Source organism: Eleutherodactylus coqui, chromosome 1 (assembly GCF_035609145.1).
Source record: "Eleutherodactylus coqui strain aEleCoq1 chromosome 1, aEleCoq1.hap1, whole genome shotgun sequence".
NCBI lineage: Eukaryota > Metazoa > Chordata > Amphibia > Anura > Eleutherodactylidae > Eleutherodactylus > Eleutherodactylus coqui.
Window position 1 is genome coordinate 93700717 of NC_089837.1, and position 144179 is coordinate 93844895.

The 144179-nt window shown below is 45.7% G+C and overlaps 1 protein-coding gene across 1 annotated transcript; it reads right to left on the reverse strand.

Moving 5' to 3' along the window:
- Positions 1-24552: 24552 nt before the first annotated feature.
- On the reverse strand, positions 24553-84261 carry LOC136622577 (saxiphilin-like). Its single transcript, XM_066598107.1, has 21 exons — positions 84148-84261; positions 81255-81418; positions 80804-80909; positions 79753-79983; positions 68519-68737; positions 65303-65521; positions 61571-61789; positions 58462-58653; positions 56400-56535; positions 54817-54872; positions 51561-51724; positions 50210-50354; positions 49957-50105; positions 49740-49836; positions 42758-42799; positions 37509-37673; positions 33913-34063; positions 32939-33003; positions 29086-29270; positions 25713-25911; positions 24553-24686 (listed from the first exon to the last, which is right to left on the reverse strand). Exons 1-21 carry the CDS (start codon positions 84188-84190, stop codon positions 24652-24654), a joined length of 2982 nt encoding a protein of 993 aa, XP_066454204.1. The 5' UTR covers positions 84191-84261; the 3' UTR covers positions 24553-24651.
- Positions 84262-144179: the final 59918 nt, after the last annotated feature.

The window sequence follows — 144179 nt, forward strand, 5'->3', positions numbered from 1 at the left end:
CCTCAAGCACTGCAAGATCTTTCCTGAGTATGGGTGTTCAGAACTGTACACAGTATTCCATGTGAGGCCTAACAAGTGCCTTATATAGTAGAAGAATAATGTTTTCATCCTTCGCCCTATACCTCTTTTAATGCACCCCAAGACTTTATTTATTTTTGCAGCAGCTGACTGGCACTGATTGCTCCAATTCAATCTACAGTCTATAGTACCCCAAGGTCTTTTTCCCTAGCAGTACCCCTTTTAGTGTATATTGGTGACATCCGTTTTTTCTGCCCATGTGCATAACCTTACATTTATCAACATTGAACTTCATTTGCCATTTTCTGCCCAAGCTCCCAGCTTATCCAGGTCCGTTTGTAGCCGCACATTGTCCTCTGTTGCATTATTTATCCTGTATAATTTCGTATCATCTGCAAATATTGATATTTTACTGTGCAGCCCCTCTATCAGGTCATTGATAAATATATTGAACAGAGCGGGGCCTAATACTGAACCCTGTGGCACCCCGCTAGCGACGGTGGCCCAATCAAAGTACAAACCATTTATTACCACCCTCTGCTTTCTATCCCTGAGCCAATTCTTTACCCAAATACACACGTTTTCGCCCAGTCCGAGCTGTCTCATTTTATATATCAACCTATTATGCTGCACAATATGAAATGCTTTAGAGAAATCCAGATATACGAGATCAATAAACTCTCCCAGGTCCAACCTAGAACTTACTTCATCGTAGGAGCTGATTAAATTGGTCTGACATGATGGACCTCTCAAGAACCCATACCTTTGTTTTCCTTGAGGTATTCTAGGATGGTGTCTCTCAGAAACCCCTTGAATATTTTTCCAATTATTGAAGTGAGACTCACCGACCTGTACTTACCAGGCTCTCTTTTGGACCCCTTTTTGTATATTGGAACCACATTGGCAATGTGCCATTCCAGTGGTACAACACCGGTTTTGATAAGGTCCATAAATATAAGAAATAGCTATATAGCTATCACGTCACTTAGTTTAGAGCATGTTTTTTTTTAATGTCTGCACCCCCCAACACACACGCATGTTACTCTCTATACCTTGCTGTACACCATTACATGATTGGGCAAGTTGGTTATTTCTTTAAAGGAAAAGCATCACGGTTATTAAACACCCCTTACACATACACTCACACATTCTAATATGTTATCTTGGTTTTTTCTAATAAGCTAAAATTATTTTTTATCTTACCTTTATTGTAGTATTCAGCCATTACAGGGACTAGACCACATTGTTCCGCCACATACATAGACCCAGCATCAAGAGCTACTGCATCAGCTTCTTTATTCTGCAACAATTAATGATCACAGGCCAAACTGTGAAAGTCAGTTCTAGGGGTTTATTTTCCTTTCTCCCCAAAAAATGCAGATCTCTTTAGAGCTCTATCCCTCCCCTTTCCACAGCGAAATTAAATGTTTACATCTGGCTAATTGACAATAGGTGACAGGGTAGGATCCTATGTTCTGGTAAACTGCATGCAGCCAAACTTCCTACCCAGAGGTGTAAGTTAAAGCTTCTGGGTCCCAGTACAAAATCTGTAACAGGGCCCCCAACTATAATGCTTTGTTTCTAGTACTAGGCTCCCTATATGGAAAAGAGAGGTCTTATGGGCCCCCTAAGGCTCCTGGGCCCGGGTGCAACCGCATTCCCCAATTCCCTATAGTTACGCCCCTGACCCTACCACCTGCGATAGCTATTGGCCAGTAATATTGGCTCTTTTCCATCAAAATCCTCTGGCCAGAAATGCTCTATTGGATTAATATTGTGGACTATGAAGAGCAGATAAGCAAGAAAAGCTTACTATTATGTTCCTGGAATGAATCCACGACTATATGACTCTTGTGGCATTGTGTATTGCCCTTCTGAAGGTGTTCAAGATTTCCTTCTGTCTTAGGCCTTAGTCAGACGGGCAATTTTTCGCGCGATTTGCGGATCGCATGACGGATGCGCATCCGCAAATCACGTGACCGGTGCGCGCAAGTCACCCGCAGATCGCCCGAAAATCTGCTCCTAGCCGCGTTTCATTAGAAACGGGCCGGAGCTGTCCAGCGCATTGCATTCAATGGAGACGGCAATACAGCCGTCTCCATTGAAAGCAATGCGCTGCGGGCGAGCCCGGGATGAATTGTCGGTAAGGGCTTAAATATATAAGCCCTTCCCTGCAATCCATCCTAAAATGTGTTAAAATAAAAAAAAATTGTATACTCACCTTCTCCTGGCAGCCTGAGCTCCGCGTGGCCGTCCTGCAGTGGGTGTGAAGGGGGTGTGAGTCAGACCTGCCCCCTGATTGGCTCAGCGCTGAGCCAATCAGAGGCATGCCTCACTCACACCCATTCATGAATGGATGTGAGTCAGACCTGCCCCTGATTGGCTCAGCGCTGAGAGGCAGCAGTCACTCACCCATTCATGAATTCATGAATGGGTGTGTGAGTGTTTTCAGCCTCTGATTGGTCAGGGCTGTGATCAATGAGAGGCAGATCATTCAGCAGGCGGGGATTTTAAAGCCCCGCCGGCTGAATAGTGCCGAGAAGCAGTTCAGGAGAACTGACAGCGGCCGCGGCTGGACTCCGGCTGCAGCGGAAAGGTGAGTATCCAATTTTTTTTTTATTTTAACACATTTTAGAATGAATTGCAGGGAAGGGCTTATATATTTAACCCCTTCCCGACAATTCACCCCACGCACGCCGGCAGCCCATTGCTTTCAATGGAGCGGCTGTATTGCCGCTCCATTGAATTCAATGGGCAAACATCGTTCTTCTCTGTCACAGCTGTTACAGCTGTGGCAGAGAAGAATGATTTGTCTTCTATATGTTCTCAATGGGGTCGGCGCTGCTGCCGCCGGCCCCATTGAGCGCATATAGAGAAGAGAACAGGAATCGCAGATAGGTGCGATCTGCGATTTTTTGTTCTATAATTTATCGGACGAGCGCATAAAAAGCGCTCATGTGTCCGATACCATTGCAAAGCAATGGTTTTATAAAATCGCTGGACGCATGCGCATGCGCAAATCGCGCGAAAAATCGCCCGTCTGACTAAGGCCTTAGGGTAAACAGCTGCCATGAAGGGATGAACATTGTTGGCCAGAATGCTAAGCTAAGTCTATATGATCAAAATCCACCCACAGGTATCAAAATACATAGTGTGGGAAATGTTTTCTTGGCACACCCTATTACTCCCCCTCCACCATCCTGATTGGTTGACACCTTACAAGGGTTCATTGATTCATGCTGCTTGTTCCAAATTCTAACCCTTCCAAATCTGGATTCATCTGACCAGTTGATAAAGACGAGTTATGTGTTCGGACACATTAGTTTTACCATCAGCGTCGTATATGGCTACAATCTGCTTGACTGTGCAAAGCCTGATCATCTGAATGATTTTTTACATCTTCCTCTGACCACTTTCGTTGACAAGTTGTTTACATATACAGAATCCTTTTTCACTGGATATTTTTCTATGAACACACCATTCTTGGTATACTCTCAACATCAAGAAACTCCCATAAGGTTGGCAGTTTTTAAAACACTGGACCAGGCTAGTCGATCACTGATGACCATGTCTTGTTCGAAATCCCTTGTATTGCTCAATTTCTTATTCTAAGGTGGATTCACACTGAGACTGATCCACGGAAAACTTGCACACTTGATGTATGCTGCACTCCGGGGTCATGTGTCTAATTTCCATACAAGAAAGCTCCAATCATGCAAGGGCAGGAGTTTAGTAAACACGATTAGGTGCTTCTGTGCAGTTTCTCCAGCGAACATATCCCAAACATTAAAGTATTATTTCTTCATATTTTAAAATGTAACACTTTACATCCCACTCACCACTATCCGTAGAATGCAGTCATCATAAGATGCAGCTTGTGTACAGGTAATAGCCCCTCCACTCACAGAACTCCAACCGTCACATTTTCCCTTCTCCGGACTGCTATGTGTGCACCAACGCACTATGGAAGAGCTTTCTTCTGCTGAACACGGTACAAAGAAGAATTGCCATGTGCACATATTAATACTTAGTGTGTAAGGGTTGATATGGCTGATAACTCAGGTAGCTGCAGTCCATGCCATGCAGCATAACAGTCAGATGTTAAACACTGCTCAGTGATCTCTGACGGGATTTAGCACAATGGAAACACAGAGGGTAAAATAATTGAGGATTTTGAGGTTTCTCTTCTCTATTCTTGCTGTAAGAATAGGGTCAATACTTCTACAGGAAGATAACAGGCTATCCCTTTACCACTATCATCTTTTCTGTAGGAACCAAAGAGCTGTCAAACCTGTGCTGCGGCTTATTACTGCTTTTTAAAGGGGTTGTACTAAAATTACAGGTTATCCCCTAACTACAGGATAACAGTCATGAGTCCACCTACCGTGGATAGGGGATAACTTGTAATCGTGGTACAACCCCTTTAAGGATGGTTACAAACTCTGCCGGTGTTTGGTGTAACAATTATGTTGACATTTAATGTGTTATGATAACTTTACTACAAGGTACTACAATGTTGTAAATTGAGTTATCCCAGTGCCACTGTCATCTTAACAATGGACAATTGTAATTGCTGTGCGGCACATGGACTTCCTATTTCATTTGCCCTGTCCAGTTGGCATTCAGTAATTAGTGGGGATCCACACACAATTATAACAGATTATTGCAGCGTCTATAGGCACCATTATACTTGGTAGTTTGTCTTGCATACTTGTAGTTTAAAGGGATTCTGTCATCAAATGTATGCTGCCCGAGCCACAGCCAGCATGATCCAAGGGCAGGGATGCCCATCTCACCCATGAGTGTTTTATTCTAAAACACTGCAACATTTCAGAATTAATGCACCTTGAAGTTTGACTCGGAGCAGAGCAATGAATCGCAGGGAGGGCCACGTCAGCGTCTCCTTGTCCAGGGCATGATAACTGACAGCACTGTCCCTATACACATTTGTAGCAGTAAGGGTTTATTTTATATTGAAAGGCATCTCTGTCCTGGATTCATGCCTGTGGTTCGGGCAGCATGAATCTAATGACAGAATTCCTTTAAAGAAATGGCTGTAGCACTGTTTGCTTTAATGCATATCTAATGACATTATTTTTTTTTAAGTTCATGCACAAATCCGTGATTAGATAATAATATTCTGTATTTATTTAGTGCCTACAAATTCCACAGCAGTTTACAAGCCAGATAGAACCCAGAAAAAATAACACATTATATAAAGTATTAGATCAATAGATAATTTAAACAAAATAGAAAAAAGGCCATATAGTTCATTACTAGAGGGTGCTTGTATGTATCATTGCTTTCTATATACAGCTGTTGCCCAACAAAGTAAGTTTTTTCCATTCATACTCACCCCTACTCCCCTATAAAGGCTCTTCCTAGATTCATCTCACCCACAGTGAATCTGTCAAGTGTGCAATCCCCACTGTTCATTATCAATTAAATATATGACATCACCCATTGCAAGTGACCAGTGGGGTCCGCCAACTTCACACATTCATAGAGCTGAAGGGCCAATCTAGCCCAAGTCAATAGCAGTAAGTACGAATGAAAGAAAGACACCTTTGGAGTCAGCGTGGCCGTGGCTACAAGCTATGCAGCCGACCCCTCTGTCATGAGGACATGACATTTCTAAATTGCTTTGAAGAGTAGAAGAAAATATTTCATAGGGTCGTTCAAATCCTCTATTGCTAATTTCTTTAACTTACCTAGAGCAGCAAGGACTAGAAGTAATGAGAGGTAAAAAGACATTACTGCCTGTCCCCGATAGCTGAGAGAAATGCCCTCTATCAGATGACAGCTTGTACATTAGAGGTTGTTTACTTGGAAGACCAGATATTGTGTACCATAGGAGTATACCTCTAGGATCTAACTAAATGAACCATGATCAGCCTGGAATTTACTGCTTCACTTGTTATAATAATTGGCTCAAAGACAAAACCTGAACTGTGTTCTAAGCATAATTACTTTATAATGAAAGCTTATGAAACATTTCAATATACTTTCTAATTGAATTGCTCCAGATTTGTAAGATATCTGCTTGCTATCAATTTATAGACCGAAAACCTATCCTAATCTAGTCTTACTTTAAGGGCGCCCACCCACTGGCGTTTTTTTTTCCTTTGCGTTTTGCGTTTTTTCTCAAGAGAAATTAGTTTTGAATGTGCTCCTGTCCACTGGCGTTTTTTTTTTCAGTCCGTTGCAATTTTTAACATAGGAACTGTCAGTTGCATATGTGTCCTTATTTTTCTCTTAATGCACCCATGAATGTCAATGGAAATTAACGGAAAAAGCCGCGAAAATGCCGCAAAAAACGCGCCGAAAACGCTGCGTTTTTCACGCACGAAAATCGCAAACGCCAGTGGGTGAGCGCCCTAAGTCTTATGCAGCTGCGATCAGTTTAAATGTAACTATCCAGGCAATCCCATGTCAGGCTCTGTTCAGATGAGCGATGTTCCCGTGAGAGCTCTGTCTGACACCCGAGATGATGTCTTTAGTGATGGCACATTGGGTGGGTAAAGAGATAACCACAACTATATTAATTTGGGCAGATCATCATCACTGTGGCAAGAACAGACAATAGGAATGGCAGAAGCACCACAAAACCTGGGACTGGACCTAAAGGTGTAGTAAAGCTCTGTTCACATCTGTGCCATCGCTTCCATCCTTAATGGAAACCATATTGCTCTACTAGTTTCCATTGTTCAAGTAATGCCTTATGGAAACTATTAACTTATAAGGGCAGCAGCAACAGCAGTACATTTTCTTGCTTTCAACAGTGACAACTTTAAGGCCCCATCTTTGAATCCTTAAAAAGCACCTTTGGGGCATCTGAACGGGACGTGCTAGATACGTAACCTGAAAACCCTACACTACTGCACACCAAAGAGTACAAAATAGTAAAGACAACCACATAAAGGAAACAAAATCTCCCTAATAAACTAAAACAGGGAAGGGACCTGCCTAACAGCAGATTCTTGTTCTGACAAGGACGAACCTGACCTCATACCTTAGCCACTAGTTAATCCTCTGAGGAATAGGGGAATAACAGAAAACAAGATGAAATAAATATAAACTGCTGTACTCAGCTTTGCGTAGTCACAGGTAACAGAGGAACCAGCTTCTGGCTTTCTCCACAGCCAGCAGATCACTAAACATAAACCACATTCAAGACAAGCCCCAGGCCTGGCTAAATAGCCCTGACAAAATATCCACAGGTGAGATCAATCATGTATCACCTAATACCAGTCCCACTAGAGGCAGAAGACAGAAACACACAAAACCTGCACCAGACTATCTAGCAGGGAAGCAATCCAAAAACTGCCGCAACAATGCCACCCTGGAATTCCTCAACAAAATCTACACAGAATTCTGCCATTTTCAATTTCACATAAAAATCCGCATGTTACTTTGGTGTTGAATATTCCACAGGAGTATATATTCCACAATGCTATTGCAGAATATTGTATCCTGTGTGAAAACACTCTTAACTGCCCAATTAACCCTTTCAGTGCTTAGGTTGAGTAGTGGTACAAGAGTCATCATCATCAAGCCACTCATCATTGCCATGAATGACCCCTGCATCATTGATTCCCTCTGTTCTGGCCAATAGACCATCGGGTATAGTAGGCCCGTGGGCAAGACTGAAAGACCTAACCATTCACAATGTCATAAAAGATACTGGAACATTCGATGAAGAGCGCCTCAATACATTCATCCCGGGTTATTCCCCAGACTTCCTGGTGAGGGCGGTTCTCTGTAGCTCCTTGAGTATATTTCGGAAGACTTGCCACAATAAACTCAGAGATCCTCTGTGGTTCGAAACATATCTAGCTCTCCCCACATGTCCGAAAAGACTGGTAACACATTTATACAGAGACTTGCTTTTACAATCCCCCTCAAATAGGCCTTGTATATTTTTTTTTTTTTTTTGGGGGGGGGGGGGATGGGGCATTCTAAGTTTTACTATGATGCCCCATTACCTTTATGTACACCCATGATATTCAGGTTAAAGAAGTTGTTGTCTGGTTACAATATGATTTTTTGTGACAGGTACACATGTATTAAAATGACAAAACCAGCAGTACTTCTCCATCTTCAGCCCTGGTGATTCAGCGCTGCAGCTCGGACGTTTTCTTTGTTTTAAAATGGCTATCACCTGACCTCTGCAACCAATCAGAAGCAACAGTGGTCAGGTGCCATTGTCCTGGGATGCTGTGAGCAGATATACCAGTACTGGTACCTAGGTGTTGTGGCTATTCATTGGCAGCACAGGTCAGGTGGTAGCCATTTTAAAGTAATACATGTCCCTCTGGCACAACTGCTTATAAGACCTTTTCCCTTTATCACTGTTGATCATGACATATAAAGGGTTCACAGAGGGAGGGCGCTCCTTCTGTGACACCATTAACCCTCCTCTATGTAATGGTTGCAATGAATATCATAGGTATATGGGTCTGCCATCACCTATCATCGCTAGAAGTACTGCAGTGTATTATCATAGCGATCACAGGTTCAAGTCCCCTACAGGGACACAAGAAAAGCAAAAAATAGTAAAAAACATTAATGGAAAAAAAACTTTCCCCTCTTTTTTTTATAAAAACAAAGAAAAATATATAATAATCCACATGTTTGATATCATCAAATCTCTAACAACGGGTATAATAAATTGAACACCCCTTTGATTCTGCGAGCAAACGCTAAAAAAACTGAGCCATACGTCCCCCTGAAATGGTACCAATAAAAACTACAGCTTGTCACACAAAAACCAAGCCCAAAGAGAATACCCCATACAGCAGTAATGTTAGAAGATCCTGGGGATAAGCCATAAATTTTTAAATGCTGCATAACCCCTTTAAGTTGTAGAAAACCCCTTTAACATAAAAGTTTTTGCAAGAAATGTATTTGGACAGAATAATTGTTTGTCCACTACTATATGGTATCTGTTTGCCGGTGACGGCGCAGTACATTGTCAATGTTTGTACAGATTAGCCTTTTGTATGAAAGCACCAGCCAGCATTTAGTAGATGTTCTTATGTAAAGGCTATTTAGTGCAGTCCAGGTGAACGACCCAGGAACATTACAATATTGTCCTTGTACGAAAATACCAGTAAGCCCTACCAGTAAGTCAGGTTAAGGTTAAATAAGGTCAAATAAATATATCATGTTCGGCTCCTTTTACATGGAGCGATTAATCATTTGCATAAATGATTGATGACAGATTTCGCTCATTCGCTTGTGCGAACGATATATACAAGCAGATAAATTGCTGAAATTTTGTTTGACTATTACAATCAGAGAAGGCACCACCTGCAATCACCGGGGATAGCTGCACTGTAATCACTATCACTGTGTAGAGCTGGTATCTGACTATTATATGGTGACTGCATTATTTGCAGGTGTACCAGCACTGAGCTGCTGTATCTAAGCTGAACATGTTATCCATATACTGTCTGTAACATATGTACAGTACTGTGTTTCCCCAAAAGTAAGCCCTACCAGGTTTTTGAGGGAGGCTTGAAATATAAACCCTCCCCGAAAATAAGCCCTAGCTAAAGTATATGGGAAAAAAAACATCAATATTCACCTGGCCCACGGTGTCTGAGTCTCTCGCGATGGTCTCTGATGCTGTGGCAAGCTGCCGTGTCCTCTGCACTGAGATATCCCTTTTTTCTGGTGATTGGGCTTTGAATACCCCGCCTCCAGCAAAGCGAGTGGTGTGATTGGATCGAGCGCCAGCCAATCAGAGCCGGTGCTCGATCATTCACAGCCATTTAGTCAATGACATCACTGAATGGCTGTGATTGGTTCATCAAGCGCTGGCTCGCTTTGCTGGAGGCGGGGTATTCAAAACCCTGCCACCAGAAAGAAAGAGATATCTCAGCGTGAAGGACTTTTTACTACTTCCTATGCAACAACCAAAAGAAACTTGGTGTCTCACCCCGAAGTGTCGTATGTATACAGTAGGTTGCATGTAAATTGTTGTGATATTAGACCTATATTTTTGATGTTATGAGATATTCTCTCAGGGTTTGGAAGATCTGTCTTACAAGTATTTCCTGTGGAGAATCCAACATTGCAGGGGACATACATTCCACTGTGTAACACATACCTCACTTTCCATCCATCTATGATTTCCAGTTATCAGTCCAATGGTGGGGCCATATCTATATATGTGAGTATTGTATATGTCATATATATTATTCTTCTGAGGAAGGGAGTTTAATGATTTCTATTCCCCAAAAAGCATTGACTGATTAAAGCAGGGGTGTCAGCTCGTTTTCTTTCATCCAAAAGCTGGGCAGCTGGGGGGAAAGCGGACAGACCCAATTATAATCACAACCGTTCGGCTGCAGAGATTTCCCTTTCTTGCTCCTGGGCCGGCTGCACATGAATGGATTTGCATTGAAAAATCAGTGGCGGGCATCTGCACCGCAGATCAAAGCAAATACCGTTCGTAACATGCTATTGAAAAGCGCTTCTTCCTGCACACAAATGGAAACCAACTGCGTTTTCCGCTCACGGAAGAAAAATCGCGGCATGCTCCATTTTTGTGCAGATTCCACACAGATGGCTTCCATTGAAGTCAAGGGAAGCTGTCTGAACCGCGGCCCTTCTACAATTGGCATTATGACAATAATGTCAATTGTGGCATTAGCAGAGCGGAAAAAGCAGAGATTTAAAAAATAAAACAAAAACTTTACTGTCATACAGGAAAAGAAGACAAGAAGCAGGTACGGATGGAAGCCGGCTGGGCACAGGGTCAGATTCCGTTGTGGGCCTGTCCTGGGCCCAGTGTTGGTCAACCTTTTTATAAATGATCTGGAGGAGGGAATTGATGGCAAACTGATCAAATTTGTTGACGACACAAAGCTAGGGGGAATAGCTAACACTAGGGAAGAAAGAGAGAGTATTCAAAAATATCTAGAAAAGCTTGAACAGTGGGCAGTGACTAACAGAATGGTATTTAGCAAGGAGAAAAGTAAAGTCCTACATGTGGGCAGGAAAAATGAAAAAAAGCACATACAGAATGGGAGGAATTGGGCTAAGCAACAGCACATGTGAAAAAGGCTTGGGTAAATTAATAGAACATAGCTTAACATGAGTCAACAATGTGATGCAGCAGCCAAAAAGGCAAACACAATTTTGGGATGTATTAAGAGAAGCATAGAGTTAGCATCATGTGAGGTAATTATTACCCTCTACTCTTCCTTAGTCAGACCTCATCTGTAATACTGTGCCCAATTCTGGGCACCCCGCTTTAAAAAAGACATAGACAAACTGGAACAAGTTCAGAGAAGAGTTACCAAGATGGTGAGCAGTCTGCAAATCAGGTCCAATGAGGAATGGTTAAAGGATCTGGGAATGTTTAGCTTGGAAAAAAGTAGGCTGAGAGGAAAATTAATAGCAGTCTACAAATATCCGAAGGGCTGTCACAGTGCAGAGGGATCAGCCCTAGTCTCATCTGCACTAGGAAAGACAGAAGCAATAGGATGAAACTGAAAGGGAGGAGACTAGAGATGAGCGAGCACCAAAATGCTCGGGTGCTCGTTACTCGGGACGAACTTTTCGCGATGCTCGAGGGTTCGTTTCGAGTAACGAACCCCATTGAAGTCAATGGGTGACCCGAGCATTTTTGTATTTCGCCGATGCTCGCTAAGGTTTCCTTGTGTGAAAATCTGGACAATTCAAGAAAGTGATGGGAACGACACAGCAACGGATAGGGCAGGCGAGGGGCTACATGTTGGGCTGCATCTCAAGTTCACAGGTCCCACTATTAAGCCACAATAGCGGCAAGAGTGGGCCCCCCCCCCTCCCAAAAACTTTTACTTCTGAAAAGCCCTCATTAGCATGGCATACCTTTGCTAAGCACCACACTACCTCCAACAAAGCACAATCACTGCCTGCATGACACTCCACTGCCACTTCTCCTGGGTTACATGCTGCCCAACCGCCCCCCCTCCCCCCCACAGCGCACACCAAAGTGTCCCTGCGCAGCCTTCAGCTGCCCTCATGCCACACCACCCTCATGTCTATTTAGAAGTGCGTCTGCCATGAGGAGGAACCGCAGGCACACACTGCAGAGGGTTGGCACGGCTAGGCAGCGACCCTCTTTAAAAGGGGCGGGGCGATAGCCCACAATGCTGTACAGAAGCAATGAGAAATAGAATCCTGTGCCACCGCCATCAGGAGCTGCACACGTGGGCATAGCAATGGGGAACCTATGTGCCACACACTATTTATCTGTCAAGGTGTCTCTGCATGCCCCAGTCAGACCGGGCTTTTTAATTCATAGACACAGGCATGTCCAACTCCCTATTGTGAAGTCCCTGTCGACCGACAGCATGGGTGGCTCCCTGGAACCCACCGGCGATACACAAAAATATCCCATTGCATTGCCCAACACAGCTGAGGTAGTAATGTCGTGCTTAATGCTGGTGGGCTTCGGCCCACACTGCATGCCCCAGTCAGACTGGGGTTCTTTACAAGTGGACACATGTAGGTTAAACTCCGTGTGCACCTACAGCATGGGTGGCTCCCTGGAACCCACCGGCGATACACAAAAATATCCCATTGCATTGCCCAACACAGCTGAGGTAGTAATGTCATGCTTAATGCAGGTGGGCTTCGGCCCACACTGCATGCCCCAGTCAGACTGGTAATATGTACCTTAACAGTAACCGCGTTGGTGGTAATGTGGTGGTGACTGCGGACCTAGTAGCGCGGTTTTATTTTGTTGGTTTTCGAAATGTGGCCAGGATTAAGTGGGCCGTGGCGGGGGATGTTTTGGAGGCACTACGTGTCCTCTCCACGTGTCCGTGGTTATATGCACCTTAACAGTAACAGCGTTGGTGGGAAATGGCCACGCCGCCATCATGTCTTTGGGAAGCCTCTGTTTCCACACCCCAGAGACATACCATTAGCAGCGGTATAGGCAGAGCCCAGAATTAGTAACATTTCAGCCGTAGCATTAGCGACAGGCCCCACTAACATATCACTAGCAGCATTATAGGGGGAGCACAGTCTTAGTTCCATTTCAGTAATAGTAGCAGCCTACACAGGCCCCAGTAACAATTCCGAAGCAGCAGTATAGTGGGAGCGCAGTCTTCGTTCCATTTCAGTAATAGTAGCAGCCTACACAGGCCCCAGGAACAATTCCGAAGCAGCAGTATAGGAGGAGCATAGTCTTAGTTCCATTTAAGTCATTGTAGCAGCCTACACAGGCCCCAGGAACAATTCCGAAGCAGCAGTATAGTGGGAGCGCAGTCTTAGTTCCATTTCAGTAGCTGCAGTATAGCCAAGGCCCAAGTTACATTTATGTAGCTAAAGTGTAGGCCAACCCCACACACACTTCTGTACCATGAGTGCAGGCGAAGAACATACAAATTGCTATGATTACACTGTAGGTGAGGGCCCCAAAACATTGGTGTACCAACAGTACTAATGTACCTCAGTAAAAATTGGCCATGCCCAACCAAGATGGCAGGTGAAACCCATTAATCGCTTTGGTTAATGTGGCTTAAGTGGTAACTAGGCCTGGAGGCAGCCCAGTTTAACGAAAAATTGGTTCAAGTTAAAGTTTCAACGCTTTTAAGAGCATTGAAACATATAAAAATTGTTTAGAAAAATTAGATGAGTGAGCCTTGTGGCCCTAAGAAAAATTGCCCGTTCAGCGTGATTACGTGAGGTTTCAGGAGGAGGAGCAGGAGGAGGAGGAGGAATATTAGACACTGATTGATGAAGCAGAAATGTCCCCGTTTTGGATGGTGAGAGAGAACGTAGCTTCCATCCGCGGGTGCAGCCTACGTATTGCTTACGTATCGCTGCTGTCCGCTGGTGGAGAAGAGAAGTCTGGGGAAATCCAGGCTTTGTTCATCTTGATGAGTGTTAGCCTGTCGGCACTGTCGGTTGACAGGCGGGTACGCTTATCTGTGATGATTCCCCCAGCCGCACTAAACACCCTTTCCGACAAGACGCTAGCCGCAGGACAAGCAAGCACCTCCAGGGCATACAGCGCTAGTTCAGGCCACGTGTCCAGCTTCGACACCCAGTAGTTGTAGGTGGCAGAGGCGTCACGGAGGACGGTCATGCGATCGGCTCTGTACTCCCTCACCATCCTTTTACAGTGCTCCCGCCGACTCAGCCTTGACTGGGGAGCGGTGACAGTCTTGCTGGGGAGCCATAAAGCTGTCCAGGCCCTTAAAGACTGTTGCACTGCCTGGGCTGTACATGCTGCTCGATCTCCGCACCTCCCCTGCTACCTGGCCCTCGGAACTGCGCCTTCTGCCACTAGCGCTGTCGGATGGGAATTTTACCATCAGCTTGTCCGCCAGGGTCCTGTGGTATAGCAACACTCTCGAACCCCTTTCCTCTTCGGGAATGAGAGTGGGAAGGTTCTCCTTATAGCGTGGGTCGAGCAGTGTGTACACCCAGTAATCCGTAGTGGCCAGAATGCGTGTAACGCGAGGGTCACGAGAAAGGCATCCTAACATGAAGTCAGCCATGTGTGCCAGGGTACCTGTACGCAACACATGGCTGTCCGCACTAGGAAGATCACTTTCAGGATCCTCCTCCTCCTCCTCCTCCTCCGGCCATACACTCTGAAATGATGACAGGCAAGCAGCATGGGTACCCTCAGCAGTGGGCCAAGCTGTCTCTTCCCCCTCCTCCTTATCCTCCTCATGCTCCTCCTCCTCCTGAACGCGCTGAGATATAGACAGGAGGGTGCTCTGACTATCCAGCGACATACTGTCTTCCCCCGGCTCTGTTTCCGAGCGCAAAGCGGCTGCCTTTATGGTTTGCAGGGAACTTCTCAAGATGCATAGCAGAGGAATGGTGACGCTAATGATTGCAGCATCGCCGCTCACCACCTGGGTAGACTGCTCAAAGTTTTGAAGGACCTGGCAGATGTCTGCCAACCAGGCCCACTCTTCTGAAAAGAATTGAGGAGGCCGACTCCCACTGCGCCGCCCATGTTGGAGTTGGTATTCCACTATAGCTCTACGCTGCTCATAGAGCCTAGCCAACATGTGGAGCGTAGAGTTCCACCGTGTGGGCACGTCGCACAGCAGTCGGTGCACTGGCAGATTAAACCGATGTTGCAGGGTGCGCAGGGTGGCAGCGTCCGTGTGGGACTTGCGGAAATGTGCGCAGAGCCGGCGCACCTTTATGAGCAGGTCTGACAAGCGTGGGTAGCTTTTCAGAAAGCGCTGAACCACCAAATTGAAGACGTGGGGCAGGCATGGCACGTGCGTGAGGCTGCCGAGCTGCAGAGCCGCCACCAGGTTACGACCGTTGTCACACACGACCATGCCCGGTTGGAGGCTCAGCGGCGCAAGCCAACGGTCGGTCTGCTCTGTCAGACCCTGCAGTTCGTGGGCCGTGTGCCTCCTATCTCCTAAGCTGAGTAGTTTCAGCACGGCCTGCTGACGCTTGCCCACCGCTGTGCTGCCACGCCGCGCGACACCGACTGCTGGCGACGTCCTGCTGCTGCTGACACATCTAGATTGCGAGACAGAGGTTGAGGAGGAGGAGGAGGAGGAGGAGGAGGAGGAGGGTGCTTTAGTGGAGGAAGCATACACCGCCGAACATACCACCACCGAGCTGGGGCCCGCAATTCTGGGGGTGGGTAGGACGTGAGCGGTCCCAGGCTCTGACTCTGTCCCAGCCTCCACTAAATTCACCCAATGTGCCGTCAGGGAGATGTAGTGGCCCTGCCCGCCTGTGCTTGTCCACGTGTCCGTAGTTAAGTGGACCTTGCCACTAACCGCATTGGTGAGGGCGCGTACAATGTTGCGGGAGACGTGGTCGTGCAGGGCTGGGACGGCACATCGGGAAAAGTAGTGGCGACTGGGAACTGAGTAGCGCGGGGCCGCCGCCGCCATCATAGCTTTGAAAGCCTCTGTTTCCACAACCCTATACGGCAGCATCTCAAGGCTGATAAATTTGGCTATGTGGACGGTTAACGATTGAGCGTGCGGGTGCGTGGCGGCGTACTTGCGCTTGCGCTCCAACACTTGCGCTAGCGACGGCTTTGACTGTGCGGTGCGAGACATTGGTGGATGGGGCCGAGGACAGCGGAGGTGAGGGTGTGGGTGCAGGCCATGAGACGGTCGTGCCTGTGCCCTGAGAGGGGGGTTGGATCTCAGTGGCAGGTTGGGGCACAGGCGGAGAGGCAGCGGTGCAAACCGGAGGCGGTGAACGGCCTTCGTCCCACCTTGTGGGGTGCTTGGCCATCATATGTCTGCGCATGCTGGTGGTGGTCAGGCTGTTGGTGGTGGCTCCCCGGCTAATCTTGGCGCGACAAAGGTTGCACACCACTGTTCGTCGGTCGTCAGGCGTCTCGGTGAAAAACTGCCAGACCTTAGAGCACCTCGGCCTCTGCAGGGTGGCATGGCGCGAGGGGGCGCTTTGGGAAACACTTGGTGGATTATTCGGTCTGGCCCTGCCTCTACCCCTGGTTACCGCACTGCCTCTTGCAACCTGCCCTGCTGCTGCCCGTGCCTCCCCCTCTGAAGACCTGTCCTGTGTAGGCGTTGCACACCAGGTGGGGTCAGTCACCTCATCGTCCTGCTGCTCTTCCTCCGAATCCTCTGTGGGCTGCTCCCTCGGACTCACTGCCCTTACTACTACCTCACTGCAAGACAACTGTGTCTCATCGTCATCGTCCTCCTCACCCACTGAAAGGTCTTGAGACAGTTGCCGGAAGTCCCCAGCCTCATCCCCCGGACCCCGGGAACTTTCCAATGGTTGTGCATCAGTGACGATAAACTCATCTGGTGGGAGAGGAACCACTGCTGCCCAATCTGAGCAGGGGCCCGAGAACAGTTCCTGGGAGTCTTCCCGCTCCTGAGCATGTGTCATTGTAGTGGAGTGAGGAGGCTGGGAGGAAGGAGGAGCAGCAGACAGAGGATTCGGATTTGCAGCAGTGGACGGCGCAGAACTGTGGCTGGACGATAGGTTGCTCGAAGCACTTTCTGCCATCCACGACAGGACCTGCTCACACTGCTCATTTTCTAATAAAGGTCTCCCGCGTGGACTCATTAATTGGGCGATGAATGTGGGGACGCCAGAAACGTGCCTCTCTCCTAATCGCGCAGCAGTCGGCTGCGACACACCTGGATCAGGAGCTCGGCCTGTGCCCACACCCTCACTTGGCCCTCCGCGTCCTCGGCCGCGTTCACGTCCTCTAGGCCTACCCCTACCCCTCAGCATGCTGTATTACCAGTGATTTGATTTCCCAGGCAGGAAAGAAATTGGCGCAAGGCTGCACTCAACCATAGCTGGTTGCGTCTGATTTTTTTACGTTCTCCACGCAGCACACACGTACCCAGAGCCCTTAGGACTGACACAGGCAGGGCAAATATACTTTCTTCCCTTTTGTTTAAAAGGATAGGCCCACTGCGTCTATTCACTGAATAATAATTTTAATAACTGTGTTGCGGCCCTGCAAAACTGTCACAGAACTTTACTGTTGCAGAGTTACTAACTGTGGCAGAGCAGGTATTTCCCAGGCAGGAAAGAAATTGGCGCAAGGCTGCACTCAACCGTAGCTGGTTGCGTCTGATTTTTTTACGTTCTCTACGCAGCACACACGTACCCAGAGCCCTTAGGACTGACACAGGCAGGGCAAATATACTTTCTTCCCTTTTGTTTAAAAGGATAGGCCCACTGCGTCTATTCACTGAATAATAATTTTAATAACTGTGTTGCGGCCCTGCAAAACTGTCACAGAACTTTACTGTTGCAGAGTTACTAACTGTGGCAGAGCAGGTATTTCCCAGGCAGGAAAGAAATTGGCGCAAGGCTGCACTCAACCGTAGCTGGCTGCGTCTGATTTTTTTACGTTCTCCACGCAGCACACACGTACCCAGAGCCCTTAGGACTGACACAGGCAGGCCAAATAGAATTTTTTCCCTGCTTTTTACAAGGAACACCCACACTGCGTGTATTCAATGAATAATGTATGTCTTCTGGCCCTGCCTACACAATTCTATCCCTGTAGTATTAATGCCGGGTGCAATGGTCTGCACAGCCGGTTTTGAGAAAGAAAAAAAATGCAACACTGCTAACAGCAGCCTGGACAGTACTGCACACGGATAGATGTGGCCCTAGAAAGGACCGTTGGGGTTCTTGAAGCCTACACTAACTCCTAACACTCTCCCTGCCTAACCCCCACTTCTGTCCCTATTGCAGGGCGCAATGCTCTGCAGATCCAATTTTGGAAAAAAAAATAAAAAATACTGTGCTAACACAGTACTGCACACTAGTAGATGTGGCCCTAAGAAGGGTCGTTGGGGTTCTTGAAGCCTACACTAACTCCTAACGCTCTCCCTACAGCAGCTCCAGCACGATAGTACTTTCCCTCAGCTAAGTCACAAGGCATGTGTGGCGAGCCGCGGGAGGGGCCGATTTTTATACTCGGGTGACATCTGATCTTTCCAGCCACTCACAGCAGGGGGGTGGTATAGGGCTTGAACGTCACAGGGGGAAGTTGTAATGCCTTCCCTGTCTTTCAATTGGCCAGAAAAGCGCGCTAACGTCTCAGAGAGGAAACTGAAAGTAACCGAAACACCGCGTGGTACTCGTTACGAGTAACGAGCATCCCGAACACCCTAATATTCGCACGAATATCAAGCTCGGACGAGTACGTTTGCTCATCTCTATTAATATTGTTTTAAACCACAACTGACAGAGGGTTTTTACCCCAATGTTCTGTGTGGATCCAGTAAAACCCGTCTACAGAACCCAGAAACCATAGGTGTAAAAGCGCAAGCAGCACAAAGAAAATAGAGAGAGGACGAGAACCAATACCTACAACAAGTACAACAATTAATGCTTCTATGACTAAATCTCTTTCAGACAGGTAAAAATCATTTTCACATTCATTACCATATATCTTCTGAGGTAAATACCACTTATTAGTGACTATATGCATCCATGTAACACCCAACAGGGATTTGGACTGCGTGACAAGGGATGTCAATATATAAACTGTTCTTTATATAGTAAGATGTACATGATGATATAGTGCCACGAACTTGGCAAAGAACCCACGGACAATTCACAGTCTGTCTACTGACAGTTGCGGTACAGATACACAAATAGCAATTAATTTAAAAGCTCAGAACAATCTAGCTATAGGAAACCCAAACTTCTGGTTCCTACAGATTCTATACGCCAGCCATGGTGTAAGCAACAACATCAGACACAGTATTCCAACAAATCCTTCAAAACAATATGTATCCACCCACTTCAATAACGTAGCACAAGGATGTGTAGCATTCATACTGTCTGATCACATGTGCAGAGAACATTAACACAGCAAAGAATGCAGAGCAGCAAACAGGATAGGGTGAGAAATACTTAATTAACAGTTAACACAGAGGAATAAACAATACTAGTGACATAGACACAAGACAAACATCAAGAATGCAACAAAAAGTAATTTTACCTGATGGAAGCAAGTTGATGCTTTTCTGCTTTTCTAGTCTACACTAATGCTGTAAGACCTCCAGTCCAGCAGAGGAAAGATTAGGAGACAAAAAAAAGTCTCTTACCCAAGTCAGCTCTCGTCCAGTGGAATGTGAGGGTCCTCCGTCATATGTTCAGTGGGAAAACTATAAAACAGCAATAGATAATCTCGCTGGAGCCTCCAATTGTTAAAGAAATCCCCAAAATAGGTAAAATTGGAATAAGAGTTGTATACCACCACATCCTTTAGAATAAACCAGATAACACAGTTTGTTCTGATCTTACAAAAGGTATCAGCTCTGGAGATGAGCTGCGCCATCAACATTGCCTGATACTTGCTCCATGGAATAATAAAGTATTGATTTTTTGCAATTAACAACTATTCGCACCAGTTTATGCTGCCACACTCATTTATACCAATGATTCAATGATATTGTGTAATCAGAAAAAATGTCAACATATAACAAATAATATGACCTGCATCCGTACCATAGTAAGCGCCAGTCCCAGTCCCATTATACATTTAAAGTTACCAAGTTATAATGGCTTTTTCGCTCATGGCTTAATATGTCCTGCCTCCAGCATCTCATGGGAATTATATGTTGTTGTATTCAATGTGTGCCTATTTTATCTAAACTATGGACGAGTTGCGTTCCTCAAAAAATGGGAATGAAATAAATCCTTTAAAAAGGATCTACCCTGAATAACATTCAAAATTGTAATGTGTTGTGATGTATATTCCTTGTCCTGGATATCACCTCACAGTAGGGAGGGAAAATATATGAAACAGGAAAAGGCTGCAGGCAACAGCATATTTCCTTGCGCAAAAAAATCTCATGGCTAAGGTGACAGCTAGGGTTTCCTGTAGAAGCTAGGGAAAGACCCCAGAATGTTATATAGGCAGCAATAGACTATCCAGGAGAATGAAAATACTCACAAAAAGGAGGGAATTGTGGGAGATGATGGAGATGTTTACCATTTTCTATGTGTATTATCTGTTATTTAGCTGTGTAGATTTAAAATGGAGGACACTACTTGTGTTTCAGTCTTTAAACCTCCTTGGGTAAGGGACCATCCCTCATACGAAATGATAGAGCAATGTATTGTTTAATTAAACAAGTTAAACTGGTCTTTTAAATTCACATGGAATCAACAGAGAAGCTTCAAAGGAGCAGAACACACAAAGACTGGAAATAGAGTAATTGAATTAGCAGACCCCAGAGTAAACAGGACAAGCAGGAAAAAGACCAAGAGAGAAGATTCAAATCTGTTGTTAATTGTGCCAGGTGGCAAAATCTCTACTGAGCAGGTCTGATAATCTCTTTCCCTTTTCTGATTACATCATATACACTCCCCATGAGAATGACCTATCAGCACATCAAATGATGTAATGTATCTGCATGTCCCACCTTCTTTTTTAATTACTGTATAAACCTTTTTCCGCCATAATAAAGGCAGATGTCCTGTCGTGCACCCACTATACTGGCGTGTCTTTCATTGGCTTCTCTGAGCTCGAATTAATTCTATCTAATATGGCACCCACAGTATATTGAACAGCGCATTTATGCTAACACCAGATTATGCTCAGGTGAGTATAATTAACCCTTTTCATGACCAAGGTTCATTGATGCTCCTGTGTCCAGATCACATTCTGCAGTTCTGGTATTCTCACTTTCAAAAAAGTTGCTATCGTTTGACCCTTATAACTTTTTTTATTTTTTCGGCCACGGATCTGTGTGAGGGTTTGTTTCTTCTGGGGTGACCTGTAGCTTGGATTGGTACCATTTTGGGAAACATGACTTTTTGATTGCTTTTAATTTAAGTTCTTCGATGTGACGGAGTGACCAAAAAAGTGCATTTCTACCATTAAGTATTTGATCATTTCTACAGTATACGGCAATATTATGGTATTGTATTATACCATTTCATAACAGAATTCCTATTAAAAATTTGCCACAGCCAGAGGCTGTTCATGACACCTAAATGGCACTCCTGCAATTTTATCATAGTATATCCATTGAGAACATTTAAATCCCAAACTATCTGAACATTTAAATGCCAAATTATTTAAATGCTGCTATAAAAACTGACAATGGCATTAAAGGGGTTAAGAGCCCTGATCCTTGATCCATTTATCTCCAATTTTAAGGGCCCTTCACACAGTGTTTTTTGTATGCTGTAGTTTTCCATCTTCTGGTTCCATCTGTAGCACCAAAAGCTATATTCAGATGGAACCCATGACAGAAGTATTGACTTTTACTAGTTAAACATAAACTATTATGGTCTCCATTTAACAAGGTTTCCATTCTATTATTTCTGGTGAATAGATTAGCACTCAGGTCATCCTTTTTTGACTTTACTATTCAATCACACACTAATGTGAAACATAGAAAAATTCGCTTTACACATAGTATCTACATTATTCTGTTAGGGTGTGCTGCTGGAGTCTGTGGTGCTACATGGTTCCCAGCGATACCACTCCACAGGTGTGGTTGATTTAGCTTGCTGGGTTTGGATCGCTCCAGCCAGTCAATCACCAAGGTTTGCTGCTAATATATACCAGCTCCTCTGCTAGAGGCTGCTAGTCTTTCCCCTGTTTGTTCAGAATGTTAAGTGTAAATTGAATTTCTCTGTCACTGTCTATATGAAAGCAAGGAATTCAAGCTTAAAGGAGCTGTAGTTTTTATTGTTGTGCTCTGCTGCCTCGAGAGACTGGCTTGCAAAGGTGAATAGTGAATACCCATTCTTTCCCTTCTTGCACTTGGCTTAAAACTGCTCCCAATCCCTTCAGGTTCGCATCTGTTTAGAGATGGAAAGGCTTGCTGTAGTCAGGGTAGTTTCGGGAAGACAAATTCATGTTTCTTCTTCAAATTAATGGAATTGATCTCTTCCATTGCTCTTTTGGATGACTTCATATAAGTTTTTGTAGTGGCTCAGAAATCTAAGTGCAATTAGGTATAAAGGGCCTATAATAGCCTACAAATCCCAGGAAACTTCTGACCTTCTTTACAGTCTAAAATGTAGGCCAATTTTTGACTACAGCAGTTTTCTCTGGGTCTGGCATCATTCCTTTGGCACTTAGAATGTGTCCTAAGTAGCACAGTTGAGTTTGCAGTGGGTGGCATTTAGAAAGTTTAACTTTGAGGCCATATCAGATCAGAATCTGCAAGACTTCAGTCAGGTGTTGTAGGTGATAATCACATCATCCATGTATATCAAGACAGTCTCAAAGTTCTTGTGCCTTAGGCAGCGCTCCATCAGCCTTTGGAAGGTTCCAGGGTCAATACATAGCCCAAAAGGCATACAATTAAACTCAAAAAGGCCCAATGTACTGGTAATCGCTGTCTTCTCTTAGACTTCTAATGATATAGGAACCTGCCAGTACCCGATGGTTAAATCCAAGGTGAAGGAGTAAGCAACTGAACCTAAGGCGGTCAGGGATTACTCAATGTGTGGCAATGGCTAGGCATCTTAATGCATGATACAGTTGATCTTTCTATAGTGCACAGAAAATCAGATCTTTCTTTTTGCCAGAACAAGATGTGTGGCCTATGTGCTATGGCTTTCTCCAATTATTTCAGCTTCTTTCATCTTTTGGAGCATCTTTTTGACTGGCTGATACATGGCTGCTGGAATTGGTTGGCACCTCTCCTTGATAGGAGGGTAAGAGCAATTTGGGATGGTATGCTCTATGTCACAGACTCTCTCAAAGTCCATTGGATGCTTGCTGAAAGCTTAATTGAAGTCTTGGGCAACCTTCAGAACTCCCTCAATTTGTTTGTAAGGTGTAGTTACATCACCTACATGCATGTCAGACTCCCATGGGTTAGTAGAAGGTGTACTGTCGTCTTTCTACAGCTGTGTAGACTATGAGACTTCAACCATGGTAGGGTTCACTATGTCCTAGATAGTGATGAGAGATAGCTATGCTACAGAGTGGTACTTCTTCAGCTCTTGGCACTTTTCCTGCAGACAGTCACTGGACTCCTTGAGAAATTACCAGACACTACGGAAGGAGATTTCCCAAGTACTAAGACCGGTTAGAGATACAGGAAATATAGCCAAAATATCAACTACAGTACAATATATGCATATGGTGACACAGTCTCCCTTAGATGTTAATATTTCTCAGTAGTGTCAGTACTGGGTCACTACAGGTACTATGATGGTCATGGAGGCAATGCAACTGTCACAATAATGGTTGTACTGTAGGGGAGCACCTTTGCTGTCACTTCTGGCTGGTTAGTACTTCTGGCTAACCAGAACTAAGGTCAGTACCGTTATGGAGCATAATGGCTGTCACTGATATAGGGTCACTGTAGATGTCAATGTTATTGGAGCTGACAATAACATGTTTATAGTATGCATATTTGTATGTACCATATATATTATACAGTATTCTAATGTAGTGTGAAAAAATGCTGACATACAGTGATAAACAGGAGCAATATTCAGAGCTTACAAGCTACTACCTCACAATGTCTACATAATTAGTGCCATACAGTGAACATGTATTAGTGTCAGAACGCAAAGAAAGCAATGCTATACTGTATAGTGGCCAAATGATGACAGATAGCATACAATTCCTAATGCTTGAGATACGGTAAGCAACTGGGGAGGAAGTCTGAGAAATGAAGAGTGCGCATGGTAAGGATAGTAGTAGAGTTTGCCATATAACCTGAATATTGTTATATAAATTGGAGGACATTTATCAAAAAGTTGCAAATCTTTTATGCAAGCGGGTATGTGCGCAAAAATTTGCAAGTTTTTGGTGTCCTGAGTTGGCCTCACCCCCTTTTTTTTAAAGTGAATGGGGCTTTCACAAGGAGACATGGCCCCTGGGACCATCAGATTTATGCATAATTTATGCCAGAAACTGGCATTAATGATGCCAGAAATTTACGCCAGGTTGGACCTGGCATACATTTTTGAGAAGGTATCGGGAGGTGCCATGGAAATTATACTATCGGCATTGGAAGTGTTGGTCTTAGTAAATTTCCTCCCATTGTTTTTCCTTTTTGTTTTTCAAATGCTCTGAATAAAAAAAACACAAGTTCCGTAAAACTGTTTATTCGAATAACTGAAAATTGTAAGATGGAGGAATGAAAACAACAAGAATTGACATCTCGTTGACCAAGTTTCTATTCCCAAGTCTTCTCAGCAGTGATGGAATGAGCAAGCAGTAGTCAATGCTGTAGATACAAACAGAAGGCAAAAATGAGTAGTTCATATAAAACCTTAGTGAAACTCCATTTATTTCTTTAGTAGGATTGTTACAGACAACCTCCCATTATGCACCTTTACAAGACGGCTGATTGTTGGATTCCCACTGATCCTGATGAATCTCTTTGACTTGCATGGTCCCACTGTCCTTGCAATCTATCATAGATGTCTGATGAGTTGGAATACTATACTGAGTAGGCTATATGGAACATGCCCAGTGAGGGCGTTTAGCTGTTTCCATATATTTCACAATGCTACTATAGCATGTAGTCTATCACAGTATCCTTGGTTTATAGTTTATTAATCACCATTGGAGCAGTTAAACTTACCCACACAGGCGCAGGACTCAATCACACACCCAGAACCTAACATACATCACAAAATGATGTTTGGTCCCTCCTTCTTCCCTTTTTGCTGAGAGTGCAATTAGCAGACATTACACGTAGCAGTAGACGGCAATCATCCTAGGATACCATAACCAGGATACCATCCTTCCCCCTAGCTCATTTTCTTTATATCCCGACCGTATTTCCATTAACAGATTTTCAGTCTCACTACATATTTTGCATACTGTCCATCTTCTTTGAGAAGAACACCTCGTTAGAAGACCGCTTTGCAATGCAATATTGAGCGATTGTCTCAAATGGCTCACTTGGAGGTGTGTAAGCCTGTGACTTTCCAGTGTAACCCCTCAGCTAGTTGATTTTTTTTCTGTTAGATCCTGCTCTTTCAGGTCCAAATTGGACTTTGCTTGTTATAAATAAACAGTATATTACAGTATCTCCACATTTGGTACCTAAACGGGAGGCTCCCTTCAGGGACATTTATTACACAATTTACCTTCATGACCATGATGAAAAAATAAAAACTCTCAGAGACTTTCTGAACTTATCTTTAAATCATGAAAATTAAAAATATATTTTGTGAATATTAAAACAAATAATTCATCAAATGTTCAGTTTACTATGATGAAAATGTCAGAACAGAAAATGTACCTGATGGTGGGAAGCAGCGGCTCTCCTTGTACTCATTGTAGTTCTTCTTTCCAAAAAAGTCATACATAATGTGTATTTCTTTTACCCTGTCAAAGGCAATCAAGCATTGCGTGTGATCATTGAAGAGGATGTTTTGACCGTGACGTGAAGAAAAGATTTGGAATATATCCTTCTGAAATCCTTTCCGCCCATAGAGAGACTGGAAAAGAGAAAATATCGGGATTAGAAAGGAAGCAGCGTGCCGAAATGCATGCCTTAAAATCGGGCTCTACATGTCTTATTGAAATATGATTTATAATCCCAAGTATAATTTAAGTGGAGGTAATATGACAGAGATGCTGCCAGGCAGAAGTGAACATCTGACGGAGCAACAAGATTCCATTGGTCAGGGGTTTGAACCACTCAGCTGCTCTTACCAGCTGGCTCCCAAAACCAGCCAGAGCAGGGCAAGAGGTGAAGTCAAACAAATTTTGTGGGAAAGCTTTCAGCCAAGCGAGGTCAAAAAGACAGCTCAGTGCTAATTATTGACATCCCATGTATTTTGTATAGAGTTTCCATATTTTTGTCTACCCCCTGTAAATCTATATACTGCATTCCAGCATTTGTACTACACTTATGTCATAGAAATATGTTATTTACACTCACACGATGTGTAAATATCCAAAATATTAAAGCCACCTTATATTGTGCTGGTTCAGTATATTGTACCACAAAACAGCTCTGTCGAGGCACAGACTCCACAAGACCTCTGAAGATGTCCTGTGATATCTGGCACCAGGGAGCTAATCTATTAAGAGAGTGGTTTCATACACTGGTTCTAAAGGGAACCTGTCAGCACGTTTAAAACCCATTAAACTATGTTATGGGGCTCAAAGGTGAGGAAAAGGGAGCCGGGGAGCGCCTCTATGCAGAAGGCTATGTGTGCTCTGTCCCCCATTCATCTCTTTGACAGAGCATGCGCATACAGCCTTCTGAAAACGGTCACACTGTGTGCATTGATTTCTTGGGGGCATGGTGCTGGAACGGTGGACCCAATGAGTATGTGACACAGCTCCCTCTTCCACTCTCTTACAAATATACACACACGAATGTCAAGTTATCACAATGTATCTTATAAACAAACATACACAATACTTTTAGTTCATCACAATAGAGTAAAGCCTGTGAATTACAGATTATTGTGAAATGCAGCCAATAAATTGAGACCAACACTATTATGCCTTTATTAAGGTGAATATGGCAAGGTGGCCAAAAATTGCAGCACTGTAAAACAGCTGCGATCGAGACCCAAGACTAATTAGTGTTTTCTGATCCATTCACATGGTATTAATGCGTGAAAAATACGCTGCAGCCCAGAAATCCATCGGCCGAAATATTCGGAATAAAAAAATCACCTGACAAAAATTGTCAGCAATTTGAGATTCTGATGCTGCGTTTATTTTCATGTGCCCAAAAAAATCGCCCATGGGAATGAATACATTGGAATCCAATGCTTCACATGATCGCGATTTTCAGCCGATGTTTTATCGTGGCTAAATAGCCGCGTAAAAATGGTCGTGTGAGTAAGGACTTAAGGACACGGCCTATTTTGGCGTTAAGGACGTAACAATTTTTGGAGGATTTTCATCTCCACTTTTCAAAAGCCATAACTTTTTTATTTTTCCATCGAATGGCAACATGAGGGCTTTTTTTTTCACCGTAGTTTTCACCTGCAGCATTTTTGGTTATATATAATATATGGTCTGTGTATGATATGCTATCCATAGGCAATACATTGCGTATGGGCAGCATTTTCATATGCATCCCTGCTCTGAGCAGGGATTAAAAAATAAAAAATAAATAAAATCACACTGCGCAGGTTCTGACGCTGACGCTTTCTCTCTGTGCGCCACCTCTCTGTCCCTCTCTCTCCATGCACCGCCTCTCTGTCCCTCTCCATGTGCCGCCTCTCTGTCACTCTCTCTCCGTGCACCGCCTCTCTGGCCCTCTCTCTCTGTGCACCGCCTCTGTCCCTCTCTTTCTGTGGGCCGCCTCATTGTCCCTCTCTTTCCGTGCACCGCCTCGCTGTCCCCCTCTCTCTGTGCACTGCCTCTCTGTACCCTCTCTCTCCGTGCACTGCCTCTCTGTCCCTCTCTCTCCATGCGCCTCCTCTCTGTCTCTCTCTCCATGCGCCACCTCTCTGTCCCTTTCTCTCTGTGCACCGCCTCTGTCCTTCTCTTTCTGTGGGCCGCCTCATTGTCCCTCTCTTTCTGTGCACCGCCTCTCTGTCCCCCTCTCTCTGTGCACCGCCTCTCTGTCCCTCTCTCTCTCTCTGTGCGCTGCCTCTCTGTCCCTCTTTTTCCATGTACCGCCTCTGTCCCCTCTCTCTCCGTGCGCCACCTCTCTGCATATGTGTGTGTATGTTTCTCTCTCCTTCACTGGCGCTTCAGCCAGCAGTGACATTCATAGTCCCGCATAGTCTCGTGAGACTATGAACGTTGCTTAGTAATGCTTGAATCTCCATTACAGCGCTCACCGCTACACTTAGCATGGAAACTTTGACTTGGTCCGACGGGTCACTCAATGTACCCATCTCAAATTTTAGGATTTTATGGCGGTGATGAGGATCTAAGGAATCGAATGGCAACAAAATCATGGTCCTAAGGTGAGACAAAGTGTTCAAAGACTGGTGCAAGAAAAAACATGTAAGCTTATTTATATTAGATGTATGACATCACCTCAATGGAACAAAGCCTACCAATGTATGTGCTAACTGAATTGTATCACAAAATGAGCAGCCTGTTAATACACACACACACTACTTTAACATACGAACGTGATTTTGTAGTGTTTTGTGGCCCTGAAAATAACGGCCGGAATACAGGATGTAACAAAATCATTGATTTCAATGGTTTCGTTTGCACTAGCGGGATTCTCACACGATATTACTATGCGCAAAAAAATAGTCCTTGCCCTATCTTTCTCGCGCATAGTTTTTCTATGTCTCAGAAAAGATATAGCACGACCTATCAGCCTACTTTTTTTTTTTACTGCACACATTAGTGCAAAATTTAAATGGTAAGAAGAAAAAAAGCATTTTAACTCGTTCATGCGCAAATATGCTCTGCAGCAGGGAGCGTACTCGCGCATGTGCTCGTCTGTTTAAGCCCTAAAGTGCAATCTATACCAGGATGTAACTATAGGGGATGCTGGGGCAGCAGATGCACCCACGCCCTAGTACATGGTATGTAGGCGCTCTGATACACATTTTGCATATTTACATGTTGTTGTCACGTTGAGAGCACAACTAAAAATACACAACTTTTCCCGACTATGAAATACAATTGTGCTTATATTGGCTCAGCAACCTCTCAAGTCATATTCAGACACTTACTTGCTGATTCTGAATAATTCTTACAACATCACTGAGACGGTCCTCCCGGCAAACAACAGCTTTAATGGAGGCACCTCCAAGTCTGCACTTTTTGTGGTCACTGACAGGGGCACGGGATCCATCAGGACATAATAACTCAAAGTCTGATGATTTTAAATCTTTTGCCCAAAATGCAGGATTTTTACCTGTAGGACAAATAACAAAAGATGTAGTCCATTATCCTGTAATATATAGTGCAAATCCCATGTGCCCTACGGGGCCAGGCAGTGGCAGGAGGGATAATGTGGCGCTGGCCGCACAGCAACTGAGAAGGCCGAGGATGTCAGCAATAGCAGCAGAAGGGGGTGAGAAGATGTGTCCCTGGTTGCAGCCGGTGGCTATCATTTTTTTTTCTTATTTCACATTATGCTAAGCCACCTTGTTGAATACATAACTGGTAACTGAGGACATAAGAAGACCTGAAGAGGATCCATTAAGGTTATTAGTTGATTAGCAAACTGACAAGCTCTGCTGCATAGAACTTACATTTTTTTCTTGCATCTTACGCGTCATATTTACTACATAGTTAGCAAGCATAAGTTTGTGGCAGCTAGGGCTATATCCTCCTTAGTGATGACTTCTCCTGCTCCATTGTGGTAGCAGGAAAGCATAATGTTGGATCTGTCTTACAACAGAAACACATGGTGCTGGAAGGATCCCTTTGACTATAATGGAGACCATCAGGCTTCTGTGACGCCGTCCGCCGTTTTCTCATCGAAAATTGCACTATTTTGACCTGCATTTGGTGGATATGAACCGAGCCATGAATATAAAACATGTCTTTGGAAGTTCTTGTCTTTAAGCCAACAAGCTTCAATGCAAATTTTTACAAGACATGCTTTTAACCCCTTAATGATGCATCCTTTTTTTTTTCCTTTTTGTTTTTCTTCCCCACCGTCAAAAAAAAATCATAACTCTGTTATTTATCTATTGATGTAGCTGTCTGAGGGCTTGGTTTTTGAGGGGCAAAAAATTATGCACTGGGCTCCGATGGGTAACAACCTGGGAAAATTGATGACTAGAGATGAGCGAGCGTACTCGGCCACGCCTCTTTTTCGCCCGAGCGCCGCGATTTTCGAGTACTTCCATACTCGGGCAAAAAGATTCGGGGGCGCCGTGGGTGAGTGGGGGGTTGCAGCGGGGAGTGGGGGGGAGAGGGAGAGAGAGAGGGCTCCCCCCTGTTCCCCGGTGCTACCCCCCACTCCGCCACGCCTCCCCCCGCCTCCCGAATCTTTTCACCCGAGTACGGAAGTACTCGAAAATCGCGGTGCTCGATCAAGTAATTACTCGAAATGAGTAGGTTCGCTCATCTCTATTAATAACCCATCCAAATCTGACCAGAGTGTTGACTGTGATATGAAGACTTTGTAGGCTGGACTCCCGAGAAGAGCTTTTATCAGGATGTCATGCAAAGAAATAATGGACACAATCCCTTTTAGATGGAGAGCCATGACTGCCGCCAGCACCTTGGTAAAAACCCAGAGTGCATTAGCCAGACCAAATAGGAGGGCTGCAAACTGGTAACGCCTGGACCGAATGGAAAACTGCAGGAAACACTGATGCACCTGACAAATGGGGATGTGCAGATAGGCATCCTTGACGTCTGTGGACGAGAAGAATTTGCCCGGCTCCATGGATGTCACAACTGACCTTAAGGACTCCATTCAAAAATGCTAAACTCTTATGTAGCAATTTAGGGCTTTCAGATTCAGGACCAGCCTGAAACACACTGGAAGGAAAACCCTTGCAACACTGGGAAGATGGGACCCGCACTATGACATCTTGAGACAGAAGATTGTGAATGGAATGGGTCAAGGCTCTGGCTGCTAGAGGAGATTCTGGAACCCTTGAAGTTAAAAAATGTTTGTGGAAGTGGGCAACAAACTCAATTGCATAACCTGTGAAGACAACCTTTGACAGCAACATTTAAAAGGTTACCAGTATACACACTTATCACTGTTGTTGCTGGCGGGTGTCAGCTGTCAAAAAGGGGAATAAAAGAATGCAGGCTATCTATAAGCAGAGAGATGGTGAGGGAACACTTAGCTAACTTAAATGAATTCAAGTCTCAAGGTCCAGATGAATTACATCCTAGGATACTAAAGGAAGCAGCAGAGGTGATTGCTGAACCACTTGCCATAATCTTTCAAAATTCCTGGAGAACAGGAAAAGTCCCAGAAGATTGGAAAAGGGCAAATGTTGTCCCAATCTTCAAAAAAGGGAAGAAGGTGGATCCAGAAAAGGGCAAGTGTTGACCCAATCTTCAAAAAAGGGAAGAAGGTGAATCCAGGAAACTACAAGCCTGTGAGCCTGACTTCTATACCGGGAAAGATCTTTGAACAAATTATTTAACAGCATGTATGCAAGTACTTGGATAAAAATGGAGTTCTTAACCAGAGACAGCTTGGGTTTATAACAAACGAGTCATGCCAGACGAATCTAATTTCCTTCTATGACAGAATCACCGACTGTGTTGATCAGGGAAATGCGGTGGATATAGTATATCTTGACTTTAGTAAAACATTTGACAACGTATCTCATACTATACCTATTGAAAAAATGACCAAATATGGGATTGACAAGGCTACTGTTAGGTGGATTTACAACTGGCTGAGTGATCGTACTCAAAGAGTGGTCATAAATGGCTGGACATCCAAGTGGAAGAATGTATCAAGTGGGGTACCACAAGGCTCTGTCCTACGCCCAGTGTTGTTCAACATTTTTATAAATGATCTGGAGGAGGGAATTGGTTGGAAACTGATCAAATTTGCAGATGACACAAAGCTAGGAGGGATAGCTAACACTAGGGAAGAGAGGGAGAGTATTCAAAAAGCTTGCACAGTGGGGGGCGAATAACAGAATGGTATTTAACAAGGAGAAATGCAAAGGACTACATCTTGGCAAGAAAAATGAAAAAAGCACATGCAGAATTGGGAGGAATTGGGCTAAGCAGCACATGTGAAAAAGACTTGGGTATACTAATAGATCACAGACTGAACATGAGTCAACAATGTGATGCAACAGCCAAAAAGGCAAACACAATTCTGGGATGTATTTGGAGAAGCAGAGAGTCTAGATTACGTGAGGTAATTATCCCCCTCTACTCTTCCTTAGTTATACCTCATCTGGAATACTGTGTCCAGTTCTGAGCACCCCACATTAAAAAAAAGACATAGACAAACTGGAGCAAGTTCAGAGATGAGTTACCAAGATGGTGAGCGGTCTGCAAATCTTGTCTTATGAGGAATGGTTAAAAGATCTGGGAATGTATAGCTTGCAAAAAAACAAATATCTGAAGGGCTGTCACAGTGCAGAGGGATCAGCCCTATTCTCAATTGCACAAGGGAAAACTACAAGCAATGGGATGAAACTGAAAGGGAGGAAACACAAAATAGATATTAGAAAAATCTTTCTGACAGTGGGGGTGATTAATGAGTGGAACAGGCTACCATGGGAGATGGTGAGTTCTGCTTCAATGGAAGTGTTCAAAAAAAGGCTGGACAAATATCTGTCTGGGATGACATAGTGAATCCTGCACTGAGCAGGGGGTTGGACCAGATGACCATGGAGGTCCCTTCCAACTCTACCATTCTATGATTCTATGGAGCAGGATTGACTTCTGATTTTGCTCTATACAAACCCTCGCAAACCCAGAATGTACATATATGTCCTGGGCCATGAAGGGGTTAACTCCTACATCCAGAAGGTTAAATTTTAATTCAGACATTCAAAAATTACTATAGGATCCAATTTGTTTTTGATCTGTTTTGTTGGGAAGCTTGTAAGGAAGCTTGCAAGATACTGGTTTTCTTACCATCTGTGTTATCAGATACAGCATAGTGAGGCACAAAGGCCACATCTCCTTTCTCCACTAGACACCTAAAGTCAAAATACAAGGAGAAGTTAAAGTAAAATTTCTGAAGTTAAAGTAGATATAAACTATAGTAATAATGGTAAAATGTAATGTTCATGCTCAGCATAATGTAACGATTTGAAGTGTAAATAAGGGTCAAGTAATCTGCAGGGGGAGATGATTAAAGGGCCACTCCAGGGATTTATTTAAATTCATTCCTTATGTAGGTAGCCTCTGAGTATATATAAGTGAGCTAGTGTTACTTTGGTTAATTATTTCTGTCTGAAACTCCTGGTATCTTTTTCCTTAGATGGTCATGTAAACTCAGTTCTGACAAGCTCAACTCTACTTGGGGTTATGTGTTCATTTTCAAGTCAGATTCTCAGTTTGTGTGATGCAGTTACATGAACCTACCAAAGAAACTGCCTACAGGGGGATGCAGACACTTCTGTCACAGTTACTGATGATGATCACACAGCTCCTGTCACACAGCTATAATAGGAGATCACAGCTCATCCTCATGACTATATACTTATTCTTTGTAGCTTATTCAGATGAATATAGAAGGTAATGATAATTAAACTGTCTTCCCTGCAGCCTCAGCTAATGCATCTTGGGATAGATATGAAAATGAAACTGAAAGCTCTCTCCATCAAGAAGTTGCTTGGTAAGAATCAGACTGGAAGCTGCAATGCAGGGAAATGGCTGTACTATACAGAATGTGATAAGCAATCAGGTGAGGAAGCAAGCATCGAAAAATATATTCTTTAAATTATGGGTGTATGGGTGGAGATGGAGCAAAAAAATCACAAATATACGTACACAGACAATATGAGTGTTCTATGTGCTTATATGTATATACAAGGGCCTTTTTACGGGATACGGCATTTGGTTACATATTAAAAGAATCTGTAAAGTAAATATGGACAACTTGCCTGATAGCTCCGTCATTGCCATAATAAGCCTCTTTGTCACTTAGAGAGCATTTTGTGTTTGCTTCACTGTTGTGTGGATCACCAATACACAGCTCACAGAGATTGGAATCAATGGCCGATCCAGGAGCGCAGCTCTTGCTGAAGAAGGACCCTATTCAGGATACATGAACATTACAGCATATTCATTGACTATAAAAGCAGGATTACCAACCAACCATAAATCATTCACAGTCTATGAAAAAAGGGAACTTCTGGTGAGTGCTCAGGATTTAAAATTCAGGTGTTTATGATTATTCTTTGTAGCTGAAAGTCTTGTACAAGTTATTGTGATTATAATTAGCAGCACTTATGGGTTTCAGTAGATAAGAATGTGTTGTTTTAGTACCCGGCCTATAGAAACACAGCATATTATTTTTATAGAAATAGTTTTGATTTTTGAAGTTTACCAAGTCAAATAAAGCTAACAAAAAATCCCCACAATTCTGGCATTCTGTATTTTTTTGCCCGCATTCATTATGCAGGATAAATATTGTGATATTTTAATATTTCAGAAGTTTACAAACATGGCGATACAAAATGTGTGTGTTTTTTAATTGCTTAGTAGAGATGAGCGAGTATACTCGGTAAAGGCAAATGCTCGAGCGAGCATTGCCTTTAGCGAGTACCTGCCCGCTCGAGATGAAATGTTCGGGTGCCGGCGGCGGGCAGGGAGCTGCGGGGGAGAGCGGGGCGGAACGGAGGGGAGATCTCTCCCTCCCTCTCTCCCCCCCACTCCCTCCTGCTGACAGCCGCTACTCACCGCTCCCCCGCGCCGGCACCCAAACATTTCATCTCGAGCGGGCAGGTACTCGATAAAGGCAATGCTCGCTCGAGCAATTGCCTTTACCGAGTATACTCGCTCATCTCTATTGCTTAGATATTTTATGGGAAAAATGGAAAGATTTCTAGTTTTTTTTTACTGTTTAAAGCATTTTATTATGCAAGGTTTTCTATATTTTTATTTAGTGCACATAGGAGAATAAACCTTGTGATCATTTCTTTGCTTGTATTATATACTGCAATATTTCAGCATTGCAGTATAAAAGTGTTTTTTAATGTTGCCTATTAAGCCCTCCCAAGGCCAGGGCTCGACAGGCATGCATGCATAGCAGCCTAGGGAGTCTTTACTAGGTTGTTTAGACACGTGGCTTGCTTTGACCATGGTATCTAAATTGTTAACCATCATGATCAGAGAATAGTAGCTAATTAGCAGTTACCGGTGGTTGTATGATACTAAAAACAGCTGATAGCCACTGGGTTTGGTGCAGACTCTGCTCCCAAGCCTGTTCCATACACCTTTCACGACTGCATCACATATTTTTACATCTTCCTATTTATATATTTTCTAGAAGAGCATGGATGGCCTTATAAGTATCTTCACGCACTCTCTAGGTGCTCTCCTTAAGGAGAAATGATACCCTTCCTTACCACGTCTATAGGCCTCTCACTAGCTAAGCCAGAAACCTATTGCACACTGATGAGAGGCAAAAACTCCAAAACAGCTGTCTGTGTATGATATTCTGGCTTGGTTTTCCAAGTCCCAGTCATTGTTATAAGACTTGTATAAAGAGTCCATTTGACTTGCAGGAATGCTGCCTTCCACTATGTGGCGCTGCAAAGGTATTGTTCCATCTTCCCATTTCCATTAAAATATACGTTACGCAGTCCAGAAGGGGTTAAGTAAAAGCTGCCAATTTTACAAGATGGATTTGCATACGCACGCACAAAAACACGCTTGTATTTACAACAATGCATTCCCTATGGTGTGTTCACATGTCCGTACTTTGCAGGTGCGTGCCTGCAAAGATAGAACATGCGTGCACCATTAGAAATGCACGCATTGTTTGCAATGGAGCCGCGGCTGCTGCCGGCTGCTCCATTGAAAACAATGGTCTGCCGGCACCCCTGCATTCTTTTTCAGGGAAGGGCTTTACATATAAGCCCTTCCCTGAAAAAGAAACATTTTTGTGTAAAAAAAGAAAAACTTAGCTGTCCGCTGCTGCTGTGACCCGCGCGGGCATGAAGAACACATCTGCCGCATGCGGCAGATGTTTACTTCACCCCCGCTAGCTAAAAGAATTCCCTGCTGCTACATCTGAATGGGTGAGTGAGTGCTGCCTCTGATTGGCTGAGCACTGTGACCAATCAGAGGCAGCTCTCAGCTATTGAATGACAGCTGAGAGCTGCCTCTGATTGGTCATGAATGGGTTAGTGAGTGCTGCCTCTGATTGGCTGAGGGCTGTGACCAATCAGAGGCAGCCCATTCAGCAGGCAGGGATTTTAAATCCCCGCCTGCTGAATACTACAAAAAGCAGTTCAGGAAAAGATCCAGCTGGACGCGGCTGATCTCCGGCAGCTGCAAAAAGGTGAGTATATATATATATATTTTGGATGCTTTTAAGGGAAGGGCTTATATTTGAAGCCCTTCCCTAAAAAATTAATACAGAGCTAGCCGTCAGCCCATTGCTTTCAATGGTGCAGGCTGTATTGCCGGCTCCATTAAATTCAATGGGCGAACATCGTTCTCTTCTGTCACAGCTGTGGCACAGCGGTGGCAGAGGATAGCCGGCAGCGCCTGTGTGACCGAGCCCTTTGGGCTGATAAACGCGACTAGCAGCGGTTTTTTCAGCCGTGACGCTGGCTTCGGTCACGTGACTTTTTGTGCATACGCCCATGTGACTAAGCTCTAAAAGTGAAGGGAAGTTACAGAAAGAGCGTTGAACAGCCTGCTTTTATGATTCTGTAATCCTTGCCTTTTAAATTAATCTGAAGGATACAATCACACGTAGCCCAAATACTGCAGATTATCCGTAGTAGAATTGCCTGTGGAAGATCTGCAGCATTAAAAGTACAAGCAATGTGGATGACATTTCAAGCTATCACATCCATGTGGTATAGAGAAAATCTGCTGCGTCCATTTACTTGCAGTACTAGTTTCACATCTATAGCATGTCAATTGATTTGGCAGATTTTTAGAGCGGATTTCACCCTTTGTATTTGTGCATCGAAATAAATGACAAAGAATATACGATTTGGTGTCGTTTTTGCCGATGTGGATTTTCTGCAGACTTGCTGTGGGTTCTGCATTGCAGAAGGTCTGCAGTGGATCCGCCCGGTGTGGCCATACCTTAAAAGCTGGTTATAAGTTTTTTTAAGTTAAATCTATGTGCAGCATTTTCAGCTTTGCATTTCCCTCTTTTTATAGTGCCATTTTCCTATATATAGTTTTAGAACACATTTTAGTGCAGTGCTTCTTAACTCCAGTCCTCACATTCTCCCAGCATGCTATGATTTGAGGATATTCTGTATAGAGGTGACTTGTGGAACTTTCTGCAGCACTTGTGTAATTCTAAGGAAACCTGAACACATGACCTGCTGGGTGGACTTTAGAACACTGGAGTTGAGAAAAACTGTTTAAGTCTTTACTATGGGAATACCCCTCAGATACAAGTGCAATGAAACAATTTCTACAGATTTAACATTTGTTTTACTTTATTGCCATTGAATTTTACAAAAGAAACAATAAATATATATTACATTACATGTAATCCACTCACCCAGGTCACAGCTCTTGGTCTGCTTCTTTATCAGGAGGAGAGGTTTAACCCATTCAGCTGTGTTACTAACTTCAGGGTGACAGGACTTTTTGCCTTTAAGATTGTTCCATGTGATATCTTGGTCTTTCTTCTTTACTAAAGCTACAGTGCTTGGTTCGCCAAAATCTAGACCACATAATAATATACAGTAAGCATAGGACATCTGGGAAATAACAAGCTGGGTATTTGAAGATAGTTTCATGTTGAGGGATATTGACAACAGAAATCATCCTGCATCAGTTTCAAAGATTTCTAATTGTGCAGTGGGGTTTGAAAAGGTTAAACCTCTGAATAAAGGAAAGTTATCCTGGGTACTAGAGTCTAATCTGATATGATCTGTAGAAAAGACCAGTAATGTTGCTGCTTAACAGGATAATGATTAGAGATGAGCAAGCACCCAAATGCTCGTTATTCGAGTCAAGCTTTTCACAAAATTCGAGAGCTCTACTCGAGTAACGAACCCCATTGACTAAAATGGGAGACTTGAGCATTTTAGTATGTGGGCCGCCGGATTCCGAGATTTTTTATTTTTTTGGGGGGGGGGGGGCCTCTCTCCCGAAAAATTTGCCATTGACGTGCACGCTGTGTCGCGGCGGGGAAGGGCCAAAACAGGCACGTCACAGCGGGGAGGAGACAAAAACTGGGGCGGGGTCGAACACTGCGTGATGCTCGTTCGAGTAACAAGCGCCATCGAGTATGCTAATACTCGAACGAGCATCAAGCTTGGCAGAGTACGTTCGCTCAACTCTAATAATGATATATTGTTGCTAAATTACTACCTGGGCAACTACTGCATGTGTGTTAGGATGTAGTTGCTAGAATATTACTCGGACATCTATTGTGTGTGTGCTAGGATATACCTGCTAGAATATTATCTAGGCAGCTAATGTATGTGTAGCAATGAGGCATAGATGGATGAGATCGCTGTGTAGAATGATGATGTAAGCTAATTGTATATTTTTTTATGATTAACTGTGAAGTTGGGTAATTGTAACAGCTGCTGTCTTGGCCCGTGTGGAGAAGTGTGCAAGGCTGTAAATCCAGACACAGTAACAATTGAGGAATGTTCTGCAACCAGTCATCATGATGGGCAGAGCTGTGCTTGTGTGAACAAATTAGAGGATACGCTGTGCCCCATGGGGTGGTTCCAAGTGAAGTATAAAAAGCAGGTTTTGCCACGCATATTATGGTTGGTTTTGTTGAGTGAAGAGTGCAGAGAGCATTACCAGATGGAACAAAGTTGAAAGCCTGTGTGAGAGGTTGGAAGCAGAGTTATGTGAGTTGTGCCAGAATTTCTGGAGCTTCCTGCTCAAACTGGGGATGCCAGACATTCAGTTGCCCCTGTGTTGTGAAAGAGTAAAACCACCACAAGGACTGGGGCAGTTGCAATGAAACTGTTTCACAGATTACCCGCTAGTGGGTCAGCAGATCACACTGCGGCTTCTCAGACTCATTTAGGAAGGAGTTTGTTATTCACTAGCCTGTCTTTAAAAATGCTTGGCTTCTGCAGTGTAGTGCTGGTGATAGCATAAACTATGTGCTTTTAGATCCAGCATTCCTTGCTTACCTTTAGTATCTTGCTGCAGTCTAGCTTGCTCTTGTCAGTGTAGTTTTGTTCTCATAATTATGTCTAGTGCAGTCCTTGTTTCCTAGCTTTGTGTTTTTTGTATGCTCTTTACTTCTTTGCATATACCTAAAGAAGTTGTTTCATAGCTCAGCTTTGCTTTGTTTGGCTTTCTTGTCTCTGGCTCCTAGTAACCTCTCATTGTTTGTCAAGGACAGTGTTTTAAATAGGGTTTCCATTAAGGATATTTCAGAGTTAGTTCGCCTGCAGACGGCCAGGTCGGATCCGGCTGCGAGAATTCTCGCAGCGGGACCCAAACCGAGCGCCCGCAGAGAGCAGCGCGGAACTCACCCGCTCTGGCTCTTTCATGTGCCGGCTGCCAGGCCGCCGGCGCATGCGCAGTGCGGAGTCGGCGGCCGGGGAGTGACGTTTCTGTGCGGGGCTCTGCGAGCCTTGCACAGAATTAGAGCATGCCGCGTTTTGTTTTCTGCGTGTGTCCTCGTGGAGACAAACCGCAGCCGTCTGCATAGGATTGCGTGTTGTAATGCAATCCTATGCAGGCGTGTACGGGCGGAAATTCTGCGGGGAATTCCACCGCGGTATTTCCGCCCGTCTGCAGGCGGCCTTACTCAAGGACAGTGGTGGCTGGTGTTAGGGTCAGGAATAGATTAAGGTAAGACTTAGGTTTAGCATTAGGGTTAGGTCTGGCTGTTATTTCAGTTTCTATCTACCATTTGTTCCATTATCTGATTGCCGTCATTATCCGATTATCCTTATCATTCTCTTCCTCTTATCTACTTTTGGATTCCTAGTAATTTTTAATGGTATTGATATGTGCTTCATATATTTGTTCATTCGACTGTCCAGTTGTTATGCAATTCATACCTATTGTAAATACTAGGGTTACCTGAGTACCGGGAGATATTATTTGTATCCAGGAAAGGCAACTCCTATAGGTAAAGTCAAGTTCTATCATCTGGTGTCCAACCAGTGTCATTATGTCATGAAACTGAGAAATTACAAATTTTTTTATGCTGGGAAAGCTGTCTGTTAACCACCATGGCAGTCCGTTTTATAGTTTAGAGATTGAAAAACGGTCTCTTGATGAAATGACTGGTTAGAGTCTCTGGAAACGCATTGAACCTTAGACAGAGGGGATTTCTGACTTCAAAGAAAAAAACAATGCAGCAAATATTATAATATAATGAAAAAAATAGTACTTGCCTCTCCAAACCACTACAGATATTCTAGTAGTCCTTCTGGTCTTTATTTACAAGCGACCAGCATGTGACCATTGCAGCCAATCTGTAGCTCCAGTAATCATATGCCATTCTACTAGCATCATGGCTTTCAGTGCTGACAGTTGATGCCAGTGTAAACAGCCGACATGTGACTGCTGCAATTAAAGACTGGGAAGACTGTGGAAATGCCTGTACTGGATTCAGCAGGGAATTGAGAATTGAGAGGTGAGTAGTTTTTGTTTTACCCAGGGGCGTACCTAAAGGCTCAGGGGCCTGGGTGCAAAAGTTCAGCTGGGGCTCCCCCCCCAGGTCCTATTTTCCCCTCGCCCCGTATCTATGTCTGAGGGCCAATGTCCACGTGAGGATTTTATTTATAAAATCCGCACGTGGCCCCCACACGGGAGATCAGTGCATCTTGCTGCCCATAGGGATACATTGTCATCGGTAGGGCAGCTAAAAGCATGCAGATGGGATTCCTTCCCGGCGTGCAGGTCACACGCACAGGAAGAAATCGCAGCATGCTGCATTTTCCTGCGGATCTGCCACACGGACGGCTCCCGCAGGTTCAATTGAAGCCTATGGAAGCAGTTCGTATCCACGGCACAGCACAACAACAGCTGCGGGTGTGCCGCGGATACGCGGGAGAACAGGAGAATTTTTAAAATATTGGTGCGCGAGGAAGAAAGAAAGATCCGACCTGCACAGAGGAGAGCCCCGCAGCGTCCAGAGAGGTGAGTATAATGTATTTTCCCTCTCCATGTCCGCGGGCATGTACGGATTTCACTGCGGGATTCAGCAGTGAAATCCGTGCGTGCGAGTGGACATGAGGCCTAGGAGTGAGAGAGATAGGAGAATGAGAGAGAGATAGATAGGAGAGAGAGATAGATAGGAGAGAGAGATAGATAGGAGAGAGAGACAGAGAGAGAGAGAGAGAGAGAGATAGGAAAGTGAGATAGATAGGAGAGAGATAGATAGGAGAGAGATAGATAGGAGAGAGAGAGAGATAGGAGAGAGAGAGAGGTATGGAGATAGATGGATAGATATGAGATAGATAGATAGATAGATAGATAGATAGATAGATAGATAGATAGATAGATAGATATGAGATAGATATGAGATAGATATGAGATAGATATGAGATAGATAGATATGAGATAGATAGATATGAGATAGATAGATATGAGATAGATAGATATGAGATAGATAGATATGAGATAGATAGATAGATAGATAGATATGAGATAGATAGATATGAGATAGATAGATAGATATGAGATAGATAGATAGATATGAGATAGATAGATAGATAGATAGATAGATATGAGACTAGGCAAGATAGATAGACAGACACATAGAAAGACATACAGACAGACAGATACATACATACATACCCTGGTGCCCAGACTACTTCTCTGCTCAGAAGAGCAGGTGTACGCAGCGTCAGCAGGAACAGGAAGGAAGCAGCAGGGAGATGACATCTTCCCTGGCCACTCGATGTCTTGCTGTGCTGTGCCTGTGTGCCGGTAAGTCCTCTCTGCTTTTTCCCCCACCCCCTCCTCTTCCCCTGTCCTCTCTCCAAGTCCTGCCCCCTCCCTTCCCCTACTCTCCTCCTGGCTTGTGCTGTTGGCCGGACCGCACTAACTTAGCAAGTGGCCGCCGACAGTGCAAAGTGAAAGTCACCTGTATATGCTGCAGGGCGGCCTCTGGGCCCCCTCAAGCGCAAGGGCCAGGTCGCGGTTGCGACCCCGGCACCTCCTACCGGTACGTCTATGGTTTTGCCTTATAACACTTGCTGCTATCCGACTGTGTTGACCAGTAAAGTACTTCAAACTTGCAGAAGATGCAGTACATTATCTTAGCTAAGTATTATGGAAATTGTAAAATTCATAAAAATAATATATATATTTTTTCCCCCTATTTTTTCTTTTTTTAAGAAATTCTTTATTTATGAACTTAAAAAAAAATATATATATATATATAAAATGTTTCCATTTGTTATTGTTTATCTAGTGCAATACATTATCTGATATGCTCTTTACACATTACTACATTATGGAATTTTCAGAGCTTGAAACATGTTTAAATGACATTGATCATAAACAAAGCAGAAACAATGGAATCGTCTTGAAGTCGGGAAGAAATTATGTCATTTACAGAGGCAGCAAAGTTTAACTAGATTGTGAAAGCTTTTTGCAACAAGTTCTTATCTTAACCAATTAAATTAAAACCCATTGTAAAGTAATTAAAATCATAAGAAAAGAAAGTTATACCATCTTAAAAGTCATGTTAAACCCTGATACATCTGTTCATCAGTAGACTAAAGCTATTCCCTGGAGCTTAGGTGTACTTTGTGCGTATTGTATAGTGTATATTTTATGCTTACCTAATATATATTTTATGCATACCTGTATATTGTGCCCCAGGTGTCTGGCATGGGCCAAACTCATCTACAAAAAAGAAAAAAGATTCAGATCATTTTATTAATCATCTTTATAAGTGATATATTATAAATTATGTACAGAATGTTTTACCATTTACAAAGATTTATAGGAATGCCAGAATATGCAAAGTCAGGAATCAGTCAGTGCCAACCTAAGTATATATTTTTGGCAATATTTTGGATAATTACCTACATTTCAATTTGTTTGGTCATTCAATAAAACAGATTGTCTGGTTTAGAATATTTATTCTCAAGTTGCCTTTTAGAGTTATTGGAGGGGTATTCTCACCTCAGACACTTATGCCATATCCAAAGAACATGCCATAAATGTCTGATAGTTGTGGGTGACAGCTCTAGGACCCACCTGTTGAGGTTGTTTTGGTCTGTTCTATGGAAGTTACAAAAACAGCTAAGCAAGCTTAGTGTATATATCAATATTAACTCTATCTTCTTAGTCCATGAGAGATATTCGGTATTAATTGCTAAACCACTCTAGACGACCAGGAGTATGACATACAGAGCTTACCCAACCATGGAAAAAGCACCCTAGACATTGTTATGGTATTGTGATTTTGGATGTGGATTTAGGCTGCAACTGGTTTTGCACTGGCTGGAATAAAGTGTGGAGTCTATAGGATCTTCTGGTTTTCATGCGTAATTCCCACATGGAGGTATAGACTTTGCTGCAGGATGCTTTCTAAGTTGCAGTCCCCATAATAATCACCATTTGACAGCCAGATGCAACAGTGATGACAGGACCGCAATAGAGATGAGAGAGCACCAAAATGCTTGGGTGCTCATTGCTCGAGTTGAGCTTTCCGCGATGCTCGAGAGTTCGTTTCGAGTAATGAACCCCATTGAAGTCAATGGGCGACTCGAGCATTTTTGTATGGGACCGATGCTCCGCTTAGGTTTTCATTTGTGAAAACCTGCAAAACCTACGAAAGTGATGGAAGCGACACAGAAACGGATAGGGCAGGCGAGGGGCAACATGCAGGGCTGCATCTCAGGTTCCCAGGTCTCACTATTAAGCCACAATAGCGGCAAGAGTCTGCCCCCCCCCCCCAACAATTTTTACTTCGGACAAACCCTCATTAGCAAGGCACACCTTAGCTAAGCACCACACCACCTCCAACTAAGCACAATCACTGCCTGCGGGACACACCGCTGCCTCTTCTCCTGGGTTACATGCTGCCCAACCCCCCACACGACCCAGTGTCCACAGCGCACACCAAAGTGTCCCTGAGCAGCCTTTAGCTGCCGTCATGCCACACACTGGCCTCATAGCCACACCACCCTCATGTCTATTTATAAGTGCGTCTGCCATGAGGAGGAACCAGAGGCACACACTGTAGAGGGTTGGCAGGGCCAGGTAACGACCCTCTTTAAAAGGGGCGGGACGATAGCCCACAACGCTGTTGAGAATTGATAATAGATTGACGTTCCATCTTCATTCCAATCCTTTGCCACCTCTGTCAGGCGCTGCAAACGTGGTCATAAAGGGGATTCCGCTGCCAGCCCAGCACTTCTACGCATCTCCACAATGCAGCAATACTCTGTGTGGGAAGTATGTGAGCGGGTCCTGGGTCAGCCTCTGTCCCAGCAAACACCTTGTGTGGCCCAAGGTGCTGCAAGTGACATAGCAATGGGGACTCCATGTGTCCACACACTACTCATTCTGTTTGGGTGTCGGATACCTCATCGACAACGCAAGGGGTAAACCATTTGCACTCTGCACCCTACCCAAGTCTGTCAATGTTTTGGGGACAGACAGATACAACTCCACTATGGGAAGTCTGTGTGCACCCACAGCATGGGTGGCTAGCAGGAACCCACAGACGGTACATAAAGAAATCCCATTGCAGTGCCCCGGATAGCTGATGTTACGTGAGAGGAAATACATGTTGGCTGCGGCCCATAGTCTATGCCCTAGACATTCTGTTTTGTTTTTTTTAAAGTGCCAGGCAGGTACAACTCCACTAGGGCAAGTCTGTGTGCACCCACAGCATGGGTGGCTAGCAGGAACACACAGACGGTACATAAAGAAATCCTATTGCAGTGCCCCGGATAGCTGAGGATACGTGAGAGGAAATACATGTTGGCTGCGGCCCAAACTCCATGCCCTAGACATTCTGGGTTTTCCTAAAAGTGTCAGGCAGGTACAACTCCACTATGGCAAGTCTGTGTGCACCCACAGCATGAATGGCTAGCAGGAATCCACAGACGGTACATAAAGAAATCCCATTGCAGTGCCCCGGATAGCTGAGGTTACGTGAGAGGAAATACATGTTGGCTGCGGCCCACACTCCATGCCCTAGACATTCTGGTTTTTTTTTTAAAGTGCCAGGCAGGTACAACTCCGCTATGGCAAGTCTGTGTGCACGCACAGCATGGGTGCCTAGCAGGAACACACAGACGGTACATAAAGAAATCCCATTGCAGTGCCCTGGATAGCTGTGGTAACTTTGTGCACCCATAGTATACACAGACCCCTGTAATATTCCTGTAGCAAAGGTATAAGCTGACCCAAGTAACAGTTATGTTGCAGAAGTCTAGGGAGACCCCAGTAACATTTCTGTAGTAACAGTATAAACAGACCCCAGTAACATTTCATTAGCAGAAGTATAGGCAGACCCCTGTAACATTTACGTGCCAGAAGTATAGGCAGAACCACAGTAACATTTTAGTAGCAGCAGTATAGGCAGACCCCTGTAACATTTATGTTGCAGCAGTATTGGCAGACCCCTGTAACATTTCAGTAGCAGCAGTATATGCAGACCCCTGTAACATTTCAGTAGCAGCAGTACAGGCAGAGCCCAGTATTTGCAACGGTAGTAACAGTATAGACAGTCCCCAGTAACATTTCTGTAGTAATAGTATAGGCAGACCCCAGTAACATTTATGTAGCAGCACTATAGGCAGACCCCTGTAACATTTCTGTAGCAGCAGTACAGGCAGACCCCTGTAACATTTATGTAGCAGAAGCATAGGCAGACCCCTGTAACATTTATGTAGCAGAAGCATAGGCAGACCCCTGTAACATGTCTGTAGTAGAAGTATAGGCAGACCCCAGTAACATTTCTGTAGCAGCAGTATAAGCAGACCCCCTGTAACATTTACGTGGCAGAAGTATAGGCAGACCCCTTTAAAATTTATGTGGCAAAAGTATAGGCAGACCCCAGTAACATTTATATAGCAGCAGTATAGGCAGACCCCTGTATCAGTTCTGTAGCAGCAGTATAGGCAGACACCAGCACCATTTCTGTAGTAGAGGTTTAGGCAGACTCCTGTACAATTTACGTGGCAGCAGTATAGGGAGACCCCCGTAACATTTTTGTAGCAGAAGTATACGCAGACCCCTGTAATATTTCTGTAGTAACACTATAGACAGATCCCAGTAACATTTCTGTAGCAGAAGTATAGGCAGCCCCTTTTAACATTTACGTGGCAGCAGTATTGGCAGACCCCAGTAACATCCTTGTGGCAGCAGTATAGGCAAACCCCTGTAAAATTAACGGGGCAGCAGTATAGGCAGACCCCAGTAACATCCTTGTGGCAGCAGTATAGGAAGACCCCTGTAAGATTTACGTGGCAGAAGTATAGGCAGACCCCAGCAGCATTCAAGTGGCAGCAGTATAGGCAGACCTCTGTAACTTTCTTGTAGCAGAAGTATAGGCAGGCAGGCAGACCCCAGTAAAATTTCTGTAGTAATAGTATAGGCCAACCTCTGAAACATTGGGATACCATGAGCGTAGGCGAAAGCCGGAAAAATTAGTTGGATAAGAGTGTAGGCGTGGGCCCCAAAAATTAGTGTACCAAGAGTACAAGTGTACTTCTGAAAAATTTATCAACCAAGAGGGCAGGTAAAACCCATAAACATTTTTTTAAAGATACAGCTCACTGTTGCTAATTTGTAACAGAGCCTGGAGGCAGCCCTGTTGAAAAAATTGGTTCATGTTACAGTCTCAATACTTTTGAAACTTAGAAAAATTGTAAAAACATTGGTAGATGTAGATGAGCCTTCTGGGCCGCAGAAAAATTGGCCATTCAGCGCGATGACATGTTGTTTCTAGAGGAGGAGTAGCAGGAGGAGGACTAATGTCAGAGACAGATTGAAAAAGATAAATGCCCCGCTTTTCCGGTGATAGAGAAGAGTGCTTTTATCTGCGGTTGCAGCGAAAAGTATCTTTAGGTTCCGCTGCTCTCCGCTGGTGTCAAGACGCTAGTGGCAGAGCAAGCCAGCACCTCCAGGGCATACAGCGCAAGTTCGTGCCACGTGTCCTAGGAACTTTCCAAAGATTGGGCATCGGTCAGAACAAACTCCTCAGGTGAGAGAGGAACCATTTTTTCCCAATCAAGGCAGGGGCCCGAGAACAGTTCCTGGGAGCCTGTCTGCTCATCAGAATGTGTCATTTTCATGGAGTGAGGAGGCTGGGATGAAGGAGGAGCAGCAGCCAGAGGATTCAGAGTTGCAGCAGTGGACGGCGTAGAAGACTGGGTGGTCGATACATTGCTGGATGCATTTTCTGCCATCCACGACAGGACCTGCTCACACTGCTCAGTTTGTAATAAAGGTCTACCACGTGGACCCGAAAATTGTGATATGAAGCTGGGGACCCCAGAAACTTACCTCTCTCCTAATCCCGCAGCAGCCGGCTACGATTCACCTGGACCAGGAACTCGGCCTGTGCCCACACCCTCACTTGGACCTCCGCGTCCTCACCCGCGTCCACGTCCTACCCCTACCCCTTAGCATGGTGTATTACGAATAGAGCAGACACAGAGCGGTCTGAATAATTATGTAATTATTGGCGTGCAGTTGGAGGCTGACAGCGGTTATGTAACGCACACTGCAGTCTGAAAAAAATTATACACTAGGCTGCAAAAAGGCCTAGCTGGGTAATAGTGAGCCACTACAACTCCCAGCAGCCACGCAGTAAAATGCACATGGTCACAGGTAGCCCTAAGAAGGACCGTGACAGGATTCTACACTACCACTGTCCCTGCCTCACCAGTACTGCCTCTATACTCTGTATAATTGACTGCAGACTGAGAACGCTATAGCCTGCACAGCTCAAGATGAAAAAAAAAATTGTGCAAAACTGCTTCCAGCAGCCACAACAGTAATGCACACGGTCAGATGTGGCCCTAAAAAGGACTGTTGGGGTTCTTGAAGACGCAAACAGTAGCCTAACACTCTCCCTATAGCAGGAACAGCAGGAACAGCACTCTCCCTAATCTCTGCCAACATGTGTCTGAGGCGAGCCGCGGGCGGGACCGCTTTAAATATTCAGCGGTCACTTGATCTCACCAGCCACTCACTGCAGGGGGTGGGATAGGGCTGGAATGTCACAGGAGGAAGTTGTAATGCCTTCCCTGCATGTCTATTGGCTAGAAAATGGCGCTAAACATGCAGGGAAGGAAATAGAATTGAGTCGAGTACCGCGTGGTGCTCATCTTGAGTAACGACGTTGAGTAACCCTAATGCTCGAGCAAGCATCAAGCTCGGACGAGTACGTTCGCTCATCTCTAGACCGCAACAAGTCCGAACTTGGAACAGGACTGTGGACCGACAGGAATGTGAAACAGAACCAAAGAGACCAAATATGGAGCTTGGAAAAGGACTTTGAAGCCAGGACAGCAACATGAAACAGGACCAGCAAGACCAAACGTGAAGTGTGGAGCAAGACCAGCCAGACAAGGAATAGATCACGATCTGGAACTAGGATCATGGTAACCAGGGACACAACCAAGAACATGAAAATCAGGAGCATGTCCAGGAGCTGGAAATAGTGGCACAGACACCAGAGGCAAGGCTGGGTGCTCAAACCAGGAACATGGACATCGGGGTATAGGCAGAAGCTGGAATGTGATCACAGCACAGGAGCATGAACACAGCACTGGAGTGTTCACAGCATAGGAATGACAAATAGGAGGTTAATCAGAAAGTCAGGGGTCAGACCGCGGTGGAGCCACAATAGAGCCAAATTTTAACACAAGATGAAGTTCAGATACAGGTATATACACATATGTTCAGAGTTCGGATTGAACAGTAGGCCGAGATACAGAACTCAGATTACAGACTCTGATTCAGGGTTCACAATAGAGGAAGTAATAAGAGTGAAGTCCAGCACCAGAAGAATAATAAATGTTAAACATTAGAGATGAGCGAACGTACTCGGATAAGCACTACTCGTCCGAGTAATGTGCTTTATCCGAGTATCGCTGTACTCGTCTTGAAAGATTCGGGGAGCGCCGCGGAGCGGGGAGCTGCAGGGGAGAGCCGGGAGAAACGGAGGGGAGATCTTTCTCTCCTTCTCTCCCGCCCGCTCTCCCCTGCTCCCCGCCGCAACTCACCTGTCAGCAGCGGCGCTCCCCGAATCTTTCAAGACGAGCACAGCGATACTCGGATAAAGCACATTACTCGGACAAGTAGTGCTTATCCGAGTACGTTCGCTCATCTCTATTAAACATCCAATTTATTGATATGCATGAAAAGTTCATTAATCAAACATAATGGTTCCTGCTTACACATATTGAGTCCCCCCCCCCCAAAAAAATAAAAAAAAAACGGTTCTTACTCATAGCATCATAGCATTTTGGGGGGTTTTGAAATACTTAATCCACATATAGGAGCTACACTGTGAACTGTTGACACTCAGGTAGTGAGCGAGAGACCTGGGTCAGTTACATAAGCATGGATATCAAATAGGATGTTTAAAACCTGGGGAGTGCTAAACATTTCCAATGTCTTGACATCTGACCCCACTTGTTGATTGTGCATAGTAAACAGAATTTTCTGATCTCTTGGCCAGATAGAAATTTTAATTTCGAGATTTGCAAACCTTACTCATGTTGTGCCACACGTTGGGTAAAACTAAAGGTAGATGTTGGGCTAAACTGAGAATGTATTACAGATTAAAAGTTCTGGGTTTAGATGAAGTTACCTTTATTGTGGTACTCTTCAAATGCTGGAATTAGTCCACAGGTCAGAGCTGCATGCGTGTGTTTTCCAGGGAGACTCACTACATCAGCTTCACCTTTCTGCATCCAATAAAAAACCATGTTACTGATGCCTGCACACTTACCACCTTACTGATGTTCGCCATCTTTGAGCTAACCCAGATAGCGCTTACTGCATACTTGCTAGTAAAGATTTCTTACCAGAACTTTTTCAATACACTCTTCTGCCGACGATGGCTCGGTGCATTTAATAGCTCCACCACTTACTGAGGACCAGTCATCACATTTTAACTTCTCCTTCTCGCTTAGTGTACACCAGCGCACCTCGTTGTTGGATGGAGGATGTTCTCCTAATGGAAAAATTAAATTGCCACTATAACAATATTCAAACAAATGCATTAGACCTTGTTTAAAGTATACAATGCCAGGATTAATTTACACGTATGTTCCCTACCGTGTAGAGCTTTCATGGCATCGGACAATTCTGGTCCCAAAAACAGAAAAGTGTCCATTGCTGATGGAAGAGCGATCAAATTCGTAGTAGTGTCCTCAAATAGAAAACTCTTCCCATGTGTGGAGCTGAATAGTTTCTTCTGAGACTGGATGAAATATACAAAGGGACAACATGGAAAAGTATAAACTACTACAACTCACTACTAACTGCAAAACTTTTTTTTTATAAAGGTGACGTATTCAAGCCTTGTCTTGAGACTCACTCAGTTGTGTTAAAGCTTAAATGTTTTTCTTTTTTACCAAGAAAGACTTTTATCACCTATTAATAAGTCCTGTGTCACCCTTTGCTCGTCACTGCAAGCTCACAGCATACACCAGCTTGTGGCACACGTAGGTTGTTCCATGAAAATGAATTATCTCCTATCCATGGGAAATGGTTTCATTTATTGATTGGTGAGGGTCTGACCACTGGGACCCCACTGATCATGAGAAGAGGATCCAGAGCAACTCACAATGAAGGCAGCAGTCGCACATGCACACTGCCGCTACATTCATCTCAATGGGACCACCATAGATAGCTGAGTTCAAGCGCTCAGCTATCCCCAGCAATTATATAGAAATGAATGGAGTAGTGGTGCACATGCGTGATCACCATTGCATTAATTTGGGGGATCCTCTGGATCCTTGCTCTTGGGATCAGTAGGGTCCCAGTGTTTGGGTTCTCCCCAATCAGCAAGTTACCCCTTTTCCTGTAGATATGGGGCAAGTGTGTTCATGGGGCAACCCCTTAAAGCTTTTCTGTACTGTATGTGCAGTTGTGTTTAGGAGACAATCAGTCACCAGCAGCTATGATGTAACATCTCTAAAACACAGCTTTTTACCTCTGTATCTTATTGCATCTGACCCAGTGTGTGGTAAAGTGATATCACTTTAAAACACAAAAAACTTTGAAGGAGATGCAACACTATACCAGCATGCCCCCTTCATTTTCAGGATTTGTGTAGGTCCCACAGGTCAGACTCCCACCAATTATAAAGTAATGGAATATTCTAGCAATATGCCATCACTTTATACAATGGAAATACACATTTAATTAAAATAGACATCATACTGCAGATAATGGTGTAATGGCCTCATTTCAGATGAAGCTTCAAACACTAAGAAGCTGAACTGATCTTGTATCTTGACTCTGGTGCCTCAGTGAGCACAACCGGCTCTTACCACCAAAGAGGACACAATGTTGAGGACATTAAGATGGTAAAGGCCAATATTATAGTATACACTGTGATTAGACATACTTGGCCTGTAAGAGTATACCAACAATTTCATATAATGCTTGTAAGTTTACCTACCTGAGCTCCCAGAAGATACTCAGTGATGTCATTAATCTTGTCTCCAGAGCTTCTGGTCACCACAGCATGTCTGGGGACTTTTCCAAAGTTACAGTCTTTATATTGGCTTAGCTCTCTTCTAGTATTGTCTGGACATAGCAGCTCAAAACTGTCCAAGTGTTCCTCTATAGAACAATACATGGAATTTATAATGGAGGAAAGTACAGTATATACTATACACTATATAGTAAAATTTGATATATATGGACAAGTAAATTGACAAATATGTAATCATTTTAGGGATTTCACTTTATACCTGTAGATGTTGGTGATGTTTACTATGTATTAAATGATAAATGAGAGGTTACAGCATAAAAGCAGGAGTTGTGAAAGGAAAACCAAAGGGAGAGCTGAACTGAACCCCAGAGAGCTGGAGATGGTGCTGCCCGAGACAGAGCGGAGCAGGATCAACTGATGCCAGCTGAGAGTAGCGCTCCCAACCCCAGACAACACTGCAGAATTACTTGGGTCGGTAGAAGCGGCGGCTCACACTCTTTTCAGAGTCCCATGCGCGCATTTCTCTCATAGAGTTGTATAGGAGGGCACGGGACTGAAAACAGTCGGATTTTCCAGCACGCACAGCCTTCAGAGGGCAATAGCACTGGATCACGGGAGTGTACGAGTATAAAAAAATAGATCATCCGGCTCCCTGTCACGTCCTCCAACAGACCGATAACTTAATTTATGGTGCAATGAGGACGTGACAGGTTCTCTTTAACCCCTCAAGGACTAGGCTGTTTTGTACCTTAAGGACCAGACACTTTTTAGGGATTTTACCCATGTGGTGGATTAACTGCCCTATATTTTTTCCTTCAGCTACCAAAATTATTTTTGCTGCGTTTTTTTCCCCCCATGACATATAGGACTATATTTCTTATATCTTTTTCACTTACTTTTTTCCCTGTTTTTTTTAGTTTTATTCGTATATTTACGCTAAAATAAAGTATGGCAATGGATTCCTCATTTTGTTTTGGATGCTTTGATATATAATCTGTATGGTTTTGGATTACAGGGTGCATACAGCGACAGTTTTGGTTGGTGTCGGCTTTGAGTTATTTTCACATATATGTATCTATATATATATATATATATATATATATATATATATATATATATATATATATATATATATATATATATATATATATATCTTTATTTTATTATGTAATTTGGTTTTACTTATTTATGTAATTATATATTTTTTTACCATATATGTCCCTCATAAAGTTATACAAGACCTCTGGAGGACATTCACATGTTTTTGTGTTTTGACAGTAAATTGCGATTTTGCCGCAATGTGTTTTTAACATTAGAAAGACCCATAGACACCTGGAAAAAAAACACAGCAAATTCACAAACGCTAGTGGGAAGTCACTCTAAGGTTGACCCAAGAAATGCAATTCTGATTGGTTGGGGTTTTAGCAGCGAGAGCCCGATCTTCAGAACGCTGCTTGTCATTGTGGGGGTTGCTTCTTCCTCTGCAGTGATATCACTGTGAAGGGAGTGCCGGCCAAGGATGCGTGGTCAGCAGCACTCAATTCATTTCAATTGGGCTGATGGAAATACCCGAGTGGCACCAGCAGTCCCACCATTGCAGGTGAATGGAGTGTTAGTGCTCTTGCACAACCAGCATTTCATTCAGGCTCCTCCTCACTGTGGGGGATTCAGTAACGCGACAGTGAGGAGGACAGGAGACACAGAACTCACATTCTCAGGATCAGTGGAAGATGCTTACCGATCAGCAAGTTATCTCCTATCCTGTAGGTATGAAATAACTCCCAATTCTGGTACAACCCCTTTGAACTTCATTAACTTATTTTTACTATTATTTGCTTCATTAGAGGGCTTGAACTTGCGATTGTTTGATAAATATACTAGATATTGATAGATTGATATATATTGGACTATTCCCAGCATCCTGTTTGCCAGATACCAGCAGAGCTTAACAGCCTAAAATCCACAGCAGTCCTGGGAACTTTTACAAGGCCACAGTCTGCCATGGCAAGCAAACAGCACTCCACAATCTTGTTGCGGGGTGGGGGGCAATTGGGGAACAGAGGGAGTCTCCTTACTCTATTGTAATGGCCCAGAGTTAATGGGGTCCCTTCCAGAATGTTCTATATCTGTCTCGTGTCACTGTTTTGTCAGTGTCTTCTTTGTAGACTGCATTAGATTTATGTGTACTGGATGTCTGTAAGACTGAATGAGTTAATGTCTGGTATGTTCTATCCTGTCTGAAAAATGTATCATTTTTTGTGTATTGTTTGTAGTCACCTGATGGTGTTATATATATGTGTTTGCAAGGAGTCAATAGTCAGTGAGAGTGTGAGCAAAGAGAGAGTCTTCCAAGAGAGAGAGGCTGTCAGGTCAGTCTGTGCGTGAAGTATGGAGAAGGCCGAGTGATTGCCTGATGCTCATCCTGGTCCTGTTCAACCCAGGGATCCTCGGTGATACTGCTGAGTACTGAGAGAAAGGAACAGCTTATAAGTGAGGAGAGAAGACAGCAAGAGTGAGTGTTGTTGCCGGTGTAGAAAGCGATTGCTGAGAATAAAAGGATCTGTAGATAGCTTGGCCTGTGGATTGTTCCAATACCCCGTGAGCTCCACCGTGGGTTAATTCTGTTAATCCTTGTACTGTATACCATTGTACTGAGACTGTTATATCACTTTAGTAAGAAGTTTAAGTAAATGGACAAGATCAACCATTCCCAATTTTGTTCCAAAAATATACTCTTCTAGTGTGGGACTACTTTATTTGTCTACAAGATCCATCCCAAGAGAAGGAACGGTGGCGTCACGAGTGACAATTGGACTTAAGGTAACCCCCGCTACTTTCTCTGTGATCTCCCCCAGCAGTGACGGGATTGGATCCCGAGCTACTCTCAGGGGAGGAGATGATACAGCCTTGTGACGAGGATAACATCTCTACCCTGCTGTCTCCTCGGCTTTGGGCTTACTCCTCAGATGCTGCACTATCAAGTCATTTAAATGTCAGTACTGATCACTGCATCTAAAGAGTTAACCTCCAGGATCGATTTTATCTCTTATCCCGACTGCTGCGGTTGGGTGTGAGCTGTATTTTACAGTCAGCACCATACTAACCCTGTGTACGTTAATTAGCATAATATTGGGGGAGGGGTTTATTTATGTCCATAATCTCTGTGCAACAAGTCAAGGGATTTATTCAAAAAGCTAAATGTTTATCTGAATAACATTACCTGATAATACGCTGCTTTCCACAAAAGCCACGTCTCCTTTATCATCGCTCAAGCACCTGGCCAGAGAAAAAAGTGCATGCAGTCATTAGGCCGCCATTATTCTATAGAACCAGCTGCAAGTGTTCAGGAAAAAAGATGGCTATAATGAATACATAACGTAGCACCTGCTAGAGGCAGATTCACCTACCGGCACAGGAGGTTGGTAGGCGGTGATCTGCAAAGGGAATTTTCTAAAGTGCTAATCTAACATGTATACATGTTAGGCCAGCTGCAAACGGGCGAGCTGGATTATGCATGCATGATCCCACAGCGGAATCTGGCTAAGGCCACGGCAGGTGACTCTGCGTACCTGCAGTATCTGTATTGTGGATGACTGCGGTGGCTCACCGGTGGTCATGCACGGTACAGATTTTTTTCCCCAATATTTGTACTTCCCACGCCATCGCCAGGAGATGATTCAGGTGTGTTAATTGCATATGGGCTGTGGGCCGGATAGCTTCCATTGACTTCAATGGAGGCAATGTGCGTTGAGTCTGCAGCAAACTAGAGCATTCTGTGACCTTTCCTCCACTTGCGGAATATGCAATTCATACGCATGAGTGTGAGCAAAAAAGAGAATTTGCATGCTTTGCAATGCAACCGTTCTTCCGTGTTTGCTCCATGCGGATTCCAATTGCGGATTCCGCAATTGGAATCCGCCTGTGTGAGACCGGCCTTATCCTGGTGTTGTTCGGTTTGTTATCAAAACAACTCTGCCATCATGTGTATGCATTATGTAACTACACAATATGCCTTACATTTACTCATCATCACCATAGCCTCTCTACAGGGTGGTCAAAGAAAAGTAGGCCGGCATCACACTGCTATGAAGGCTGTCTAAAAGACAACCTGTCTTTGTTGCCCATAGCAACCAATCACATCACAGCTTTCATTTTTTATACTACTGGGATAAAATGAAAAATCTGCTGTGATTGGTTGATATGGGCCACACACATTTAGTTTTAGACAGCTTTCATAAGAGTGGGATTAATTTTCTGTGGCCCACCCTATATAACAAACTTCCTTGGATTGTTGTTTGCAGAAAAATATTTTAATTAGATGCACTAAGAATAAAAGAAAAGCCTGCAGAGACTTTTGAAAAATTCCACCAGTGTCTACAAAAGTAGGCCAGTGGGGCGACCTGCAAAGTAACCTCCACATTGGTTTGCCTGAGTGTTTTGTGTATTTCAAGTAGTTGACGTCTTTGTTTTGTTATACTATTATTCCTAATTCCACTGAGTAATGCAAATCTGGTGCTGACTCCTGTTATCGTGTACAAAATATGCACCTCATGAAGAATTGATCAAAATATTCAGGTCATCTGGGACAATATAACAAAATGAAGCGGGTTATGTATTTTAGTAAGTCTGGTACAATTTATTATTATTGCTATTATCATTAGATTTACAATATTTGTGCTATATGCTAGTATTTCTACATCAGCATCTAGTATATCTAAAGTTGTCTTATCAACAGGTTCACTTCATTGTCCTGAGCTTGCAAACTAGAGAAGGACTTACAGTACTTAATAACTTCCAACTTACTTGAAGGCTCCTTCATCCCCGTAGTATGGTTCTTCAGAACTGTGCTTGCAGTTAGCTTCCTTTCCTGCACACTGCTTACACAAGTTTGTCTCTTTGGCTCCTGGAGCACAGCTGGATAAGAAGAACTCTGAAGCAGCTATGGTGGAAACAGAACACCATCAACTTATAGAGACTGCCACCAACCCACACAGAAGAACACTGTTATATATTACCCAAAGTTGTCCGGTATAGAAGCATAGCAGGAGAAGAACCTTTCCATTAGGCCATAAAGACAGTAGGTCAGAAATGGTATAGTTTTTCCTTAAGGAAAGCACCTAGTGAGGAGAGTTATAGGGCCATGCATGCTCCTCTGGGAAATTTATGCAAATGGAAGATGAAACAAGTGCCTCTACAGCACCACCTATTAGAAGGTAGCATTCCTGCAAGTCAATGTCAGACCTTTTAACAGGCCTTGTAACAATGACTGGGAATATAAGCCAAAGCCAGAATCCTCTCGGGAAGGAATATATAAACAATGTATAAAACCTCCAGGAATTACTCTTCTCTTGTATTAAAAGTATGTACAATAGCCTCAGTAGCACATGGTAATACTTTCATTACAAATTGATGAGGAATGGCTAGAAATCTGCACAACAGAAAATTCTGGTATTGAATTGAACAAAAGAATGCAGTTATAGAAACGGATCAGTATGATGGAAATGCAGATGGCCTTAGGGTGCCTATAGTGCCCAGTGAGATACTGTTTGCTCCAGGCATATGGAGGTACAGTATAAGCCTATAGATTTCTGAAAGGATGTCAAATTCGGTATATATGACATATATGCCAAATATGGCTAAATAATGACCCCTTGAAGGGTTGTCTAACCAAAAAGAACCCCAGTGTTAAGTTGATTTCTATGGGTCATTCTTCTGAAACAAAGATTTGGTGAGTCATGCATTTACCCATCAGCAACTACAGGGAATATGAACGACCAATTAGCGATAAATCACTGATTGGATCATTCATGCAGACCACTGCATCATTCAGTTTAATCAGGTAGTTGCTCATCTATGAACGATTGCTTGTTTACTGTGAATGGAGGCAAGCAGGTTGGAATGATCCCCAGTCTGATCCACCTCCATTTACTGAGTGATTATCCTCCGGAGTAAAAGCTCAGGAATGATCATTGCTGGGATGGCTCTCGGGTGCTTCAGTGCCCAACAATTAGCCTGTGTAAAAGGGGCTTTAGAATAACCCTACCCGTTAGCCTTTTGAAGGGGCCACAGTCCTTAGACAAGTGCTTTTGGCCTCTACATTGTATCTTAGATATACACTTGAATAAGACTAAGCTTCAGGAAGACCTTGTAACCTATGACCGCAATGTTATAGGCCAAAGAAGAGGCCGCAGCACTCGCCTGAGGATCACCTTCCGGCCTCAGTCAGACGGGTGTTTTTTTGCGCGATTTGCGCATCGCATGATGGATGGATGGATGCATGATGGATGCGCATGCGCAAATCGCGTGACCGGGGGGCGAAAAATCGCCCGAAAAATCTGCTCCTAGCCGCATTTCATTAGAAACGGGCCGGAGCTGTCCAGCGCATTGAACTCAATGGAGCCGGCAATACAGCCGGCTCCATGGAAAGCAATGCGCTGCGGGCGATCGCGGAATGAATTGTCGGGAAGGACTTAAATATATAAGCCCTTCCCTGCAATTCATCCAGAAACGTGTTAAAATAAAAAAAAAAATGTATACTCACCTTTCCGCTGCAGCCGGAGTTCTGCCGCGGCCGCCGGCAGTTCTCCTGAACTGCTTTTCTATACTATTCAGCTGCCGGGGCTTTAAAATCCCCGCCTGCTGAATGAGCTGCCTCTAATTGGTCACAGCCTGACCAATCAGAGGCAGCTCTCACTCACACACCCATTCATGAATTCACGAATGGGTGAGTGACTGCTGCCTCTCAATGGCTCAGCGGGACCTATATTAAGGACAGATCATCAATTGTTAAATTCTAGTAACCACTTTAACATATAAAAATCATGTTAAACCTTGTGTCTTTTGCTTCATCCGTACTCTCTTGTACCTTTCTCAAGAGTTTTTTCCTTAGGTCCTTTCCACACCAACAAGTTCTTCTTCATGAGTGCGTACAGTGGCGCAGCCCACCCTGCTGCCGTTCCCACCGCAGAATGACAAGATCTCTTGCCCTTCAGTTGGTCAAATTGTAATGTACTTGATTTTTTCACCACAGCTACTGCATAATGGCACGTCACTGGTTCTGAAACATCACATACAAATGTATGAGACTGTAAGACACATTTAGCACTTATTGTTAGATCTTCAAGAAAAAAATCTAAAAACTTCATAATGAGACTATTTTATCATTAGATGCCGCTGCTGCCTTCACTGTATACACAGGAACAGTCTGTGTTGCCACCTTTTCACTAAAATATACTGACCAAGCTAAAAAAGATTTGGGGCATGGCTTAAAGGGGTTGTCCCGAGGCAGCAAGTGGGTCTATACACTTCTGTATGGCCATATTAATGCACTTTGTAATGTACATTGTGCATTAATTATGAGCCATACAGAAGTTATAAAAAGTTTTATACTTACCTGCTCCGTTGCTGGCGTCCTCGTCTCCATGGTGCCGACTAATTTTCGCCCTCCGATGGCCAAATTAGCCGCGCTTGCGCAGTCCGGGTCTTCTCCTCTTCTCTATGGGGCTCCGTGTAGCTCCGTGTAGCTCCGCCCCGTCACGTGCCGATTCCAGCCAATCAGGAGGCTGGAATCGGCAATGGACCGCACAGAAGCCCTGCGGTCCATGAAGACAGAGGATCCCGGCGGCCATCTTCAGCAGGTGAGTATGAAGACGCCGGACCGCCGGGATTCAGGTAAGCGCTGTGCGGGTGGGTTTTTTAACCCCTGCATCGGGGTTGTCTCGCGCCGAACGGGGGGGGGGGGGTTTAAAAAAAAAAAAAAACCCGTTTCGGCGCGGGACATCTCCTTTAACATGGTGTGTGATATCACCTCTGTTATTCCACCTGGAAGTGCATGAATAAACTGAGAGCTAGCTGTTACTATTATATTATAGCACTATACTCTGCTGTCCATTTTACTAAGGTGCCAGCTGCTAGTGCGTCCTGTATTGTGTTAACAGCCAGCAATAGCCCTGCCAGCGGCAGATGTCTACCATATTGGGGCACTAGCTGCTGATGCCTTCATAAAAATGCACAAGTGGGTTAGCGGTCACTTATGACCTTTTATAGTCTGGGGTGTACAATTGGACTCACGGGGTCCCATAGCAAAATTCTGAATTTCCCCTAATCAATTATATATGTTCTCTAAAACAACTTTTATAACGGTGGGCTAAACTCCTGGCACCTAAACTCAAGTATAGGGCTAAACCTAAACTCAAGTATTGGGCTAAACGGTGGCACCTAAACTCAAGTATAGCTCTAAATAATGTAGTCACCATAAATACACCACCATAATGCAATCACCTCTGTGGCAGTATTTCATAATAGTATGTCCTCTGTAGCCTCATTTAGTAATAATGCCCCCTTTAGGGCCCCATTTGGTAATAGTGGCCCCTCTATAGACTCATTTAGTGATAATGTCCCCTCTTGTCACCCCAATTAGTAATAGTGCCCCGTTGTAGCCTAATTTAATAATAGTGACACCCCTCTGGCCTCATTTAGTACTAGTGCTTTCTATTTAGCTTTGCTTAGGAATGGTGCTCCCTCTATGGTCCCATTTAATAATAGTACCCCCTATATTGCCTCACTTAGTAATATTTCCCCATTTAGTAATAGTGCCTCTCTGTGACTCAATTTAGTAATAGTGCACCCTCTGTGGCCCCTGTTTAGTACTAGTGCACCAAATGTAGACTTAAAATAAAAATACTGCTACCTCTTTGGCTCTATTTAGTAATAATACCCTCTTCTTTAGTAATGTGGTGCTAGCCCTCTTTAATAATTGCCTCTTCTGCCCTACCTCTAGCTGTGCAGTAATATTTTGACAAGCAGATGTCTCATTCTCACTATCAGACATTCTGGACACCAAGCGCACTGTGTGGAGAATACTCTGACTCCTTCCCCACCTTCTGCATACCCTGTACACTAGAATTTGATACGAAGATGTAGAGTTAGGATATCCCCCTATCTTCCATATAGTGTGCCTGGCATCGGGACCTTCTGATAGTGTGAGTAAGGGATCTGCTTGCCTACATGTTGCTGCCCAACCAGATGAGTGTGACAGATCCTGGCTAGTTGGCTTTGGGATGGGGCCAATTGGCGCCATGCACACTACAGCTTAATTATTTTTTCCAGAAATTAATATTATGGGTAAAAAAAAAATACCAGTCTTGGCTTTTGGATGTAATTACCCGGCCAGGGAAAGTGGATTACTGGATGCGTAGCAACTAGAGATGAGCGAACCTACTCGGCCACGCCCCTTTTTCGCCCGAGCGCCGCGATTTTCAAGTACTTCCGTACTCGGGCGAAAAGATTCGGGGGGCGCCGTGGGTGAGTGGGGGGTTGCAGCGGGGAGTGGGGGGGAGAGGGAGAGAGAGAGGGCTCCCCCCTGTTCCCCGCTGCTACCCCCCGCTCCGCCATGCCTCCCCCAGCGCCCCCGAATCTTTTCACCCGAGTACGGAAGTACTCGAAAATCGCAGTGCTCGATCGAGTAATTACTCGAAACGAGTAGGTTCGCTCATCTCTAGTAGCAACCCTTCCTATACCAATGCCTTTGCCCTGTGCAATTGGTTGCCCATCCACTGTAGATTAAAATGTAAACTCATCTATAAAGTTCATTTGTAAAATATGTATTTAAGATCTTGCAATATCATGTCCAAGTTTTATATTGTTGGTTATTTACTAAGAAAGAAACAGCCCAGTGTGTCCACCCCAAAGAATGTAGATAATCCACTTGAGCTCGCTATCTGATTGTAATTGTCAGACAATGAGTGTGTCAGATGGTGTATATTTCAGTGCTCCAGCTTAATGCCTTAGACATCGCATATAGAGCTCCAGAAGGTTTAGTTGGTTATCTAGGTGATGTTTTTGTGTCAGGAAGTTTTTTTTTACTATTTTTCATTAATCAATAGTAACAGTAAAATTTTAATTGTTAGTAAGTTATTTATAATCACAAGAGAATTAAGAGCCAATGTAATTCTTAAAGTATACTAGTTTCTCACCTACGTCCTCACATGAAAGAGGTGACTGCCCAGGTCCAGTTCTTGTACCCAGTATCTCTTCACCATCTTTGGTAACACACCAACAAGAGCCAATACTTCCATGGCACTGCTTTGGTCTGTAGTCGCCTTTTTCATCACAATCGGGTACAAAGGCTCCTAGTGCGGGGCCCCCTCCACTGTGCATTTTCTGGCGTCCTTTCAGGCAGGGAGTTTCCTTTGCTAAAAATGGATACCATTATCAGTTCAGAGTTGCAAATTTGCACATAACCTATAAAGACTTATATCATTACATATATGAGGTTTCAGCATCCTGCCATAAATAGAAGTGGGTTAGAGGAAATCTTTAATGAACACCCCTCATAATTACTAACAGCACTTGACTCATACTGTCTTTTCCATTGAGTGACACAAAAGCATTAACATTATTGTTCATCTACACATGCCTGTAGCTTGTTGATATGTACAGTTAGGCCTCATGTCCATGGGGAAAATCAGGTCCGCCGCGGATTCTCCATGCAGAATCCCGCAGCGGGTCCCTCCTTTCCCGCGGACATGAGGCCAGAAAATAAGCATTACTTACCTGCGGATCTGCCCTCCATTGCAGCCGGATCTTCTTTCCTCGGCCAGGCGGATATGCTCGGCACGCCAGCAGCATGCCGTGTGCATGCGCCGTGCACTCTTTTTTTTTTTTTGAACTCCTGCTCTCCCGCACTCCCGTGCCGGAGAGCAGGAATTCAGCTGCGGGTGTGCCGCGGATCCGGACAGCTTCCATAGGCTTCAATAGAAGCCTGCTGGAGCCGTCCCCACGGGAGACCCGCACGAAAATGGAGCATACTGTGGGTGTTTCCCCGCACACACAATACGCGCCTCAAGGGAAAATGACATCCGCAGGTATTTAATTACCTGCGGGTGTCCAATGCATCTCTATGGGGCATGGATCACGCGTGCGGGTGACCCGCTGCGGATCTGTCCCCATGGACATGAGGCCTTAGAGTTGGGTGTTTTTTAAATCAATGGGATAGCAATCAGGTGTGAGTAGGCGACCTGCTTCATTTAAAGAACAGGGATCAAAGTCTGATCTTCACAACATGTTTGTGGAAGTGTATCTCTCACTTTCAGCGCAAGGGTTATTCACCTTGCCTGCAAGAACATACATATGGTGTCCGAAATGATTGAAATTAGAGTTAGGTGTTTTCACTTTCAAATGGTCTCCTTATCCTAAAAGTTCACATACGTTTGCCATTCATTGACCCATAATATTGGATCATTTTTCTAAATAAATAAATGACCAAGTCTAAAGTTTTTTACTCTATTAATAATTTGGTTTTCCTTATCTTCTTTTAGGATTTGAGACTTGTGTGAAAATCTGATGTAGTTTTAAGTCAAATATAAGCAGAAATATCGAAAATTTTGAAGGGTTCACAAACTTTCAAGCACAACCCTATGTGGTATCTTTTTCTTCTCGCAACATCACATTAGTAAAAACATCGCTAATGTGAAGGAAACCATTGAAAAGCATGGGTTTCACAAACATGCGATTTCTCACGCTATCACATCGCTGGAAAATTTAGCAATTCTGTTGCTCGTGGGAAACTGGCCTTAGGCCATTTTTACACGGGCGATAAAATCGTGCAAAATTTCTGCATTACGAGACACACAAATATGAAGCCAGTTTTTTTGAATGGGTTTATATACATGGGTAATTTTTTTCCCACATCACATTGGCGTCATGTCATATCTTTAGGCCTGCCCTCACATCACATCTCCCATTCTTTTAATTTTGATGTCCATGTAAAGCCGGCCGAAGGGGCTACAGACACATTTTCGTGTAGTCCAAGAAATAAGTCATGTTTGGAAAGCTTATGCCAAGGGGTTACATCATGTATGCAGCATGGTTTAGGTATGGGTACAGATCTGATATATGTAGTAGAGGTCTCCACAGTAATATAGAGCAGTATGGCAGAACCTGAAGATCCCACAATTCTTCATGTGCAACACAGTTCTAAACAAGATATTTACTCATGGGAATGTCTCTTGCATTTAATTAAAACGGCTATCCTACAAGTAAATTTTAGATTTTTCCATTAAATCATGCTAAATATAACATTTTTCAATTGGAATGATTTTTAAAGGGCCACTCAGCCTAAAACAGATTTTCCATCTTTGCCCCTTCACCTGATTGCCTGTCAAACTCTGGATGTCTTATGTATATTTTCTAGTCACTTCCATTCAGTGCAGCCTCCTGTCTGAAACTTATCACCTTGATGTTGAGATTTCTCCCTGCTCACTGCCTCTGTACTCTGCTAACACTCCCATGATTCATCAGCACACCATCACATGATCAGCTAGGGCCAGCATCATCTCTGCCTGCTGGGAGGACACTGCTATTGCCATCTCACCTAAATAAATTACAGACAATAATTATACAGTTAGCAGGCTGAGCTGTGATATCCTTTATTATAACTATGTGGCAGGAGTCTCTAATTGCCAGCAGTACTGTGAAAGGAGTTTCTGTCTCCTTCCTCTATGAAAAGCTTGTGTGGTAGAGTCCATGTAATATCATGCAGGAATTATTCCGACTGAGAAATTGACTTCTTGAGAGAACGTAAAGCCAAGTAAGTCTCAGGTAGTCAGAATGAGATCACATGACCCATCTGAGGAGAAGGACTCCAGGAGTTTCAGATAGAAATGAAAAACTAACTAAGATAATGCTAGCGAACTTATATATAGTGGTGTGGGGGGGGGGGGGGGGGGGGCTAGTTACATAATAAATGAAAAAAAATCACTAAAGTGACCCTTTAAAAATGGTTTATGTGTCTGAGTATTGCTGGCACATACAGTACTCTGGTGTTCTTTTCATCACCTTTCAGAACATTCATCTCCTGTGCCCAGTGCATTCTCATGGCCAGTGGCCCAGTACTATCACTCGGATGCACTTGCACACTGTGCCAGTGAAGTATTTCCTACTATTATGCAGACCAACTAATAAGAATTAGCACATTAGGTGGACATTCTGAAAAGGGCACCATAACAAATATATAACAGCAATGTGTAGACACATGAACATTTATTAAAAATGACTGCAAATGAAAAATTATGTTTTACATGATTTAATAGAGGGATTACTATTTATAATGGGATGGGCTTTAAATGGGTTTTCCCAGGAGAATACTACTGATAACCTATCCGCAGGATAGGTCATCAATAGTTGATTGGCCAGGGTCCGTTGCTCTGGACCCCAACTGATCAACTGAGCGGGCGCATGTCAGCGCTGCAAATATACAGAAGTCAGAGCTGAAGCAGTGGAATTCTCCGCGCTGACCTCAGTGTAGTGGCGGGCACTTGTAACTGCAGGCACGGCTCTCATTGAAATCAACGCGAGCTGTGCCTGCAGTTACAAGCGGCATTCTCTCTATACCCAGAAAGTTGGCATTTTTTGAAATGCTGACCCTGGCTAGTCTAGCACCGAGGACCAGGCCCCGCTAAAAGTCAGCTACTGTGATGGATTTTCTCATTCTAAAGGAGTCACACTAGAACTGATCCACGGAAAACTTGCTCACCTAATTTTATGCTACACTCGGGGGTCACATGTCTAATTTCCATACAAGGAAGCTACAATCATGAATGGGCCGATGTCTCCAGTAGCCATTCAGTGTATATACAGCAGTTGAAGTGCACTATGCATAAATCAGAAATGACCAATTGCAAGATATACTGTGATCCGTGTCTTACGTTCTTCTTCACATGTTGGAGATGGTTGTCCCGGTGGAGTTTCTGTACCGTCAATCTTTTGACCTTTTTCATTAACACACCAACAGTATCCGGTGCTGCCACTGCACTGCTTTGGGTTGTAGTTGCCTCTCTTATCACAATCAGGTACAAAGGCTCCTGGTAAGGGGTTCCCTCCTCCGAGCGCTTTTTGGCGTTCTGTCAGACAGGGCAGTTTCTTTGCTAAAAATGGATAGATAATAACCGACAGTAGTTCAGTCATATTGTCTTCTCTGCTTATAATGTGGCTCTGCTGATTATATAGTTTGACCCTAACCCATATTAAATAGGATTATGATTGAGAACTGTTGTCATTTATTGGATTCTAGATCTCACAACCAACAGCGTTAAGCTATGTGCACTAATATGCAATCCCAATTGTACTCCTTGTGTATTGAGATGTTCTACCCTAGTATAGAGTCAACACAACACACACATAGAGTCCTTGTATAGAATCTAACACAAAACACACTCCACAAGGTGTGGGCATATGGAGGGACGGTAGAGGGGTCCCGGTGAGAATTCCGTCAAAGCAGTTACATACAACCAGTGATGTACAAAGAAGAGATAGGATCCCATAGCAAAGATGAATATAGATGCGCCCTTTTGATGCTGAGTTTTGACTTCCAGGACAGATGGACATGGTGTTTGTTTTCCCCCCTCCGCAGTGTGTTCATAACCCTTTGCAAAATTTCCCTCCACCCTGTTTGCTAGCAACAAAGGGAACAGTGCCTGCTAAGGCTTGGCCATCTCTCTACAAGGGCCCCATAGCAGCCACACGATCTACCTCTTTGTCCTTGGAAGTAACTACTATATAAAGCTAAAGTGTTTTAGTACAGTCTATAGCTGTGACACTATATGGAATTAATATGGTATAAATTATGGGAATTAGATTACTGGAGATAGGTCATTAATCAAGGGATATATTTTCATTCCCATATCTGGAGCTGGAAGGAACTGACGTGTGTCACCACTACCACCGTGCCCCAAGCTGATGAAAATTGGCTTCTTCCCTATGGGGGTTGTTATGCTTTCTTCTGGATCAACACTACAGGATAATGGAGGGAGCTAGTTACGCATGTGTTTCTGAAATCGTACTGTAATAACAGAGGTGGCACCAAGGAACTTGTTCGGCAGCATGTTAGAGCACACAGACATCCAGACAGAAGAGTATAATGTACTCTGATTTGTGTGTGCATGTATGTATATGCCTTACCCTTTCAGGATCAGGTATTTTTTGTTTTTTCCTTTTTATTTATCATCCCCATAAAAAAAAAAAAAAATCATAGCTTTTTTATTTATTTGGCTGTGTAAGGGCTTATTTTATGCAAGATGAGTTGTGTCAAATAATAAATAGAAAACCTTTAAAATATTTCTAAGCGAAATAAAATGAAAAAAAACTGCAATTGCATATTTTTTTAAGAGTTATATTTATGTGATGGGGGGAAAAAAAAGAAAGAAAAATCGCATCTTAACTTCTTTGTGGGATAAGTACGATTAGGGCGATGCGAAATTTGTAGTTTTTTGTGATACTTTAAAAACGTTAATTTTTTTTTCACCATCTTCTAACCCCCCCTTCACCCATAGCTGGTTTATTTTTTCATCAAATAGGACTGTTTGAGGGCTGTTTTTATTGGGAGGCAAGCTATACTTTTTATTGGTACATTGAGCTATTTGTTTGCTTTTTTTTTTTTACTATTTTTTAAAGTTAAAGTGAACAAAAAGTGTAGTTCTGGCATTCTGTATTTTATTTATGTCGGAAGAGATAAATAATGCATTGTTTTACTAGATCTGCCTTTTACAGACATAGCAATTCCAAATATATATTTTTTGTACTAAAATTGGAAAATGTTTTGTTTTTTTAAACGTAATATTTTGTATTTGTTTGTAGTGGTTAAAAGAATCTTTTAGTCCCACAGGGATCTCTTGTTTGATCTCTTACTCAAAGCATTGCAATACTTAAGTATCACAGTATATTGTATTTCTGCAAGTATGCTATAAGCCATGTCACAAGCATGGTTGCTTAGGCAAAAAAAAATAAAAAATCTGGTTAGGCTAGGGGCCTTCACAAGGCCCCAGGCTGCCATGACATTTAAACGGCACCTCACAAACCCACTGCATGGGGCTGTTTGGGAAACAGAGGGAGCTCTCTTCCTCTGCTGGGCCATTTAAATATCCCTGTCAGAATTGACAATGGCATCTAAATGGTTAACTGCCACGATTGGAGTTATGTCTGCACATATCTAATTTTAATTATTCTGCGCTTAGGTATTTAATAGGTCTGCTCGCTGAGCTTGATTGACAGCTCTGGTGCTCTCTAACAACCTATGAGAGTGCTGAGCGTTGTATTTAAATGTCTCTTTAGTGATCATCTGTGCCACATTCTGAGTCTTTCTACCTGGTGTGCTATCTCTGTAACATTGTACATATGTAGACTTGTGTGGTGCAGAGTGTAAGCTCTCGCCTACGACCTGAAGGTTGCAAGTTTGATCCCCGCCTGATTCAGGTTGACTCAGCCGTCCATCAATGAGAACCCAGCTTGGTGGGGTTCAAAGCATGCTGTGATTTGAATCCGGTGAGTGGAGAATCGCTATGATTCTCTGCTCATTGCCGTTGGGCTGTGCTTTCTATAGCTAAGTCTATGGAAAGTGTTACCAGCGACCAGATTATCGCTGCAGATAACACAGTGACATTTCGCCCATGGACAGGAGACTATACTCTAACTTTGTGGTTTCAACCTTGGCTTGTTTTGACTTTGTCATCTGTTTGCTCCACTAATCAGCATCTGCTTGGTGATACAACATAGGGGTTTGTAGCAGCAAAGACCACATCCCTCATAAATGGGTTAAAGGGTGAAAAACTATGGTCCTTGGGTGTTTCTAGCTAGAGTAGCTAGCACCAAGGCGGATTACAGTTGCCTGTTTGCTATACAGGCTATTTCCCTGAAATTAACATGACAACTGTTACCTCTACTATATTAGCAAGCCAATTCATTAGGAAAACAGCACAATCAGTGGTTGAGAACTTAGTTTGTCATATATGATGACGTAAACGTTCAGCAGCTTTCTCAACGAGCAATACAAAGAACATATAGTAAGTAATTGTAGATCAGGAAGGCATACTTAGTACAATGTAGAGATTGAGGGTGCAAAAACAAATACTAAATAGACGAATACAAACCTATGTATTCTTCACATTTTGTGGGAACTTTGAATGGTGCAGTTCTTGTTTCCTCTAATATTTCACCATGTGGGTTCACACACCAACAGTGACCTTTGGTGCCATGACACTGACTTGGAACATAGTTACCCTTTTCATCACATTCTGGCACATATGCTCCCATTTTGGGTTTATTTCCTCTAAGCACACTGTGGCGATGCCTCAAGCAACGGGTACTTTCTATTTAAATAAAACACAAAGAACAAACAGGAAGGATTTTAGACTGGTGACATAATAGATGTGATTGCTCTGAACACACAAGCATCGGACTTATTAATGTTTTAAGCTTTAATACAAAAAGTGCAGTACTTAAAAAAGTTACCTAAAGAGTAAAAATAAAATGATGCAAACTAAAAGGCAAAACAGTTCTAAAATAAAAATACCAGACCTTTTACTAATTAGATTGGCTAAGATCCAGGTGAAGAGATATAGTGAAGACGTCTCGGGTTGAAATGTAAAGCTGTACTGTATTGCAATCTTCTGAGCCCTGTCGTTGGTTGGTTTTCCAATTCTTAAGGAGCCACATTCAGGTAAATATAATATTTTTCAGTTGGAGTCGTTTAGTGTGTAATATTTTTTGCCAGATGCACCTAAAAGTGTAGAAAATTCGACACCAAAATCCGCATATAGGCATATGAGTTATAGAGCGGAATTCCGCAGCAGTAGATTAAGCTGTGTCTTTCAACGCATCTTTCGGAAATAGTCTTTTCGTTTGAAAGCACCCTAATGGATGCTAGACGGTAACCATTATAGTCAATGAGATCCATCTAGCGCTGTTCAGTTCAGAAGGGATCTATTTACTGCAGGGTTTCCGTTTTTCTGTTCCTATGACGGAACAGAAGACTGGAAATGCAATCATACATGTGACCTGAAGTCTGTAGAAGAGAAATAATGTTTATTATTTTTTTAAGTGTTAGAGCTATTTATTTCTTATTTTTAAGAACTTTCCTCGGGATGGCACTATTGGGACTGTCCTTCTCTATATTGTTTGTACAGATAGTAGAACAGTGTGTATGTGCTTTGTGGTAACTGCAACAAATTTGAGTTACTGGACAGAAAAGTATAAATAAACTTTGCCTTCACAAATGGGGAAATTGCTGAGGAATTTCTGCAGTGAATTTTGTTGTGGAAATCTGCAGCGTATCTACAATATTTATGCTGCGAAATTCAGCCCTTGAAATACAGAGGTTAAATTCCACAGTTGATCAGCAATTAAAAACGTGGCCAAATCTGCAGTGACTGCAATGCTTTTGCCATGTGTGAAGGTACCGTGATACAGCCTTTAAGCCATTTTCTCGCATGGCAGAATCACTGTTGGCATTCCACAATGGGATGCCAGCAGCAATTCTGCAAGAATTCCACAATGGCCAAATCCGCATCTAAAATAGTACAGATTTGGTTTCATTTTGACTTGCGGAACAGCTGTGCAATTTTACCCTTGTATTTCAAGGCTTCATAGAACCTTAGAGTTGGAAGGGCCCTCCAGGTTCATCAGGTCCAAACCTCTGCTCAATGCAGAATTCACTAAATAATCTCAGACAGATGTCTATTCAACCTCTGTTTGGAGACTTCAATTGTAGAAGAACTCACCACCTCCCGTGGCAACCTGTTCCACTCATTGATCACTCTCACTGACAGAAAGCTTTTTCTAATATCTAATCTGTGTCTTCTCCCTTTCAGTTTCATCCCATTGCTTTTAATCTTTTCTTGTGAAAAGATTAGACTGTGCACTGTGACAGCTCTTCAGATTTTGTAGACAGCTATTAGGTCTCCTTTTAGCCTTCTTTTTTGCAAGCTCAACATTCCCAGATCCTCTAACTGTTCCTAATAGGACATTGTTTGCAGACCGCTCACCATCCTGGTAGCTCTTCTCTGAACTTGCTCAAGTTTTTCTAGGTCTTTTTAAAATCAAAGTGCCCAGAACTGGACACAGTATTCCAGATGAGGTCTGAGTAAGGAAGAGTAGAGGGGGATAATTACCTTCCATGATCCAGATCCTAGGCTTCTCTTAATACATTCCAGAATTGGTTGTTTTGGCATCATACTGTTGACTCATGTTCCATCTGTGATCTATCAGTATACCCAAGGTTTTTTCACATGTTCTGCTGCTTAGCCCAATTTCTCCCATTCTGTTTGAGGTTTTTTCATTTTTTTTGCCCAGATATAGGGCTTTACATTTCTCTTTGTTAAATACCATTTTGTTAGTTGCCGCCCACTATTCAAGCTTTTCTAGATCTTGCTGAATCCTCTCTCTCTCTTCCCCTAGTGTTAGCTATCATTCCTAGCTTTGTGTCTTTGGCAAATATGATCAGTTTCCCCTCAATTCCCTTTTCCACATCATTTATAAAAATGTTGAATAACACTGGGCCCAGGACAAAGCCTTATGGTATCCCATTTGAAACATTCTTCCAACTGGATGTGCAGCCATTTATAACCACCCTTTCAGTATGATCACTCAGCCAGTTGTTAATGCACCCAACATTTGTCTTGCCAATCCCCTATTTGGTCATTTTTTCAATAATTATGTTATGAGATACTTTGTTAAATGCTTTACTGAAGTCAAGATATACTATATCCACTGCATATTATCTGATCAACCCAGTCAGTGATTCTGTCATAGAAGAAAATTAGATTTGTCTGGCATAACCTGTTTGTTACATACCCATGCTGATTCTGGTTAATTATTCCCAGTACTTGCATACATGCTGTTTAATCATTTGTTCAAAGATCTTTCCTGGTATAGAAGTCAGGCTCACATGCTTGTAGTTTCCTGGATCCATCTTCTTCCCTTTTTTGAAGATAGGGACAATATTTGCCCTTTTCCAGTCTTCTGGGACCTCTCCTGTTCTCCAGGAATGTTCAAAGAATATGGCGAGTGGTTCAGCAATGACCATTGCTGCTTCCTTTAGTATCCTGAAGATTCGAATTTTGTTAAGTTAACTAAGTGTTCCCTCACCATCTCTCTGTTTATAGATATCCTGCATTCTTTTATTCCCCTAATAGCATAGGGAAGATCAGTTGATGTTACATCTACTTTTTGAGAGAAAACAGATACAAAATAGAAATCTAAAAGTTCGACCTTCTCAACATCATTTTTAACTAATTCACAACGTTCATTCTGTAAACATCCTATAGCATTTTTGACTCTTTTTTGCTATTGACATAACCCAAAAATCCTTCTTTACTGATTTTGGCCTTTGTTGCAAGCCTCAATTTATTATTAGCTTAAATTTTTCTGACACTTGCCCAAAGTATCTGCATACCACATTATATTCTTCTTTAGATAGTCCCCCCTTCTTTCCATTTGATAAACCTATGTTCTTCCTTTTTAGAATGTATTTAAGTTGAGTGTTCTGTTCATCCATCCTAGTTTCTTTGAATGTCTCCCATTTTTCCTTTTTTTTAGGGATTGTTAACGATTGTGCTTTGAGAATCGTACTTCACAATATTTCCAAACCTTCTTGGACATTTCTGTCCTTAAGAACATCCAGCCATTGAATCTTTCCTATACTCTTTCTGATTCCATTAAAATCTTCCTTTCTGAAATCCAACCTTGATGTCCGAGTTTTCTCAGGTCTTTCTTCTCTTGTTATTCAAAATTCAAGGATAACATGATCACTGCCTCCTAAGGACCCAGCCACCCTTACTTTCTCAACCATTCCCTCCCTGTTGGTAAGAATTAGGTCCAAGATAGCAGATCATCTTGTTTTCTCTTCTAACTTTTGGAAGAAAAAGTTGTAAGCAAGCACAGATAAGAATTTGTTGGAACCATTACATTTGCCTGAGAGAGATTCTCAACAATTGTCTGAATAGTGAAAATCTCCCATAAATCACTATGTCATGCTTTTTTAAAGGCTTAGGGATCGGATGTAGAAATTCATCCATTTCATGAAACAGTTCATCCACATCTTCTGCTTGCCCAGGCAGACTATAGTAAATGTCTACAATGGTGTCCTTTCTGTAATTCTCTCCTTGTCTTCTTACCCAAACAGTTTCTACACTCTCTTGAATCTCTGTGGAGATGTATGCTTTCCTAAGATACAACTCAATACCTCCTCTTTTCTTTTAGGTCTGTTTCTTATAAACTAGTTGTGTCCTGCAAGCCTTGTAGTTCAATCTTGTGTATCATTCAATCTTGAATTCTGCAGTGCAATTGTACTGCGTAAATAGACATGCTTCGGATTTAGAATCTACAACATTTGTCTACGGATTAATTGCAGACAACATTCTTATCATGTGAAGGAATTTTTTTTAAATCTCTTCCACATGGCTTGCACTGTAAATGCTGCGGAATTTTTGCAACTGTTTGGCTACCGTAAGTTCTGTAGCGTTCCCGCCTTCCACGCAAAAAGATAAAAGTAGCAGGGTTACTGCATGCAACTACTTTTGTGTGTCTAGTGTAGTGTCGCTATCCTGCCTCTATAATGATAATGAAATAACTCTGAGATTACCCTAATCTACTCAGCAAAGATGAAAGTGAGCTGCAGAAATGAGTGTTATATTTATTCTAATATGTGAAAGATAGGAATAAATAAAACTTGTTTTTAAGAATGTGCTATTTTCTTATTTCTATTTCCTTTAAGCAGTGTGTATGTGTTGCCATCATTGTGGTTTAGTGCTGTTCATATACAAACAGCAGTTGAAGTGTAATATTCATATGACAAATATAACCAACAAGCTGATATACCTGGCTTCGCCCGAGTTAATTTGGTACTGGTGTTTATCTGGTGTTCACACGGAAAATCTTATGAAGTCGTGGTTACTTTAGAGATACCAGGAAAAAAATATGTTCACCATTTTGCATGGCTCTTTGAGTTACCCAGAAAACACCACATGGAGGTAACCATGCAACGTTTCCCTTATATAAAATGACATCGGGAAGTGAGAGAATTAGATTACGTACATAAAATTTGGACACTAATTCTTTTGCGCTTAGAATTGAATAATCGAGTTGGGATCCATTAGCTTTTCCAATTTATGACATAATCAATGCTCGTGCCAAATTTTAAGTTTCTATGACATTGGGAAGTGAGAGAATTAGATTTCACATGTAAAATTTGGACACAAATTCTTTTGCGCTTAGAATTGAATAATCGAGTTGGGACCCATTAACTTTTTCTATTCATGACATAATCAATGCTCGTGCCAAATTTCAAGTTTCTATGACTGTGGGAAGTGAGAAAATTAGATTCTGTACGTAAAATTTGGACGCTAATTCTTTTGCGCTTGGAATAGAATAATCGAGTTGAGACCCATTATCTTTTCCTTTTTATAACACAATTAATGTTCGCGCCAAATTTCAAGTGAGAGAATTAGATTCTGTACATAAAATTTGGACGCTAATTCCTTTGTGCTTATAATTGAATAATCGAGTTAGGACCCATTAGCTTTTCCTATTTATGACATAGTCAATGCCCGTGCCAAATTTTAAATTTCTATGACATTAGGAAGTGAGAGAATCAGATTACGTATGTAAAATTTGGACACTAATTCTTTTGCGCTTAAAGCTGAATAATCGAGTTGGGACCCATTAACTTTTCCTATTTATGACATAATAAATGCCCGTGCCAAATTTCAAATTTCTATGACCCCGGGAAGTGAGAGAATTAGATTTTGTCCGTAAAATTTGGACGCTAGTTCTTTTGTGCTAGAATTGAATAATCGAGTTCGGGCCCCTGTACTTTTCCTATTTCGGACATAATCTATGCTTGTGCGAAATTTCATGTTTCTACGACATCGGGAAGTAGGAGAATTAGTGGCGAGTCAGTCAGTCAGTGAGTGAGTGAGTGCTTTCGTCTTTATATATATAGACTAGCTGATATACCCGGCTTCGCCCGAGTTAATTTGGTACTGGTGTTTATCTGATGTTCACACGGAAATCTTATGAAGTCGTGGTTACTTTAGCGATACCGGAAAAACATATGTTCACCATTTTGCATAGTTCTCTGTGTTACCCAGAAAACACCACGTGGAGGTAACCATGCGACGTTTCCTTTATATAAAATGACATCAGGAAGTGAGAGAATTAGATTTCATACGTAAAATGTGGACGCTAATTCTTTTGCGCTTAGAATTGAACAATCGAAGTGGGACCCATTAGGTTTTCCTATTTATGACATAATCAATGCTCGTGCCAAATTTCATGTTTCTATGACACCGGAAAGTGAGAAAATTACATTCCGTATGTAAAATTTGGACGCTAATTCTTTTGCGCTAGAATTGAATATTCGAGTTGGGACTAGAGATGAGCGAACGTACTCGGATAGGCACTACTCGTCCGAGTAATGTGCCTTATCCGAGTACCTCCCCGCTCGTGCTGAAAGGTTCGGGTGCCGGCACGGAGCGGGGAGCTGCAGGGGAGAGCGGGGAGGAACGGAGGGGAGATCTTTCTCTCCTTCTCTCCCGCCCGCTCTGCCCCGCTCCCCGCTGCGACTCACCTGTCAGCAGCAGCAGCTCCCGAACCTTTCAGCACGAGCGGGGAGGTACTCGGATAAGGCACATTACTCGGACGAGTAGTGCCTATCCGAGTACGTTCGCTCATCTCTAGTTGGGACCCATTAATTTTTCCTATTTATGACATAATCAATGCTCGTGCCAAATTTCACGTTTCTATGAGACCGGAAAATGAGAAAATTACATTCCGTACGTAAAATTTGGACGCTAATTCTTTTGCGCATAGAATTGAATAATCGAGTTGGGACCCATTAGCTTTTTCTATTTATGACATAATCAATGTTAGTGCCAAATTTCATGTTTCTATGTGAGAAAATTACATTCCGTACGTAAAATTTGGACGCTAATTCTTTTGCGCATAGAATTGAATAATGGAGTTGGGACCCATTAGCTTTTCCTATTTATGACATAATCAATGCTCTTGCCAAATTTCACGTTTCTATGACACCGGAAAGTGAGAAAAATACATTCCGTACGTAAAATTGACGCTAATTCTTTTGCGCATAGAATTAAATAATCGAGTTGGGACCCATTAACTTTTCCTATTTATGACATATTCAATGCCCGTGCCAAATTTCACGTTTCTATGTGAGAAAATTACATTCCGTACGTAAAATTTGGACGCTAATTCTTTTGCGCATAGAATTGAATAATGGAGTTGGGACCCATTAACGTTTCCTATTTATGACATAATCAATGCCCGTGCCAAATTTCACGTTTCTATGTGAGAAAATTACATTCTGTACGTAAAATTTGGACGCTAATTCTTTTGCGCATAGAATTGAATAATCGAGTTGGGACCCATTAGCTTTTCCTATTTATGACATAATCAATGCTTGTGCCAAATTTCACGTTTCTATGACACTGGAAAGTGAAAGAATTAGATTCCGTACGTAAAATTTGGACGCTAATTCTTTTGCGCATAGAATTGAATAATCAAGTTGGGACCTATTAACATTTCCTATTTATGACATATCCAATACCCGTGCCAAGTTTTAAGTTTCTATGACATTGGGAAGTGAGAGATTTAGATTATGTACGTTAAATTTCGACGCCAATTCTTTTACGCTAGAATTGAATAATCAAGTTGGGACCCAATTACTTTTCCTATTTTGGAGATAATCTATGCTCGTGCCAAAATTCATGTTTCTACGATATCGGGAAGTTGGAGAACTTTTGGCGAGTCAGTCAGTGAGTCAGTCAGTGAGTCAGTCAGTCAGTCAGTCAGTCAGTGAGTCAGTGAGGGCTTTCAGCTTTAGGCCTTAGTCACACGGGCGTTTTTTCACGCGATTTGCGGATCGCATGACGGATGCGCATCCGCAAATCGCGTGACCGGTGCGTGCAAATCGCCCGAAAATCTGCTCCTAGCCGTGTTTCATTAGAAACGGGCCGGAGCTGTCCAGCGCATTGCATTCAATGGAGACGGCAATAGAGCCGGCTCCATTGAAAGCAATGCGCTGCGGGCGAGGCCGGGATGAATTGTCGGGAAGGGCTTAAATATATAAGCCCTTCCCTGCAATTCATCCTAAAATGTGTAAAAATAAAAAAATATATATATACTCACCTTCTCCCGGCAGCCGGCGCTCCGCGCAGCCGTCCTGCAGTGGGTGTGAAGGGGGTGTAAGTCAGACCTGCCCCCTGATTGGCTCAGCGCTGAGCCAATCAGAGGCATGTCTCACTCACACCCATTCATGAATTCATGAATGGATGTGAGTCAGACCTGCCCCTGATTGGCTCAGCGCTGAGAGGCAGCAGTCACTCACCCATTCATGAATTCATGAATGGGTGTGTGAGTGAAACCTGCCTGTGATTGGTCAGGGCTGTGACCAATCAGAGGCAGATCATTCAGCAGGCGGGGATTTTAAAGCCCCGCCGGCTGAATAGTGCCGAGAAGCAGTTCAGGAGAACTGACAGCGGCCGCGGCTGGACTCCGGCTGCAGCGGAAAGGTGAGTATACAATTTTTTTTTATTTTAACACATTTTAGGATGAATTGCAGGGAAGGGCTTATATATTTAAGCCCTTCCCGACAATTCACCCTGCGCACGCCGGCAGCCCATTGCTTTCAATGGAGCGGCTGTATTGCCGGCTCCATTGAATTGAATGGGCAAACATCGTTCTTCTCTGTCACAGCTGTTACAGCTGTGGCAGAGAAGAATGATTTGTCTTCTATATGTTCTCAATGAGGTCGGCGCTGCTGCCGCCGGCCCCATTGAGCGCATATAGAGAAGAGAACAGAAATCGCAGATTGCAGATAGGTGCGATCTGCGATTTCTGTTCTATAATTTATCGGACGAGCGCATAAAAAGCGCTCATGTGTCCGATACCATTGCAAAGCAATGGTTTTATAAAATCGCCGGACGCATGCGCATGCGCAAATCGCGGCTAAAAACGCCCGTCTGACTAAGGCCTTAGGGTGCATTCACACGAACGTATATCGGCTCGGTTTTCACGCCGAGCCGATATACGTTGTCATCGTGTGCAGAGGGGGGAGGATGGAAGAGCCAGGGCCAGGAACTGTGCTCCCACCCCTCTCTGCCTCCTCTCCGCCCTTCTGCACTATTTGCAATGAGAGGAGGCAGGACGGGGGTGGGGCTAAGGTCCGGGAATTAGCCCCGCCCCTGTCCCGCCTCTCCCCATTGCAAATAGTGCAGAGGGGCGGAGAGGAGGCAGAGAGGGGGCGGGAGCACAGCTCCTGGCCCTGGCTCTTCCATCTTCCCCCCTCTGCACACGAGGACAACGTATATCGGCTCGGCGTGAAGACCGAGCCGATATACGTTCGTGTGAATGCACCCTTATATATATACCAGCTGATATACCCAGCTTCGCCCGAGTTAATTTGGTACTGGTGTTTATCTGGTGTTCACACGGAAAAGCTTATGAAGTGGTGGTTACTTTAGAGATACTGAGGAAAAAAATATGTTCACCATTTTGCATAGTTCTCTGCGTTACCTAGGAAATACCACGGGGAGGTAACCATGCGACGTTTCCTTTATATAAAATGACATCAGGAAGTGAGAGAATTAGACTACATACGTAAAATTTGGACGCTAATTCTTTTGCGCATAGAATTGAATAATTGAGTTGGGACCCATTAGCTTTTCCTATTTATGTCATAATCAATGCTCGTGCCAAATTTCCTGTTTCTATGACACCGGAAAGTGAGAAAATTAGATTCCGTACGTAAAATTTGGACGCTAATTCTTTTGCGCATAGAATTGAATAATCAAGTTGGGACCCATTAACTTTTCATATTTATGACACAATCAATGCTTGTGCCAAATTTCATGTTTCTATGACATTGGGAAGTGAGAGATTTTGATTATGTACGTAAAATTTGGACACATTCTTTTGCGCATAGAATTGAATAATGAAGTTAGAACCCATTAGCCTTCCCTATTTATGACAATCATTGCACGTGCCAAATTTCCCGTTTCTATGACACCGGAAAGTGAGAAAATTACATTCCGCACGTAAAATTTGGACGCTAATTCTTTTGCGCATAGAATTGAATAATGGAGTTGGGACCCATTAGCTTTTCCTATTTATGACATAATCAATGCTCCTGCCAAATTTTCCGTTTCTATGACACCGGAAAGTGAGAAAATTAGATTCCGTACGTAAAATTTGGACGCTAATTCTTTTGCGCATAGAATTGAATAATGGAGTTGGGACCCATTAGCTTTTACTATTTATGACATAATCAATGCTCGTGCCAAATTTCCTGTTTCTATGACACCGGAAAGGGAAAAAATTACATTCTGCACGTAAAATTTGGACGCTAAATCTTTTGTGCATAGAATTGAATAATCGAGTTGGGACCCATTAGCTTTTCCTATTTATGACATAATCAATGCTCGTGCCAAATTTCCCGTTTCTATGACACCGGAAAGTGAGAAAATTAGATTCCGCACGTAAAATTTGGACGCTAATTCTATTGCGCATAGAATTGAATAATCGAGTTGGGACCCATTAGCTTTTCCTACTTATGACATAATCAATGCTCGTGCCAAATTTCACGTTTCTATGACACCGGAAAGTGAGAAAATTACATTCCGCACGTAAAATTTCGACGCCAATTCTTTTGCGCTAGAATTGAATAATCGAGTTGGGACCCATTCGCTTGTCCTATTTATGACATAATCAATGCTCGTGCCAAATTTCCCGTTTCTATGACACCGGAAAGTGGGAAAATTACATTCCGCACGTAAAATTTGGACGCTAATTCTTTTGCGCATAGAATTGAATAATCGAGTTGGGACCCATTAGCGTTTCCTTTTTATGACATAATCAATGCTCCTGCCAAATTTCACGTTTCTATGACATTGGGAAGTGAGAGATTTAGATTACGTACGTAAAATTTTGATGCCAATTCTTTTGCGCATAGAATTGAATAATCGAGTTGGGACCAATTAACTTTTCCTATTTATGACATAATCAATGCTTGTGCCAAATTTCCCGTTTCTATGACATTGGGAAGTGAGTGACTTAGATTATGTACGTTAAATTTCGACGCCAATTCTTTTGCGCTAGAATTGAATAATCGAGTTGGGACCCAATTTCTTTTCCTATTTTGGAGATAATCTATGCTTGCGCCAAATTTCATGTTTCTGCGACATTGGGAAGTTGGAGAACTTTTGGCGAGTCAGTCAGTGAGTCAGTCAGTGAGTCAGTGAGTGAGTCAGTGAGGGCTTTCAGCTTTATATATATAGATTACAAAATAAAACTGAGAACTATTACTTACTTTGATCTTCACACGTAGGAGATTTTTGTGTCGGTGGAGTTCTTGTGCCATCAATCTCTTTACCATCTTCATTAACGCACCAACAGTAACCGGTGCTGCCATGACATTGCTTTGGACTATAGTTGTCCCATTCATCACACTCGGGCACAAAAGCTGCTAAAAGGGATTTGTCTTTTTTGTTTACACGCTGACGTTCTTTTTGACAGGGACTCAGATCTGCTAAATTGAGAGCTTTAAAAAAAAAAAAAAGTTCTGTAAGAATGAAGCTAAATTTAGACCAGGTGCCACATATTTAGGGCAATATATTTCACAATACAGCATTCTCAAACAGGCATCTGTTCCTTGTATCCCTAACTCAAAGTTAGGTCCTGGCCAATGACACTCCAGAATATATACATTTTGTAATACAAATGACTGAAGTGACCTACCAGTTGTGACAAGATCTTAGTGCAGAAGCTAACTTCGGGACTCCTATTCTTATGATTGTTGAATGTCATGTGGCTAGGAAATAAAACTTGGGATAAGACCTTTAACTTTGGTTGTTAAAACTAAATCAGAAATCCCTCAACTAAACCATTACTGCATTCTACACTCCCACTCTGATGTAGTCACTTCACATGCTGTTAGGTAGATAATCTTGTACTCCATAATGATTTGTATGGTCAAACATGTAGGAGTGTTGTATGCAGGCTAATTAAAGGGGTTGTCCAGTTGTAAACTACTGATGACCTATCCACAGAATAAGCCATCAATAGGAAATCAGTGGTAGTCTACCAACTGACATCCCAGTGGATTAGCAGGCCAAATGCTCTTGTGCACTGAGCTCATTTCTTCATGAAGAAGACAGTTCCATTCGTACTGCAGTGGCAAAGCTTGGTATTGCAGGCAATGTTCCCATTGAAGTGAATGGAAGCTTTGCATGTAATACCAAACCTGGCCACTGCAGTGGGAATGGAGGCAGACCCTTGGCAATCTACTATGGATGGCCTAACCTTGTTCTTTGACAGTAATGAAAAAATAATAACTCTAGACACATGAGATTAGTGCTCACCTCTCTGAAAAGAAATTTCAACCATGATGGGCTTCAGATTAAAAGGATTTAACGAAGCTTCGAAAACATCTTCGCCATCCAGAGAAATAGCATCTGTTTCTCCATCCTGAAAAACAATAGGCTCATCAATGATACTGATATCATTTATTTTACTTTTGTTAGAAAGTTCCCTCGACAATATCAGCTCAATCTATGGGTGATTCCTGCAACAAATGCTCCATTCCCCTGCAGCGCCACCGCTGGATAGATTTAAAATTACACCGTCCCCAGAGCTGGAGATTCTCTTTGTAGCCATTCTCTAATTTTCTAGTCTATATTTCCAGGTATGCTGGTTTCAGGTAACACTACAAGATATGATTTGGAGAGAAATCTACTTCATTGTTCAGCAGTTGTACCTGGTTCAAGCCACTACTTTATGAATGGCCATGGACTTCCATGAAGATGTACTCACACTGATAGCTTTCATGCAGTCCGAAGTGCTGGATTTTTTCACACATTTTAGGTGAATTTGATTGACGGTGAAAGAGTTTGCAAGATCATTGCACTTTTTGTCTTCAATATCTGATGTCACACACCAACCTACATTTCTCCCTTGGGGCGCTGTGTAGCTCAGCCCTGGAAAATTGTAGGTTAAGGAATAATCATAAAAGTAACATAAAATTCATAAAGAAAATTATCTTTATACGAGATATCTTTGTCACGAGGGGGTGTGGCCACCCCAGATTGATAGATTTATGTATAATGTATGCCATAAACTGGCATAAATACTAGAAATGTACGCCAGGTCAGACCTGGCTTACATTTTTTGAGAAGGTGCATCAAGGTGCCAGGAATGTGTGTAATACCTGAAGTGGTGTTCGCCTTTTCATGCATTTAGCACATCATGCACTTGGGGAAACTGTACTAAGACTGGCATTGGGAATACCAGTCTTAATAAATTTCTGTTTGGGATAATAACTCAGCAGATTTGTCCCTACAATATGATGCATGTGGAACGTCTTAATAGAACACTTATCCGAGCGTGCTCGCTCATCTCTAATTATAACGCATTATGCTGTGTGAGTGATCAAATGATCGCAAGTGTAAGTCGGCTATAGCAAATAAAAATAAGTAAAAATAAAGTAATGTTTTGGGTTTTTTTCAAATTATTTGTCTTTCAAGAATATAATTAAAATGTAACATTGCCAAATACAGCGGTGATATACAGATTTATGCATTTTCGAAAACTTGTTCCCATCAACCACAACAGGTAGGAATAGGATATGGATTAAGTTGTTGTCGAGGTTAAGCAAATTTGGAACCCGTGCTCCAAACAGGAATTAATGTTTTTTTTTTTTAATTACAAAAAAACCCAAAAAAACGTTTTAACCCCTTGAGTGGCGGGTTTCCTACCACCCTGTCGTGCCCACCAGGGCAGGTTTTTTAAAATGGTCTAATTATTGAATTTCAACTAATTTTGCAGTTGCGTCTCAAGAGCCATAACTTTTTCATTTTTCCATTGACATGGCCATGTGAGGGCTTGTTTTTTGCGGGACAAGTTGTGATTTTTTAAACAGGGGGGAGGAAAAAAAGAAATGGGGAAAAAAGAAAAAAAGGGGGCATGTCATTAAGGGGTTAAATAATGTATTAACTTAAATAATGTATTAACTTCCTTCTCTGGGTCATTACGACGCACACGGATACCACATGTGTGATTGTATTTTTGATTTTTTACAAAGTAAAGGGAGACAAGTGTTTTTATTATTTTTTTTATAATTTTTTTTTTTAAATTTTTTTTTTGTCCCTTTAGGGGACTTCCACAGGGACCCATCAGGACCCCCTGATCACATTCCGGGGGTCCGATGGTGACAGCCCTTTACATGCTGCAGTGACAGCCCTTTACATGCTGCAGTCACATAGACTGCAGCATGTAAAGGGTTAACACAGCAGAGATCGGAGTTTTTTTCTGATCTCTGCTGCAAGAGCAGGTACCTAGGTGTCCTCTGACAGCCAAGCACCAGCTCTCCCTGCCACAGAGACCATCGGCTTGCTTCTGACAAGCCGATGGTCTCTATGGCAACCTGTAAACAAACCAGTGCAGGAGTTTGCCGACATATCGGCAATATCTTCTGCTGGTTTTTCAAAGCCCTTGCTTTATTCTCTGTGGGTCTGTGCAGGCAGAGCACACTGTCACAGCTTGTGGCATTGTGCTCTGCAGCTCCCATAGTGATACATAGCCCGGAAATCTTCCGGGCAGTATGGCTTTGAGCAGTGGAGCTCGTCCCGGAAAATTTCCGGGCCTGCCACTCAAGGGGTTAAGGAAAACATTTTCCCAGTCATCACAAAGATTAATAAAAAAAATTGAGATCACCGAGTCATAAAAGTATATTGTGAAAAGTATATTAAAATATCACATTAATAATTTTGCATAGCAGAAAAAAAATGCAATACCAGAATTGCACTCTTTTTTGCTCAGCCCCCGACTCCAAGAAAAAAATTGATTAAAAAAAGCGATAAAAAAAATGTATGTATCCTCAAAATGGTATCACTAAAAACTATATTTTGGTAACCCAGGTTATCAGCTGATTGAGCGCCCACTGTCAGCACCGCAAATATACCTGGCTTGGAGTGGAAATGTAGTGGCCGGCACTTGTAACTGCAGGCTGGGGTCTCATTGAATTCAATGAGAGCTGCATCTGCGATTACAAGTGCCAACCACTACACACGGGTCGGAGCAGCGGCTTCTGGTCCAACCCCTGTTTATTTGCAGTGCTGATAACTTGCACCTGTTCATCAGATTGTCGAAGTTCCCAAGTGGCGCACCCTTGCCCATCAACTATTGATGACCGATCCTCAGGATAGGTTATCAATAGTATTTTTGTCCAAAAAAACCCTCTAAATTGGACATTATTAAAATTGACTGTCATTTTTTAAAGGTTTCAATCACAGTTGTTGCCTTGTAGTCTTTACATATTAAATTGCCTGAGACCAAAGTTGCCATTAGAACAATACAGGAGATACTGCAATTAGGAGGAGTCAGGCCAGAAAGGGGACATGTATTCAAACTCACTGTCAGGAGAAAAAGATACTAAAAAGGGTCATGACTACATAAATATTAATCAGCTTTAATAATTATGGCTGCAGGTTTTATGGTTGTTACATGAGTAATGGTGAAGTAACAGCCACAGCAATAACAGTTGACTATGAGGGTGTCCCGCTGCTGGGATCCAACCAAAAAAGGATTATCTGAATCTGAAAACCTCTTTCAAGAAATCAGATTATAAATATGTAATTTACAGATATTCATCATGAATTAACAATGAGCGCCATTGTGTGGGCATGTAGTAAACGATGTCTGAGCTTACCCAACAGGCAGAGGCACAGTAACACTTGGAAAGCGGAAGTCATCCTTATTTCGTACTGGACACCATGTGAAGAATTTCCCAAGAAGCGCTGCAGCGTGCCTGTTAATGGCACCTGTATTTATAAGAGAACGGGGTGGCTGAGTGAGCAGATCAGTTGTATTATTTACAGAAATGTTTCCCAATAATTACTGTTCACCTCTTTATCAGTGACCGTTGTTCCTACACAGTTTTTTTGGCACAGAGACACTTTTTTCATCTTTCTGGCAAAGTATAGCTCTTCTAGTTTTGAAATTTGAGTTTTACTTTACTTGGTAGTCAGTTTTTCCATTTCGATAAGGTGGCTGTTTATTTCCTTGTTCCTAACTCATGCTATAAAACGACAAGGTGGGCAACTTAAATCAACGCCAACTTATCTGCATACTTATTTATGTTTGATCCTTATGTAAAGGGGGGGTACGGTTTTGCTCTTGTTTTCTTGTTGTTCATGTGTCCTCAGATGTTGTGTAGGGTCTCTCTAAGAAGGGAAGGGTTTGGGGAGCAACTGGCTAAAGGTGGGAAACTATTGACCAGCACCCGGGAGGTGGGCAAAGGGTGGCAGATTGTTGTAATATGAGGATGCATTGCCAGTGGCCCTCGAAAGAAAGTACCGAGTAACTAAATACTTCAAAAAGTTTGGTACCATGTTAGCCAGTAGAACAAAATGTGATTGCTCCCAGCAAGAGAAACCACTTAATCTCGTACATATGATACCTTTTAATGGCTAACAAAAATGCATGATGTTATAGCGAGCTTTCAAACTTCTCAGGCATAATGAAACAGATCCGAAGAGGGATGCATACTGTAGAGGTGCACGATAGAGAATGGCCTGTAGGGGGACACAGACAGGCATTCTGGTGTCAGAGAAAAGGGGAAACACCCACAGGTATGGTATGGAATAGAAGATATATGTCACAGAGGTTGTTAGCTTCTGTTATATAGATCGGTCCTAAATTACTCCAGGCTAGATCTTACACCTGAACCAGCAAACTATGTAAAGAGTCAGATGGAAGTGAGAAGGAGGTGTGTGTGTCTGGGAGAACCAGACTTGTGTTGTGACCAGACTTCTGGTCAACCTGACTCCTGTTGTAAGCAGAGAGAGACGCTGTGACTAGGCGGAGAGACGTTGTCCTGGCAGGACGTTTGGGAAACTCTGGCCCTAGGATTGAGGTCTGGAGACGCTACGGCATGGCGATAAGCTGCGCTTCTGGACTACTATAGGTCTGTGAAGGTGAACGGACTTGTTGCTGTTTGGCTGAGTTGTGGACTTGATTGCTTCTCCTGTGGACTGTTGGAGGATTATATTGATGGACTTTGCAAACGTTATAATTTATCTGGAGACCCAGTCGTTTCTGTTCTGCTAAAACTTATGTTAAATAAACTAACAGAGGAGTGAAAGTGACCATTGGTATACTAAGTAACCCCCGTGTTGCTACAATACATATACACATTCTTATGACAAGGCACAGACATAGATGTGATTAATTTGCACTTAAAAGAATACCACAACAGGATGAATAGAGAAATTAAATACTTAAATAGTCTACTGGTAAAGATATGTAGGTTTTATGGTCCCTGAATTAGTATTAGGGGATGTAACAAGGGGGGGTTCACTCGGCTCTGGATCGCCATCCACACGGTTAGGAAGTGGCGCACCTTGCATGAAAACATGCTACAGCAGACTGAAGTTCCTTTTAACTCTGGCTTCTGCCAGCTTTATTCCACAGCATAAGGTATATTATACATACACAGTCCATAGAGCTTTAGGGTTTACAGCCCACAGGGTCCTGCAACTAACCCTGCCTAGGGCGTCTGGAGGGAATCTTCCTCCATCAGACAGGGTGACAGATGCAACCCGTCCGCACAGGATCTCAGGCTTCCAGTCCCTGATGCGGCTCCTTTCACTGCCTCTCTGGCTCTCTCAGCCAACGTCTCCCTGTTTCTGGCAGGAATTGGCTCTCTTGTAGCCATTTCCTGCTACACCAATCAGGTGTTAACTCTTACTTCTTTTACAGGTGTCAGATGCCTATCTAGCACCCTCTGCAGGCTAGTCTGACACTGCCCTGCTCCAGGCTCGGGGGTCTCTTTGTGTGAGACTATGACTGCCACTTTCTTCATGTTCTGAAACACTAAGAACGTTTTCCTTTTTTTTTGTGTTCTTAACTGGCCCTTGCCTAGCTATCACCTCCGCAGGACTTTCTTCACCTGTAACTTCTGAGGCATCTTTCCTAATCTCTGCTACCTTAGTGGCCTTCTCTGCTTCAGCAGTTTCCCCTTCTGCCTTCTCCATGGCCTCTTGTACTTCAGAGTTCTGTTTGGTCTTCATCTTTTGCTCAGCTCTCACCTTAATGACTTTTCTCTTGTTTGCAGAGGTGATTTATTTCCTCCAGACTGTCCCAGTCTTTACAAACTGTTCACCTGCAGCGCCCAGGTCACCTTCACATAATTTGGCATGCTTCACCACTTGTGTCTTATTTTTACAATTCTTCATTCTAGCCACCGGTTGTTGGACTACGCCCTTGCGTTTTCTTTGTACCAGAGTTTGCTTTCCAGCATCCTTATCAGGAATCTTCCACAAGACCTTCTTTTCTTTTACTCACTGTCTGAACTGGGTCCTATACCGTAGTAGTCTCTGAACCCTCTTTTCAGCAACATGACACTTTGCTCCCCAGCATTTCATCTTCATGCTTAAATTCTTGGTGAACTTTTGGAACAGCACCTTTTTCTCTGTCACTTGCAGGGTGCGTGTCAAAGTTAACACTTCAGTCTCTTTCTTCAGCACGCTCACATTCAGTGGCATATTTTGCAGACCTGATTTTCTCCTCAGTGAGCTATTATTCACATTTTTCCTGCATCTTTCTGAGTTTGGACGCAAGCTCCTTTTGCAGACCAAGCACCACAGAAACATCTTCTAACTCTTGCTGAAGACTTACTTTAAATCTCTCAAGCTTACCATAGGCAGCTGTCTTCTCTTCATACTGCTGCCTTGTAGCTTCTAACCCCTCTTGTATTTTTTTCTGCTCTTCAGCAGAATCCAAGCACACAGCACTGTTCTCCATTTTATTTTCCAGAACCGACACGTCAACCTGAAGCTTCTGCATTTTCTTCTAACCGCGTGAGGAAACATCTCTCTCATCTTGCATTATCTTCAGGTGTGCACGAAGACCTAGCCTCTACTGCGTCTCTTCTTGCACCAGCCTCTGAGACTCCTCACTCTGAGCCTCGAGCTCCACCTGTAGTCAATTCAGCTTCAGCGATTTGTACTTGAAGCTGCTTCTCTACTGCATCCCTCTTGCATACAGACTCTTGCTGGTCCTTCAGCAGCACCTTCAGCTTATGCGTCAGCTCACTACACTAATTTTCCATAGCATGTTTGACCTCTTCCAAGGTTTCTTTCACTTTTTCAGCTTGCTATAACCGTTGGGACAATTCCCCCATATCTAGCACATGAGTCTGCTTAAGGTCCCAGATCTGGGCTTCATATAATTCAATTTCTTCATCCCAGCTCATCTGTAGCTGGATCACCACTTGCTCATGAAGTGCTTTCTGGTTTTCCTTGTAACCCAGTATGCCTTTCAAGACCTCTGCTTGCTTCTCTGTCTGACTGCAAACATCTCTAAAGATGAAAGGTTTTTCTTATGTCCCCCTCACCCAGGAACAGCGTAATTTTATTTCTTACCAAAAATACATGTCATTAAATAATCCCCCTGGCAGACCAATAATTTCCGGTATTGGTTCCCTCACTAGCCATTTGTCCCAGTATATCGATAATCAACTTCAAAGAATAGTTCAAAAATTAGAAGCTTATTTGAAGGCCACGACACATTTACTAACCCTTTTGGAGTCAATACAGTGGCAACAAACATATATTTGGGTAACCTTGGACGTTTGCACCCTTTATTCAAATATCCCCCATCAAGAGGGTATACAAGCAGTGGCTCATTTCCATAAAACAGATAACTCCATGCCCACTAACCAGAAACTATTTATTTTGGATGGTTAACATTTTATTTTACATAATAACTATTTTAAATATGGGAAACAATATTATATTCAAACCCGTGGAACAGCTATGGGCACTAAATGTGCCCCCTGTTTTGCTAATCTGTACATGGGGGCATTTGAGGAATCTATTACCGACTCTCACATCCGCTTTTATAAGCGTTTCATTGACGATGTGATAGTTATATAGGACGGTACCATTAGAGATGAGCGAGCACCAAAATGCTCGGGTGCTCGTTACTCGAGACGAATTTTCCGCGATGCTCGAGGGTTCGTTTCGAGTAAGGAACCCCATTGAAGTCAATGGGCGACCCGAGCATTTTTGTATATCGCCGATGCTCGCTAAGGTTTTCATTTGTGAAAATCGGGGCAATTCAAGAAAGTGATGGGAACGACACAGCAACGGATAGGGCAGGCGAGGGGCTACATGTTGGGCTGCATCTCAAGTTCCCAGGTCCCACTATTAAGCCACAATAGCAGCAAGAGTGCCCCCCCCCAACAACTTTTACATCTGAAAAGCCCTCATTAGCAATGCATACCTTAGCTAAGCACCACACTACCTCCAACAAAGCACAATCACTGCCTGCATGACACTCCGCTGCCACTTCTCCTGGGTTACATGCTGCCCAACCCCCCCCCCCCCCCCGCACGACGCAGTGTCCACAGCGCACACCAAACTGTCCCTGCCCAGCCTTCAGCTGCCCTCATACCACGCCACCCTCATGTCTATTTATAAGTGCGTCTGCCACAGGAAAAGCAGGCACACGCTGCAGAGGGTTGGCACGGCTAGGCAGCGACCCTCTTTAAAAGTGGTGGGGCGATAGCCCACAATGCTGTACAGAAGCAATGAGAAATCCAATCCTGTGCCACCTCCATCTGGAGCTGCACACGTGGGCATAGCAATGGGGAACCTATGTGCCACACACTATTCATTCTGTCAAGGTGTCTGCATGCCCCAGTCAGACCGCGGTTTTTTATATATAGTCACAGGCAGGTACAACTCCGCAATGGGAATTCTGTGTGCACCCACAGCATGGGTGCCTCCCTGGAACCCACCGGCGGTACATAAATATATCTCATTGCATTGCCCAACACAGCTGAGGTAGTAATGTCGTGCTTAATGCAGGTGGGCTTCGGCCCACACTGCATGCCCCAGTCAGACTGGGGTTCTTTAGAAGTGGACACATGCAGTTACAACTCCGTGTGGACCGACAGCATGGGTGGCTCCCTGGAACTCACCGGCGGTACATACAAATATCCCATTGCATTGCCCATCACAGCTGAGGTAGTATTGTCATGTTTAATGCAGGTGGGCTTCGGCCCACACTGCATGCCCCAGTCAGATTGGGGTTCTTTAGAAGTGGAAACAGATGCATTTACAACTCCCTGTGGACCCACAGCATGGGTGGGTGCCAGGAAGCCACCGGCGGTACATAAAAATATCCCATTGCATTGCCCAACACAGCTGAGGTAGTAATGTCGTGCTTAATGCAGGTGGGCTTCGGCCCACACTGCATGCCCCAGTCAGACTGGGGTTCTTTAGAAGTGGAAACAGATGCATTTACAACTCCCTGTGGACCCACAGCATGGGTGGGTGCCAGGAAGCCACCGGCGGTACATAAACATATCCCATTGCATTGCCCAACACAGCTGAGGCAGTAATGTCGTGCTTAATGCAGGTGGGCTTCAGCCCACACTGCATGCCCCAGTCAGACTGGGGTTCTTTAGAAGTGGAAACAGATGCATTTACAACTCCCTGTGGACCCACAGCATGGGTGGGTGCCAGGAAGCCACCGGCGGTACATAGAAATATCCCATTGCATTGCCCAACACAGCTGAGGTAGTAATGTCGTGCTTAATGCAGGTGGGCTTCGGCCCACACTGCATGCCCCAGTCAGACTGGGGTTCTTTAGAAGTGGACACATGCAGTTACAACTCCGTGTGGACCGACAGCATGGGTGGCTCCCTGGAACCCACCGGCGGTACATACAAATATCCCATTGCATTGCCCATCACAGCTGAGGTAGTATTGTCGTGCTTAATGCAGGTGGGCATCGGCCCACACTGTATGCCCCAGTCAGACTGGGGTTCTTTAGAAGTGGACACATGCAGTTACAACTCTGTGTGGACCCACAGCATGGGTGGCTCCCTGGAACTCACTGGCGGTACATAAATATATCCCGTTGCAGTGCCCAGCACAGCTGAGGTACTGTCAGCTTTAATGCAGGTGGGCTAAAAATTAATTGGATTACACTGTAGGCGAGGGCCCACAAAAAATTGCTATATCAACAGTACTAATGTACCTCTGAAAAATTGCCCATGCCCAACCAAGAGGGCAGGTGAAACCCATTAATCGCTTTGGTTAATGTGGCTTAATTTGTAACTAGGCCTGGAGGCAGCCCAGTTAAAATAAAAATTGGTTGAGGTGAAAGTTTCAACGCTTTAATGAGCATTGAAATGTATAAAAATTGTTTAGAAAAATTATATGACTGAGCCTTGTGGGCCTAAGAAAAATTGCCCGTTCGGCGTGATTATGTGAGGTTTCAGGAGGAGGAGGAGGAATATTATACACAGATAGATGAAGCGAAAAGGTCCCCGTTTTGGATGGTGATAGAGAACGATGCTTCCATCCGCGGGTGCAGCCTACGTATTGCTTAGGTATCGCTGCTGTCCGCTGGTGGAGAAGAGAAGTCTGGGGAAATCCAGGCTTTGTTCATCTTGATGAGTGTAAGCCTGTCAGCACTGTCGGTTGACAGGTGGGTACGCTTATCCATGTTGATTCCCCCAGCCACACTAAACACACTCTCTGACAAGACGCTAGCCGCAGGACAAGCAAGCACCTCCAGGGCATACAGCGCGAGCTCAGGCCACGTGTCCAGCTTCAACACCCAGTAGTTGTAGGGGGCAGAGGCGTCACCGAGGACGGTGCTGCAATCGGCTACGTACTCCCTCACCATCCTTTTACAGTGCTCCCGCCAACTCAGCCTTGACTGGGGACCGGTGACACAGTCTTGCTGGGGAGCCATAAAGCTGTCAAAGGCCTTAGAGAGTGTTCCCCTGCCTGCGCTGTACATGCTGCCTGATCTCTGCGCCTCCCCTGCTACCTGGGCCGCGGAAATGCGCCTTCGGCCACTAGCGCTGTCGGATGGGAATTTTACCATCAGTTTGTCCACCAGCGCCCTGTGGTATAGCATCATTCTCGAACCCCTTTCCTCTTCGGGAATGAGAGTGCAAAGGCTCTCCTTATACCGTGGATCGAGCAGTGTGTACACCCAGTAAACCGTAGTGGCCAGAATGCGTGTAACGCGAGGGTCACGAGAAACGCATCCTAACATGAAGTCAGCCATGTGTGCCAGGGTACCTGTACGCAACACATGGCTGTCCTCACTCGGAAGATCACTTTCAGGATCCTCCTCCTCCTCCTCCTCTGGCCATACACGCTGAAAGGATGACAGGCAAGCTGCATCGGCACCCTCAGCAGTGGGCCAAGCTGCCTCTTCCCCCTCCTCCTCATGCTCCTCCCCCTCCTCCTACTCCTCCTCCTCTGGCCATACACGCTGAAAGGATGACAGGCAAGCAGCATCTGTCCCCTCAGCAGTGGGCCAAGCTGTCTCTTCCCCCTCCTCCTCATGCTCCTCCCCCTCCTCCTCAACGCGCTGAGATATAGACATGAGGTTGCTCTGACTATCCAGCGACATACTGTCTTCCCCCGCCTCCGTTTCTGATTCCAAAGCGTCTGCCTTTATGTATTGCAGGGAACTTCTCAAGAGGCATAGCAGAGGAATGGTGACGCTAATAATTGCAGCATCCCCGCTCACCATCTGGGTAGACTCCTCAAATTTTCCAAGGACCTGGCAGATGGCTGCCAACCAGGCCCGCTCTTCTGTAAATAATTGAGGAGGCTGACTCCCACTGCGCTGCGCAAGTTGGAGTTGGTATTCCACTATAGCTCTACGCTGCTCATATAGTCTGGCCAACTTGTGGAGCGTAGAGTTCCACTGTGTGGGCACGTCGCACAGCAGTCGGTGCACTGGTAGATTAAACCGATGTTGCAGGGTCCGCAGGGTGGCAGCGTGCGTGTGGGATTTGCAGAAATGTGCGCAGAGCTGGCGCACCTTTCCGAGCAGGTATAACAAGTAGGGGTAGCTTTTCAGAAAGCGCTGAACCACCAAATTAAAGACATGGGCCAGGCATGGCACGTGCGTGAGGCTGCCGAGCTGCAGAGCCGCCACCAGGTTACGACCGTTGTCACACACGACCATGCCCGGTTGGAGGCTCAGCGGCGCAAGCCAGCGTTCGGTCTGCTCTGTCAGACCCTGCAGCAGTTCGTGGGCCGTGTGGCTCTTCTCTCCTAAGCTGAGTAGTTTCAGCACGGCCTGCTGACGCTTGCCCACCGCTGTGCTGCCACGCCGCGTGACACCGACTGCTGGCGACGTGGTGCTGCTGCTGACACATCTTGATTGCGAGATAGAGGTTGCGTAGGAGGAGGAGGGTTTAGTGAAGGAAGCATACACCCCCGCAGATACCACCACCGAGCTGGGGCACGCAATTCGGGGGGTGGGTAGGACGTGAGCGGTCCCAGGCTCTGACTCTGTCCCAGCCTCCACTAAATTCACCCAATGTGCCGTCAGGGAGATATAGTGGCCCTGCCCGCCTGTGCTTGTCCACGTGTCTGTTGTTAAGTGGACCTTGGCAGTAACCGCGTTGGTGAGGGCGCGTACAATGTTGCGGGAGACGTGGTCGTGCAGGGCTGGGACGGCACATCGGGAAAAGTAGTGGCGTCTGGGAACCGAGTAGCGCGGGGCCGCTGCCGCCATCATGCTTTTGAAAGCCTCCGTTTCCACAAGCCTATACGGCAGCATCTCCAGGCTGATCAATTTGGCTATGTGCACGTTTAACGCTTGAGCGTGCGGGTGCGTGGCGGCGTACTTGCGCTTGCGCTCAAACTGCGGCGCTAGCGACGTCTGGACGCTACGCTGAGAGCCATTGCTGGATGGGGCCGAGGACAGCGGAGGTGAGGGTGTGGGTGTAGGCCAGGAGACGGTACTGCCTGTGTCCTCAGAGGGGGGTTGGATCTCAGTAGCAGGTTGGGGCACAGGGGGAGAGGCAGTGGTGCAAACCGGAGACGGTGAACGGGCATCGTCCCACCTTGTGGGGTGCTTGGCCATCATATGCCTGCGCATGCTGGTGGTGGTGCCTCCCCAGCTGATCTTGGCGCGACAAAGGTTGCACACCACTGTTCGTCGGTCGTCAGGCGTCTCTGTGAAAAACTGCCACACCGTACAGCACCTTGACCTCTGCAGGGTGGGATGGCGCGAGAGGGCGCTTTGGGAACCAGTTGGTGGATTATTCAGTCTGGCCCTGCCTCTACCCCTGGCCACCGCAGTGGCTCGGCCTGTGCCCACACCCTGACTTGGGCCTCCGCGTCCTCGCCCGCGTCCACGTCCTCTAGGCCTACCCCTACCCCTCAGCATGGTGTATTAGCAGTAGTGCAGAAACAGAACGCTGTAATTAAATGTGCCGCTTATTGGCCTGTGGTTGGAGGCTGACTTCGTTTACGGAACCCCAGGAAATAATTTGGCGCAAGCCTGCTGTAACACTTAGCTGGCTGCGTATTTATTTGGAGAACTACTACCCCCAGCACACACGGACCCAGAACACTGAGCACAGTGACAGGCAGGCCAAATAGATTTTTTTCAAGATTTTTTTCCAAAGGACCACTGCGTATATTCAATCTATAATATATGTCTTCTGTCCCTGATGTGTGTGTCACGGAACTGCAGTGTTGCACTGTTATTAACTGCAACAGAGCGGTGATTTCAGAGCCAGGAAATAATTTGGCGCAAGCCTGCTGTAACACTTAGCTAGCTGCGTATTTATTTGGAGAACTACTACCCCCAGCACACACGGACCCAGAACACTGAGCACAGTGACAGGCAGGCCAAATAGATTTTTTTTTCAAGATTTTTTTCCAAAGGACCACTGCGTATATTCAATCTATAATATATGTCTTCTGGCCCTGCCTACACAATTCTCTCCCTGGAGTATTACTGCAGGGCGCAATGCTCTGCACGGCCGATATACCAAAAAAAAAAAAAAGTGCAACACTGCTAAAAGCAGCCTCCACACTACTGCACACGGTTGGATGTGGCCCTAAGAAGGACCGTTGGGGTTCTTGAAGCCTACACTAACTCCTAACGCTCTCCCTGCCTCCACACTTCTGTCCCTGGAGTATTACTGCAGGGCGCAATGCTCTGCACGGCCGATATACTAAAAAAAAAAAAAAGTGCAACACTGCTAAAAGCAGCCTCCACACTACTGCACACGGTTAGATGTGGCCCTAAGAAGGACCGTTGGGGTTCTTGAAGCCTACACTAACTCCTAACACTCTCCCTACAGCAGCTCCAACACGATACTACTGTCCCTCAGCTATCTCACAACGCATCTGAGGCGAGCCGCGGGAGGGGCCGATTTTTATACTCGGGTGACACCTGATCTCCCCAGCCACTCACTGCAGGGGGGTGGTATAGGGCTTGAACGTCGCAGGGGGAAGTTGTTATGCCTTCCCTGTCTTTCAATTGGCCAGAAAAGCGCGCTAACGTCTCAGAGAGGTAAGTGAAAGTAACCCGAACATCGCGTGGTACTCGTTACGAGTAACGAGCATCTGGAACACGCTAATACTCGAATGAGTATCAAGCTCGGACGAGTACATTCGCTCATCTCTAGGTACCATTGAGGAAGTTGAAAAATGTATACATCAACTTAATTTAAATTCTTGGAACCTTAAGTTTCCAGGTTCTTATAGTCCAACTAACATCACTTTTTTGGATCTTGACATAAATATTGAAAAAGGTGCGATCCAAACTCGGACACATTTTAAACAAGTTGATGCGAACAGTCTACTCGATTTCCGTAGCAACAATGCTAAAACATGGAAAACAAATGTCCCACACGGACAGTTCAAAAGAATAAGGCGAAACTGTTCCTTCTTAGAGATTTTTGAAAAACAGGCCAAGATATTGTATAATAGATTTAGAGATACAAAATACCCAGACACACTAATCCAAAATTCCTATGTAAGAGCGAAAGAAGAAAAACGAGAGATAGGAAGGATACAAGTCTTCTCCAGATTTTTGTCACAGTCCTTTGGCAGGGACACCTCCTGCTGTGCCCTCAAAGCTCTGCAGTCAGCCTCCAACACAGACCAGTGGGGTTTTACTGGCCATTTTGCCACTGGACATCCGTACATACACAAATCCATTTGTAGACACCCCCAGCATGGCACTTTTTGGTTGCCTCACGCACTACCCACCATCTTGACTTCTCAGTCCAAAATGAACAAATGCAACAAGTTCACTAACTTGCCTCCTGCAGACGTCGTCCTCTGCTTGAACTCTTTTGTTGCCCTCCAAGGAAACCATGGCTTTGACCTCCTGGCCCTTTAAATATTGTTTCAGCAGCAACCCAACACTCGGCCCCTTAGCCCTTTAAATGCTGCATGCAGCTGCACTGCTCCCAGCAGACATCCACTTAACATGTTGCTCTTTGTGTGCCACTTTAGGTTGTGCCAGCGCATCCTCCACCATATGTGACAAGGGGGGTTTACTCGCCTCTGGATTACCATTCACACGGTTAGGAAGTGGTGTATCTTGCACGAAAATATGCTCCAGCAGACTGAATTTTTTTAAAACTCTGGCTTCTGACAGCTTTATTCCACAGCATACATGTATGCTCCCTTCACCGCCTCTCTGGCTCTCTCAGCCAACATCTCCCTGTTTCTGGCAGGAAATGGCTCTCTTGTAGCCATTTCCTGCTACACCACTCAGGTGTTAACGCTTACTTCTCCTTTTACAGGTGTCAGATGCCTATCTAGCACCCTCTAAAATTCTAAAATGTTATCTGTGCTATAGATTTTTCATACTTCCCAGTCATGCATGAATCCTTTTGAAGAATTTAACCATTTGTTGAAAGTGTCAAAAGTTGGTAGAAATTTGTACTCCCTAATTCTTCTATGGCTTTGTGATTTGAAATTGCCTTTAAGTATAACTTTCATGTGTTCTATGTTGTGCCTGTGATTGGAAAAGTGCTCGGCCACAGGTGATTCTGTCTTCTTGTTTTTTTGTTTTTTTTTAAAGGAACTTTTATTTAACCAATATAATGAACAAATAGACAGAGGCATCTGGCACAGTGGGTGTCCATCTCAGTGGTACATCAAATTGCATAAATAAGGAAACAGAAATACTATTATTACCGATGTATGTGCGTACAATCCTCCTGATACATAATATTTGGCTAGAAAATGTTATTTTACCTTTGCCAGCTGTTTCTAATCATAAAACCATAGAGAAGAGAGGGACTACAAGTCCAGAGACCAAGTGCAACAGGAGAAAGGAGAAAAAAGAAAAAGATAAACAACAAGAACACCCCACCCCAACCACACAGCATGACTCTTTAATAGGATTTAGCTTAAAAGAGTGGTCAAGTGGGTGTCCTCCAACTTATTTCCCCCTTAATAGACAGGTGCTCCGGCTCCTGTTGCAGGGCAGTTCATCCAGCCACCGCAGATCTTGGCAAATTTCTCCAGGCATCCCCTGGCCATATATGTTAGCTTGTACTTTGGGATTGCAGAATTTACCACCTGGATCCATGCTTTCCTGGTGTTTCCAGTTTAGTAAAAATACTTTTTTAGCATAAAAAAAGCAGCAATTTATATAACATGCTAGTTGCTGCAGCCACCGGTCTCCAACAAGCCCAAAGAGGCACACTTCAGGGTACATGATCCTCGGGGAACCTAAATGCATTTCCATGAATGTGAGAATGTCCCTGCAATAGTCTCTCAGCAATCAGACACCACGGCATAGCTGAAGGGAGCAAACCCATACTGTGCAGCCTGGAGGGGGTATAGTATACACAGTGCAGACCTCGATGAATCTGTTCCCCAGCGCTAATCAAAGGAGGATCAAAACCTAATATGTCTCTATCTTTCCTAGATAGCACATCGAGGATATCAGCAACCCATTTCTGCGTGGCCTTCTCACTCAGCGGGGTGAGATGTTGCATTAAACTGGCATAGAAACTAGACAATGGTTTAACAAGGTTGCACAACTGCGCCAAGCCTTCCAGCCGTGTCAGAGACAGTTGTTTGGATAAGCCCCCAAATTGGGCCCTAACTCCTTATCCCAGGTGTAGTATCTAAAACAGGAATGCTCAGGCAAGTCGTTGGTTATATGCAGCTATAGGAAGGGGCAGAAAGGCCCATTTAAATGGGACGAATGTCGGGCAAACGATGCCTGACACTCGTCCCTGCAGATACTTGCTCCTGCGCTGCTGCACAGGAGTGAGTATCATTGACTCACAGCGGGGTGACAGGAGGAGATTTCTCTTCTCGCTCTCCCCTGCCCATTCACTTAACATAGCGGTCGTTCAGTACCGAAGGGCTGCTATTTACACTGAACGCTCATCATTCAGCTCACAGTCCATCATTTATGCTGCATAGGGGGGGGGGGGGGTTGTAGGAACCACGTGGCTCTCTCCTTACTGGTCAGTTGCAAAGTCGGGTGCCAGATGTTGATTTTACCAGCATGGGCGAGTGGGCAACGGGACAACAGAAGATGAGGGAGGGGCCACACAACAACAGCCCCCTCAGGCTCTGGGCAGGGCCCTTCATCCTGCACTCCAGGCCCACTATTGTATTATAATCTGGTGAAGACAGCCACCATCCAGGGTATACCAATTGGCCAGCCAGATAATAGTTATAGAGGTGGGGTAAGGCTACTCCTCCCCAGCTCACCGAAAGGCACAGCGTCTCCAATCTAATCCTGGGCAGGGTGTCCCTCTGCAAAACACGTAATACAATCCTGCGAAGTGTGGTAAAAACTTTTTTGGAATTAACGTAGGGGAGTTATGCAAGGGAGTTATCAAAAATTTAGGCAGTATTTTCATTCTTTTTTTTTTTTAAATCAGGTTTATTGACTTTTTTAGTTTTTACAGGTATTAAAACAGTACGAAAAATTCACATCTATTAAGTTATGCTAATAGCTGGAAGGTAAAACGAGGTTAAACGGGTAATATGCACATTCTTGTAGCAACAACAATAACTATGAGAATCTTGGGTTGTAAATTCGGAGCTCCCCCTCCGTCCCCCAAACTGGGTTGCCTGCGCATACAGGAGACGTGGGGGCTCCGCGGAGGGGGAAGGGTTTCACCCAACTCCGTGTCTTCAATAATCCAGTCAGAAAATGAAAACCTTACCAGGTCCAGCAATGCCAGATCCTGGGTGTTGCTTAGGTGGAAGGGGAAGAGGGGCGGAGGGAAGTAGGGGGCGCCAGGGAAGGGGGGGGAGGCAGAGGGGTGGGGAGGGTCGCCCGACGGCGAGGCCCAGGCACTAAGTCTCCGCTAAGCTATCGCTAGCCGTTACTCTCTCCCTTACCCAAGGCTCCAGCAAGGCTTCTGCATCCGTGCAGCTTCCCTCACGCGTCCGGTTTCCAACGTCCAGGGTCCGATGAACTCTCCTAGTCTCCCATGGTATCAGTGGGGGCTTCCTGGCTCACCACTCCCAGGGCTGCACCCCCCCTCAGGGCCGTTGGCCCGAGGAGGTTTGGGGTTGCTGCTGCTCCCTTCTCAGCTCCCTCCAGGGGTGCCATGTGAGGATAAAGTCTTCCTGTGTGTTCCTCGACCAGCTTGTTAGCTCCTCTAAATCACATATTAAATCCACCTTCTCTCTCCATTGGCTTAAGGAGGGAGGGGATTGTTGCAGCCAGTGGAGCGGGATTAAGGCTTTTGCAGCATCAAGGAGATGGGCAGCCAGTTTATGTTTGTGGGGATGAAAGTTTGTGGAGGATCTCCACAGGAAGACCATGTCCGGCGTAATTTTGAAATTCGGGGAAAGTGTTCTCAAGTCACCTTCCACCTCTTCCCAAAAGGGGGCTATTTTCGGGCATTCCCACCAGATGTGGAGGTAAGATCCAACTTCGTTGTTGCATCTCCAGCACGTGTTATTGGACGCTAAATTGTAGTCTTTTAGCCATTGGGGGGTTTTGTACCACCTTGTGAGCAGCTTATAGTGGCTTTCCTGCATTAGGACACAGGGGGATAAGCCGTAAGCTGTTTTCAGAATGGATTGGGTTTCTTTTGTTGAGAGGGAGATTTTTAATTCCTTTTCCCACGAGCTTATGAAACTTGGTTTAGATATTCGGGGAGGGGTTATGTAGTTCCTCCGGATGTAAGAAATTTTTTGTTTTGCACCGTTTGCCTCTGTTGTTTTTTCAAAGGCAGTTTTTGGTCTGGCTGACCTAAATTTAGTCAGGAAGTCGTTTATTACCTTTTTGGTATGCGACACCTGGAGGAAGGAGAGATTAATATTTGGGGCCAACGTTGTAACGATGTCTTCAGTGGACTTATGGGACAGCATCTGTATGTCTTTGATCTTGACTCCTCTAAATTGCTTCCAGATACTTAGTGAACCCGGGTCGGGCTCCTTTCCTAGAAGTCTACTCAGACTTCTAATTGGTGTTAAGGGGGACAGGTCCGGTGCTAGTTCTCCCTTGAATTTGTCCCATGTTTCACAGGGTCCTCTTATAAGCGGGTCAAAGTTTTTTGCCCTGTATTGGGATTTCCTGGGGAACCACAAGTCCTCCACCGTAAGAGGCCGACGCTATTTCCTGCAGCAAAGGATCCCTAGTAGGGTGCGTTAGCTCCAGCCAGTAGTTAATCTGTACTGAATGGAAATAATCCTGGAAGTTCGGTAAATCTATTCCCCCCTCCGTTCTCCTCTTTGTCAATAGGTTATATGCAAGTTTGGGTTTCTTTTGCATCCAGACAAAACTCGTGCATAACGTACGCAGAGTTTTGAAGAACGAAATCGGGAGGTGTATAGGAATCATCCGTATTTTATAAAGTGCCACTGGAAGGATATATGCTTTTAAGATGTTCTTTCTCCCGAACCACGAGAGGGAGGGCAGGTCGCATGTTCTCAGCAGGCTTTTGAGTTGGCCAATAAGGGGCAGGAAGTTACGTGAGTAGAGGTCTCCCGTTCTCTTGGTCAATTTAACCCCCAGGTAGTCTACTTCTGATTCGGACCACTTGAAGGGTGAGCTGGATCTTAGCGGGCGGCACTGTGATTCCGGGATCGAGATGTTTAATATTATGGACTTGGCAAAGTTCACTTTAAAGTTTGACAGGAAGCCAAAATCCCGCAGTAGCGAGGTTAGTCTGGGTATGCTCCTCTCTGGTTTGGTAACCACAAACATTACATCGTCAGCAAAAGCTGCCGCATGCAAAGTGCTCGAGCTTATACGTAGACCCGCTATATTTGGGTCCTGTCTGACCCACTGCAAGAGGGGTTCCATAGTGAGGATAAAGAGCGTAGGGGAAAGTGGGCAGCCCTGACGTGTCCCGTTCCGGATCTCGAACGTAGGGGATAGTGTTTCATTAATTTTTAGCCTGGCGTGGGGTGCAGCATATAGGGATAGGATGGCCGAGATAAATGCTGGGGGAAATTTAAAGCGCGCAAGTACTCTTTCCATAAAGATCCAGCTCACCCTATCAAAGGCCTTCTCGGCGTCAGTGCTAACGAGTGCCATCGGTATTTTCCGGTTACGTGCGTATTTGGAAGCATGCAGCAGTCTCAGGCAATTTTCTTTACCCTCCCTGCCCTTCACAAAGCCAGTTTGCTCCGGGTTTATCAGGTTTGGGATAAAGTCCCCTATTCTTTTGGCCAACAATTTAGCCCAGATCTTAACGTCAAGGTTAATGAGCGATATTGGCCTGAAACTACTGCATTGCTCGGGGTCCTTACCCTCTTTCTGAATAAGGGTGATATGTGCCTCTTGCGCCTGTCTGGCAAGAGGGGCCCCGTTCAATAGGGCGTTAAAGGTCTCTGTTAGCCGGGGTATCAGTTGTAGTTTGAAAATTTTATAATAGTTTAAAGATAAACCATCAGGGCCTGGGCTTTTCCCCTGCGGGATAGAATCAATGACGTCCTCCACCTCCCTGCTCGTGATCGGGGACAAAAGTGTAGAAGCGTCTGTCTCATTGAGGTTTTGCAGGTCCAGCGACCTCAGGAATGCGTCAATTCTTTCCGGGGAGCTCTGGCTGGAGGAGAGGGGCTCTGAATCCTCTAGGTTATATAGCTGGGAGTAAAACTGGGTGAATTCTTTTGCGATGTCGTTTGTGGCGGACACTCTAGTACCCTTTTCTGTTTTTATTGAGAGGATTGCGTTGCGGGTTTTAGTTTTTTTCAGCATTGCTGTTGTTATTTTACTCCCCCGGTTCCCGTGGGCATAGAAGGTCTGCTTAAGGTGCATGTGTTTTTTGATGAATTTTTCAGTAAGGCGTGAACGGAGTTGGTGTCTCAAGGAGGTTAATTCCTCGAGGTTATTTTTGGACTGGGAGAGTTTAGTGACACTTTCTAACCTTGCGATCTGAGTTAACAGAGAATCTATTTCTTTTTGTTTTTGTCGCTTTACTCTCGTGCCCAGCGCTATAAGTAGACCTCTTACGTAGGCCTTGTGTGCCTCCCACACCATGGGGACCGCGACGCTGCCGTCCATGTTGTTCTTAAAGTACTCCTCCAGTGAGTCTCCAAGTTTGGTCTTGTCTTCCAAAGGAGCTAGGAGTGAGTCGTTCAACCTCCATCTCCACTCCCCCTGGGTCACCTGTTGAATGTGGATATCTGAATATACCGGGGCGTGGTCCGAAACCGTGACCAGTCCCATGCGTGCTTTTTTCAGGTGTGGCACCAGGCTGGCAGAGACAAACAGGTAATCTAGTCTCTGGTAGGAAGAGTATATTGTTGAGAAGTGGGAGTAGTCTTTGACCGCAGGATGGAGGTATCTCCAGGCGTCTAAGACTCCTAGATCTTGTAGGGACCGCTGTAATTTTTTGAGTTTGAACTGGGAGATCTGGGAGCGCCCTGTTGAGGAGTCTAGAAGTGGATTTAAAGTAACGTTTAGGTCCCCTCCTAGAGTTATCTGCCCTTCCGCGAAATGCTTAATGATCTCCAGCTGTTTGATCAGCCAGGGTACTTGGTCGTTGTTAGGTGCGTATAGGTTCGCGATAGTTAATTTGGTATTTTCCACTGTGCCTTTGATGACTAGGACCCTTCCCTCCTCGTCTGTGTATTTAGAATCTAATTTGAAGGGGATCGATTTGTGTAGGAGGGTGGCTACCCCTTTGGAGGCCGAGCTTGGGTGGTTGTTATAGAAGTGCTGGTGAAGGCCCAGCCCCGGGAGCGGGAAGTGTCTATCTTTTTTGTAATGCGTCTCTTGGAGTAGGAGAATTTTAGGTTTAATTTGTTTTAATAGGTGGGCTATGTTGTGCCTCTTACCTGGCGAGTTCAGACCCCGGACGTTGAAAGTCGCAAAGCGCACCGGCGCCATACTCCCACCGGGTACCTGCTTGCAGGTCTAACCTGTTGGAAGAATGAGAAAACAGAGAGGGTAAGAGCGCCGCCAAGCCCTGGTTTCCAGAAACAGGTGCGTCTGGGCTGCAGAAGAGGGGACAGGAAGGTAGGGGAGGGTATCAGGTGGGTGTGTTCAAGAAGGTGTATCGAGGTATTTTCCGTGTACTAAATAAGCCCCCGTGACTCACAGGGGGCTCAGAATAGGAGCCCGGGGGTGATGCAAGGGAATCTTATGGGACTCTCCGCACCGCTCCCGTAGCAGTGGTATGGGGTAAGTGTTTGTGGGTAGTTAACCCGAATGAGACCTGCCCGAGTGTGGGGCCGGCCCCATCGTATCAATGAGGGTCAGCAAGGGGGGTGGAGTGTGCTAGAGGAAGAAATAAAACGATAAAGAGTCTCCAACGTTTGAGACAACTTGTGTCAAACCAAAAGGTAGTCGAACTTCAAGAAGGTCAAGGTGGTGTTCCTCTGCGGATCAGAGGTCCTCAAGGCTTCTCTCTCGGAGGAACAGAGACGTCTTCTTCTTCAGGTGTCTTCTTGGGATGTGCCGTCTTTGCTCTTCTTTCTCTTGCCCCCCGGGGATTTGGAGCCCCCCGTGGGGAGGTCCGTTCCCGGGGGGGCCAGCATGGGAAAAGACGGGAGACCCGGCAGAGGAAGCCAGTTTGGTATTTCAATTGGATCTAGTTCTAGAATCTGCCAGCTTTTCTGAAGGTCGTCCGGTGAGCGGATAGTGACTCTGCGTCCTCTGAGGTTAATTCCCAGGCCAAATGGGAACAACCACGAGTACTTAATGTCTCTTGCTCTTAACGCTTCAAGCAACGGCCTGAGTGCGCGGCGTTTAGCCAGAGTACTTGGTGCTAAGTCTTGATAAAGGTGAATTGCAGCCCCCTCGTAGCGCAAGTCTTTCGCACTTCTCGACGCCTCCAGGATTGCTTGCGCGTCCGGAAAGGTCAGGAGCTTGCAAATTGTGTCTCTGGGTGGGTCCATACCAGACGGTGGGGGTCTCAGGGACCTATGAATCCTCTCAACTGAAATACGCGAGGCTCTCTCCTGCCCCAGGAGTTGCTCAAATATTTCCATGGCGACCTTAGGTAGCGCTTCTGCAGCCCAAGATTCTGGTAGCCCTTTTATTCTTACATTATTACTAGAGATGAGCGAACGCGTTCGTCCGAGCTTGATATTCGTGCGAATATTAGGGTGTTCGGGATGTTCGTTATTCGTGACGAACACCATGCGGTGTTCTGGTTACTTTCACTTCCTTCCCTGAGACGTTAGCGCGCTTTTCTGGCCAATTGAAAGACAGGGAAGGCATTACAACTTCCCCCTGCAACGTTTAAGCCCTATACCACCCCCCTGCTGTGAGTGGCTGGCGAGATCAGGTGTTCGCCTAATATAAAAGTCGGCCCCTCCCGCGGCTCGCCTCAGATGCGGTGTGAGTTAGATGAGGGACAGTGCTGTTTATACCGGAGCTGCTGTAGGGAAAGAATTGGTAGTTAGTGTAGGCTTCAAGACCCCCCAAAGGTCCTTATTAGGGCCACTGATAGCTGTGTGTTGGCTGCTGTTAGCAGTGGGATTTTTTTTTTCTCAAAATCGCCTAGCAGACCGTTGCACCTGGCATTAGGGACAGAAGTGCTGCATAGGCAGGGAGAGTGTTAGGAGTGAGTGTAGCCTTCAAGAACCTCAACGGTCCTTTCTAGGGCCATATTTATCCGTGTGCAGTACTGTCCAGGCTGCTGTTGGCTGTGCTGCATTTTTTTTGGGCTTCTCAAAATCGCCTCTGCAGAGCATTGCACCCTCCATTGATACTGCAGGGAAAGAATTGTATAGGCAGGGCCACAACACAGTTATTATTCATAGAATATACGCAGTGCTGCCTGTTGGTGGGAAAAAACTGAAAACAAATCTATTTGTCCAGCCTCTGTCCGTCCTTACGGGCGGTGGACACGTGTGAGCTGCGTGAAAAACATTGCTAAATCATACGCAGCCAGCTACGCTTTACTGCTGGGTTCGCCATTTGCTTTCCTTAATTGGGAAAAAAAATACCTGCTCTCCAAGAGTTATAATAACTCTGCTACCCTCACGTTCTGTGACACATAAGCAGGGACACAGCACAGTTATTAAACTTCTCAGGTTCATTGAATATACGCAGTGCTGCCTGTTGGTGGGAAAAAACTGAAAAGAAATCTATTTGTCCAGCCTGTGTCCGTCCTTACGCCTGTGGAGACGTGTGAGCTGCGTGAAAAACATTGCTAAATCATACGCAGCCAGCTACGCTTTACTGCTGGGTTCGCCATTTGCTTTCCTTAATTGGGAAAAAAAATACCTGCTCTCCAAGAGTTATAATAACTCTGCTACCCTCACGTTCTGTGACACATAAGCAGGGACACAGCACAGTTATTAAACTTCTCAGGTTCATAGAATATACGCAGTGCTGCCTGTTGGTGGGAAAAAACTGAAAACAAATCTATTTGTCCAGCCTCTGTCCGTCCTTACGGGCGGTGGACACGTGTGAGCTGCGTGAAAAACATTGCTAAATCATACGCAGCCAGCTACGCTTTACTGCTGGGTTCGCCATTTGCTTTCCTTAATTGGGAAAAAAAATACCTGCTCTCCAAGAGTTATAATAACTCTGCTACCCTCACGTTCTGTGACACATAAGCAGGGACACAGCACAGTTATTAAACTTCTCAGGTTCATTGAATATACGCAGTGCTGCCTGTTGGTGGGAAAAAACTGAAAAGAAATCTATTTGTCCAGCCTGTGTCCGTCCTTACGCCTGTGGAGACGTGTGAGCTGCGTGAAAAACATTGCTAAATCATACGCAGCCAGCTACGCTTTACTGCTGGGTTCGCCATTTGCTTTCCTTAATTGGGAAAAAAAATACCTGCTCTCCAAGAGTTATAATAACTCTGCTACCCTCACGTTCTGTGACACATAAGCAGGGACACAGCACAGTTATTAAACTTCTCAGGTTCATAGAATATACGCAGTGCTGCCTGTTGGTGGGAAAAAACTGAAAACAAATCTATTTGTCCAGCCTCTGTCCGTCCTTACGGGCGGTGGACACGTGTGAGCTGCGTGAAAAACATTGCTAAATCATACGCAGCCAGCTACGCTTTACTGCTGGGTTCGCCATTTGCTTTCCTTAATTGGGAAAAAAAATACCTGCTCTCCAAGAGTTATAATAACTCTGCTACCCTCACGTTCTGTGACACATAAGCAGGGACACAGCACAGTTATTAAACTTCTCAGGTTCATTGAATATACGCAGTGCTGCCTGTTGGTGGGAAAAAACTGAAAAGAAATCTATTTGTCCAGCCTCTGTCCGTCCTTACGCCTGTGGAGACGTGTGAGCTGCGTGAAAAACATTGCTAAATCATACGCAGCCAGCTACGCTTTACTGCTGGCTTCGCCATTTGCTTTCCTTAATTGGGAAAAAAAATACCTGCTCTCCAAGAGTTATAATAACTCTGCTACCCTCACGTTCTGTGACACATAAGCAGGGACACAGCACAGTTATTAAACTTCTCAGGTTCATTGAATATACGCAGTGCTGCCTGTTGGTGGGAAAAAACTGAAAACAAATCTATTTGTCCAGCCTCTGTCCGTCCTTACGGGCGGTGGACACGTGTGAGCTGCGTGAAAAACATTGCTAAATCATACGCAGCCAGCTACGCTTTACTGCTGGGTTCGCCATTTGCTTTCCTTAATTGGGAAAAAAAATACCTGCTCTCCAAGAGTTATAATAACTCTGCTACCCTCACGTTCTGTGACACATAAGCAGGGACACAGCACAGTTATTAAACTTCTCAGGTTCATTGAATATACGCAGTGCTGCCTGTTGGTGGGAAAAAACTGAAAAGAAATCTATTTGTCCAGCCTGTGTCCGTCCTTACGTCTGTGGAGACGTGTGAGCTGCGTGAAAAACATTGCTAAATCATACGCAGCCAGCTACGCTTTACTGCTGGGTTCGCCATTTGCTTTCCTTAATTGGGAAAAAAAATACCTGCTCTCCAAGAGTTATAATAACTCTGCTACCCTCACGTTCTGTGACACATAAGCAGGGACACAGCACAGTTATTAAACTTCTCAGGTTCATAGAATATACGCAGTGCTGCCTGTTGGTGGGAAAAAACTGAAAACAAATCTATTTGTCCAGCCTCTGTCCGTCCTTACGGGCGGTGGACACGTGTGAGCTGCGTGAAAAACATTGCTAAATCATACGCAGCCAGCTACGCTTTACTGCTGGCTTCGCCATTTGCTTTCCTTAATTGGGAAAAAAAATACCTGCTCTCCAAGAGTTATAATAACTCTGCTACCCTCACGTTCTGTGACACATAAGCAGGGACACAGCACAGTTATTAAACTTCTCAGGTTCATTGAATATACGCAGTGCTGCCTGTTGGTGGGAAAAAACTGAAAACAAATCTATTTGTCCAGCCTCTGTCCGTCCTTACGGGCGGTGGACACGTGTGAGCTGCGTGAAAAACATTGCTAAATCATACGCAGCCAGCTACGCTTTACTGCTGGGTTCGCCATTTGCTTTCCTTAATTGGGAAAAAAAATACCTGCTCTCCAAGAGTTATAATAACTCTGCTACCCTCACGTTCTGTGACACATAAGCAGGGACACAGCACAGTTATTAAACTTAGATAATTCATTCACTAGAGGCAGTGGGGCCTTTCGTTTTCCAAAAAGGGCAAAAATTATATTTGGCCTGCAGTCTTGCGCCAATTTATTTCCTGCCTGGGAAATCTAATCACTGGTAATACAGCATGCTGAGGGGTAGGGGTAAGCCTAGAGGACGTGGACGTGGACGTGGCCGAGGACGCGGAGGGCCAAGTGAGGGTGTGGGCACAGGCCAAGCTCCTGATCCAGGTGTGTCGCAGCTGTCTGCTGCGCGATTAGGAGAGAGGCACGTTTCTGGCGTCCCCACATTCATCGCCCAATTAATGGGTCCACGCGGGAGACGGTTATTAGAAAATGAGCAGTGTGAGCAGGTCCTGTCCTGGATGGCAGAAAGTGCTTCGAGCAACCTATCGTCTACCCGCAGTTCTGCGCCGTCCACTGCTGCCAATCCGAATCCTCTGTCTGCTGCTCCTCCTTCCTCCCAGCCTCCTCACTCCACTACAATGACACCTGCTCAGGAGCGGGAACACTCCCAGGAACTGTTCTCGGGCCCCTGCTTAGATTGGGCAGCAGCGGTTCCTCTCCCACCAGAGGAGTTTATCGTCACTGATGCCCAACCATTCGAAAGTTCCCGGGGTCCGGGGGAAGAGGCTGGGGACTTCCGCCAACTGTCTCAACAACTTTCTGTGGGTGAGGAGGACGATGACGATCAGACACAGTTGTCTTGCAGTGAGGTAGTAGTAAGGGCAGTAAGTCCCAGGGAGCAGCGCACAGAGGATTCGGAGGAAGAGCAGCAGGACGATGAGGTGACTGACCCCACCTGGTGTGCAACGCTTACTCAGGAGGACAGGTCTTCAGAGGGGGAGTCAAGGGCATCAGCAGGGCAGGTTGCAAGAGGCAGTGCAGTGGCCAGGGGTAGAGGCAGGGCCAGACCGAATAATCCACCAAGTGTTTCCCAAAGCGCCCCCTCGCGCCATGCCACCCTGCGGAGGCCGAGGTGCTCTAAGGTCTGGCAGTTTTTCACAGAGACGCCTGACGACCGACGAACAGTGGTGTGCAACCTTTGTCGCGCAAAGCTCAGCCGGGGAGCCAACACCAACAGCCTCACCACCACCACCATGCGCAGACATATGATGGCCAAGCACCCCGCAAGGTGGGACAAAGGCCGTTCACCGCCTCCGGTTTGCACCCCTGCCTCTCCCCCTGTGCCCCAACCTGCCACTGAGATGCAACCCCCCTCTCAGGACACAGGCACTACCGCCTCATGGCCTGCACCCACACCCTCATCTCCGCTGTCCTCGGCCCCATCCAGCAGTGTAGTTCAGCGCACCGTTCAGCCGTCGCTTGCGCAAGTGTTCGAGCGCAAGCGCAAGTACGCCGCCACGCACCCGCACGCTCAAACGTTAACCGTCCGCATCGCAAAATTCATCAGCCTTGAGATGCTGCCGTATAGGGTTGTGGAAACGGAGTCCTTCAAAAGTATCATGGAGGCGGCGGCCCCGCGCTACTCAGTTCCCAGTCGCCACTACTTTTCCCGATGTGCCGTCCCAGCCCTGCACGACCACGTCTCCCGCAACATTGTGCGCGCCCTCACCAACGCGGTTACTGCCACGGTCCACTTAACTACGGACACGTGGACAAGCACAGGCGGGCAGGGCCACTACATCTCCCTGACGGCACATTGGGTGAATTTAGTGGAGGCTGGGACAGAGTCAGAGCCTGGGACCGCTCACGTCCTACCCACCCCCAGAATTGCGGGCCCCAGCTCGGTGGTGGTATCTGCGGAGGTGTATGCTTCCTCCACTAAAGCACCCTCCTCCTCCTCCTCCTCCTCTGTCTCACAATCAAGATGTGTTAGCAGCAGCATGTCGCCAGCAGTCGGTGTCGCGCGGTGTGGCAGCACAGCGGTGGGCAAGCGTCAGCAGGCCGTGCTGAAACTACTCAGCTTAGGCGATAAGAGGCACACGGCCCACGAACTGCTGCAGGGTCTGACACAGCAGACCGACCGCTGGCTTGCGCCGCTGAGCCTCCAACCGGGCATGGTCGTGTGTGACAACGGCCGTAACCTGGTGGCGGCTCTGCAGCTCGGCAGCCTCACGCACGTGCCATGCCTGGCCCACGTCTTTAATTTGGTGGTTCAGCGGTTTCTGAAAAGCTACCCACGCTTGTCAGACCTGCTCGTAAAGGCGCGCCGGCTCTGCGCACATTTCCGCAAGTCCCACACGGACGCTGCCACCCTGCGCACCCTGCAACATCACTTTAAGCTGCCAGTGCACCGACTGCTGTGCGACGTGCCCACACGGTGGAACTCTACGCTCCACATGTTGGCCAGGCTCTATGAACAGCGTAGAGCTATAGTCGAATACCAACTCCAACATGGGCGGCGCAGTGGGAGTCAGCCTCCTCAATTCCTTTCAGAAGAGTGGGCCTGGTTGGCAGACATCTGCCATGTCCTTGGTAATTTTGAGGAGTCTACCCAGGTGGTGAGCGGCGATGCTACAATCATTAGCGTCACCATTCCTCTGCTATGCATCTTGAGAAATTCCCTGCAAACCATAAAGGCAGCTGCTTTGCGCTCGGAAACGGGGGCGGGGGAAGACAGTATGCCGCTGGATAGTCAGGGCACCCTCCTGTCTATTTCTCAGCGCGTACAGGAGGAGGAGGAGGAGCATGAGGAGGATGAGGAGGAGGGGGAAGAGACAGCTTGGCCCGCTGCTGACGGTACACCGGCTGATTGCCTGTCATCCTTTCAGCGTGTATGGCCTGAGGAGGAGGAGGAGGAGGAGGATCCTGAAAGTGATCTTCCTAGTGAAGACAGCCATGTGTTGCGTACAGGTACCCTGGCACACATGGCTGACTTCATGTTAGGATGCCTTTCTCGTGACCCTCGCGTTGCACGCATTCTGGCCACTACGGATTACTGGGTGTACACACTGCTCGATCCACGGTATAAGGAGAACCTGCCCACTCTGATTCCCGAAGAGGAAAGGGGTTCGAGAGTGTTGCTATACCACAGGACCCTTGCGGACAAGCTGATGGTAAAATTCCCAGCCGACAGCGCTAGTGGCAGAAGGCGCAGTTCCGAGGGCCATGTTGCAGGGGATGTGCGTAGATCGAGCAGCATGTACATCCCAGGCAGTGCAACAGTCTTTAAGGGCCTGGCCAGCTTTATGGCTCCCCACCAAGACTGTGTCACCGCTCCCCAGTCACGGCTGAGTCGGCGGGAGCACTGCAAAAGGATGGTGAGGGAGTACGTAGCGGATCGCACGACCATCCTTGGTGACGCCTCTGCCCCCTACAACTACTGGGTGTCGAAGCTGGACACGTGGCCTGAACTAGCCCTGTATGCCCTTGAGGTGCTTGCTTGTCCTGCGGCTAGCGTGTTGTCGGAGAGGGTGTTTAGTGCGGCTGGGGGAATCATCACCGATAAGCGTAGCCGCTTGTCAACCGACAGTGCCGACAGGCTAACACTCATCAAGATGAACAAAGGCTGGATTTCGCCAGACTTCTGTTCTCCACCAGCGGACAGCAGCGATACGTAAGCAATACGTAGGCTGCACCCGCGGATGGAAGCTACGTTCTCTCTCACCATCCAAAACGGGGACATTTGTGCTTCATCAATCTGTGTCTAATATTCCTCCTCCTCCTCCTCCTGCTCCTCCTCGTGAAACCTCACGTAATCACGCTGAACGGGCAATTTTTCTTAGGGCCACAAGGCTCACTCAAATAATTTTTCTGAACAATTTTTATAAGTTTCAATGCGCTTAAAAGCATTGGAACTTTAACTTGAACCAATTTTTCGTTACACTGGGCTGCCTCCAGGCCTAGTTACCACTTAAGCCACATTAACCAAAGCGATTAATGGGTTTCACCTGCCCTCTTGGCTGGCCATGGCCAATTTTTGGGATGTACATTAGTACTGTTGATACAGCAATTTTTGTGGGCCCTCGCCTACAGTGTAATCAAATTAATTTTTAGCCCACCTGCATTACAGCTGACGTTACCTCAGCTGTGTTGGGCAATGCAATGGGATATTTTTGTGTACCGCCGGTGGGTTCCAGGGAGCCACCCATGCTGTAGGTGCACACTGAGTTTTTAATACTTCTGTACACTTCTAAAGAACCCGTCTGACTGGGGCATGCAGTGTGGGCCGAAGCCCACCTGTATTACGCACGACATTACTACCTCAGCTGTGTTGGGCAATGCAATGGGATATTTCTATGTACCGCCGGTGGCTTCCTGGCACCCACCCAGGCAGTGGGTCCACAGGGAGTTAAACCTACATGTGTCCACTTGTAAAGAACCCCAGTCTGACTGGGGCATGCAGTGTGGGCCGAAGCCCACCTGCATTACGCACGACATTACTACCTCAGCTGTGTTGGGCAATGCAATGGGATATTTTTGTGTACCGCCGGTGGGTTCCAGGGAGCCACCCATGCTGTAGGTGCACACTGAGTTTTTAATACTTCTGTACACTTCTAAAGAACCCGTCTGACTGGGGCATGCAGTGTGGGCCGAAGCCCACCTGTATTACGCACGACATTACTACCTCAGCTGTGTTGGGCAATGCAATGGGATATTTCTATGTACCGCCGGTGGCTTCCTGGCACCCACCCAGGCAGTGGGTCCACAGGGAGTTAAACCTACATGTGTCCACTTGTAAAGAACCCCAGTCTGACTGGGGCATGCAGTGTGGGCCGAAGCCCACCTGCATTACGCACGACATTACTACCTCAGCTGTGTTGGGCAATGCAATGGGATATTTTTGTGTACCGCCGGTGGGTTCCAGGGAGCCACCCATGCTGTAGGTGCACACTGAGTTTTTAATACTTCTGTACACTTCTAAAGAACCCGTCTGACTGGGGCATGCAGTGTGGGCCGAAGCCCACCTGTATTACGCACGACATTACTACCTCAGCTGTGTTGGGCAATGCAATGGGATATTTCTATGTACCGCCGGTGGCTTCCTGGCACCCACCCAGGCAGTGGGTCCACAGGGAGTTAAACCTACATGTGTCCACTTGTAAAGAACCCCAGTCTGACTGGGGCATGCAGTGTGGGCCGAAACCCACCTGCATTAACCCTTTCCAGTCCACTGTGTGACCTGTGAAGACATTAGGGTTTAAGGCTGTACAGCTCCGTTGTTGGTAGACGTCCGTCGGGGTTCTCTTACTGTATATTGCCAGCCTCTCTGCTGTCGGAGCCTATCCTACGTGTCAGCTCATGCAGTACTGGCTTTAGCCAGCATATAGCGCCGTTGTATAACAGCAGAAAAAGAGTAAGCCCCCTAGGAAAACCATATACAAATTGGATTGGAAAGGGTTAAGCACAACATTACTACCTCAGCTGTGTTGGGCAATGCAATGGGATATTTCTATGTACCGCCGGTGGCTTCCTGGCACCCACCCATGCTGTAGGTGCACACGGAGTTTTTACTACATCTGTACACTTATAAAGAACCCCAGTCAGACTGGGGCATGCAGTGTGGGCCGAAGCCCACCTGCATTAAGCACGACATTACTACCTCAGCTGTGTTGGGCAATGCAATGGGATATTTCTGTGTACCGCCGGTGGGTTCCAGGGAGCCACCCATGCTGTGGGTCGACAGGGACTTCACAATAGGGAGTTGTACCTGCCTGTGTCTATGAATTAAAAAGCCCGGTCTGACTGGGGCATGCAGACACCTTGACAGAATGAATAGTGTGTGGCACATAGGTTCCCCATTGCTATGCCCACGTGTGCAGCTCCTGATGGCGGTGGCACAGGATTCTATTTCTCATTGCTTCTGTACAGCATTGTGGGCTATCGCTCCGCCACTTTTAAAGAGGGTCGCTGCCTAGCCGTGCCAACCTCTGCAGTGTGTGCCTGCGGTCCCTCGTCATGGCAGACGCAATTCTAAATAGACATGAGCGTGGTGTGGCATGAGGGCAGCTGAAGGCTGCGCAGGGACACTTTGGTGTGCGCTGTGGGGGGGAGGGGGGGCGGTTGGGCAGCATGTAACCCAGGAGAAGTGTCAGTGGAGTGTCATGCAGGCAGTGATTGTGCTTTGTTGGAGGTAGTGTGGTGCTTAGCAAAGGTATGCCATGCTAATGAGGGCTTTTCAGAAGTAAAAGTTGTTGGGAGGGGGGGGGCCCACTCTTGCCGGTATTGTGGCTTAATAGTGGGACCTGTGAACTTGAGATGCAGCCCAACATGTAGCCCCTCGCCTGCCCTATCCGTCACTGTGTCATTCCCATCACTTTCCTGAATTGCCCAGATTTTCACACATGAAAACCTTAGCGAGCATCGGCGAAATACAAAAATGTTCTGGTCGCCCATTGACTTCAATGGGGTTCGTTGTTCGAAACGAACCCTCGAGCATCACGGGAAGTTCGTTACGAATAACGAACACCCGAACATTTTGGTGTTCGCTCATCTCTAATTATTACGCCTGTTTCGGTTTTCCAGGTCTTCTTGCATAATAAGGGCCTGATTAAGGTAGTGGTGTTGATCTATTACAACCTGCGCCAGTTCTGTAGAATGTGTAACTATGTTTGCTGCAGAAGTCTCCAGTGCTTCCACTCTCCTGCCCATGGATTTCAGGTCCTCTTTAATGTCTGAGAGTTCAGACATGATGGGTCTCACTGCACTCATGATAAGGTCCCTCATGAAGCTTCGTGAGAGTTGTTCGTTTTCCTCACCGTCTGAGAAGGCCCCCTCTTCTCTCTCAGTATTAGGGGGTGAAGGTACTGGAAGGCTTAACGCTTTTTTGCTAGTCGGGTGAGGTGATCTTGAAGTTCTTTCTTTCAGAAATTTTTGCATGTCAGTTTGACTTTTGGATGAACGGGGAGTTCCTAATGTGTCGCTACTCCTGTCTCTATTGTTCTTCCCCATGCTGCTGAGAGATTGGCTTGTCAAGTATGTATTTGAGTAATACGATGGAGCCCGCTTTCCCGGCGTGGTCCAACTAGGTGTTCATTGCTTTCGCGGAGCTTTCGCCCTTATTTAGATATGGACTGTTTGCAGTCTGATGCTTTGTTTGCTGCCCGTGGAGCAAGATCCGGACTTCTTGTGGGCGAGGTCCAGTGGGGGCGAGGCAGCGCACTGTGGGTAGTCTTTTACACCTCGGCCCCGGTGGTGGGCGCGTTGGAAACGAACGCTTTTGCTTCGCGGAAGCAGCGTGTGTGCTTTAATCGGCACTCGGGGACGCCTTCTCCAAAGGGTCCGACGTGGAGTTTTGTGTTCTTATTGCCCCGGCTTTTTTTTTTTTTTTTTTTGTCGGGGGTGCGCTGGTCTTGTGGGCCCTTTAAGGGGGGTGGGGCTTGGTGTCTGACTATTGAGCTCTGGTCACCGGGTTCTTCTTGCCCTGAAGGCACAGCTTGCAAAGTGGTTGTTATGCTGTCCTAATTTGGGGCCGGCTTTCAAAGATTGTAGAGATGTGTGCGTACTGTCTCTTTAACTGCGCTTTGCCCGGGCAGATGAGGTGCTTTCCCTGAAGGAATATACAGGGGCTCCCTGTGAGGGACCTTTGCTGGCTTTGGAGGGCGATGCTGTTGTCCCAGCTCTGGTTGACAGCAGCTGTTTTCCCCTCCCTTCAGGTCTCAGCTACTGACCAGGCGGCTAGGGGTTAATTAGCCCTGTTCCTCTTCTGCTTATCTGGCTGGGGGGCAGGGCGGGCTCGCTCTCTTCTGGACTGGGTGTGGGAGGTCAGCCCCCCGGTGGCAGCGGGAAATGGCGGGGGGGCCGCGGCGGCGGGCGCCCGGGGGGGCCGCGGGTCCACGGAAGGGAGTCACGCTATACTTGCTGTTTGTCGGCTTCAGCCGGCCCGGGTGTCAGGGGCCGGGCGGGCTCTCTGCAGCTGCTGTGAGATGACGTCGGCCTCTCCTTGCCTGCGCCCTCTTTCCCTCCTCCTCTGTGTCACCGTTCCGCCTCCCCCGGCCGCTCACTCCTGTCCCCTCACGTCGGTGCAGGGTTGGCAGGCCTCCTCGGCGGCCTCCTCGGTCTCGCCGCCCGCTGGGGACCGCTCCGGTCCAGTTGCGCGGCGCGCTTCCGGTCCGGTCGCGAAAATTTAGGCCCCCGGCTTCTGGTCAAGAACTAGGCCTCGGCGGATAACTTCCTCCGGTGGGGGTCCGGAGGGACTCTTTTTGTTGCCCAGCACTCGGAGCAGCTGCTGCTGATGTTGAGCAGGGTGTCCGCGGGTTAGGTGAGCCACAAGTGCCCTCCAACTGTCACGGATTGCAGGAGCGGCGACTCCGTGCTTCTGCTCTCTCCGCTCGCTAGGCCACGCCCCACGTATTTTCATTCTTAACAAATTTATTTTGCTCACTACAGTAAGTGGGAGAGAAGCGTGTTATGACGTGTTTTACCAATGACATCATTGTCATTGGCTGTGATTGGCTGAAGGCACGTGTGTTTTCTGGAGGCGGGGATTTCAAGCCCTGCGTCCAGAAAGCAATGCTCTGCCGGGGACCAGGAGGGAGCGACAGCCTGCAGCAGCACCGCAGAACGCCGGGGGAAGTGAGTAATGAATTTTATTCTTTGCTCCGCTGTATTGCCGGCGTATAAGGTGACAGTTGGGGGGTCGTCTTATACGCCCCGTCGCCTTATACGCCGGTATATATTTTTATTGTAACACATTTCTGGATGAATTGCAGGGAAGGGCTTATATATTTAAGCCCTCCCGACAATTCATCCCGCGCACGCCGGCAGCCCATTGCTTTCAGTGGAACCTGCTGTATTGCCGGCTCCATTGAATTCAATGGGCAAACATCGTTCTTCTCTGCCACAGCTGTTACAGCTATGGTAGAGGAGAACGATCTTTACGCTGACAGTGCGGGGGCGGGGGGGGCACTCTTGCCACTATTGTGGCTTAATAGTGGGACCTGTGAACTTGAGATGCAGCCCAACCTGTAGCCCCTCGCCTGCCCTATCCGTTGCTGTGTCGTTCCCATCACTTTCTTGAATTGCCCCGATTTTCACAAATGAAAACCTTAGCGAGTATCGGCGATATACAAAAATGCTCGAGTCGCCCATTGACTTCAATGGGGTTCGTTATTCGAAACGAACCCTCGAGCATCGCGATAATTTCGTCCCGAGTAACGAGCACCCGAGCATTTTGGTGCTCGCTCATCTCTAGTCATGGATACAGAGATGAGACATAAATGTATGTCTGAATCACTTGACCCAAATAAATGCACTTTTAAAAGCGGTGCATGATTTTTCAGTAGCCGACTGAGCTATAATGCTAGTTCCAACCCAGGTACTGATTCTAGTCAGCAGGTTCCTAGTCAGCAAGTTTTAGCAAACAACCCCAGCAAATCCCCCAGATGTAGGGCTCAAGGAAGAGCAGAGAAAAAGAGCATGACCCATCGCCTTGATGGTAGGCTTATTGTGTACCTTCACATTTATTTATTTGTTGGGTGTGCTGACATTTATTTTCTATATGTAGTACATAGAGAAAACATGATATTAAATAAATATACTAAGACTATGTTCACATCTGCATTGTAGACTCGATTTGGATCCTTCAGTACAGATTCAGTAGAAAATCCCAGAAGATATAGCACAGCAATCTGTCCTCAGGGTAGCCAACCATCCAGAAATTCCTGGACAGTCAGAAAAAATAAGGCATTTTTTTTCAGTGCCCATGAAAAAACTATACATATTTTGAGGCTGTTGGTACTTGAGCGGGTTATTATAACTACAATTGTCATTTTATAATTCACAGTAAAGGCTGGCAATGAGTTCATATCAGTATCTGACCTATAAACATGTATCATTTATAATTTTACTGTTCATTATGGTTTTTCAATGTGTCCACAGAAAATGTTGGCTGTCCATGATTTTTGAAAAAGTTGTCCAGAAAAGAGAAAGAGAATTCTGTCTGCCCTATTTCATCCAGCAAAATACCAGAGGCCATAATGGAAGCTGGACAGACCCTATTAGTTACTGCTGCCATTTGATTCCATCATTGAACAGATCATTCGGACAGGGGTTCTGTTTTCAGGAGGAGGAAAACTGAAACCTTAACAAAAGGCCAACGCAAGCATGAATGTAACCTTATCCAGACAGTGTGGACATGTGAACAGTCCAAAGATCTGTTTGGGGCACCAAACTTGAAGTTCTCTAGGTACAGGTAGATCCATGATATGAAACAAGCTGTTGCCATAATGAGGAAAAATGTGCGGCCATCGAGAAAAGAAAGGGGAGAAGGATTTAGAGCAGTGAGGAAAAAGACCGTGAAGGAAGAAAAGAGGATGCAGCAAATTCTGTTAAACATAGATCATCAATAGTTGATCTGCTGGAATCCGTCGCTCAGGACCACGACCCATCAGCTAATCCAGCGCCCATTGACAGCACCTGTATACACTGGAGGTGGAGTGGAAGCTGCTGCTGCAACCCCTGTGTAGTGGACAGCGATTGTAATTGTATGTGCACCTCTTATTGATTTTTTTAATGAGAGAAGCACCTGCAGTTACAACACAATGGTCGGAGCAGTGGCTACTGCTCCAAAGCTGGTGTACTTGCAGCACTGTCAGCAGGCCTCAAATCAGCTGATCGGTTGGAATGTCAAATGGTGGACTCCGGACGATCAACTACTGATGACTCATTCTGAGGATATTTTCCTGGAAAACCTCTTTAAGGAAATTCAGTGTTCTGTATATTATTTCTGTGTTTATATTAATTCTGAGCTGTTTGCTAGTTCTTCTCACCTGTCAATCAGGTTCTACCAGCACACCAATCTGTAGGTCTGTCTAGAAGCCAATGAGTGTGCTCGGTGCTCTATATTAACCTGCTCAGTCATTCATTCCCTGCTAGTAATTTCGCAGTTTTATGTGTTCCACTCTGGCCTCTCTTCTAATAACCTGAACCTATTCCGATTCCCTATAATTCTGTTCAGTTTTTGTACCTGAACCTGTTTAACCCTTCTGTTTTATTTACCAGTATCTGACCTGATTGCCTTCTTGTTTTACCTGTATTTCCATCTGTTCTTATAGCTGGATTCTGACTTTAGATTTACCTGACTTCTTGCTCTCCTGACACCTTCTACCTTGTAGTACTCTCTGATCTGCTCCTGTTGTGTACTTAACTCTATTTCTTGTATATTCTTTGGCTCTAAGGTTCATCTATGAACTTCCCGTAACTGGTGCAACATCCGAGGAGTGGGCCCCAGCCTAGGAGACGGCGGGGATGAGTTTAGGCCTTGTCACGGTGGCACTACCGCCTCCCACCCAGAGGGTAACTGCGGACATGTTTAAGGGACCGAGGGCAGGCTATTAAATAGGGGAAACCTAACAGTGGTTTACCCTTTGTCCTTTTGTCATGGGTGACGCCACCGTTCCGTCCTTCGAGGTGAATTCTAGATGGTGTAATAAAGTGTGTACACACAGAGAGTTGACATTTTAAAGGCAGTACCGGGAACTGTTGGTAAAGCCATTTACTGTAAGATAACTTGCAAACTTGGAACAGTCCATAACAACTTTACATCCACTTGCAAAAGATACTGGTGCAGGAGGACACGTGGTGTGACAGGGAGGAAACACGGGAGACCAGAGGATTCTCACAGGCCAAGTTATCTGTGGCACTCTATTCCCGGACACACTTCAGTTCCACTCACCAACTCTCTACTGGTGCACAAGTAGTGTCCCAGAATAACATCCTGGTCCCCTTCATAATTGTCATATATGTTCTGTCTCATATAGATGTACTGTGCAAAACTGTCATGTCACTTTTCTATATGTATGTTGCACAGCTGCAGTGTCTTAATAGTTAACTCCCTTAAAATCATTGCCTGTCAGCTCTGTCTGCTGCTGAATGTATCTTTCCTACTGTGTCATGTGGTACAAGTGAGGTTATAAAAGTGACTGTCTGAGAATGGGAAGGGGTTCGGTCTTCTTGTTTCCATCTTACCTGCTGCTTGGAGTTAACACAGAGCCATGTGGGAGCACCATCAGCTTCCATGTTGGTGAAGATGGAGGAAGAGGAATGACTACCCGTAGCGGATGTAGAGTGGATGTATTAGGAGTGAGTCCATGCCAGAGAAAGAGAGAGCGCACAACCCCCAACATCCTACTTCACAAAAACCAGGTACCCGTTCACACTACAGGCATTGATTTTTCCTGTGTGGCTGTCCACCAATAGGATCACCACATTTAGGTACATGATTTTGACACCCACTTCCTCTAAGTGATTTCTTGCCAGAGAGTATGTGGAGAGGGTCTTGTCTGTGTGCCTGTAGGCTCCTCTCAGACACTCTCAGTAGGACACTGACTGGAAAGATCTAAAAGACTTCACTCATGCACCTTGCAAACACATTTATATGACTGGTCACATGACATACAAAAGATAGATTTCCAGACATGACCCAGACAGTAACCCTTTCAGTGCTACAGCTAGGCAATATACATCATATTCACTTACATAGACCACACTGACAACACATAAGCACAAGACAACATAGATCACTCAGAAACATTCAGAACGTTTGGTACATTGACTTCTGTACACTACACTGGCCTCTGGCCTGTTTAACTCTGTTGCCAGTTTGCTCAACTACCCAGCAGCAAGTCTGGTGAAGCACCCTGGGGATTGCAGCAGATAGAGACCATGTCCTTCTTGGAGGGGTTAATGAGTGAAAACCTGTGGTCCCAAGGTGTTGCTAGCTAGAGTAGCTTACACCAAGTCTGGTTGTAGATGCACATTTCCTGACTTAAAGGGGTTGTCTCGCGAAAGCAAGTGGGGTTAAGTACTTCTGTATGGCCATATTAATGCACTTTGTAATATACATCGTGCATTAAATATGAGTAGAGATGAGCGAGCACCAAAATGCTCGGGTGCTCGTTACTCGGGACGAAATTTTCGCGATGCTCGAGGGGTTGTTTCGAATAGCGAACCCCATTGAAGTCAATGGGCGACTCGAGCATTTTTGTATATCGCCGATGCTCGCTAAGGTTTCCATTTGTGAAAATCTGGGCAATTCAAGAAAGTGATGGGAACGACACAGCAACGGATAGGGCAGGCGAGGGGCTACATGTTGGGCTGCATCTCAAGTTCCCAGGTCCCACTATTAAGCCACAATAGCGGCAAGAGTGCCCCCCCCTCCCAACAATTTTTACTTCTGAAAAGCCCTCATTAGCAATGCATACCTTAGCTAAGCACCACACTACCTCCAACAAAGCACAATCACTGCCTGCATGACACTCTGCTGCCACTTCTCCTGGGTTACATGCTGCCCAACCCCCCCCCCCTCCCCGCACGACCCAGTGTCCACAGCACACACCAAAGTGTCCCTGCGCAGCTTTCAGCTGCCCTCATGCCACACCACCCTCATGTCTATTTATAAGTGCGTCTGCTATGAGGAGGAACCGCAGGCACACACTGCAGAGGGTTGGCACGGCTAGGCAGCGACCCTCCTTAAAAGGGGCGGGGCGATAGCCCACAATGCTGTACAGAAAAAATGAGAAATCCAATCCTGTGCCACCTCCATCTGGAGCTGCACACATGGGCATAGCAATTGGGAACCTATGTGCCACACACTATTCATTCTGTCAAGGTGTCTGCATGCCCCAGTCAGACTGGGGTTTTTTATAAATAGTCACAGGCAGGTACAACTTTGCAATGGGAATTCCGTGTGCACCCACAGCATGGGTGGCTCCCTGGAACCCACTGGCTGTACATAAATGTATCCCATTTCAATGCCCTGGACAGCAGAGCTAACATCAGATTAAATGCAGGTGGGCTTCGGCCCACACTGCATGCCCCAACCTGACCGGGGTTTTTAATTCATAGACACAGGCAGGTACAACTCCCGATTGTGAAGTCCCTGTGGACCGACAGCATGGGTGGCTCCCTGGAATCCATCGGCGGTACATAAATATATCCCATTGCAGTGCCCATCACAGCTGAGGTAATCTCATGTTTAATACAGGTGGACTTCGGCCCACACTGCATGCCCCAGTCATACTGGGGTTCTTTAAAAGTGGACACATGCAGTTACAACTCCGTGTGGACCGACAGCAAGGGTGGGTGCCAGGAAGCCACCGGCGGTACATAAATATATCCCATTGCAGTGCCCAGCACAGCTGATGTAATGTCAGCTTTAATGCAGGTGGGCAAAAAATTAATTGGATTACACTGTAGGCGAGTGCCCAAAAAAATTGGTGTACCAACAGTACTAATGTACCTCAGAAAAATTGCCCATGCCCAACCAAGAGGGCAGGTGAAACCCATTAATTGCTTTGGTTAATGTGGCTTAAAGGGGTTGTCCCGCGAAAGCAAGTGGGTCTATACACTTCTGTATGGCCATATTAATGCACTTTGTAATGTATATTGTGCATTAATTATGAGCCATACAGAAGTTATAAAAAGTTATTCACTTATCTGTTCCGTTGCTAGCGTCCTCGTCTCCATGGTGCCGTCTAATTTTCGGCGTCTAATCTCCAGATTAGACGCGCTTGCGCAGTCCAGGTCTTCTGCTTTTCTCAATGGGGCCGCTCGTCCCGGAGAGCGGCTCCTGGTAGCTCCGCCCCGTCACGTGCCAATTCCAGCCAATCAGGAGGCTGGAATCGGCAATGGACCGCACAGAAGAGCTGCGGTCCACGGAGGGAGAAGATCCCGGCGGCCATCTTCAACCGGTAAGTAAGAAGTCACCGGAGCGCGGGGATTCAGGTAAGCGCTGTGCGGATTTTTTTTTAGGTCCCTGCATCGGGATTGTCTCGCGCCGAACGGGGGGGCTGTTGAAAAAAAACAAAAACCCGTTTCGGCGCGGGACAACCCCTTTAATTTGTAACTAGGCCTGGAGCCAGCCCAGTTAAAATAAAAATTGGTTCAGGTGCAAGTTTCAACGCTTTAATGAGCATTGAAACGTATAAAAATTGTTTACACAAATTATATGACTGAGCCTTGTGGGCCTAAGAAAAATTGCCCGTTCGGTGTGATTACATCAGGTTTCAGGAGGAGGAGCAGGAGGAGGAGGATGAATAGAATACACAGATTGATGAAGCTAAAAGGTCCCCGTTTTTGATGGTGATAGAGAACGATGCTTCCATCCGCGGGCGCAGCTTACGTATTGCTTAGGTATCGCTGCTGTCCACTGGTGGAGAAGAGAAGACTGGGGAAATCCAGGCTTTGTTCATCTTGATGAGTGTAAGCCTGTCGGCACTGTCGGTTGACAGGCGGGTACGCTTATCCGTGATGATTCCCCCAGCCGCACTAAACACCCTCTCTGACAAGACGCTAGCCGCAGGACAAGCAAGCACCTCCAGGGCATACAGCGCGAGTTCAGGCCACGTGTCCAGCTTCGACACCCAGTAGTTGTAGGGGGCAGAGGCGTCACCGAGGACGGTCGTGCGATCGGCTACGTACTCCCTCACCATCCTTTTACAGTGCTCCCGCCAACTCAGCCTTGACTGGGGAGTGGTGACACAGTCTTGCTGGGGAGCCATAAAGCTGGAAAAGGCCTTGGAGAGTGTTCCCCTGCCTGCTCTGTACACGCTGCCTGATCTCCGCGCCTCCCCTGCTACCTGGCCCTCGGAACTGTGCCTTCTGCCACTAGCGTTTGTCCGCCAGGCTCCTGTGGTATAGCATCACTCTCGAACCCCTTCCCTCTTCGGGTATGAGAGTGGAAAGGTTCTCCTTATACCGTGGGTCGAGCAGTGTGTACACCCAGTAATCAGTAGTGGCCAGAATGCGTGTAACGTGAGGGTCACGAGAAAGGCATCCTAACATACAGTCAGCCATGTGTGCCAGGGTACCTGTACGCAACACATGGCTGTCCTCACTAGGAAGATCACTTTCAGGATACTCCTCCTCCTCCTCCTGCCATACAGACTGAAAGGATGACAGGCAAGCAGCATGGGTACCCTCAGCAGTGGGCCAAGCTGTCTCTTCCCCCTCCTCCTCATCCTCCTCATGCTCCTCCTCCTCCTCAACGCGCTGAGATATAGACATGAGGGTGCTCTGACTATCCAGCGACATATTGTCTTCCCCCACCTCCGTTTCCCAGTGCAAAGCGTCTGCCTTTATGCTTTGCAGGGAACTTCTCAAGAGGCATAGCAGAGGAATGGTGACGCTAATGATTGCAGCATCCCCGCTCACCATCTGGGTAGACTCCTCAAAGTTTCCAAGGACCTGGCAGATGGCTGCCAACCAGGCCCACTCTTCTGTAAATAATTGAGGAGGCTGACTCCGACTATGCCGCCCATGTTGGAGTTGGTATTCCACGATAGCTCTACGCTGCTCATAGAGTCTGGCCAACATGTGGAGCGTAGAGTTCCACTGTGTGGGCATGTCGCACAGCAGTCGGTGCACTGGCAGATTAAACCGATGTTGCAGGGTCCGCAGGGTGGCAGCGTCCATCTTGGACTTGCGGAAATGTGCGCTGACCCGGCGCACCTTTCCAAGCAGGTCTGACAAGTGTGGGTAGCTTTTCAGAAAGCGCTGAACCACCAAATTAAAGGCATGGGCCAGGCATGGCACGTGCGTGAGGCTGCCGAGCTGCAGAGCCGCCACCAGGTTATGGCCGTTGTCACACACGACCATGCCCGGTTGGAGGCTCAGCGGCGAAAGCCAGCGGTCGGTCTGCTCTGTCAGACACTGCAGCAGTTCGTGGGCCATGTGCCTCTTCCTCCTAAGCTGAGTAGTTTCAGCATGGCCTGCTGACGCTTGCCCACCGCTGTGCTGCCACGCCGCGCGACACCGACTGCTGGTGACGTGCTGCTGCTGACACATCTTGATTGCGAGACAGAGGTTGCGTTGGAGGAGGAGGAGGAGGGTAGTTTAGTGGAGGAAGCATACACCGCCGCAGATACCAGCACCGAGCTAGGGCCCGCAATTCTGGGGGTGGGTAGGACGTGAGCGGTCCCAGGCTCTGACTCGGTCCCAGCCTCCACTAAATTCACCCAATGTGCCGTCAGGGAGATATAGTGGCCCTGCCCGCCTGTGCTTGTCCATGTGTCCGTTGTTAAGTGGACCTTGGCAGTAACCGCGTTGGTGAGGGCGCGTACAATGTTGTGGGAGACGTGGTCATGCAGAGCTGGGACGGCACATCGGGAAAAGTAGTGGCGACTGGGAACCGAGTAGCGCGGGGCCGCCGCCGCCATCATGTATTTGAAAGCCTATATGGCAGCATCTCCAGGCTGATCAATTTGGCTATGTGCACGTTTAACGCTTGAGCGTGCGAGTGGGTGGCGGCGTACTTGCGCTTGCGCTCAAACAGTGACGCTAGCGACGTCTGGACGCTGCGCTGAGGGACATTGCTGGATGGGGCCGAGGACAGCGGAGGTGAGGGTGTGGGTGCAGGCCAGGAGACGGTAGTGCCTGTGTCCTGAGAGGGGGGTTGGATCTCAGTGGCAGATTGGGGCACAGGGGGAGAGGCAGTGGTGCAAACCGGAGGCGGTGAACGGCCTTCATCCCACCTTGTGGGGTGCTTGGCCATCATATGCCTGCGCATGCTGGTGGTGGTGAGGCTAGTGGTGGTGGCTCCCCGGCTGATCTTGGCGCGACAAACCTTGCACACCACTGTTCGTCGGTCGTCTGCACTCTCAGTGAATAACTGCCAGACCTTTGAGCACCTCGGCCTCTGCAGGGTGGCATGGCGCGAGGGGGCGCTTTGGGAAACAGTTGGTGGATTATTCAGTCTGGCCCTGCCTCTACCCCTGGCCACCGCACTGCCTCTTCCAACCTGCCCTGCTGCTGCACTTGCCTCCCCCTCTGAAGACTTGTCCTCAGTAGGCTTAGCAAACCAGGTGGGGTCAGTCACCTCATCGTCCTGCTGCTCTTCCTCCGAATTCTCTGTGCGCTCCTCCCTCGGACTTACTGCAATTACTACTATCTGAGTGACAGACAATTGTGTCTCATCGTCATCGTCCTCCTCACCCACTGACAGCTCTTGAGACAGTTGCCGGAAGACCCCAGCCTCATCCCCCGGACCCCGGGAACTTTCCAAAGGTTGGGCATCGGTCACGACAAACTCCTCTGGTGGGAGAGGATTCGGAACCATTGCTGCCCATTCTGGGCAGGGGCCCGAGAACAGTTCCTGAGAGTCTGCCTGCTCCTCAGAATGTGTCATTGTAATGGAGTGAGGAGGCTGGGTGGAAGGAGGAGCAGCAGCCAGAGAATTCAGAGTTGCAGCAGTGGACGGCGCAGAACTCTGGGTGGTCGATAGGTTGCTGGATGCACTTTCTGCCATCCACGACAGGACCTGCTCACACTGCTCATTTTCTAATAAAGGTCTACCGCGTGGACCCATTAATTGTGAGATGAATGTGGGGACGCCAGAAACGTGCCTCTCTCCTAATCCCGCAGCTGTCGGCTGCGATACACCTGGATCAGGAGCTCGGCCTGTGCCCACACCCTGACTTGGGCCTCCGCGTCCTCGCCCGTGTCCACGTCCTCTAAGCCTACCCCTACCCCTCAGCATGCTGTATTACCAGTAGTGCAGAAACAGAACGCTGTCATTAAATGTGCCGCTTATTGACCTGTGGTTGGAGGCTGACTTCGCTTACGGAACGCACAGCAGAGCCAGGAAAGAATTTTGCGCAAGCCTGCTGTAACACTTAGCTGGCTGCGTATGAATTAGGACAACTACCCCCAGCAGAGATGCAGTACACTGAGGACGGTCACAGGCAGCCCAAATAGATTTTTTTCCCCAAATTTTTTTGGAAAAGCCCACTGCCTATATAGACTGTATATGTCTTCTGTCCCTGCCTCACCACCACTACTGGCCCTGGACTATGTAAAATTACTGCAGACTGTTTCACTCTGGACAGGAATACAGCGGTGATGTGACGGGCAACGCAGAGCCAGGAAAGAATTTTGCGCAAGCCTGCTGTAACACTTAGTTGGCTGCGTATGAATTAGGACAACTACCCCCAGCAGAGACACAGGACACTGAGGACGGTCACAGGCAGCCCAAATAGATTTTTTTTCCCAAATTTTTTTGGATAAGCCCACTGCCTATATAGACTGTATATGTCTTCTGTCCCTGCCTCACCACCACTACTGGCCCTGAACTATGTAAAATTACTGCAGACTGTTTCGCTCTGGACAGGAATACAGCGGTGATGTGATGGGCAACGCAGAGCCAGGAAAGAATTTTGCGCAAGCCTGCTGTAACACTTAGCTGGCTGCGTATGAATTAGGACAACTACCCCCAGCAGAGACGCAGTACACTGAGGACGGTCACAGGCAGCCCAAATTGATTTTTTTTCCCAAATTCTTTTGGAAAAGCCCACTGCCTATATAGACTGTATATGTCTTTTGTCCCTGCCTCACCACTACTGGCCCTGGACTATGTAAAATTACTGCAGGACGCAATGCTCTGGACGCAATGCTCTGCACGGCCGATATACAAAAAAAAAAAAAAGTGCAACACTGCAAAAAGCAGCCTCAACAGTACTGCACACGGTCAGAAGTGGCCCTAAGAAGGACCGTTGGGGTTCTTGAAGCCTAAAATAACTCCTAACGCTCTCCCTATAGCAGCTCCAGCATCAGCAGCACTTTCCCTGAACAATGTCAGAATGCATCTGTGGCGAGCCGCGGGAGGGGCCGATTTATATACTCGGGTGACACCTGATCTCCCCAGCCACTCACTGCAGGGGGGTGATATAGGGCTTCAACGTCGCAGGGGGAAGTTGTAATGCCTTCCCTGTCTTTCTATTGGCCAGAAAAGCGTGCTAACGTCTCAGAGATGAAAGTGAAAGTAACTTGAATATCGCGTGGTGCTCGTTTCGAATAACGAGCATCTCGAACACGCTAATACTCGAACGAGTATCAAGCTCGGACGAGTACGTTCGCTCATCTCTAAATATGAGCCATACAGAAGTGATTCACTTACCTTCCCTGCGCTGGCGTCCCCGTCTCCATGGCTCCGTCTAATTTCAGCATCTAATCTCCCGATTAGACGCGCTTGCGCAGAAGGGTCTTCTCCCATCTCTTCGGTCCGGCACGAGCGGCATTTCTGGCTCCGCCCCTTCTACGCGTCATTGCATAGCTCCGCCCCCATCACATGTGCCGATTCCAGCCTCCTGATTGGCGGGGACGCCAGCGTAGGGAAGGTAAGTGAATAACTTCTGTATGGCTCATATTTAATGCACGATGTATATTACAAAGTGCATTAATATGGCCATACAGAAGTACTTAACCCCACTTGCTTTCGCGAGACAACCCCTTTAAACCTGACATTAATGTTACAACACTAAAGATTTTGAGGGACACAAAGGGAAGAAAAAATGGAGATGGGCGAAGGGTGCTTCATGAAGGTACAGGCCTTAGTTGAGGGGTGTATAGTAATTAGATCACAAGGGTGTGGTAAGTGTGAGAGGAGTGAAAAGCAAACCAATGAAACCAGCTTCTGCCACACCCAATCACTTCTATAGGGGTCTGTGCAATCAGGCCTTTTCATATGTAGGCTCTAATCCACTTCAGTAAAGCATTCCTTCCTGTCCAAGAAGTGCAAAAGCACACTCCTGCAAACGGGTCAGCACACATCCTGTATCCTGTCCCCCTCTAATCCCAGATAACCTGGGCTTCTATCAAGCACCTTCTCTTAAAAGAAGGTGCCCAAGCTTTTGGTCTCTTCCTCATTACTAACTCTGGCTTTATCCTAAATTTTTGTCACTGGATGACGGAAATGGGTAGCAAATTCCTCTCAGAAAGGATCATGGAGAATAGCAAAGGATCATTTTTAGAACTATCCCCCAAAAATTGGAAGTAAAGCCCAATTGAAACATTTAATTGACCATGATTAGAAGTAACAGAGCAGTCTAAGCGCTCCTAACATTCTTTTATGTGAACGCTTCTAATAGGAACCTATTGGTTCCCATTAGAAGCCCGTTCTGTGCGCTCCTGACAAGCACAAAAACAGTGCTCGTGTGAGAAAGCCCTGAGAGAGTTATTATTTTTTAAATGGGGGGAGGAAAAAACGAAAATGGAAAGAAAAAAAAAGGTCCGCGTCCTCAAGGGGTTAATATAAAAGTGTTTGGAAAAAGATGTATTTGGACAGAATGTTTGTCCGCTAATATATGGTATGTGTTTGCCGGTGAGGGGGCAGCTTTATTGTCAATGTTTGTTTGGATTACCCTTTGTACGAAAGCACCAGCCAGCATTTTGTAGATGTTCTTATGTAAAGGGTATTTAGTGCAGTCCAGGTGAACGACCCAGGAACATTACAATATTGTCCTTGCACGAAAATACTAGTATATACCAGTACTAGCTTTTGCCCGCCGCTTAGTCCGCGTGAAATTCGTATTACACTTTCTAGATGATACAATTTGTAACTATCTTCATAGCCATTATGTTGCTCTTCCATCGCTAAATGACTTATGTTATAAATAGAGATGAGCGAGCATACTCGGTTCGGGTGTTTTTGCACTCGAGCACCGCTTTTTCCGAGTAACTGACTACTCGGATGAAAAGAGAGAGAGAGCTCCCCCCTGTTCCCCACTGCTACCCCTCGCTCCACCACGCCGCCCCCGGCGCCCCCCGAATCTTTTTGTCCGAGTAGTCAGTTACTCGGAAAAAGCAGTGCTCGAGTGCAAAAACACCCAAACCGAGTACGCTCGCTCATCTCTAGTTATAAACCTTTATCTTTCTTTATCGTATATCTTTGGTGTTTCTTTATTATTTAAGCCATTCTCATAATCCTTGTATTATAATCCTGAATAGTGAAGGACCTCTTTGTAGACTGCATTGGTAGTATTACCTTCAGGTGCATGGATCACCAGGCTGCTGGCAGAACTCACTCTAGAACCAGCTACATAGAACTGGCCATGTGAAAAACAGTCCTATATCAAGGCTATTCCAGCTATAAAATGTCCTGACTGAGTGACAACACAGCTTTTACTTTACCTCAGCAGTACAGCAACCAATCACAGCACAGCTTTCACGTTACCTCAGCAGTATAGTAACCAATCATAGCACAGCTTTCACTTTACCTCAGCAGCATAAGAAATAAAAGCTGCACTGTGATTGGTTGCTATGGGCACTACACCCTTGTAAGGGCTGTCTAAAAGAAAATCTTTGCTTCCCTTAACAACCACGCACAGCACAGCTTTAATTTTACTTCAACAGTATAGGAAATGAAAGCTGTGCTGTGATTGGTTGCTATAGGAAACACAGGCAAATGTTCTTTTAGACAGCTTTTATAAGGGTGTAGTGCCAGCCTACTTTTTCATTGCCCATGCTATATTATCAGGCACACAGATGTATGGAAATATGTTACCCTACTACAGTCATCTTCTCCTCATTCTGAAATGGCTGATAACAGGAAGCAATAAATAACATTTACCAGGTGGAAATATTGGAGCACGTGGTGAATTACTGGGATGATTTTGCCATTTTAGCTGATGATGAGAATAATTATACCAGTTCTGCTGACTATTTTGCTGATATGTCCTGACTAGAGATGAGCGTGCGTACTCGGTTTTGGTGTTTTTGCACTCGAGCACCGCTTTTTCCGAGTAACTGACTACTCGGACGAAAAGATTTGGGGGTCGCTGGGGGGCGGGGGGCGGCGTGGTGGAGCGGGGGGTAGCAGTGGGGAACAGGGGGGAGCTCTCTCTTCCCCCCACCACTCCCCTCTGCAACCCCCCGCTCACCCCCGGCGCCCCCCGAATCTTTTCGTCCGAGTAGTCAGTTACTCGAAAAAAGCGGTGCTCAAGTGCAAAAACACCCAAACCAAGTACGCTCGCTCATCTCTAGTCATGACTTCACCCTTATGGTGGGTTGTGTGAATTAGTATTCAATAGATTAAATTGGGGAACAATTTTTCTTACATTTTCTGCTGCATGAGGTTTTAGAACTATTTCTATATATTTCTGCGTTACTGATTCCAAATCTGAAATCTGTTTTTTTTGTGCATGCTCTAGTTTTCATGCAATTTTAATTTCTTTTTGTTACAGTTAATGGCACTCATTGGTTTTTAAATTAGAGTTAAAGGGCAATGATGCTTAGATTAAACATAACTAGAAGGTAAACACTGTTTTACAAACATCACTTTTACGTAATTGTAGTTGTTTTTAAATGTAAAAAATTATTATCTAATAAAAACACCCTGTTATTTATTTATTTTTTCTAGATTGAATTATGGTTTCTTCGAGTAGGCATAAATGTAAGAATATTCCTGACACTGTCTGTTATATATGTGGCTGCTACACATTTCAGCTTCAAAGGTGCAATATTTCATCATTTGTGCATATATTGCTTATTTTTAAGTTCCCCTTGGCGATCAAGACAAGAATGGGACTTTTCATATTGTGTGTCATAATTGTGAGGAAATGCTTCGTGAGTGGATAAAGGGAAAATGCAAAGACATGCCTTTTGGTATTCCCATGGTGTGGCGTAAACCCAAGGATCACAGCAGTGATTGTTATTTCTGCCTGACCAATACAAAGGGCATTGGCAAGAAAAAAACAGCATATGATCACATATCCTAATATTCCTTCAGCAATACGACCTATCCCACACTCTGATATGCTCCTGGTTCCAATTTTCAATGGTTTTGTCTCTTCTAAGGATGAAAAAAGTGAACATGGTGATCAAGGGGATTTTGATAAGATGCGTGAGGAAATGGTTGTAGAATCTGAAGGATCTTCTCATGATGCCAATCAGTCAAAAACCCCTCAGCAGCTTAGCCAGCCGGAATTGAGTGACTTAGTAAGGGATTTGAGTTTATCAAAGAAAGAGTTATTAGCCTCCAGGCTTCAAGAAAATAATGTACTTCACCGGTCAGCTAAAGTTTCCCATTTCAGGAAGCGTGAACAAATTTTTGTGGACTTCTTTTCTGAAGACAAACACTTTGTTTACTGTCATGATATCAGTTGTCTTCTCAGCCAGTGAGGGTTACCACTTACAGTCCAACAGAATGGCGGCTATTTCTTGATAGCTTTAAAAAGAGTCTGAAATGTGTTCTCTTACACAACGGGTATGTTTTTGCACTGGTTCCAATTGGTCATTCAGTTAATCTGTGAGAAGATTTTAATGACATAAAAATTGTCCTCGATTTACTGAAGTATCAGGAGCATAACTGGATCATTTGTGTGGATCTTAAAATGGTAAATTTCCTCCTTGGACAACAGAGAAATTTCACAAAGTATCCTTGATTTCTGTGTTTGTGGGACAGCTGAGCTCGGGAGAAACACTGGACACATAAGGAGTGTCCAAAACATGAAGCTCTGGAAGTAGGGATGACAAATATTGTGAATGAGCCTATGGTTAGTCGAAACAGGATCATTTTCCCCCACTTCACATCAAACTTGGCTTAATGAAGCAGTTTGTTAAGGCTCTGAATAGAGAAAGTGAGTGCTTTCAACGCATTGTTTCTGCTTTTCCTGCCTTGTCTTTCGAGGAGATAAAAGCAGGTGTGTTCGATGGACCTCAAATTTGAACCCTCATCCGGGACAAAGAATTTGCCAGGAAAATGAATAAGGAGGAGAAAGCAGCATGGCTGTTACTCACCGGCCGCTGGCTCTGCTCTGCACATGTGCCGGCTGCCCGGCAGCCGGCACATCAGAGAGCCGGAGCCGTGGGAGCGGGTGAGTCCACGGTGCTCTCTGCAGGCGCTCGGGTCGGGTCCCGCTGCGAAAATTCGCGCAGCCGGATCCGACCTGGACGTCTGCAGGCAGCCAATGTCTGTCCAGCAGCACAAGTCTTACTTACATTTTAGCTACTCTGGATGCCAATTTTCTGTCTCTCATTTGGTGCAGGCTGCTCTTTCCTGCTCTCAGTGTGATACTGCCGAGATGGGGGAGGGGGGCAGAAGCAGCCTCTTCTGACCGAGAGAGCAACGTCTTAAGCAGTTAAATGTAGGTGAAACTTGTTCTCCTAGACATTCAGGGGAAGGGGGAGACTCAGAGGGGATGGCACTGCTTTTTAGGAGGGGGGGCAGAGAGGGGACACCAGTGCTTTGAATAAGCCACAGAGAGGGAGCACCAATGCTTTGAGGATGCCACAATGAGGGGACAGAAGTGTTTTTTGGGAGCCACAGAGTGACTACACCATTGCTTGAGGGGACGCAGAGAGGGTAAACAGGGTATGTGGGTCACAAGATGGGACGCCTTGCTTCACAAATTAGGAAAGCTTTAAACTAGAACAATATGGGAAGGGAAGCGAAAGGCCAGGTAAAAATATACAGCTAATTTATACATTTGAGAACCTAGCTATTAGAAGTAGAAAGAAAAAAACAAAGACAAAAAATTCAGAAGGAAAGTAGGAGAGCAAGAGACACCAATCACAAACTAAAATGTTTTTACACAAATGCACAGAGCATGGGACCCAGACAAGGAGAACTAGAGCTCTTCACAGGAAGGAAATGTGATGTATGTTAGGTGCACTGTTTAGACATAATCCTCTACTTCTGTGACTGGCAGACGAGGGCATCGTCCTGCTCTCCCTGTTCACTGAACTTACATTTAATCTCTTCCAGCACTGCTAGGTTTAATTGCTTCTTGGCCTCCTGCTCAGCTGTTGCACCTTTTCTAATCACCTACCTATATAGCTGCCCTGGGCCTTTCAGACAGTTCTGTATTGTTGTGTGAGTCGTATCCATAACTCTATGTTTAGCCACTGCTGCGTCAGTTTCATTGCTACCTTGCTTTATGCTCATGTTCTGTGTCCTCCATTCATGTATCCAGCTGTCTGTTATCCTTGTGAGTCTGCTTCTCTGTTTATCCTTGTCAGTCTGTACCTCCTTTGTTCCTGTATGCCCAGGTATTGTTCTGTCGTTTGTTTTATAGGTGTCCAGGCCTGTCAGAGTCAGTCAGCGCCTAGAAGAAGACCATGGGGTCGTCCCTATTGGGACGAGTGCTCCACTTATAGGCAAGGGTTTCCCTATCTTGGTTATTAGTTCAGGGCAAGAAACTTTCCCCAGTTTCCATCTGCATACAGGGTTTGTACATTCGGTATCTTACCTCCCACGCTGGGGGTTGGCTGTCAACCATGCTAGACTGGATCACCACCTAGGTAGGTTGACACAGTGGTTCCACATCCACAGTCGTCACAATGTCAGAGGCATCACGGAAACTTGGTGGTATGATACACATGATTGGAATACAAGGCTTGAAGGATGCAACTTATTTATAAGAAACAGTCCAAAAAAAGGGGAGGAGGTATTGCATTGTATGTTAGGAAAACTTTCATCTTCACAGAGATTCAAGCTTCAGAGCATGGCAGTTCTATGGAAACTGTTTGGGTAACAATACAAGGAGAGAACAGAAAGGACACCATTGTAGGCATTTACTATATGCCACCTGGACAAGCAGAAGATATTGATGAACTCTTTCTACATCAGATGGCCAAGCTCTCAAAAAAGCATGATATAGTGATTATGGGAGATTTTAACAATGCAAACATTTGTTGGGAATCTCTCTATGGTAAAAGTAATGGATCTAACAAATTCTTGTCCACTCGCGCTGACAACTTTATCTTCCAAAAGGGAGAAGAGAAAACAAGGGGATCTGCTATCTTGGACCTAATTTTTACCAACAGGGAGGGAATGGTTGAGGCAGTGATCATGCTATCCTTGAATTTTGGATAAAAAGGTGAGGAACACCTAAGAAAACTCAGACCTCAAGGTTGGATTTCTGAAATGCATAGTTTAATGAACTCAGAAATGAGATTCTCAAAGCACAATCATTAATAATCCCTAAAATAAGGAAGAATGGCAAACATTTAAAGACTCCAGGATAGATGAACACAGAAGTTGCACACATATTAAAAAGGAAGGAAAATATGTTTAGCAAATGGAAAGAGGGGGGAATATCTAAAGAAGAATATAATGTGGTCTGCAGAAACTGTAAGGCAAGTGTCAGAAAAGCTAAAGCTAATAATGAATTGAGGCTTGCAACAGAGGCCAAAAGCAATAAAAAAGGATTTTGGGGGTATGTCAAAAGCAAAAGAAAAGTCAAAGATGCTATACAAGATGAAAATGGTGAATTAGTTATAAATGATGTTGAGAAGGCCAAACTTTTACATTCCTATTTTGTATCTGTTTTCTCTCAGAAAGTAGATGTAACATCAACTGATCTTCCATTTGCTATTGGGGGAATAAAATAATGCAGGCTATCTATAAGCAGGGAGATAGTGAGGTAACACATTGCTAACTTTAATGAATTCAAGTTTCAAGATTTAGATGAATTACATCCTAGGATACTAAAGGAAGCAGCAGAGGTAATTGCTGAACCACTCGCCATAATCTTTGAAAATTCTTGGAGAACAGAAGAAGTCCCAGAAGATTGGAAAAGGGCAAATGTTGTCCCTATCTTCAAAAAAGGGAAGAAGATGGATCCAGGAAACTACAAGCCTGTGAGCCTAACTTCTATAGCAGGAAAAATCTTTGAATGAATTATTAAACAGCATGTATGCAAGTACTTGGGTGAAAATGGAGTAATTAACCAGAGCCAGTATGGGTTTGTAACATACAAGTCATGCCAGACAAATCCAATTTCCTTCTATGGCAGAATCATGACAGGGTTGATCTGGAAAATGTGGTAGATATAGTATATCTTGACTTCAGTAAAGCATTTGACAAAGTCTGTCATACAATACTTATTAAAAAAATGACCAAATATGGGATTGACAAGGCAACTGTTAGGTGGATTCAAAGCTGATCGTACTCAAAGAATGGTCATAAATGACTGCACATCCAAGTGGAAGACTGTATCAAGTGGGGTACCACAAGGCTCTGTCCTGGGCCAATTGTTGTTCAATTTTTTTAATTAATGATCTGGAGGAGGGAATTGACGGGAAACGTATCAAATTTGCTGACGACACAAAGCTAGGAGGGATAGCTAACACTAGGGAAGAGAGAGAGAGAGTATTCAAAAAGATATAAAAAAAGCTTGAACAGTGGGCAGTGACTAACAGAATGGTATTTATAAAGGAGAAATGCAAAGTCCTGCATCTGGGCAAGAAAAATGAAAAAACACATACAGAATGGGAGGAATTGGGCTAAGCAGCAGCATATGTGAAAAATTCTTGGGTATACTAATAGATTATAGACTGAACATGAGTCAATAATGTGATGCAGCAGCCAAAAAGGCAAACACACTTCCGGGATGTATTAAGAGAAGCATAGAGTCTAGATCACGTGAGGTCATTATCCCTCTCTACTCTTGCTTAGTCAGACCTCATCTGTAATGCTGTGTCCAGTTCTGGGCACCCCACTTTAAAAAAGACATAGACAAACTGGAGCAAGTTCAGAGAAGAGTTACCAAGATATGAGCGGTCTGCAAATCATGACCTATGAGGAACGGTTAAAGGATCTGGAAATGTTTACCTTGCAAAAAAGAAGGCTGAGAGGAGACTTAATAGCTGTCTACAAATATCAGAAGGGCTGTCACAGTGCAGAGGGATCAGCCCTATTCTTATTTTCACAAGGAAGACTAGAAGCAATGGGATGAAACTGAAAAGGAGGAGACACAGATTAAATATTAGACAGTGCGGATGATGAATAAGTGGAACCAGTTGCCATGGGCGGTGGTGAGTTCTCTTTCAATGGAAGTGTTTTTCGAGTACTTCACTACTCGGGTGAAAAGATTCGGGGGGCGCTGTGGGTGAGCGGGGGGTTGCAGAGGGGAGTGGGGGGGGAGAGGGAGAGAGAGAGAGCTCCTACCTGTTCCGTGCTGCTACCCCCCGCTCCACCACGCCACGCCACGCCCCCCCCGGCGACCCCCGAATCTTTTCACCCGAGTAGTGAAGTACTCGAAAATCGCGGTGCTCGATTGCGAAATCGACTTTACCGAGTACGTTCGCTCATCTCTAAATGTAACCTTATCCAGGCATTGTGGACATCCATGAGAACAGTCCAAAGATCTGTTTGGGGCACCAAACTTGAAGTTCGCTAGGTACAGGTAGATCCATGATATGAAACAAGCTGTTGCTATAATGAGGAAAAATGTGCGGCCATCGAGAAAAGAAAGGGGAGAAAGATGTAGAGCAGTGAGGGAAAAGTGAAGGGAGAAAAGAGGATGCAGCACATTCTGTTAAACATAGATCATCAATAGTTGATCTGCTGGAATCCGCCGCTCAGGACCACGACCCATCAGCTAATCCAGCACCCATTGACAGCACCTGTATACACTCGAGTCGCAGTGCAAGCTGCTGCTGCTGCAACCCCTTGTATATTCTTTGGCTCTGAGGTTCATCTATGAGCTTCCCGTAACTGGTGCAACATCCGAGGAGCGAGCCCCAGCCTAGGAGACGGCGGGGATGAGTTTAGGCCTTGTCACAGTGGCACTACCGCCTCCCAGAGGGTAACTGAGGACATGTCTAAGGCACACAGGGCAGAGTATTAAATAGGGGAAACCACACAGTGGTTTACCCTTTGTCCTTTTGTCATGGGTGATGCCGCCGTTCCGTCCTTCGAGGTGAATTCTAGATGGTGTAATAAAGTGTGTACACACGGAGAGTTGACATTTTAAAGGCAGAATCGGGAACCGTTGGTAAAGCCATTTACTGTAAGATAACTTGCAAACTTGGAACAGTCCATAACAACTTTACATCCACTTGCAAAAGATACTGGTGCAGGAGGACGCGTGGTGTGACAGAGAGGAAACACGGGAGACCAGAGGATTCTCACAGGCCAAGTTATCTGTGGCACTCTATTCCCGGACACACTTTACTTCCACTCACCAACTCTCTACTAGTGTACATGTAGTGTCCCAGAATAACATCCTGGTCCCCTCCATAGTTGTCATATATGTTCTGTCTCATATGGATGCACTGTGCAAAACTGTCATGTCACTTTTCTGTATGTATGTTGCACAGCTGCAGTGTCTTAAGGGTCAACTCCCTTAAAATAATTGACGGTCAGCTCTGCCTGCTGCTGAATGTATCTTTCCTACTGTGTCATGTGGTACAAGTGAGGTTATAAAAGTGACTGTCTGAGAGTGGGAAGGGGTTCAGTCTTCTTCTTTCCCATCTTACCTGCTGCTTGGAGTTAACACAGAGCCATGTGGGAGCACCATCAGCTTCCATGTTGGTGAAGATGGAGGAAGAGGAACGACTACCTGTAGCGGCTGTAGAGTGGATGTATTAGGAGTGAGTCCATGCCAGAGAAAGAGAGAGCGCACAACCCCCAACATCCTACTTCACAAAAACCAGGTTCCCGTTCACACTACAGGCATTGATTTTTCCTGTGTGGCTGTCCACCAATAGGATCACCACATTGAGGTACGTGATTTTGACACTCAATTCTTCTAAGTGATTTCTTGCGAGAGAGTATGTGGAGAGGGTCTTGTCTGTGTGCCTGTAGGCTCCTCTCAGACACTCTCAGTAGGACACTGACAGGAAAGATCTAAAAGACTTCACTCATGCACCTTGCAAACACATTTATATGACTGGTCACATGACATACAAAAGATAGATTTCCAGACATGATCCAGACAGTAACCCTTTCAGTGCTACAGCTAGGCAATATACATCATATTCACTTACATAGACCACACTGACAACACATAAGCACAAGACAACATAGATCACTCAGAAACATTCAGAACGTTTGGTACATTGACTTCTGTACACTACACTGGCCTCTGGCCTGTTTAACTCTGTTGCCAGTTTGCTCAACTACCCAGCAGCAAGTCTGGTGAAGCACCCTGGGGATTAGCAGCAGATAGAGACCACATCCTTCGTGGAGGGGTTAATGAGTGAAAACCTGTGGTCCCAAGGTGTTGCTAGCTAGAGTAGCTTACACCAAGTCTGGTTGTAGATGCACATTTCCTGACTTAAACCTGACATTAATGTTACAACACTAAAGATTTTGAGGGACACAAAGGGAAGACAAAATGGAGATTGGCGAAGGGTCCTTCATGAAGGTACAGGCCTTAGTTGAGGGGTGTATAGTAGAGATGAGCGAGCACCAAAATGCTCGGGTGCTCGTTACTCGAGACGAACTTTTCGCGATGCTCGAGGGTTCGTTTCGAGTAACGAACCCCATTGAAGTCAACGGGCGACCCGAGCATTTTTGTATATAGCCGATGCTCGCTAAGGTTTTCATTTGTGAAAATCGGGGCAATTCAAGAAAGTGATGGGAACGACACAGCAACGGATAGGGCAGGCGAGGGGCTACAGGTTGGGCTGCATCTCAAGTTCCCAGGTCCCACTATTAAGCCACAATAGCGGCAAGAGTGGGCCCCCCCCAACAACTTTTACTTCTGAAAAGCCCTCATTAGCAATGGATACCTTAGCTAAGCACCACACTACCTCCAACAAAGCACAATCACTGCCTGCATGACACTCCGCTGCCACTTCTTCTGGGTTACATGCTGCCCAACCCCCCCTGCACGACCCAGTGTCCACAGCGCACACCAAATTGTCCCTGCGCAGCCTTCAGCTGCCCTCATGCCACGCCACACTCATGTCTATTTATAAGTGCATCTGCCAGAGGAAACGCAGGCACACACTGCAGAGGGTTGGCACGGCTAGGCAGCGACCCTCTTTAAAAGGGGCGGGGCGATAGTCCACAATGCTGTACAGAAGCAATGAGAAATCCAATCCTGTGCCACCTCCATCTTGAGCTGCATACGTGGGCATAGCAATGGGGAACCTATGTGCCACACACTATTCATTCTGTCAAGGTGTCTGCATGCCCCAGTCAGACCGCGTTTTTTTATAAATAGTCACAGGCAGGTACAACTCCGCAATGGGATTTCCGTGTGCACCCACAGCATGGGTGGCTCCCTGGAACCCACCCGCTGTACATAAATGTATCCCATTGCAGTGCCCTGGACAGCAGAGCTAACGTCAGATGAAATGCAGGTGGGCTTCGGCCCACACTGCATGCCCCAGTCAGACTGGGGTTCTTTAGAAGTGGAAACAGATTCATTTACAACTCCCTGTGGACCCACAGCATGGGTGGCTCCCTGGAACCCACCGGCGGTACATAAAAATATCCCATTGCATTGCCCATCACAGCTGAGGTAGTAATGCCATGTTTAATGCAGGTGGGCTTCGGCCCACACTGCATGCCCAGTCAGACTGTGGTTCTTTAGAAGTGGACACAGATCCATTTACAACTCCCTGTGGACCCACAGCATGGGTGGGTGCCAGGAAGCCACCGGCGGTACATAACAATATCGCATTGCATTGCCCATCACAGCTGAGGTAGTAATGTCATGTTTAATGCAGGTGGGCTTCGGCCCACACTGCATGCCCAGTCAGACTGTGGTTCTTTAGAAGTGGACACAGATGCATTTACAACTCCCTGTGGACCCACAGCATGGGTGGGTGCCAGGAAGCCACCGGCAGTACATAAAAATATCCCATTGCAGTGCCCAACACAGCTGATGTAACGTCAGCTGTAATGCAGGTGGGCTAAAAATTAATTTGATTACACTGTAGGCGAGGGCCCACAAAAATTGCTGTATCAACAGTACTAATGTACATCAGAAAAATTGCCCATGGCCAACCAAGAGGGCAGGTGAAACCCATTAATCGCTTTGGTTAATGTGGCTTAATTGGTAACTAGGCCAGGAGCCAGCCCAGTTTAAATAAAAATTGGTTGAGGTGAAAGTTTCAACGCTTTAAGGAGCATTGAAACGTATAAAAATTGTTTAGAAAAATTATATAACTGAGCCTTGTGGGCCTAAGAAAAATTGCCCGTTTGGCGTGATTATGTGAGGTTTCAGGAGGAGGAGGAATATTATACTCAGATTGATGAAGCGAAAAGGTCCCCATTTTTGATGGGGATACAGAACGATGCTTCCATCCACGGGTGCAGCCTACGTATTGCTTAGGTATCGCTGCTGTCCGCTGGTGGAGAAGAGAAGACTGGGGAAATCCAGGCTTTGTTCATCTTGATGAGTGTTAGCCTGTCGGCACTGTCGGTTGACAGGCGGGTACGCTTATCTGTGATGATTCCCCCAGCCGCACTAAACACCCTCTCTGACAAGACGCTAGCCACAGGACAAGCAAGCACCTCCAGGGCATACAGCGCGAGTTCAGGCCACGTGTCCAGCTTCAACACCCAGTAGTTGTAGGGGGCAGAGGCGTCACGGAGGACGGTCGTGCGATCGGCTACGTACTCCCTCACCATCCTTTTACAGTGCTCCCGCCGTCTCAGCCGTGACTGGGGAGCGGTGACACAGTCTTGCTGGGGAGCCATAAAGCAGTCAAGGGCCTTAAGAGTGTTGCCCTGCCTGTGCTGTACATGCTGCCTGATCTCCGCGCCTCCCCTGCTACCTGGACCTCGGAACTGCGCCTTCGGCCACTAGCGCTGTCGTATGGGAATTTTACCATCAGTTTGTCCGCCAGGGTCCTGTGGTATAGCAACACTCTCGAACCCCTTTCCTCTTCGGGAATGAGAGTGGAAAGGTTCTCCTTATACCGTGGGTCGAGCAGTGTGTACACCCAGTAATCCGTAGTGGCCAGAATGCGTGTAACACGAGGGTCACGAGAAAGGTATCCTAACATGAAGTCAGCCATGTGTGCCAGGGTACCTGTACGCAACACATGGCTGTCCTCACTAGGAAGATCACTTTCAGGATCCTCCTCCTCCTCCTCCTCCTCAGGCCATACACGCTGAAAGGATGACAGGCCAGCAGCATGTGTACCCTCACCAGTGGGCCAAGCTGTGTCTTCCCCCTCCTCCTCATCTTCCTCCTCCTCCTCCTCCACGCGCTGAGATATAGACAGGAGGGTGCTCTGACAATCCAGCGACATACTGTCTTCCCACGGCTCTGTTTCTGAGTGCAAAGCGTCTGCCTTTATGCTTTGCAGGGAACTTCTCAAGAGGCATAGCAGAGGAATGGTGACGCTAATGATTGCAGCATCGCCGCTCACCACCTGGGTAGACTCCTCAAACTTTCCAAGGACCTGGCAGATGTCTGCCAACCAGGCCCACTCTTCTGAAAATAATTGAGGAGGCTGACTCCCACTGCGCCGCCCATGTTGGAGTTGGTATTCCACTATAGCTCTACGCTGCTCATAGAGCCTGGCCAACATGTGGAGCGTAGAGTTCCACCATGTGGGCACGTCGCACAGCAGTCGGTGCACTGGCAGATTAAACCGATGTTGCAGAGTGCGCAGGGTGGCAGCGTCCGTGTGGGAATTGCGGAAATGTGCGCAGAGCCGGCGCACCTTTCCGAGCAGGTCTGACAAGCGTGGGTAGCTTTTCAGAAAGCGCTGAACCACCAAATTAAAGACGTGGGCCAGGCATGGCATGTGCGTGAGGCTGCCGAGCTGCAGAGCCGCCACCTGGTTACGGCCGTTGTCACACACGACCATGCCCGGTTGGAGGCTCAGTGGTGCAAGCCAGCGGTCGGTCTGCTCTGTCAGACCCTGCAGCAGTTCGTGAGCTGTGTGCCTCTTATCTCCTAAGCTGAGTAGTTTCAGCACGGCCTGCTGACGCTTGCCCACCGCTGTGCTGCCACGCCGCGCGACACCGACTGCTGCCGACGTGCTGCTGCTGACACATCTTGATTGCGAGACAGAGGTTGCGGAGGAGGAGGAGGAGGGTGGTTTAGTGGAGGAAGCATATACCGCCGCAGATACCACCACCGAGCTGTGGCCCGCAATTCTGGGGGTTGGTAGGATGTGAGCGGTCCCAGGCTCTGACTCTGTCCCAGCCTCCACTAAATTCACCCAATGTGCCATCAGGGAGATGTAGTGGCCCTGCCCGCCTGTGCTTGTCCACGTGTCCGTAGTTAAGTGGACCTTGGCAGTAACCGCGTTGGTGAGGGCGCGTACAATGTAGCGGGAGACGTGGTCGTGCAGGGCTGGGACAGCACATCGGGAAAAGTAGTGGCGACTGGGAACTGAGTAGCGCGGGGCCGCCGCCGCCATCATACTTTTGAAGGACTCCGTTTCCACAACCCTATACGGCAGCATCTCAAGGCTGATAAATTTGGCTACGTGCACGTTTAACGCTTGAGCGTGCGGGTGCATGGCGGCGTACTTGTGCTTGCGCTCAAACACTTGCACTAGCGACGGCTGGACGGTGCGCTGAGAGACATTGGTGGATGGGGCCGAGGACAGCGGAGGTGAGGGTGTGGGTGCAGGCCAGGAGACGGTAGTGCCTGTGTCCTCAGAGCGGGGTTGGATCTCAGTGGCAGGTTGGGGCACAGGGGGAGAGGCAGCGGTGCAAACCGGAGGCGGTGAACGTCCTTCGTCCCACCTTGTGGGATGCTTGGCCATCATATGTCTGCGCATGCTGGTGGTGGTGAGGCTGGTGGTGGTGGCTCCCCGGCTGATCTTGGCGCGACAAAGGTTGCACACCACTGTTCGTCGGTCGTCTGCACTCTCAGTGAAAAACTGCCAGACCTTTGAGCACCTCGGCCTCTGCAGGGTGGCATGGCACGAGGGGGCGCTTTGGGAAACAGTTGGTGGATTATTCGGTCTGGCCCTGCCTCTACCCCTGGCCACCGCACTGCCTCTTCCAACCTGCCCTGCTGCTGCCCTTGCCTCCCCCTCTGAAGACCTGTCCTCAGTAGGCGTAGCAAACCAGGTGGGGTCAGTCACCTCATTGTCCTGCTGCTCTTCCTCAGAATCCTCGGTGCGCTCCTCCCTCGGACTTAATGCCCTTACTACTACCTCACTGATAGACAACTGTGTCGCATCGTCATCGGCCTCCTCACCCACTGAAAGGTCTTGAGACAGTTGCCGGAAGTCCCCAGCCTCATCCCCCGGACCCCGGGAACTTTGCAATGGTTGGGCATCAGTCACGATAAACTCCTCTGGTGGGAGAGGAACCACTGCTGCCCAATCTGAGCAGGGGCCCGAGAACAGTTCCTGGGAGTCTGCCCGCTCCTCAGAATGTCTCATTTTCATGGAGTGAGGAGGCTGGGAGGAAGGAGGAGCAGCAGCCAGAGGATTCTGAGTTGCAGCAGTGGACGGCGCAGAACTCTGGGTGGACGATAGGTTGCTGGAAGCACTTTCTGCCATCCACGACAGGACCTGCTCACACTGCTCATTTTCTAATAAAGGTCTACCGCGTGGACCCATTAAATGTGCTATGAATGTGGGGACGCCAGAAACGTGCCTCTCTCCTAATCCCGCAGCAGTCGGCTGCGATACACCTGGATCAGGAGCTCGGCCTGTGCCCACACCCGGACTAGGGCCTCCGCGTACTCGACCGCGCCCACGTCCTCTAGGCCTACCCCTACCCCTCAGCATGCTGTATTACCAGGAATGCAGAAACACAACGCTGTAATTAAATGTGCCGCTTATTGGCCTGTGGTTGGAGGCTGAGTTCGCTTACGGATCGCCAGGAAATAATTTGGCGCAAGCCTGCTGTAACACTTAGCTGGCTGCGTATTTATTTGGAGAACTACTACCCCCAGCAGACACTGACCCAGAACACTGAGCACAGAGACAGGCAGGCCAAATACATTTTTTTCCAATATTTTTTTGAAAAGGACCACACTGCGTATATTCAATCAATAATATATGTCTTCTGGCCCTGCCTACACAATTCTGTCCCTGGAGTGTGTCACGGAACTGCAGAGTGTTGCACTGTTATTAACTGCAACAGAGCGGTGATTTCAGAGCCAGGAAATAATTTGGCGCAAGCCTGCTGTAACACTTAGCTGGCTGCGTATTTATTTGGAGAAATACTACCCCCAGCAGACACGGACCCAGAACACTGAGCACAGTGACAGGCAGGCCAAATACATTTTTTTCCAATATTTTTTTGAAAAGGACCACTGCGTATATTCAATCAATAATATATGTCTTCTGGCCCTGCCTACACAATTCTGTCCCTGGAGTGTGTCACGGAACTGCAGTGTTGCACTGTTATTAACTGCAACAGAGCGGTGATTTCAGAGCCAGGAAATAATTTGGCACAAGCCTGCTGTAACACTTAGCTGGCTGCGTATGATTTTGGAGAACTACTACCCCCAGCAGACTTGGACCCAGAACACTGAGCACAGTGACAGGCAGGCCAAATAGATTTTTTTCCAATATTTTTTTGAAAAGGACCACTGCGTATATTCAATCTATAATATATGTCTTTTGGCCCTGCCTACACACTTCTGTCCCTGGAGTATTACTG

Coding starts and splice junctions, on each gene's coding strand:
- LOC136622577 (XM_066598107.1), bottom strand. CDS start 84,190: ATGACTTCCGCTTTCCAAGTGTTACTGTGCCTCTGCCTGTTGG. Junction 80,910..81,254: donor ACTGCATGAAAGCTATCAGT/GTGAGTACATCT, acceptor ATTGTTTTTCAG/GATGGAGAAACAGATGCTAT. Junction 56,536..58,461: donor GGAAAAAACTCTTGAGAAAG/GTACAAGAGAGT, acceptor TTTCCACCATAG/CTGCTTCAGAGTTCTTCTTA.